Source organism: Cenococcum geophilum, assembly GCF_001692895.1.
Source record: "Cenococcum geophilum 1.58 unplaced genomic scaffold K441scaffold_9, whole genome shotgun sequence".
Taxonomy (NCBI): Eukaryota; Fungi; Ascomycota; class Dothideomycetes; order Gloniales; family Gloniaceae; genus Cenococcum; species Cenococcum geophilum.
In genome coordinates this window covers 1-118,451 of record NW_027137567.1, presented here as the reverse complement: position 1 = coordinate 118,451, position 118,451 = coordinate 1, and the positions used below count along the sequence as shown (strand labels likewise).

Below are 118,451 nucleotides of genomic sequence, written 5' to 3'. Positions count from 1 at the left end.
ATTATACCGCGTATATAAGATTATCTCTTTAAAACTAGAGAATACTAGTAAAGAACTTACCTTATAAATGGCTATTAAAGCTATTAACGATTCCGCTAGCCCGGATAGACTTATACCTATATTACTAGTCTTTAGCGCCTACCCTTAAATAACTAATAATTCTTTACTATCTTCCTCTATTATATAATAAGCTAAGGCTATTTATAAGGTAATAAAGGAGGTGCGATATCTTTACGCTATACGCTAGGTTAATAACATACTAGGAATAAGAAATGGCCTAAATACCTTAACTACGCTTAATCTGCTACTCCAGTCTAAGGTACGCGTATAACGTAAAAAGGGAGGGTAGTTAGGTCTATATTAACTTATTATAATTAATAGTTAAACTTATACTATTTAGATGCCTTACAGACCCACTTAATTCTATTTAACTGTTATTAAGTCTTACTATAAAGATAATAGTTTTAAGCCTTTATAGGATGCTCTAAAAGATGCCCTAGAGGAGAACTATAATTAATATACTCTAGAAGGCGACTATAATTCTAATATAATTATAGTAGATATGCCACAACTATAATATGGTAGAGGTCGCCTAAAGGGATTATAAAATTGCTAATATCTTATTAATTTTAAAGAGCAATTTGTTACCGCTATTAAGAATAAAGTTAAGTTATTAATAGCCTTTATAACAGCTAAAGAGAAGGCTAACTTTAAGCTCGCAAAATAGCTCTAAAAGGAAAGTTATATTATAACTCTAGGAGCTCCTTTTTAAGTATCTAATAAGTAGGAGATTGATAGTCTTATTATAAGAGGAGTCTTTAAATTTAAGAAGTATAACCTTACTAAGTTTAATAAAGTTCGCATCTTTAAGTTAAGAATAGTTAACGAGATTAAGGGCAAAGCTACTAACGCCCTATTTAAGAAATTAAGGCTCGTTATTTAAGGCTATAACGACAATAATAAGGAGGTAATTCTTATATAATCTTCTATAATTTAACAAGCTAATTAGCGAGTTATTATTACGCTAGTTTCCTCCTTAATAAAGAATAGAATAGTGGTTTATTTATAAGATATTACCTAGGCCTATACCTAATTAGAGACGCACCTTTAGCGCTTAATATTAGCATACCTTTTAAAGTAAATTCGCCACTAATATTCTAAAGATATAATTATAGTTATGCTTAAGCTATTATATAGAATTATAGAGGCAGGAACTTATTAGTGGGCTACCTATAGTAGGTACTATAAAGAGAAGCTTTTAGTAACTACTTCTATATTTAATTTATACTTCCTTATTATAACTATGGGAACTCTATTTGGAATTATTAGTATATAAATAGACGATATAATTATCTTAGAAGACGACTAATTCTTAGCTCTTAAAGAAAATAAGCTAGTAAAGGTAAACCTTATAATAAAGCTAAAGGAAAAGCTTAATTTAATAACACTATTACTCTTTAATAGATATATCCTCTCCCTAAATAAGAATTCTATTACTTTACGCTAGAAGGGTTAAGGTAAGAAGATTAACGTTATTAACGTTAATTCTCTAAAGTAAGGATATATAGAGTAACGCGCTTATAAAGTTTATATTACTTCTATCTATTAACCTAAGGCTTTATTTAATCTCTCTGTTGCCGCTTAACACTAGGAACTAACTAAGGATAACGTTCTTACCCTAAATAAACGTCTTTTTTAGTAAATAAACCATCTTAATTAGGGACTACTCTATATACCTATTAATCTTTCTACCGCTAAGCTCTTTATATTTATTAATAGATTATTTATAAATAATAAAGATTTTAGCTCCTAGCTAGGATATAAAATTATTATCGCAAATAAATCTACCAGAGAGAATAACTTTATAATCTATAGCAATCTTATCTATTAAAGCTTAACTAAGAGTAAGCGTGTTATTTAAAGCGCTCTAGCGTTAGAGATATATAAAATAGTTGGCGGAGTTAATATAGCAATTATAATTGGAACTACCCTAAAGATAATTATAGATCGACTTAAACTTCCTATTATCCCTATAATTATATATACCGACTTATATTCCCTATAAGTATTTAGTTAAGCTTAGTACTATAAAGAAGAAGCGTCTTATAATCGACATTATAGCACTTTATTAATCCTATAAACGGTAAAAACTCTTTAAGGTTTAATAAATTAATAGTTAAGATAACCTAGTAGATATAATAATAGGCCATTGAAAACGGACTCTGCACCTATACGTAGTGACGGCTACAAACCTAAGTCTTTAAAGTTTAGACTTAGAGCTAACGCAGAGACGTTATATAGCGTGCGATACGACCTAGTGGTGGTGGTTATAGGTATTATAGGCGGTGGTGAAAAGTTTTTACATAGGATGGTGAGATCTTGAAAATAACCACTAAGTGCCCCTTATAGTAATAATAACAATACTATTCTCCTATTAAGGTACCTATACAATCTAATATAAATACACAGCATTTAATAACATCCCCTAACCCCTAGTAGAGAGCATTAACAACCTCTTATGTTAATAAACGAGCGATTGTAAACGAGTAATAAGCAAATATACGGCCCCTCTTAACCCCTAGGGCAATCGCCCGCGGAGCATACGGTTACTTGCTATTAACTATTAAATACTACCTAGCAGCCTAGACAACACCGTACGGTTTTCCTGTCTCCTCTTAAAAAGTGGTAACCCTTAGTAAGGGCCTAGTGACTAGGGCTTAGGTATAAAAGATACTTAGGCACACACGTCCCGCTCGCCTTTTAGTATAGTAGTTTATAGATAAATCCCCCTTACGCCTTCGATAGGCCTTAGGGGGGGGGAGGTATAGCGTATATAGTAATAGTTAACAAGAGATAGTATATAGGGGGTAGTTAAAATACGGAATATAACTATAAGTGTATAGCAATCAAACGGCAAGGCCTAGCTAGGACGTAGTGAACCCTAGCTAGGATAAGCTAGAGAAGGAAGCAGTGGTTCCCAAGAAGTTTAAACATCTAAGGAGGACAGGACGTAGCCGTAGGCCTATAGGGCCGCCGCTATAGACGAACATAGCAAACCGGGGTTTTTTATCCTACTAAGGTGGCTTATAGGGTTTTTCCTCCCCTAAACTGTAGGGTTTTCTTCCTGTAAATTATAAGTTTTCCCCCTATAACGGAGTAGTCTGCGTAGGCCTAGATAGGATCCGTATCAGACGTTAATTAAGAATTACTACTACTACTAGATATAATAATAAAGGCAACCCTAAATAAGGCTTTAGAAAAGTTTGTTAATACAAATACTCTATATATATAAGTTAAAGGTTAGGTTAAAAGGAAGTAAGAGTATAATATTCTATAGACCCTAATTTTAACTAGCTAATTAGGATTTTCTATACCCGGTATAGAAAATTGCTATTAGCTTACTTATAACTAGCGCCTTAGCGGCCCTAATATAATATCCACTAGTAACTCTTAAGTAAGAAAGTACTATATGCTAAGAGGCAAATTTTAGGATAGTGAGACTTATATTATAATAGCAATAGTAAATAAGGAGGATTAATATTTAGTACGCTAGTTAAGCAGTATTTATATATAGATGGCAACTATAAAAGAAGAGTTGCTAGTATTGGGAATAAGGCAAGCGGTTATTACGTAACGCCGCGGCACTAGCGTAGTAAGGAGTCTTAAGCTCCTCGCCCTTCCTTATTCTAAAGAAGATATATATTAACCAACATCACTATAACCTACTTGAGTAGTCGTTATTAGTGAGTTACCCTATGTGACTAATAATTAAAGAACTTAAGCCTAATTTAAAGTAAGCCTTTAAGTAGGATACCTATACCTATTAAAGAAAAGTCGGATTTATACTCTATGCAGCTAATATTACTTATTTAGATATAGTAAGAATAGTAAGTAAGCTGTTAGAATTCTTATAAAATCTATTACTAATTTACAACGTAGCTGCTATAAGGGTAATTACCTACCTTAATTAAACTAAGACTCTTATAATTAAGTACTTAAAGGAGAATATAATAAACTAGATCTTCGTAAAGGCAAGTAATATATTATTTAAAGATAATCTAGCTAGTAAAAAAAGCATAGAAGGCTATTTATTTACCTTATTTAGAGAACTAATTAACTAGCAATTAACTAAGCAAAGATTAGTAATAAAATTAAGTACTAAAGCAGAGCTCTTAGCCCTGTTGCATACGGCTACTACGTTAGGAAAAAATTTAGCAGCATTTAGCCAGCATTTTTAGCATTTCGCAGTATTTCGTAGCATTTAAAACAGACTATACGCATTAAGCAGCATCTAGGCAGCTATATATATATATTATATATACATAGCTGCCTAGATGCTGCTTAATGCGTATAGTCTGTTTTAAATGCTACGAAATGCTGCGAAATGCTGAAAATGCTGGCTAAATGCTGCTAAATTTTTTCCTGACGTAAGTTAATTTAGTGGCAGCAATTCTTTAAAGAAGTTAGATTTAACACTAATAAGAAGTAAGTAATATACTATAACAATATATAAACAATTTAACTGCTTACTAAAAGTAACGCGGAGCTTAACACTAAGCTTTAATATATTAATATCTATTACTACTAGCTCCGCTAAGAAGTTTATAAAGGAAGCATTAATATTAAATAGGTGCCTACTACGGATATAACAGCAGACGGCATAATAAAGGCTCTGCCTTATTAAAAGCACAAGACGTTTGTTTAGTAATTAAACCTTATTAATATTAAGGATCTAATTTAATTTAATTTAAATAATATTTGGGCAAGGTAAATATATAGAGGATTTCCTTTAACTCAACACCAAATTACTATTATAACTTTTTAGTATTTCTACAGCAGCCCAGAAGGCTCTATGCAGCTAAGGGGGTGTATCAACCTAAATCGAAGTTCCTTACTACCATCGTAATACTGTCTAACGACCTAGATCATCTATACGAACTATGTCTCAGTTATCTCGTATCTTAAGCTCGTATGTCTCATCGAACGTCTCATTACCTGTTTCTATTAACTATGACCTACTAAATGACGACGTCGTCGTCATTGTATTTGGACCTACCTGATGTATATAAGAGAGCTTCTAGAGCCCTCTTTAATAAACAGAGTTCTCATTCCTGATCGTCCGTTCAACACCAATGAACTACGCCGTATGCGCCGGGAAGGGGGGCACACTTATCCAAGACCAGTGTGAGCTGCTTCAGGAAGGTTTTACCATGGNCCGGGGCTGTAAAAAGGTTTATAACGGCGTCGGCCTCGGCCAAAATCTGAACGATGCCGGTTGGCTCCGGTTTGGTGTCCATTGCGACAGTCGAATTTGCGAGGCTGGCATATGTTGGCCACGGAGGTAGCTTTCGACCGTATTACAATTGTCTTTGATGCCTAGTACCCTATGTAAAGACTACCCTAGTGCTTACCCTCGTATTTCGTATGTCTTAGTACGTATCTCTGTTGCCTGTACCTCCCTCCTTTCCTATTCTAGCATCTTCCTCGTGTATATATAGACCCTCGAGAGCCACCTTGAATAGAATAGATCACTTATATAATTCTGTGTCTCTACCTACCAGCCAGCTTATGTTATTTAATTGATACCTACCTGGCTGAAAGTTATAAGCCCGGTAACCTTCTAAGCACTAGGGAGATCTCAGTAGCCAGACGACTACCACTAAGCCTCTTTAAGCATAGTTCGTCACGAAATATCGCGTGCCTTATGCGTAAGCGCGTCTCTTTACGTAACCTTAAAAGAACCTTAAAATAAGAGCCACCATGGCAACCAAGGACTCTATAAACCCTCTTTTACTAACCTAGAAAGACTGGCCTATATGGTTTCAATTTATCTATTAAAAAGCAAGTTTTACGAAGATTTAGAACTATATTAACCTAGATAAGACGGAGAACGAAATCAAGTAAAACACTAAGCTAGCTATACCTTCAATAGCAGCAGCTCCTGCAGCTCCTATAGCAGCACCGGCAGCTCCTATAGCACCTATAGCAGCACCTATAGACCCTGTAGCACCAGCAGCGGACTCTGTAGCTCCAGTAGCAACTCTAGCGTCTACTGGAACAGCTACACCTGGGTTATTGAGTTAATAAGAACAATAACCTTAGCAATCTCTAGAGATACAGAGAATGCTCTTCAAGCTCTATAAGCTATAATGACAGGACTACCTAAAGCGGGAAGAGAAGCTCCACACGTTTATAGTACTTTTGTATGCCACTGTAGGCACTAACTTCTTAGGGTATCTTAAGAACCTTACCACACCATATTCAATTGTAAGACAGTTAAAGAAGGTAGCAAAGCTATCTTAAGCTATATTGCAGCAGATGGTATTAGACGATTTTAGGAAACGGAAATAAGGGCCTAAACGTTAGACTCTGGAATTATGGCTTTAGCTTTATATTACCATAATATAGAACGGCGAAGAGCTAGAGGAAGGGCTAATAGAGGTAACGGAAGGCAGCGTTATATAAGCCTTTGTCTAGGACTGTGAGGAGATCTATCTAGCTTTATACTATACCTTTATCTAGAAGGTAGCGAAGAGGTTAGAGAAGCTTAAAATGTTAATAATAATTAAGGAATTTAACCTCCTCTATAAGCATCTAAATACGGGACGTAACGCCCATGCTATACTATTAGGGCAGCCATTTGCAGATCCTACGACGTCTACTACTCTAGTACCTTCTCAATCACCTAAAGCAAAGTGTTTTACTTATAGTTTACCCTATAAGTTAAAGAATTATAAGTAGCTATTTCAGTCTCTTTAAGGTCCGAACTTTATATTAAATAATAAGTATCTACGGAGGTATTAGGAATGGCTTAAGGGCCCAATAAATAAGCAGTATTATAATAAAAGGGTTAAGTAGATTAAGAAGGAAGGCCCTAGGTTAAGGACATCTCTAGCTTTTGCTAAAAGGATTAAGGATCTGGATAGGCCCCGAGCTATAGCGGCTGCTGTAATAATATCCTACTTATTATTATTATTGCAGGAACATCCGGATCTGTCCTTAATTAACGCCTAGGGGTATGACACTATGGCAGACACCCACTTCTGTAATAATATTAGATACTTCTATAACTTTAAGCCAAGTATATCTATAGTAACGGCTGGAGATTCTAGAGCAGAAATCTATGGATACGGTGATATTAACTTAGCCATTAAGGTAGGCGAATAACGTCTGACTAGGTATCTAATATTAAGGAACGTAGTATACGCTCCTTATTTTTATACTAATCTAATATCCGCAGCGAAGCTCTGTAGGGTTGGAGTAATTATAGACTAATTTATAAACCACCTACGCTATAAGGATGACGGAAGCTTATTCGCCAACCTTATAGAATACGGAGGTCTCTACCTTATCGATACCATTGCCTGCTTACTACCTACTCCTACTACCTACGCTACGTTTACTAGATTCTTCGAGACCTTAGCATATAATAAAGTATAGTATTAGCGCTTACTATACTGCGATATGGAGTTAGTAGATCATCTACTGACTATAGCAGATAGGGTTAAGGTGGTTAAGACGGACAGAGGAAGAACTCCGTATAGTATACCACTTTATAAACCATGTGTTCTTAAAAAGATAATATAGCAGATATCTTGCAGAATATCCGTAAAGAGAACTTACCCTTTTAAATATATATACTTTAATGTTATTATAGAAGAAGACGGGTTTAATGGAGATATATATATAGCTCATTTTTGGTATGACTATATAAAGTACTATTATGCCTTTCCCATTAAGAACTATAAGCAAGAGACGCTGTTTCTACTCTTTAAATTAATAATAGTATTTACAAAGAAATTTAATGCTTAAGGTATCCGCATTTAGTATATAGATAAGGAGTAAGGTGTAGGCGCTAGGGTAAAGAACCTTATCTAGCTTAACGGAGGTATTATTAAGTAATTAACACTAGATACTTCTGCTTAAAATGGACCTATAGAGAGGTTAGGGAGAGCCATTTCCGAATAAGTAAGGACTGCTATTATTGAAGTAAAGTTACCCGTAGATCTATGGCCCGAGTTTATACTCCTTATAGTGTTCCTACTTAATTAAACTCCTATTAAGTCTATTAACTAGAAGACCCTATTTAAGATGCTGTATAAACAGAAGCTATGGCTAGCAAGGCTTTGTATAGCCGGATCTTTAACCTACGTGCTTATTAAACACGGCATTCCTAGGAAGGTAAAGTTTAAGCTATAAGCCTAAATAGGCTATCTTATTAGTATAGAAGCGTTAAATATCTATAGGATATGGATACTAACCACTAACTATATTATCCGATCTTGTAATATACGAATTAATAAGTTAAAGAGATATTAATCTCCTAAAATACTAGAATACCTTATTATCTCGTAGGCTTAAAAGGACCGTTTTTAGTAAGTCTAGGACCTACTAGATAATCTTTAAGATGGCAGTAAGGACTAGATAGAGAACTTTGACAAAGAACTGGATATAAGACTACCGCATTTGGCAAGTATTGACGTTACTCCTATGTTAAAAAGTATTTAGATCTTAATAAAAGAACTCCGTTAGCTACCTACCCTAGAGCTAACTCCAGAACTGTTTATACCATTAGCGTCTTTAGCGCCTTAGCAATTACTATCTACGGTAGTATCTACGCCATAGACATTATCTACTACTTAGTTATCTTCTAAAGTTACCGAACTACTATTTATAGACCCTATACCTTATTCTGAACCTTAGACGATAGTAGGCTTATCATCAGGGGGTAAAAGACGTTCTAGCCGTGAAAAGCGGCCTATAGTAAAGAAGAAAGATATACTAAATTAGGATTTATAATAACGAGCCTTTGCGGTTTAAAATAGTGACGGTGATAATATTATTAATCTAGATACGACACTATTGGCTTACGCGTTTTATACTGCTGCTATAAAGACGTACGGATATTAAGATGACTTTCCACTACCACTAAAGTCATGGAAAGAGATGCTTAATTATAGGTACGCTACGGAGTTTAAAGTAGCTACTTATATTAAGATAAAGGCCTTAATAGGAAAACATACCTAGGACGAGGTATGACTAGTTAAGAAGGTTTATTGACTTCCTACTATATAGGTCTTTACGTACAAGGAAGATTCGGATAGCTTTATTATAAGATTTAAAGCTCGTCTGGTCGTTTATAGAGACCTTTAAGCAGTCTTATAAGAGGAGGTTAAAGCTATTATAGTAGCCTATTGGACCTTCTGTCTGCTCTACGCTCTTATCACCGGCTTTGACCTAGACGTTATACAGATTAATGCCGTTAACGCCTTTATTAATGCCTTAGTTGACAATAAGGTCTACCTTATTCCCCCTAAGGGTATAGACCTACTACTTGGATTCTCTCTCCGTCTAAGAAAGGCAATGTACGGACTACGGAAATCTCTAAAATTGTGGTTTTTGGAAATGTCTGCTGCTCTGCAAAGTATGGGTTTAAAAGCGGTACCGGATAAGCTATATCTTTACGTATACCCTACCGAACCTATCTTTATATTCTTCTACGTCGACGATATCTTAATTGTAGGACACCCGAGCTGTCGACAGCAGATGGAGGATATCCTAAAGTAGCTATAAGATTGATTTGAGATCCGCAAAATATCTTAATTCACGTCATTCCTAAATACTTATATTGTGCGAGATTGATAAAAGGGAAAGCTCTGGCTCTGTCTAGATTAGTATCTTAAGAAGCTAGTCTTAGTATACCATCTAGAATATCTAAAGCTATTAGCTACACCACTATCGGGCCAGGAATTAACACCGTATGAAGGAGAAGCTACGCTAAATTAGATGAAAGGATATTAACGCCGTATAGGTTCTGCAACGTATTTTACATCTACTATACAACCAGACGTCGCTTTTTCTGTTAGTAAGCTGGCTGAGTTCTTGCAAAATCCGTTACTAGCTTATCTTGCGGAGATTAATAGATTGCTTACCTATCTCTATAATACCAGATACCTCGCTCTCGAGTTCTCTACTATTACGCCGTATGAGATAAACTAGGTTCTAAAAGCTGCTTCTGATGCTAGCTTTGCTGACGATGCTCTAACACGTTAGAGCTTACAGGGCTTCTTGATAAGCTTATTTAATAGGCCTATAGCATAGCAGGTAACTAGATAAAAGGTAGTAACTAAGTCTACTATAGAGGCAGAACTCCTAGCTCTCTCATATGTTGGTGGGGAGGTCGAGCATATAGTGCGGATATTTAAGGCCATTAGATTTGACCTAGAATAGGACGTTATTATTAATTGTGATAATTAGTAGTTAGTACGGATCGTGATGAAAGAGACTCCTACGGTATCTATAAAGCTCCGACACGTAGATATCCATTAATTCTGGCTTTGCTAAGAGGTCCAAAATGGAAGCTTTGTTGTATAGTGGGTACTAATAAGCAAAATGGCTGCAGATAGACTAACTAAAGCTCTCTTAAAGCAAAATCATTAAAAATTCGTTAATGTAGTAGGGCTCCGCGATATAAGATATCTGGTAAATTAACACTTGGACAGCAGCAAAGCTTATTACTAGGTCGTCTATCCCGACTGCCTAATCCGGTAATCCAGCTCTGCCGCTCTACGTCAGATCTNAGGGGGTGTGTTGGCCACGGAGGTAGCTTTNNACNGTATTACAATTGTCTTTNATNCCTAGTACCCTATGTAAAGACTACCCTAGTGCTTACCCTCGTATTTCGTATGTCTTAGTACGTATCTCTNTTGCCTNTACCTCCCTCCTTTCCTATTCTAGCATCTTCCTCGTGTATATATAGACCCTCGAGAGCCACCTTGAATAGAACAGATCACTCGTACAATTCTGTGTCTCTACCTACCAGCCAGCTTATGTCATTTGATTGATACCTACCTGGCTGAAAGCATAAACCACTGGGAAGAGATTCATGGTAGCAGCAAGGAAGGCTGCGGAAAGGTAGGCAAGTTTGATCATTTTGCCGGGTGGAATTCCAGGAAAATATTTGGGATATGGTGTAAATATTGAACTGTCAATAGAAGTTTGAATAGGTTGAGGGAAATGTGGTTGCTTGTGATATTTAGTTGCAGTCAAGATAGTTTAGAACGATTTACCTCTTTCAGACTTTGCTGTTAAAGGTGGATAGACGACAGCCTTTATAGAAAATCAAGTGCTCTTCAGAGGATCACGTCAAGATCTGGTTGCGCTGGAAGGCATTCACTTATTGGTTAGACTCCCACAAACACTTTCGCGACTGACCTGTTAGCTCAGCCGTATCCGGGAAGCTCAGCCTTATTTCGCCCAGATACCAAGGTCAGCATGTGGCTTGACATCTATCGTGCACTACAAGCTGGGACATGTTGGCTGATTTGTACTGGTTGAATGGGGTTGGTAGTATAAGACTGGCCAGAACCAGTCATATTACATAAAGTGGTCATCCGGCTCTGGTTGGCGAAATTAAAGAAATTTATCACTTACCAGGCCGTATCTCTATAGAACAAGCATTTGGTGAAACTCTCCCTCGTAACTAGCTAGAATTCTGACTCTATATTTAGAATTACAAATTACTGAATATGTGTGTTGGTGAAATGACTGCCTAGTTTGACGGGATTGCCCGCTGATTTTTAAGGCATTTTCATCTGTGGCTACCAGGAGCAGGTTTTGCTTCCGTATGTCCCGTTTTGATTTCCTGCTGTGAAGCTTACCTCGGCAAGCGCAGACCATAGAATCAATTAGCGGACATACGTGGTATGAGTATTAAAGGTTATGGACGCACTGAGAGAGCCCTTCCTCAATTATGTCAATACACTTCTAACGAAATGAAGAGTAGCGCTGATTTTGGCTACCTAACCTCCATTGACAATTGGTCAGAATTTCTAGACCCCCCTCCTAACGCAGCCGTGATCCGCGCTAAGGGAAACTGGATCGCACGTCTAGCGCTCGCTGCTGCTATGTGGAACAGGAGAGGTTCTTTTGTCATCTCGGATGACTAGATCTGTTGGATATGTGCCAAGGAGATTGCAGACTCTTTAGGCATGAATTCTAAGGAAGTCCTTGTCTTACGTTGAACGCTGGAACTCCCTGATAAGTGCCGCTTTGAAACACGTAACGGGAAAACGCAGCATAGCTCGTTGATTTATCTAAGGTAGACAAGGTAGTCTAAACTCCATTGAAAATCAAGTATTTGTACTGTAGTATACTAACCGGGCCGATTTTATATGCAGGAGAGGTTATTATACACCAGAATCGAAGAAATTTCCACTGAAGAAAAAGTTCCAAAAATGTAATCCCTGATGGTGTCAAAAAGAAATCTATATGGTACATCCCTCTTCATCCAAAGTACTCCTTCTATCTCGAATCTTACACGCCACTATCAATCTGCTCCACAACATGCGTGCTAGAGTACTGCTGCCAATTATCACACGTCTGCTTCATCACCATCGGAATCTGATACTGCGAGATCTCGTCCGGACGCTCCATAAGGTTGACATAAAGGCCCATCGACAAATGCCAGGCGATATGGCAATGGAAAGGCCAGACACCCGGATTATCGGCATTATATTGCATCACCATCCAGCCATGGGGCCGCAAGTTGTGTGTATCGCGACGCTGTGGGTTCTGTGGGTTGACGATGGTGCCATTCCAGGCATTGTTGTCGTCGTAGAGAACAAACATGTCGTGGCCGTGGATATGCATGGGCTATTAGCAAGTAAGTATTTGATCAAGAGGGGGTGCGTATAGAAGTGACTTACGTGAGGGCCCGTGTTGTTATTCCAGATCACCAATCTGATTGACGTGTTCTGGCCAAAGTTTATGACATTCCATTCAGGGTTGTATGGATACGAATAGTTTTTCTCATTAGCCAGGAGTAGTAGAGGATCGTTGTAGTCGGCTTGGAAGGGATAGCCATTCATAGTGTAAAGCTGATGTCCAGTAGCATTGATAATTGAGTTGATGACGATCTTGTATGTTACAGAAGGTTCGGGAAGTTTCTCCGCATAGTAAGGAACCGAGTTCTCTAGTGGCTCGTTCCCACAAGTTCCATCATCGACTGGCGGAGGCCAAGCAGTGGTTGTTGGAATAGCAGTTTCGGGGGTATTATCCAATAGAATTACGGCTCTGCCTTCAGGATTAGCTGCTCGCTGACAAAATTTGCCAGATTGCAGAGTGCGCATCCAGATAGCCTGCGTCCCATTGGCTCTCGGAGTAAAGAGGACATCGGTTCTCTGGCCTACCTGCAAGGACATTAGCAAAGAAAGTAAAAAGCTTATAGAATAGAGCTTACGCCAAGGGTCACAAGTGTTGTATTATATGGCACAATATCAACCAGGTCGATGGAAGTAATGGTGAGCTGGTGACCATCAATACTAAAATACTCCATTCCGGCGGCTCCGCCATTAATCAGCCGCAGACGATAGGTCTTGCCAGTTTGGAATCTAAATTGAGAGTAGCTCGCGTTGCCGCAAGGCGTACCATCCTTAACCAAACTACAGTTATAAGGCATTCTGCCATTGATTAAAGTGTTGTCAGAAGGGTTTGCCCATATGGTCTGATTAGTACTCATAACTAGTGATCGTTATTGGTAATTTCAACTTATCGATGCAATTAGAGAATAACGTACTGTTCTTCACAATGTCGAAGTAGTCTTTGTGGAACCCTATAGTGGGGTTAGCCAAAGCACTGCGTCACTCAAAGAGAAGCGCCCTACAATCAGCAAGTATTATTGGACCAACGTCAACATCATAGGAGACATGNCTGGGTCCATAGACAACAAGAGCACCGAAAAGCCCGCCAGCCGCTTGCGCAGAGTAGTGGGAGTGGTACCACGACGTTCCGTACACGCTTGCTTGGAATAGATATCTGTTTGCATTGCTTAATGTAGATCAATAACAATTACTAGAAAGAAATTTACGTGAAACTTTCACCTGGCGCAATCGGACATTGAGATACACTTGGTACGCCATCATACCAAGGTGTCCCCGCTTGTAGCATACCGTGCCAGTGGAGGCTTGTGCCCTCTTCTGGCCCCGTGATATTATTTGTGACTTTGACTACATTCCGGAACGTTAGTGGAAAACTAAACACCCCCATAGACTAGGCTTTACCCACCTTCAATCCAGTCACCCCAATTAGCCTCAATGAGCGGCCCAGGAAATTGGCCATTAATAAGAATGCCGCTCTTCTTCAGGTATCCGTCAGGCGCAAGTTCTCCTCTGCTAATTGTAAAATCATAGTGACGTGTTATTCCGGTGTTAGGGGCGTCTTTGGGATTCGTATTTGCTACTGTCTTTCTGCCCCATGGATAGCCATTAGGGAGAGGCTGGAAGAGAAAGTTAGTCCATTAAGGAAGGGAATTTTGCCGGAGAGCTAATACATTGTTATCGAGATATTTAGGGAGTGACTTTGCTTTCAATGTCCCCAAATCGGAGAGACTGGCCAGAAAATTAGCTTTGGCAGACGAAAATGTATTGGAACATTTACTGGTACTTTGCTGCATCCAGTCTCGTCGCTCCCACCACACCAAAGCCAATTGTGCATGCGACCAAGTTTATTAAGCCCTTCATAATGAAAGCAGAATATCGAATGGTATCGAGAGAAAAATCTCCAGAAAGGTGTAGCTTTTTGTTCGTGGCCCAACACAGCTCGTTCTTCTGGCATATATAAGTCACATGTTGATTTGCTCGGTGGCCATAACTAAGGAATGTAACAACTCTCAGGATTTGAGCATCGCTTTCCGGTTAGCTCGAATAAGATGCGTGTTAGGAGAAATGGACTATGGACTGCCTGTTTGAGTAGTCGTTGAGAAGCTAGCGACGGTTTCGGTCAGCGAGCCTTCCCGGGTTTCGGGTTTAGGGTTTAGTGTATCCTCATCTTGTAACAGAATTAGTATACCAAACTAACGGGTCATATCTGTCAGTCGGAGACATACACTCAGCCACACGACTATCCCGGGAATTGGGGGACCATGGCAGCCACGCACTCGAACCCAGCTACATGAGCTGCCGCTGATTTTACGTGGCAAGCCGGTACCTGCATGCAGAAGCAAAAGGTCTTTCCCGATAGTACCGCCGACGCTGTAAGCTGCTGTGGTGACACATGAAAGCCGAAAAATCCGGCACATTTTTGGCTTTAACTGTGCTCACATTAGCTCTAGCGAATAAGATGTGAAATTGTGAAGTTTCCGTCCGCAAGTTCGGCTAAACTTGCCACTTTTATTCAGCCCTATCGAGCAAAGCGCCTCTCACGCCTTGTTTAGCCTTCTTATTACGTACGATTCATCCAATATTAGAAAAGCATTTAACATTCCCCGAATAAACAATGTTCATCAGTTTAAGTAAAATATTTACTTTCGAGTGCGCAAGTATTACTTTGGAATGAATTAAATCTCTTGCAGAGTACGTAACCATCCGCAAGAAGTAGACTTGATATGAAAATATCCAAATTTCATGCAATTCAAGAGCGTTCACGTGGCATAACGACAATGGATTTATCGATTGCTAAACAGACTACAAAACCCTAACTCCCTAAACGCCGTTCTCGATAGAGTGATTAGCCTGATGTAGATTTATCTGAAATTTGACTCTCTAAATCCGAATTTGACTATCACGGAGAATCTTTCCCCGCAAACGCTTCCGAAGCCGGCTTACAAAAATAGCAGTGTCCAGAGAACTGCCGAGACTCGGGAATGAGCCAAACCCAATGACCGGCACGCTTACCCAGATACAGCGTGGTTTTCAATATTAATAGTTATATATATTATCTAAAGTATAAAGACTACCAATTAACCTGTAGCGCGGAATTTTTGGTACTAAAGTACAAGCCGGTGTTTCTTATCGCAAAAGTACCATTTGTAACTTTTTACATAATCGAACTTTCGGCCATTCGCTTACTTATTCGCACAACCTGCACCCGCCGCTCGCATACATATTAAAAGGTTAATCTCTATACTTTAAAGTAATATATAGTTATATATATTATCTAAAGTATAAAGACTACCAATTAACCTGTAGCGCGGAATTTTTGGTACTAAAGTACAAGCCGGTGTTTCTTATCGCAAAAGTACCATTTGTAACTTTTTACATAATCGAACTTTCGGCCATTCGCTTACTTATTCGCACAACCTGCACCCGCCGCTCGCATACATATTAAAAGGTTAATCTCTATACTTTAAAGTAATATATACTGCCAATAATATTAATCAATATTGTTACTAATTAATATTAGCGCGTATTGGTAAATATTGGCGTATTTATAATATTGGCACGGATATTCTTGGCACCCCTTAAAAAAATTTTACACTTTAATATTGTATATATAGTTATTATAATAATGGCTTCTGACGCGGGTTTATTACTTTTTATACCTATATTAGACTCCCTTAATATAGAGGAGTTATTAAACTCCTAATAAAAGAAGACCTCCGAGCTATAGGCACATACCTGGCTACCGTACGAAGATGAGGCTATACACTACCAGAGAATAAGGCTTATGTACTATAAGTATTATATAGAGACAGTACATTGCTTAAAGTCTACTATAAATTTTCGATATTACCTAAGGTCTAAGCATAATATCCGTTCTAAAAAGCAAGAGGGCCCTATTTGTATAAAAACCAGTACTTAACTTTATAATCTCTATATGCAGCTCCGCGATATAGAGTAGGCAAATGATATTAATGCGCTTGTCCTTCAATCTGCACTTAACCGGGAAGCTATTACTATAGCACTTGTTTTATTAATAACCGTATAAAGGCTACTATTTTAAATTGTTAAATGGCCAGAGTTCTATACGTTCTGTTAGGTCCTTAATCCAGAGGTTAAGGGTTATATTATAATGGCTTATTCTACAGTTAATAAAATAGTCTAGGATATATTTATAATGTAAAAGGACGTTATATAAAAGAAGCTTTAATTAGTAATATCTAAGGTTTACCTTTTACTAGATATCTAGACGTCCTTAAATAGATATCTTCTACTTAGCGTCTATGCACACTTTATTAATTAAAATAAAAGACTATAAAGAGGCCTTCTTGTACTTTGTACGACACTATTATATAGTAAAGAGGACTAGTTCCAAACGCTGCTTTTAATACTTTAGGACTACGGTATCGTGCAGAGACTTAGTGCTATTGTCGCCGATAATATATCTATAAATAATGTCTTATATTATATAATCTAAAAATATCTTTAGGAAGATTATAATATAGAGTAGAAATCTTTACACCAATAAATTTAATGTAATGGCTATATTATCTACCTTGCTATTAAGGCCTTCCTCTTTTAAGACTTGGTTTAAGAAGATAAGCTTTTATTATACAATATTAAAGATAAGAAAGGAGTTAAAGTTAACCTAGACTCTAGGAGAAACTAATTTTAAACCCTTAGTGCACTTAGCAAACTCTATAATATCATTATATATACCCGGAGCTTACTAGGTTATATAAGAGACTTTATTACTCTTACTTAAAGACAAATCCCATTAGATAATTATATAAAGTGGAATAGCTGGCACTAAATACTTTAGGTGGCCTTAGAACTTAAGTTACTAATTAACCTTTATATAAAGAAGCATACTAAGACCTTAGGCGAAGATTTCCTTACTCTATAGGATTGGACTACGCTTTATACAACGCATGATTTCCTTTAGATATTTAAGAGGGTCATATTAGAAACTTAGGGCCATAACGCAATAATCTTAAACGTTTTCTTTTTAATGGATATTCTTATAAGGTATTTTAAGTAGAGTTTTATAAGGAATCTTCTTCTCTTACTTTTAAAAGTTCTTCTAATATTATACGATAGGAACGTTATAAGAAGAATAGCTTTTTTTATTCTAGGATTTAAATTGGATAGAAGGTGTTTAATAAATACTACCTTAAGTTAAATAAATCCCTATTATACGCTGCGGTAATTATCTTTCATCCTAAACGTTGTACGCAGTATATCCGAGCAAATTAGGAAAAAAAGTAGCAGAAAGCTGCACTTAAAAAGGTTAAATAACTCTAGGAGGATTACCGATCGTAAGCTCTTAGGCCTAAGAGTCTTACTACTCTTTAGCTATCTAGGTTGCTATATAGGTAAGCTAGGCCTAAATAAGAACTTAATTTATATAAACGGATTGTTAAGGATTTTAATAAGTTTACTCGACCTTAGAGCTAAGATGAGTATAACGACTATATTAGTAATCCTCTAAGTTATATTAGAAAGCTTTTTGCCCTTTAATGGTGGTGCTAAGAGCAATAGCGCGTATAATGGCCACGACTATCGCTACTAGTAATTACTATCTTATTAATTCTAGTAATAAGTAATAAACCTAAACAAACCTTTTTAGGAGCACGTTATATAATTTTATGGGAGAGAATACAAATGGGTGTTAAGACTCTTAAATGGGTAGAGTGTATAAAACAGTGGCACCAAACTAAACTCTCAGTTAAGGAAACTTGACTTATTCCTTATACAAAGCTTTAAATTTAAGGACCTATCTATATACTAATCTGTTTTGGTTTTATCGTATAAGACGACTACTAAGCTCATACGGCACGTTAAGCCACAGATTATATATAAGTGCTGGCGACACCCCTAATTAGCTAGGTATATGCAGGTTGCTAATATACTAAATAAAAGCTTATATATACCTAAGCCAGAACAATAGCATTCTGGGGGTTACCCCCTAGCTAGTCTTCCTCCTCATCCTTAATTAATAACGGCGCCGCTGCTGTGCTATTACCACCAGCACCGCTAGCCCCTGCCTGTGGTAAGCGCAGAGGTCTACCACTACTACTTCTATCCTTATCTTGTACGGAGCAGCGAGCTGCGTAGTTACGCTACTTATAATTCCTATATACTCCGCCAAAGTGCCCGGGTACCTAATAATATAATAGGAAAGGGCAATAGCCTGGGCGAGCGCTGAGGCACGTAGCGTATGGGTTACCCACTACCCTACCCTGAGATTATATGAGGATGGCGTTAATATACAAAGGCCGGTGCGTTGCTATTTAATAAGGGGAGATCGCGCCTTGTACAAACTCTATATCCTGCCCTGGAAGGGCCAGCAATGCCTAAGCCTGTGGACTATGGTAGTAGGGAGCTAGCTGCTGCTGTCCTACTATGAGGACGGGATTAACATTGGCACCGGCGGTGTTGGCAGCGGCAACGGCGGCGTTATAGAGAATAAGAGCCCTAAGTTAAAGTTAGCTTTATATAAACTTCTAAAGCTAGGGTATAAGCTGCTCTAAAGCTATGGCAAACCTGTAAAGCTATAAAGGGCGCTAGCTTCGTACGAGCTGTCCGGAGGATGTACTTATATTGTTGCTACTACTGCTGTTGTTGTTGTTGTTATTATTATTGCTGCTGCTGCTGCTGCTGCTGCTGCTGCTGCTACTGCTGCTGAGGTAAAGTGAGTTAGAGTAACGTCTAGAATTAATATTGAAATACTGTACAAAGGTGCGTAATTATGTGATAACTAATTATATAATTTAATTTAAAAACTTACTAATATATGCCAATTCTTAATATAATCTTTTATTTTTAAAATAAATATATTACTATTAGAGCTATTTTATTGGCTAAATATTCGCTTATTAAAAACCACGCTGCCTAAATAATGTTGAAATGTAATACTTAACTTTATTTATCTATCTAGGGAAGGCTAGTAACTATATAATATAATACTAAGGAGGCTAGTACCCAGCCTCCTAACGCCACTAGAGGATTAACAACTCCTCCTTAAAATATTAGTATTAGGAAACTAGTTCCTACTTAATTCTTATAAATAGATAAAAATAAGAAGGGACTTCTTTCTTCTTTAGACCTCGTTAAACCTTAAAAATTCCTTATAAGAAAATAGGGAAAGAGTGCCTAAGGAAGTCCCTTTTAATAAATAGACCCTATTTATTATACGGTTACCTAACTGTCGGTATACTCGCTTTATTAACGTGCACGAATATCACTTATAGTAGTACGTATACGGTGTTAAAGTTAGTAGTTGATTATTTTTATAAGAAAGGGGTTGCTCCAAGGTTAGACAGTTAGTCTCGCTTTGTAGTCTCGTAACTACGTTACGTGATTAACGTTCCGACACTGGAGTAACTCTAAAAAGAAGGCTAATCTACACTCTAAAGTCAAGTCTACTTCTAGACTATTCGTAGCGTATACGTAATAACTAGCTCTTCCGTCTATAATACGCAATAGCTCTACCTTTAATCCTAGAGCGCTCCACCTATCGGATTCTGCTATACCGTTAAACCAGCCAATTAGGATTTTCCATCCCTAGGATAGAAAATCGCTATTAGCTCGCCTACTACTAGCGCCTTAGCGGCTGGCTCTGTATTATATAAGTCCGTTATACCTACCAAATCTAAATCCGTTTGTTTAACCCACCCTACGGCCCGTAATTTGACTTAATTTGTGTTAATAAGCTATAATAGTGCCGTATAAGGCTTACCCTTTATTATAGCGTCCGTAGGGTTAGTATCTCCATTAATCTACTTAACTTTAGTAATCTGTCTTTGTTTATAAGCTTAGCGAAGGCATATTATATTAATTATTAAGCGTTTCTTTTGCGTAGTTCCTAGTCAGATAAGATAGTTATTTATTATTCACACGCTTACGAAGAAGAGGATTAATTAATCTAATTAGTGGGTACGGGCTCAAAGGCATCAATTAAGAATGGGTATATTCGCAAGGCTATTTACAGGGGATTGCCCTGCCTTAACTAAACGTAATACCCATAGACCCGTGCGTAAGCATATCGCTACAGTATCTATTTATAAAGCCCAAAATATACAACCAAAGAAAAAGGTGTGGGTGGGAGGAAAAGTAAGCAAGCAAGGCTTAATTTTATAAATATTAATAATATTAGTGTTACTAAGATGCAGGGGTGCTGCTATAGTGCTTGCTTAGCCACATAGATATATCTATCTATTATTTACACGCTTGCGAAGAAGAGGATTAATTAATCTAATTAGTGGGTACAGGCTTAAAGGTATTAATTAAGAATGGGTATATTCGCAAGGCCATTTATAGGGGATTGCCCTACCTTAACTAAACGTAATACCTATAGACCTAGAAGCGCAGCGCCTGTACTATACAAGGTAAAGTAGGGGGAAGAAAAAATAAAAAATAAAAAAGGGGGGGAAAGGAGAGATTTGAGTTAATATATTAGAGTGCCAAAATAGGCACTTTTGTACGCCGTTATACCTAAATACCTTCGCCTATTGCATTTAGGGCGAGTAACAATAAGAATAGTATTAGCGTTCCATGTTAGAAGTTTATACTTAGCCAAAATAGGTCTTTTAGGGATAATAAATAGTAAAGCTGGAACGCTTGTGAGGACCACCGGCCTAGTTACTATATTTAGCCGTCTGTAAAACCGTTATCTTAAGCGTATTAAATAGCACCTTTTTAAAATAAGTGTTTATTATAGAGCTTAGAGTAAAGGCTAAGAGTAGCAACTCTATACTTTAGCTTATTCCTAACCGCGTAGCTTATAAAGGCCGATCTCTTAAAGTANAAGAGAGGGGCGTTTNTNGGTTNNGGGTNNTTTTTAAANAGGTNTTTTATAGCTNNAACTGCGNATTTANGTTGCCCTAAAGCGGCAATTATAATTAAGACTCCTTAGTAATTAACGTCCGTTTTACTACGCTTTAGACGTAATATTATATAGTCCTCTGCTAGCGTTATATTGTTTCTAGTACATTTTATAGTAAAGAAGGCGTGGCTATCTTTCTAAGCCTTAGTATAGGTAATCTCGCCTAGATAAAGGAATCCTATAAAGGCCGTAGTAACGGCGGCGTTAAAGTTAAGATCCTTAACGGATTGGGCATTTAGGGTAACCAATTAGGCGAGGATGTCTTTGGTAATTAGCAATCTTTCAGCCATAGTAAAGGGATTTATAGATGTTGCACCGTTTAGAATCCTCTTAATAATAGGATTATTAAAGACGGAGGTGTTATAATTAGCGTTAATATAGTAGGATTGAATTGCGGAGACGTAGGCTTTAACTATAGTAGGTTTAATACGGCTTATTCCTAAACTAGTATTACCGAAGATCTATTAGGTAATCTATTCTCCTAGGTAATAGAGGGGTGCTAGGTACTTCACTGCTCCGTAAAGGTCGTAGTAGCCCTCCTAACTCTTAATTACGGAACGGTATAAATCTCTTATTCTATTAGAGAGGCCGTACTATAATAGTTAGCTAAAGCATTCTAAGGGGGCTTTTACCTTAATCTAGAAATTAGGTAGGGGGTCTTTAAGAGGGATTAGGTCTCCTATTTTAGCGTTAGATTAAATATAATAAAGAAGCGTATAGTAACGGTAAATTAAAAGTATCCCAATGCGGGCATAGTAATAACACCCTATCGCGATTAAAATGAGATAGAGCATTAGCTAGCCCGTTTTCTATAGAGGAAACCCACTCCGTATAAAGCGTAATATCGTAGGCTGCGGCTAATTAGAGGATCTTACGGAGCGGGTAATTACCTAGTCCTTTTACCACCATATTTTAAAATCCTAAGAGTGCTACCGTGTTATCTATATAGATATAGACTAAGCTATACTCCTACCGCGTTGCCCAGAGCTAAAACGAGGTTGTAATTGCTCGGACCTCCCACTTATTAATTAGGGCAAGGCGGTGTTCTGTATTAGGGTAGTAGCTTAAAGAATCGTCTTAGGGTAGAGATACCGAATAGGGCGGCCATATTGTCCCTTAAGAATCCTTAAGGAAGAAGAAGGCCCTATAACTAAGAATCCTAGATACGTCTAAAAAGAGATAGAATTATTTTTAATCCGTATTATTAAAGAAGAGGATACTATTTAAAAGGGTAAGAGCATCCCTCCACTATAACAAGTCTTGGCGAAGTTTAGCTGTTAGCCGTTAGTAAGAATAACTACCTACCTTTATAAAAGTGGAGATAAACTCCTAGATAGAGCGGTTATATAAACACCTAAGCCTAATTACCTAAGCGCTCTAAGCAAGTTTACTAGCTAGTTTTTAACTCTAAACTAGCGTTAGGGATCTACCACTTAACGCTTTATTAATCTCCTTAATTATAGTGGCCTATTTTAAAGGAAAAAGACGCAGCTTAGACTTTAGAGTATCTATAATATAACCTAGGACTTTAGCCGTAGTGCCTTTAATATTCTTTAATTCGTTTTATAGGATGCCTAATTTATCACTTAATTGGTTATATATACTAAGCAATTAAGGGAAGATAGAAGCGTCAGAGAGTATAAAGATAAAGTTATCTAGATAGTGCTTTAAGGCGGCGTTTGGGATATATTAAATAAGTATCTAGTAAAATCCCTTTGCAAAAAGATTAAATAAAAAGGGTGTAGTTTGAAGGCCGAATAAGAGGCAACGTTTAAAATATACTATACCCTTCTAGGAGAACCCTATAAGGCGTTAAGCTTTAATAGAAAGTGGGATATTCTAAAAGGCGTCCTTAATGTCCCTCTTAATAATTATGCAACTACGGCCTATATATATAACGTGTTAAAGAACCTAATTAACTGTTAAATATTATAGTATAGCGAATGCTATAGGGATTAAGTCGTTAATAGATTGGCTAAATAGTAAAAATAAGTTATAAATACGGCGCCATCCCTTATCCGCTTTAGGTATTAAACCTAATAGTAAGGATATAATAGGAGACGTTACTATTACAATCCTGCCTATATCTAGATCGGCGCTAATCTTCTCTAAGATTAGGACCGTATTTACAGCTATTAAGGCTTAGTTCTTCTAGGAGAGGAGCTTAATTTCTAGGTCTACCCTAATCTAGCATCTAAACTTTAAGATACCAATAATATTGCGTTAGAGGTTGCTAGGGTATAGGGATAAATAACGCCCCCACACTTAAATAATTAAGGGGGAGGGAGAGTCCTGTAGAGGAAATAAGGGCAGAAAGACTGGAAATAATAGTATAGTATTTAGCCTACCCGTACTATAAGGGTAGAGTATAGTTTTGGCGGAGTATAGGTATAGCTTAATAAAATCCTCTTCCTCCTCTTCCTTTTCCTTATTAATACTTTCCTCTAGTAATTACTACTTGCAATTCCTTATAGTATACGGGCTACCGCACTTGCTATAGGTATATAGGAACTTGCAATCCTTACCTAAGTTACACTTCCCTCTATTAAAGCTGTAACAGGTCCTTAAGATATTAGTACTTACTTACGCGCGTTTTAAGATAGATGCGGATTTATAAGTACTAGAATTATAATAGATATCTAGAAAGTTACTAGAGATCTTCTAGTTAGCTAGCTCTAACTAGTTCTTTTAAATAATTATAGAGTGGTGCTCTAAGGCTATAGTTATTAAGGGAGCAATTTAGTAGGTGGTAGATAGCTAGATAACTTAATTATAGAAGGTAAGTATTTAGGGAATAAGATCTACCGAAAGATTCTTATATATAATAATTAAAATCATTATATAGTTAAGGAAGCCCTCTACCCACACTTTAATAAACGGGTAGTCCTTTATTATCCCTTCTTTCGGTCTTATAAAAAGGACGCTATTAATAATAAGGATATTATTCTAAGGCTTAAACCAGAGCTAGTATATCCAAAGGCGAGAGAGGTTATTAGGCAAAAAAGTACCCTAAAATACCTTAAGTATCTCTTTATTCGGGACGCTAGGGAGGAAGGTATTTAGGATATTAGCTATAGATAGGAGCAACTTACCTAGTTTATTAATTGGGGTTAAGGATAATACTGCCGTAGCTAATCTCGCTATTACTATAGCGAGGCTTAATATATAGAGTTTAGTCGCCTAATCTTCCTATTCTTTTTAGACATGTAGCATTTTAGTATAGTCCTTCTATTCCTAAAGGAGTCTTATTTTCCAGTTGGTTGCCTAATTCTTAACCTCCTTTACCTAAGCTCTTCTAATCCTTAGGTCCTCCTTATATAGTTACTAAAGCCATTCTTTAGCTTTTTTAACGGCTAAAGTCTCGCGTTAAGCCATAGAGAGAGGCGCCATTATAGAGGATAGAGACTGTAACGCTGGCGTATCGCCTAAAGGTATAGGGGAAGGTAAGGGAGACTGGTAGGTAACCTCTAAGGAGTTTAGCTCGTTAAGTATGTTGTTATTAGTTAAGTTTTTAAGGTTTTTATAGACAATTCGCGAAGGTTTAGACGAGCGTATAGGTTATTAAGTTATTAACAGCAACAATTAATTATTAGAAATTAAGTAAATAAGGCATTAGCTCTTAAATAAGACTAATATAGAAAGCAAGTAAGCAAGGCTCAATTTTGTAAATATTAATGATATTAGTGTTACTGAGATATAGGGGTGCTGCTGTAGTACTCGCTTAGCCACATAGACATATCCATATAAGGACTTTAAGTTAGTATAGAGAATAAGTAGTAAGTTAACCTATAAGACCTTATCTAGCGTAGATTTAATTATAGCGCCTATATTAAAACTATATGCTATACTATATAGCTCTAAGGCTAATACACTTCTAGTAACTCTTTTGCACTTAATTAAGGACTAATAAATAATATTTGCCTTATTTAAGGCGTCTACTAGTATAAGTACATAGCCAATTTACAAAGATAGGTCCTTGTTGTTGGTGAAGAAAGCGTCTATAAATACTAGGAGTTATAAGGTATTAGCGTCTAGCTTAACGAACTTTAGGCCTCTATTTACGTTCTTAATCTACTAGCTTAATTGCCTATTAAAACTCTTTATATTATCTTTAACTAGGTTAATTACCTAGGTAGTAAAGAATAGATTATATAAGGCCTCTAGCTAATAGACTAAGGCGATATAGGCTCCTCTAGCGCGTTAAGCGATATACTAGTCCTTTAGCGTAAGTAGGCCACGCGTAACTCCTCTAGAGCTAGTGCTATCTGCTAGCGTAGTATTAACCGTACTAAGGTTCTTATACTAGCGCCTTTATATTAGCGTAATACTTCTATCTTATATTAATTAAATAAGTCCTCCGTTAAACTTAATTAGTATATTAGCGGTTAGTTACTCTCGTTCCTTAGCTATAAATTCGGCCTTATATAGTTCGCTTTATTTAGCCTCTATAAAGGTGTTATCTATAAGAAACAGTATATTATTAGTCTATAGGCCAACAATTCTAAAAGGCTTATTGCTGTAAAGTAAGCAAGGGTCGTATATAGACTGGTCTATTTATAGCTAATTAACGTAGTGTAAATAGTAGGTCTTAAACTAGTGGTTTTTAGCTTTAGGTACGCTATAAAGTGGCTTTATAACCTTTAGAACGGAGTCTATATTAATTCCTAGTTGTTTATTTAGCTTATATGGCGGTTATATATAGAACTCGCGGTTTAGGTTTATAGTAGACTGGATATAGGCTTATAAGATGTTTTAGAGGTAGAGTTATGTCTATAGTAGTATAGTAGCGATATAGAGAATCAGCTGCTGACTAACTCGTTAAATCGTTAGTAACTAAGTAAGGACTAGCTCTTTCTCTAAGTTATTATAGGCCTATATAATAAGTTGTGATTTCTTAAAGGCTTTATCGGTTCCCTTATTCTTAATCTTATTAATAAACCGTAAATTAAAGAGTCTGACCCCCTTTAGCATATTATATAGCTTAATAATCTTAAAAACGCCTTTCTTAAGTAGGCCTGTAACTTCTTTTTATCATAAAGCGCTGAATTAGGTGTTGCTATCGTTCTATAAGTAAATAGTAGTATTGACCGTATCTGCGGTATTATTGTCCTATAAGTAGATAGCAATATTAACAATATCCGCAATATCCGCAATATCCATAATATCACCCGTAGAAGCGCCTATATCTATTATAGCGTCCGTAATAGCTGCGTCTATAACGGCCGTAAGTAATAGGTATTTATAGGGGCGACCTCTACCTCGCTTTAGCGGTAGCTGTGGTTTAGCCTTAGGTAGCAATTAAGGTTTAGCTGGTAAAGGTACTAGTTTATCTAATTTAATAGATTTTCGTAGTTCAACTAGGTCTTATAGGTTTAGTAGGTAAAATTTTATAACCATAGAGCGGAAGGTTATAGGCCTATTTAGTAGCTTTACGGTATAGGTTTTACCGTTAACGGTAAGTAGTATATATAGTCCGTCCCAATAACCACTTTAGCTAGTATTGCCTTCTCTCTAAACTAAGATAGGTGAACTAGGTAAAAGGCCGTAAATAGCGTTAGTTTATAGTCCATTTTATATATTAAGAGCATTAACGATCTGTTGTTTAGCTTATAGCTTCTAGATTTCCACCATTACTTTCTTAATAGCTGTAGCTCGCTATATAACTAAAGGCGATAGCGCGTCCGATTTAACCATTTGGGGGTAGGCTCCAAAGACTAGGAGTATAGGGACTAGGCCTTCTAGGCTAGCCGTGTTATTAATAGCTTTAAAGGCTATTTATAGGGCCATCTCCTTACTAATTTTAGGGATTTCAGTTATAATAATTTGGTAGGCTTGTTATAGCGGACCGTAATAGCGTTCTACTATTCTAATAAAATTGTATAATTCGACTGGAACTAACTTTATAGTTGCTCCTATAATAGTAGCATAGTGCTTAAACTCCTTACTAACAAAGTTCTTTCTAGCGTTTATAGTGATTAAGTCTAGTGGTCCTAAATAGCTGTTAATCTAGCACATTCGTAGAACGTTTTAAGTGTGCTTAGCGCTAATATCTTATAGCTATCTGCCGGCTTAAAATTGAGTTACTTTATCAACTATATATAGTAGGGGGGAGCCGCTAATATACATAATATCGACGATAATATTATAATTGAAATTAACGTCGTCTTATAGGGTAAAGCGAAATCTACCTAGAGATCTACTAAACTTTTAGTAGTAGTAGCAAAGTCTAGTTAGTTCTTTAATAGCAAATCTATTAGTGTTATAGCCGTAGCCGGCCTTATTAAGAAGCTTTTATAGTCTATTAACTAATAGGTAACTAAATCGACGGTGTAGACGTTGTAGTTCTATATTAGTTAAGTAGTAAGGGTTTATATTAAAAGACTTAACTAAATAAGACTATAAGGAGAAGCTCTATAAGAGAAATGGGTGGCTAAATTGTCTAACTACTAGCACCTTTTTAGTGCGAGTAATAATAACGTCCTTTAGGTTATCGTATTTAATATAGAGTCTATCTATATCTACTAAGCAAAGTAGAAAAGGAGTATCTGCTTTAATAATATAGAATTATACCTTACCTATAGGGCTGTTAATATTTATAGTTTTAATAGACGTAGAGGCTCTAATCCCGAATTAGATAGTTACTTAGCCCTTAGTTAATATATTAAGACTTATAGACTTATCTACAGCCTATAGAGCTTAAAATTAGCTATAGCCAGCCGTAAACTTACGCAAAGCACCTATATTAATTATAATTCCCATAAAGACCGTTAAGGTATATTATGACGCTGTGGCTATAGCCGTACTATAGGCAAATGGGTCGGTCTCCGTGTAAGGTTCTATAGTAGACTCCGTAGTAAGTTTTAAAGCCATAAGTAGGTATATATAAGCCTTATTAGCTAGCTCTACGCTTATAGAGGTTGCTTTCTCTATAGTAAGTATTCTAAAGGTAGTAATGTAGGTAAAACTATCGTTAGGTTCTCCGGCATCGCTTCTAGAGTCGTTAGCGTCGTATATATAGGCTTTAAAGTCTAAGTTATCCTCTTTATCTCTTTTACAGACGGCGACGTATTATTTAAAGTGGTTATTAAAGTTACCCTTATTACGGCCCTTAATATTAATAAAACGTCTCTTATAGTCGTCTCTAGACCAATTACGCTCCTCCTTTATATATTTCTATAAACGGCAGTCCTCCTTCTTACAGATATAGCACTTAGTCTTTAGTTTACTATTAGTTCTATAGGGGCGATTACTACTATAGCAATTAGTGTTTTGGTCTTAATTTTGGTTATTTTAATAGTAACGTTAATCCATAAAAAAAGGCTTAGTAAGACGATCTCATTAAGACTTATAGGGGGTGTTCTTTTTCCCACGCAATAATAGAGGATTGTAGCTTACTAATTAACTAAAAGAGGTCTTCTAAAGGGTTAGAAACAGCGATACGGCATACTAGCACTCCCTAGTAAGTAGTAACTAACTTATTTATAAGAATGCGGTTTATACAAAAGTCTAGGTATAGTCTATAACGTTGCTTTAGCAGTTTATCTACAAGCAGTTGGAAGTTCTAATAAATTAACTTATTAGGGTTCTCGTCCATAACTCCTTAGAGGGTTATGCTGTTCCACTCTATAAGGTTCTTATAGTAGTATTCTAGCCCTTTAAAGAACTGTTATATATGGTTATAGGCTTCCGTAAAAGGTCTTAACTTAAGGTTGCTGTTATAGTAGTGGTCCTAAGTAAGCCCTTTTAGCATACTAGGAAATGCCACTATATAGCCTTCTAGTGGTAAGCTAGATCTCTTATAGATATTATAGAAGATAGTTAGCTTAAAGTCAAAGCTATTATTAACTCCATTGTACTTTTAGTCGTCTATATAGATCTTCGCAATTATAGCCACCTCCTTGCTATATCTAGGTCCTTACTCTATACTAGGCACGGCTAGTTTAGGTAGTATATATATATAGCTACTACGGCTGCTACTCTCTTAGCTATAGCAGTTAGTCGATAAGAGCGTAGATTTGGTTATAATTGGAGGATTAAGGACCAGGAGGGGTAGTAGGGGTAGCGGGGGTAGCAATTGGGGTAGCTGGCGGTGCAGCAACCGGAGTAGCTAGTAATATAGCAGCTGGAGTAGCTGGCGGTGCAGCAATCGGAGTAGCTAGTGGTACAGCAGCTAGAATAGCTAGTGGTGGGGCTAAAGGTATAGCAAGCTTGTCTAAGGTCAAATTAAGTCAGTCTTGCAGAGTTGTTATAATTATTGGCTTTACCTTTATAAGGGCCGCGATAAGCTCCTTATCCGTCCATTTATAAAACTCTTCTTTATTAGCGGCGTCCGTTAGTACCTTGCCAAGGGAATATCTCTTATCTTGCCTAACAATATATACTCCTTTCTTAACTAGGTATTAACGGATTCCCATTCTAGTATTAGATTATACTCGTTTAAAGGTCTCTAGTATAAAGTTCTTAAAGTCTTCCTAAAACACTATCTACAATGCAAAGTCTGTAAGGTTAGATCGTGTATATAGGTGTATCTTAGTCTCTATATACTCCGTTAGGTCGTCATCTATAGCCATCTCTAAGTTAATTCCGTAGCTGTATTTAGTAATTCTTTCCTTCTAGTTAATTTCTATATTGTCGTGTCTTTGTGTATAAGGGTAGGTATAAGGGTAGGTATAAGGGTAGTCGTCAGTTCGAAGGAGTTAAGGTTTAAGGTAAGGGTGTAAAGGTATATACGTGTCCTATCGACAAATCTACAGTTTTTAGATACTATAGACGATTCTTAGTAAAGATACGGTCCTCTAGGCGATCTAACACATCAATAGTTAAGTTAATACGTGGTTTTAAGCTTTAAGGGTCCTCTAGGCAATCTAACGCGTTAACAGTTAAGCTAATGCGTGGTTTTAAGCTTTAAGGATAACGTAGCTCTCTCTAAGTAAAGATACGATTCTCTAGGCGATCTGACGCATTAGCAAGCTAATACGTGGTCTTAAGCTTCGAGGGTAATATAGTTTTCTCCTTTAACTAAAATAGGGCGATAGCTCTGCGATTTAACGCGTTAGCAGTTAAGCTAATACGTAGTTTCGAGCTTTGCTATTGCGTATTTCCTAATCTATACGTCTACTAATTAGTNTTNGTATACTCGCTTTATNAACGTGCACNAATATNACTTGTAGTGGTACGTATNCNGTNTTNAAGTTGGTAGTTGATTGTTTTTATAAGAAAGGGGTTGCTCCAAGGTCAGACAGTTAGTCTCGCTTCGTAGTCTCGTGACTACGTCACGTGATTAACGTTCCGACACTAACTTTATATTACCTTAAGTCTATAATATTTAACCCGTCTCTAACGCTAAGTATATACGTTTTATTATTCTTTAGAAAAAGTCCTAAACTAGGTACTAAAGGAGCTCTTGCTGCACCCGGCCCAAAAAGACCAAAACCAACCAAAAAGAACCCTGAAAAACACCTAGAGAATCCCCCTGAGATGCATGCATCGCAGGGGAGGCACACGTCGACCGACGGTGGCTCGCACTCGCGTGCAACCGCTAGATCCACGCCTAATAACGGCCCTTTATAATAAAGACGGGCGAATACTACACTATAAAGCGGAAATACCTCTATTAAGAAGGCATCTAATAAAATATAAAGCCTATTAGACGCATCTAGTATCCAGAATTGTAGGGGAGTAACTATTAGCTATAATAAACTAATACAGCTAGTAGAATGGCTCCGCCAGTCTAGTAAACCTTAAGCGCCCCTTTAGTAAACCCTTAATTAAATTCTCTAACAGCTAAGTAAAATTAAAAATAAATAAAATCCCCCTTTACTGGCAAACCGTACCTAGGCCGCTGTAGCCGCGCTTTTATAGCATAGGGAATCTATCCCCCTTAAGATAATAACTGGGTATATAATTATAATATAACTAAATATAGAAAAAGCAGAGGGGCTTAGGGGATAATTAGAAATAGGAGTCCTTATAGAGATTTATAAAGAGGTCTATAACGCAGTTATAGTCTAACACCTTAGGAGCGGAGATATTAGAGTTACCCTAAAGGACTAATAGGCAAAGGAATAAGCTATAAGGGTAGGGAATAGGCTAGGAGAACGTATTAGTATAAAAGTGCTCTATAAAGACTACCTAGTTAAAGTCCTAGCGGTTCCTATAAGCCTTAGGGTAAAAAAGGGACGCTAGGCGGACAATATAGTAACTATATAAAAGATAGTAAAATATATAGAACGCCTTATACTAGGCCTTAAGATTACCTAAATTTAATAGCTTTAATAGGAAAATATAAACTAAGTAAATAATAAGAATAATAAGAGGATATAAGGGTCGCTAGAGACTCGCTAAGGAGACGCCAGTTAAACGCATAGCTCCCTTATTATTAGCACATATATACTAGGAATATAAAAACTCCTTATCTAAAAAGGAATAATTATAAATAGCCTTATATATAATATAAGGCTTTATAATTATAGACTACGCCTAAAATAATGCTACCGCTATATATAATAGGGTTATACCTAATCTATATACGCAGCATAGGTATACTATGGCCACTGTATAGGCCCCTACGATATAAGATACTACTTAAATTAAGACTAAATAAAATATGTAAACTGCTACCGAAGCATATATAAGGCGTAGGAGAGAGAAGACTATATTAAATATAGGAGGCGGAAGGTAAGGGCTTAATAGCTATAGAAATAACTGTACGCTAGGTTATATAAATAGAAATAATAGGTAATAAGCTAGGGGGATATAGGTGCCTTCCTAGCGTTTTCTACCTTTAGTACTAGGGGGCTAGGCTAGCTATCCTAAGCCTTAATAGGCCAGAAGCGGCGCCGCGCGACATTACTAAACTGTATAGGGATATAAGGGTCGCAGGGGATATAAGGGAGAGGACGCCCTATAGGAAGACCCCTATAGATAGCTATAGTAAGCTTAAGACCAGGATAATTAAGAATTAGATTTAACGCGGTAAATATATTATTTGCAGCTAACCTATTAAGGGTATATAGCTAGCTAGTAAGAATAGGGGAGGAACCGGAGATAATAATAGATTTAGATATAAAAGCGCTAGTAAAAATATAAGATATAGGAATAAAAAGCTCTATATAAAATAAGTAGTAACTAGGGTATAGATATAAGAGATAGAAGTTTTAAATATTTTAGAGAAAGTAGAAATAGAAGAAGCGAGGAATAAAGAAGAGGCGAAGGACCCTTACTAGGGGTCCGCCACCTATCTATTATATAGTATAACTGCGGTAATACAAACTACCGTCCTGTAAGGCCTTTACTAGACAGTCTAGACCTAGAGAAATACTATATCCTTACTATATAAGAGCCGTACTATAATACCTATATATAATTAATATACTACCCCTAAGGATTCCAGCTTCTATATAAACTAAAAATAGCTATACGCGTATGCTTTATGATTAGTAAGGCTATTAGCCTATCCTTATAGTTATAGTAGGCAGTTAACCTAGATATTATAGTTATAATAATCTAGATATATAGGGGACTGGTATAAATTATTAATATATATAACCTTAGGGTTAAAGGGGTCCTATAAATAGAGAATATTATATTAGTAATAAGTTTGCTAAAAACTAAAGGTATAGAGTTTATCCTACTAGGAGATATAAACCTTTACTACCTATAGTAGGGGGGTATTTATATTACTGCTAATTAATAGGTAAAGTGCCTACTAAGAGCTATAAACACCTAGGGCCTTAAGTTGGCCACTCCCCTAGGAGTAACTATATAGTAATAAGGAACCTCTAGAAGTATAATTAACCTTATATTTATAGACGAAGGCCTATACTAGAGACTTAAAAGGTATAACCCTAAAGAAGAATAGGCACTCGCCTTAAACTATATCCCCATCTAAATATAGCTAGATTTAGATATTAAGGCGTAACTAAGTAGTAAAAGATATATAATAAGGAAGCTTAAGACAAACAGTTTTCTTAATATAGTTAAATAACAACTTTAAGACTTAGAAGAAATCTACCTAATTCTAAATAAGTAAGGCTTATTAGCTACCCTTAAGGAAATTAACTAAAGACTAGAAAGGATCTAGGTAGCGATTAAAAATAGGCTAGAAGAGCACTACCTAGTCTTAAAACCGGGCCCCTACGCGCGATACGCATAGTCCGCATAATACGCGGTTCTTATTACCAGCTAATAATAAGTAAGAAGGAAATATATAAGTAGCTATAACCCTAAAGACGAGAGATAATATAAAGATATAAGAAACCAGTTAAAGAATACCCTAAAGAAAGAAGTAAGGAATAACTGGAGACGGTTTATAAATAAGTATACTTTTAACCTAAGCCTCCCCTATAATAAGGGCCTTTAGGCCATAGCGAAATAGGTAAAAAAAAAGGTAGGGCGCCTAGTAGAAGACCTATACCTACTACCCCTATAAAGAGTAGGGGAATTATAGGCTACTAATAATAATAATAAGAAGGTAAAGATCCTTATAGAAAGGTTCTTCCCCTAACTAGCTTTAGTAGACCTTAATAACATTACGGGTAAAATACCGGTAACTTACCTAAGGGTTAATAGTAATATAATAATAGAGGAAATGGCTAGAACTATTAGCCGCCTTTTAAATAATATAGTACTAGGACTAGATGGGATTTTAAATAAGGCCTTAAAAACCTATAGACCACTTATAGCACCCTAGCTTATAGATATAGCTAGGGCATACTTTACTATAGGCTACTACCTATAACTTAGAAGATTTATAACGACGGTTATTTTACGGAAAGAAGGTAAAGTAGATTACTTAATCCTAGGAAGCTACTGCCCTATTACCTTAGAAAACACTCTTAGCAAGATTTTAGAAAAGGTAATAGCGGACTATATAATAGATATGGCTAAGGAATATAACCTACTATTATAAAGCTAAATAGGGGCAAGAAAGAACCGCTTAATATTATTAGCACTTACGCTACNCGCTACTACTATTAAATCCGCATAGGCGATGCGAAGGGACTTTATAGTATTAATGCTTAGCCTAGATATTAGCGGCGCCTACAATAATATACCCTATAAGCGTCTCCTATACATTTTTAGGGTAAAAGGCTTCTTAGAATAGATTATATAATTTATTTAAGGGTTTATAGGTTAGAAAGAAATATTACTAGTCTTTAGCGGATATTAGAGCCCCCCTATTATAGTTGCAATAGGAATACTATAAGGATTACCCCTCTTACCTATACTCTTCCTTTTCTTTATAAGCAACCTGCTTAACTCCTTTAAGGAAGAGGCGACTTAGGGGATAGGCTTTATTAATAATATAAACCTAATTATATACGGGCTAATAGCCGTAGAGAATTGCAGAACACTAAAGAAAGCTTATAATACCTATATAGAATAGGCAAGACAATATAGAGTCTAATTTTTACTAGAGAAATACTAGCTAATCTACTTTATAAGAAAATGTAACCAATTTATAGATCTTTAGTATATAATTTATATTTAAGGCTTTAGGGGTTAACTAGTTTAGGGCCTAAGAGTATTAGGAGTATGGGTAGATAGTAAGCTCCGGTAAAGCGTATATGCGGCGTAAGTGGCCTATAAGGGCTAAGTATAGTATATTATATTATCTAGGATTGTTAATTCTATATAGGGTTTATACTTCTAGAGGTTACGCCTACTATATATAGCAGTTGTCCGGCTAACCATAATATATAGGTCTAGTATTTAGGCCATTAGAGAAACAAAAAAAGGCCCCCCTAAATTACTCCTTAAACTACTTTAAAAGGTCTAAACGGCCTACCTTTAGAGTATAATAGGCGGATATAAGCGAACGGCTATAGTACTGCTTAAAAAGGAAGCTAATATTCCCCCCCTATAACTATATATTAAAGCCGCTGTAATATAAAGGGCGTAAAATAAATATAACTCTAATGTTATAAAGTATATTAAAATACGCCTAAATAAACTATAGAGGGACCTTAGGGCGCCCTATAGGAGAATAAACTAATAACCCTAAAGTAGGGAAGATATATTAGAGAAATAGGTAAAGAAAGTAGAAGAAGAATAGTGCTGCTTTAAGGCCTAGGCCTATATAGAGGAAAAAGGGAGACGTATAAGAGGCTAGTAAAGATAACAGTAAGAGAGAGAAAGGAGCTAAAGTAGAGTATAAAAGAATGCTAGGAAACTATCTACTATAATATAATACTGGCTAGACTAACGCTAGAGAGGTATATAGGAGTTAAAGGTATAGAGGCTAACTAAGGTAAGAGGAACCTAAGCCGTAGCATAGTTAACGCTATAGGGGGTAAATACTCTAGGGCTTTAAGAAGGCCTAATAAAGGTAAAAAATATAATAGTAATACTTTTAAGAATAGGAATAATAGGACTAAAAGACTGGCTCTACTAGGTAGGTGTTCTAGTAGGTAGCTTAAGATGCGAATATAGCTGGCTAAGACAGACACCAAAATATGTAATACTGTTATGTCCTTTACGCACTAACTAAGAAGTAATATTCTTAGTAGCTAGTATAGAGAACTATAATATACTACTCTTAATATAAAAAGGCCTTAAGGCGGTTACCTAGTGGCTTATTAGCTAAAATATACTAAACTAGTTTTAGGTTATAAAGGAAATAGTAATAGAGGGTAGGGGGGGCGAGTAACGGGCGCCCCCTAATGACTCTACAGTGGTAGAGTAAAGTTTACGATACTAGCGCGTCCGTAGGCTTGTTACGGCAGCAGTAGTTCCTAAGGAGGTTAAAAAGTAAGGTAGTAGAGCACCATAGGTAACTCGTAGGCGCCTTACAGGCGCCTCGTAGGCAAGTCCTAAAAGGCGGGGAGATGGATCACGGGGTTTTCTTAAATAGAGTTTTTTCCCCACATGTATATAAGGAGTAGTCCGCATAGGCCCAATAGGGATCCGAATCGGACGTTAAGCAATGAATAATAACATTACCTTAAGTCTAGAAGAACTCTTAGTTACTATAAAAATATTGGCCCTATTTACTGCCTTTAGCTAAGCTAATAGCAATTTTTTATCCCTCAGATAGAAAATCTTAATTAGTCTATTTAATAATTAGATCTAGTAGAACTCTATACCGCTACTAGGGAGTTTTTCCTGTTAATATTACTTTCCCCCTGTGTGTACAGAGTACTCTACGTGGGCCACTAGGATCTGCATTAGATATTAAATAATAAATGAATAATAATAATAATAACAATATTTTTAATAACAATATTTTTATATAAATTTATAGTCTTAGTATTTGATACGCTATATATTTTATTTATATATAATAGCTAGTATAGTTATTAAATTATAGGTGGTATAAAATGGTGGGAAAAGCGTGCACGAGCCGGCCCATACTTCTATCAGGGGAAGCTCACCTCTTCCCTCTTCGCGGCTCATGTAAAGCTAAAAGCTTGTGGCGTTTATGCAGGGCACTATGCGAGGCATTCTTCTCTTTTCCGAATACAGAGCCCACTTCTGCTACAATCAACACACAATCATAAAATTCCTCTAGCCTTCACTGCATTATAAGAAGCGGAGTTCGAAGAAGCCCAGATTCTATTTTAGTGATACTTAGATACAATAAGGAAAGGTCCAACCGTCTATGTGCTCTCCCAAAAAGCATGACATCCAGTACATAAGAACTCCAACGTTCCCCACCGGAACATCTGTGAAAAATGACTTAACTGCTATACAAAACACAAATGAAAGAAGAACGTCTAAACAAGAATGAGATGGAAGCCATATAATCATAAGCCAATCTATGCCATAGCGCTCTCAATGAACCGGCTGAGCTCACGTGCCTTGTCGCCCTCCATCATGGTGAAGTGGTTAGCGTTCTGCATGCTCTTGATCACCACTTGACCGGTTCCAACTAGCTGATCCCACCCGTTTGGACCAAGGTCCGTGCGGTTATTCAGCAGCCACTTCATCTCTCTAGGATCATCCGCGCGCATTTCGGGTTTCGGGCTATTGGGATCTTTGCAGACACCATCCTGTGCCCAAATAATGTGCGTCTTGGGAGCTGGGCCCTGGAACGGCACCGCCTTGTAAGTATCAAGGGCATCGATGAAGGCGAGGAAGTGCGGCAGTAGCCATGACGGCGGTGGCGCATCACCTTGGCCAAAGAGACCGACACTGTTGAAGAAGTCGTAGAGGCGAGGAGGTAGCTTCTCGAGCCCAATTGGGAAAGGCGTGTCGAGAAGGATCAGACGCTCTACCTTTTCGCCGGCCTTGACAAGCTGCTGTGCGGCGTCATAGGCGCAGATACCACCAGCTGACCAGCCTCCAAGATAGTACGGGCCGTGTGGTTGACGGCGTCGGATCTCATCGAGGTATGGCGCAGTGAGATCAGCAAGACCACACCTCATGTCTTGTGGGTTCCTCATGTATGGGCAGTTAAGACCAAAGACCGCAACATCAGGGGCAATGCGCGGGAGAGGCGCATAGGAAGTCGAAGAGCCGGATCCGTCAGGGAACAGAAAGAGCTGCTTGGTGCTGGTTTTTGAGCCTTGAAGGAGGATCGAAGATGCTCGGGGAAGGGTCACTGGGATGGCCTTTGGTTTCAGAGGGATTGATAACTCCTTAACCTGAACTGCTGCGGCTTCAGGGGTTAACGTAATGACTGGCTTAGATTTAATGCCGAGAGCAGCTTCGATTGCATCAAGACAGTTGTTGTTGGCGAAGAGGTCTGACGGAAGCTCCATCTCTAGCTCCTCTCGAAGCCTTCCCAAAACGTTCAGGGACAGAAGAGAGTCCATGCCGAGCTCACCAAGGTCCAGAGAGCCTGTTATCTCATGTTCCTTGACACCAATCTCTTCGGAGAGGACCCTGCGGATCGAGTCAATCACACCCATATCATCGTCTTCAATGGAAGTCTGACTTCCAGAAGAGCTCTCGTTGTCTGGGGCTATTTCCGACTCTGTCTCCGGGGTTGACGGGTAGGTAGAGGAGGATACGCTAGATATGATCTGAACTCCTGGGGATCCGCCGGGCAGGAATGCGAGCAGATCCTTGACAGTAGGACAGTCGTTAAATAGGGAACCTTCAACTTCAAGATCCAGTTCTTCTCGGATTCTTCCAGAGATATTCAGAGACAAGAGAGAGTCGACACCGAAGTCCGCAAAGGCGGCGCTGGGGACCAACTCGGACACTTGAAGACCAACCTCCTCCGCAATGATAGCAAGAGCCTTGTCGGCAATGCTCGGCCCGGTTGGCTTTGGAGCAGAAACGACAGGTCGGGCGACGGTCTGATACGCTTTCTTGCTCTCGAGTTTCGCAGAGAGAGCTGCAGCAGGAACTGGGACAGATTTCGGAATTGCTTTGGGAGCTGCGGCCTTAGGCGCAAGTACTGCCTTGGAAACACCAGCTCCAGGAAGGAGGTGGTCGAGAACCCGTCGTGGAACGCCCTGGAACTTTGGAAAAGTTAGTATAATCGAGTCGTAACATGCAAATAAAGTGAGCTTACTTTAACCCCTCCATAAACAGCAACAATAGCATCACCATCGAAGATGTAAACATCTCCAGCGTGCATAGTTCCGCCAATATTCTGCATCCTCACGTAGGTCTGGTAGGTCTTCTCTGCCGACAGTCTAGTGGCTACTCGCATTGAATCCCAGCCATGGTTGACGAATACTTGAGTCTTGGAGTCAACAGCATCATTGGCATTCATCGTAAAACCAGTTACCTGACCAAGACTGTCAATCCAGTAAGGGCTGAGATAGAACTTGCCATTGGTTGAATCTTTCTGGAAATTGACCCGGGTAGAGGTTTCAAGATCCTCACTGTTCAGAATGATCTCTTCCATACCCTTGTACTGCTGGCCATAGTCTACGAGAGCACCAAATAACTTGTAGGCCATCCCGCGCTTGATCTTGTGAGTCTGACCATCATCAACACCATTGTGCAGAGCGTTGATGCGGGATCTGATTAAGTAAGAGTTGCGCTTCCAATCGGCCAACCAGGCATCGTTATCGCCTAGTTTGACTGTGCAGTTGGCGTGATCAATAGTCTTCTTGCCTTCGGTGTTTACGCTATAAATTTGAACGGCAATCTTCTTGTCAGCCCAGTCAGCAATGGCTGAGGCACGGAAGAGCTGCTTCTCCCCGGTAGCAATCAGAGGATTTTTGACAACCATATCTGCAACGTCCATGCCAGTAGCGTTAGGCTTGGTCTTGCTGTTGGTGATTAAGTAGTCGCCAAGGGTCAGAGCGATATCGGCATAAAGTGAAGAGGGGCAAAGCGGCGTCCCGTTGACCTTGTGCCCTTGAATTGCACTAACAAGGCTGGGTTCCTGGACATCTGACTCCATGATCACAGAAGGTTTAGTGGCATCAAGATTGTGCTCAATCATCTTTTGCATCGATGAAGTGGAGAGCTTGGATTCGACAGGCGGTGCAGACAAAGCGGCCACGGGAGCTGGAACATCTCCCTTCGTAAGGCAGAAGTCGTTGTTATACTGGATCCAGTAGGTCTTAGCATCCCAGTTATAAGCTGGAAGCTCTAGAACTCTATGAGATCCCTTGAAGTCGCGGTGATATTCATTCCAGTTTATTTCGATCCCAGCCAGGTGCAGTCCGGAAAGGCTGCTGGCGAGGGTTTCGAAGGCATCCTTGTTCCGCTGGAGTGATGGGAGAGCGGTTGCCTCAGTACCAATGATAGCTTTCACCATCCCCGAGCAGACTGGGTGAGAGCCAAGCTCGACCCACAGAGTCTTCTCCGTAACAGTCTTGTTGTCAAGGGCTGCGTTCAAGCCAGAGACAAAATCGACAGTTTCACGACAGGCGCGGCTTAGATAGAGATGGTTCAGAACGCCCTCACCCTCAACTACTTCAGCAAGCAAAGGGGATATGAATGGAACTGAGGGTTTGGCGAACCGGATGTGTTGTGCCACAGCTTCGAAGTCGGACAGGATCGCCTCCACTTGTGTAGAATGGAAAGCATATGGAACCTTAAGCTTCGTGCACTTGAACTTAGCAGCAGCAAGCTCCTCAGAGAGTGAGTCAATTACTGCGTTTGACGCGCTAAGCGCAAGATTGTTAGGGCCGTTAATGCAAGCAACTTCACAGGCTTTCCCAACCAAATACGTGCCAACCTGGGCGAGGGAGGTGTTCACGGCTAACATGGAGTGAGTCCCCATAGTACACCCCGCGACAAGGAGCTGAGCTCTTTTCCCAGTCAAGTAAATCGTGTCGCTAGCAGATAGCACGCCTGCGGCATTGAGTGCTGCGTATTCCCCAAGACTGTGGCCGATGACTGCACTTGGTGTAACACCCCAAGAAGCCCAGAGCCTCGTCAGAGCCATTTGCATACAGGCGGTGCTAAGTTGTGCGACGACTGGACTGATATTCTCAATGTCGGTGACGCTTCCATCAATGAGCGGCTGAATGCTAGGGAAACCGTGGCTTTGACCAATTCTGTCGAACCGCTGGATGTCGTTTCGGAACTGAACAAAGTTCTCAAATAGTTGTTTACCCATACCGGATTGCAGGACGCCTTGACCAGTGAAAGCGAAGGCAATGTTAGGTAACTTGGCAGGGACTGGCTTCAAATCCTGTCGAAGAGCAGAATCCTTCAGCTTCTGGCTAATCGCCTGAATAGTAGCGCCGTTGACGGTGACCCGGTGGTTATGATGCATCCGTCGTGCTGTGGTAGTATAGGATAGTGCAGGCAGAGAAGTTTCTGGCTTTTCTTCAAGGAACTTTGCCACTGACTCAAGGTTCTTCTTGAGGGAGGCGATGGACCTCCCGGAGACTGCGACCATGTGAGTGGATCTGGGGTCTTTGGCATCGACAGAATAGGCTAAAGGCGCGTCTTCCATAAGCAGAGCAGTATTGCCACCAGCTGCGCTAAAGTTGTTCATGAATACCGTGCGCTTTCCATTCTCCGGGCGGATCCATTCCGTTGGCTTCCGTGCAATATGAACGTTTCTTGCTCCAAGATCCGGGAAGCTATGGTTAATCTTTGTCTTGATTCCGCAGTGCGGTGGAATCTCATTCTTTTTCATCATCATCAAAACCTTGATGAGCGAGGCAACTCCGGATGCGGACTCTGCGTGGCCAATACAGGCTTTGGCAGAACCCAGATGAAGTGACTGTGTCGGGCGCTTTCCTTCTTGAGGGGCAAAAACTTGGAGCACTGAACCCATCTCAACTGCGTCGCCGGCTTGGGTCCCTGTCCCGTGCATCTCGATATAGCTGACGTCAAGCGGGTCCACATTCGCAGCGTTTAACATCTTGTCGAAGATAAAAGCCTGAGCACCAACATGCGGCCGAGTCATAGACTCTGCTTCCGCTGAGTGGTTAGTATAAGCACCCAGAATAACACCGTATATCGGGTCACAATCCGCCTCAGCATCTTCTAGCCTCTTCAAAATAACTGTGCCAACAGCATCAGCCCTGCAGTAGCCGTTTGCAGCATCATCGAAGGTGTTACAATTCCCGGTAGTTGAGAGGAAATGCCCTCGGTCAAGTCCAGCAAAGTTGTCCGGATTAGTCATGACATTTGTTCCGCCAGCAATAGCAGTGTCACAGTCGCCCCTCCAGAGAGAGTTGCAAGCAGTGTGGATGGCAGCAAAGCTCGAGGAGCACGCGGTATCAACGCTGAAGCTTGGGCCACTGAATTTGAAGTGATAGTTGATACGTCCGGGGGTGAAAGCTCTGTTTCCGCCTGGGATGAAGTACGTATCGACATTCTGCCCACTGTTGACTTCTCGCCAATCATCACTAGTCATTCCATAGAAGATACCAACACGGTCGCGTTGAGTGGAAGATGTCCTGTTAGGTACGAAACCGGCCATTTCGAATGCTTCGTAAGCGGTTGTGATGGCAAGACGCTGGCCAGGGTCCGCATTTGCCGCCTCTCGTGGAGACATGTTAAAGAACCTAGCATCGAAGAGGCCAGGCTCCTCAATAAAACAACCATGCCGAACACGGCTAGTGTTCTTCTTCTTCCCGGTCGGGTCCCAGTGCGCATCCACATCGAATCTATCCTTTGGGATTTCTCGATGCACATCCAAACCCTTGTGAAGGATGTCCCAAAATTTTTCGGTACTTGCAGCATCTGGGAATCTTCCGGAGAAACCAACAATCGCAATCTTAGATTGTTTCGGTCGGGCAGTGTCAGGAACCGTGTTGGGATCTGCGTAATCTGAGTCGATTTTGACACCAGTGAATCCATTGTGTGAAAGTGCTGCTGCAAGGCTCTGAGACCCATTTGCGATGAAGGGTGAAATTGTGCACCGCAAAATGCCAGCATTTTTAAGCGTGTCTGCGGTTCCTTGAAGTAGCTTGTCCCACCGGATAGGCTCCATCAAGATTTCTTTAAGGACAGTTCGTAGAAGAGAGCCATAGTCGGACGCAGAGATAATCTGGCCTGTTACGTCGGAGAATACGGGAATCCTTGGCTTGTAAGAGCTTAAGATATCTTTTGAGCTTGTTGCCAGGATCGAATCCACATCGGCCTCAGTGTAAAGATGAGAAGTGTGATATGGTGCAAAAACAGAAACCTTTACAGGCTTCGACTCGGAGAAAGGAGACACCTTCATCAATTGATCCAAGACCGAAGGGGGACCGCTAATGGTAACATTATTTGGTGTGATAGTGCTGACATATGGCCGAGAAGCATGAGGAATGCCATTGTCCTCCTCAAAGGACTCAAGAGCTACAGCAGCGCGCTGGGCCTGAACAGCAACAATCATTGACCATGACTGGGAAGCCTTGGATTGTCGTTCAATGTCATCTCGAACTTGGGTGGTTCGAAGTCCAGTTCGGAAAGCAATCAGAATGGCTTCAATAGCTGCGGGAAAGAGCTCTGCCCAGGTCTGAGATGTGCTGATGGCGGCAGAAGAAAGAAGGCCAGTGCAAATGCCAACGATATGGCTTTGAGACGGCGAAGGATAGGTTTGTGATCCTTGGCCATAGTGGCTAGTCTGTGATTAGCCACAATCTTAACATAAGTCTTTAAGATTTACCTAATAAAACAAGCAAGCTGATTCAAAGTATGAAATGCGCTCTCAATGGCTGGGTTCCGTGGCGAGTCACCGCATCGGGCAAGGAGATCCAAAAGGGAAGTAAAGCGAGGGAATTGGTCTTGGAACGCAACAGGTAGGCGTCCTACTTCGACCCGCAGAGCATAATACACTCTCTCGAAAAACGTGCTCAGGATGCCGTTGTGCTTAATCGAGAGCAGACGGCGGAGAGAGGCATGGAAAGGAGTTGTCTGATCTCCAAAGAGGAGGACTTGGGTGGTCTTGTCCATTGTAGCGAGAGTATGACAAGTGTTTGGAGATAGACCGTTGGGCTGGATAATCTAGAACAGGTTGAATGAAGACCCTATATAGCGGAAGGTGGTAGATGGCAGAGGTACAGCATTCCCGGTGCTTTCTCGCTCAGGCTGTGCTGCCCAGACCCGCCCAGCCAAATAGAGATCCATGTGTAGTCGGATACTTCCCACACCGGATCTGTGATTAGGATTGTTCGTGATAACCCGGAAACCGAACGTCGTGTACATATTCGGCGGTCAAAATCAGTCTTTCAGCGTAAACAACAATAAGCTTGCCCTAGCGTGGCCCCAGCCCCGCTAAAGGCACAGATTCTGATCTCCGCCGGTATTGGATTGAATATGCCAAGGTGTCATTGTCCTGAGGCGTGTACGGTACACCGACTAGGAGCTGCGCATGCGGGTTTTCCGGATTTGGATACGCTGCAAGGCTAAACATTGCCGCCACAGAATTCTGAAACTGCAGTGGTTCGTGCGTGGAACAACGGAATAATAACTCTAACATTCTTCAGCTTCACATGGAGTCGCTGTACGATTCTTCGGTTCCGAGGGGAAGGAGACTTTTGCTTCGGTTACCGACGGCCAGGGCAAAGGTCGTGAGACGCACACAGCGTTCAGCGCCCAGAATAGACTAAGTTTGTGCATAGCAAGTTCGCATCTTGACCGCGTGGGATCCTAAAATAATTTCTAGAAAGGAAACACGTGTGAGCTTTGGTATCCAATTCGCCAGGACAGTGGCTTCCTCAAAGTGGTTAGATTACGACCTCGAAGGATCCCAGCAAGTTATTCCATGAAGTTTCCAGAACAACTTAATCGTCCTGGAACGTGATGCAGGGAGTACCCACAACGCAGGTACATATGATTTCTATACAAATCACAGCACTAGAACACAGGAGACTAAATAGCATACGATATCATTTTCTGCCAAATATATTGCTTTAATTAAAATCAATAGTAGATTCATTGACCTGTATTTACACGGAACGGCTTTTTTCATGCGTATGGGGGTATATCGAAGCGTAATATTCAAGCTGATAGTTTTGGAGTATTGAACTACAAAATCCCCCATCGAGAATCTAGCGCGCTTCTCTAGGATATGCGCTCGAGGACGCAAAGCTTCACAGAGTACTAAGAAAGTTATGATTAAACGAATTGAAAAGTTTGAAGACTTCAATTATAGCAATTTGTAGTGTCTGGAAATTTCAACAATGCCCGCCCCTAGCCCCAAACCCCCAAACCTCCAACCTCTATCAAAGCTAGAAATCCACCCTCTACCAGTTGACCTCCTTTATACAACATAATCGACCACCTTTCCATCACGAACATGATCTTCAATCCATCCAATTGTCATCCTAGTTGCATGTTAAATTCTATATAGAACCCCTCGAAAAATTTTATGATGAACTTACTTAGACCTCTTTGTATCCGCAAACTTCTCATGGTCCGGGATGCAATAGGCAATGTACAAAGGATCCGCCTTCATCCTAATGAAGTTCTCGACATCAGGAAAAACGGCAGTGACAATGCAGTCGTAGTCGGCAACGTTGGAGAATTGCGGATCGAATAATTTGGCCATCTCAGCGCGAGTAGCAGATGTGTTGTGAGACTTTAATATTAATTAATGTTTTATAGCGAGCCTCTTACGGATGGGAAGTTACCATGGAGAACCTAATCATGCCATACTTGGCCATCAGACCCATGACTAGCGGGCCGTGGATCTCGCTCATGTACTTGTGATATTCCTCCTCGCTCATCTCGGGTTTGCGGTATGCGGTGACAGTCCAGCACAGAAGTGGCGCCATTTTGGTGGATATTCAATGAATATACGAGTTCCGGCGCAGAAGATTGCAAAAGGTGTAGATGTTCAAGTCTCTAAGGTAGTGGCGATGGCGGGAGGAATATATTTAAGTAAAATCTGTCCAGTGCCGCTGTGTGGTTACAGAAATAGCCCGATTGAAATATCTTTCGACCAAAGGGAGGTTGCTCTCGGTGAAACATTGCTTCTATGACTAGCTCTCATATTCCAGGAGAGGTTGTGACCGCTCTTTGCGTTAACTGCCCGAATAACATTACAAGAAGATTATTTTCGGGTACCGAGTAGGAAGGCAGTGTAAGAAGATTTCCTCTCATAGAAGCAAAGTTAATGAGTTGAAACACTTGGCGATGAAAGACTGACGTGTCGGATTGAAGGGAGTGAATCATAGGAGAGTAAAAGCAAATATTTTTAACACGGCGAGTTGATATTCTTAGTATCACGATAGAAGATCAGGTATCCCAGCCCGGCGGCAGGGGCAGTGTCAAGCAAGAGCATGTACCAAGCCTTGGCATTCTCTCGAATCTCAATCTCCGTCTAGTGCCATCCTTAGCATCTTTTGACTACTTTCCGTGAGTCCAGTTGCACGCGCAAATGCTTTGGGGAGTTATTCAAAGCCATCCCTTAACCCGTTGGCGTCCACGGAGTAAGTGGTCCGTGCAGAACACGGAATCTAAACTACGCGAAAAGTTGATTGCGTTGATTTAATTGGCTAATTCTTATCGATAACGCGTGGACGAATTTCAGCGGATTAAGGGATAATCGCTCTAATGCTTGCTAGCATTTTAAGGCTTTCACACAGCGTTTAGGCATTCACGAAGCCCATGGTGATTCAAAAAATATATTCCTTTCAGATAATTACATTCTGAACCTCAAACAGTTTGGCTCTAAATGCATGAGTATAGAGAAAAGAACTAGCGCACTCCCAGAAGCCGATCCCATCCTCCCAAGTAGCCACGTTAATCTAAAAGTCCAGCAACTCACAATCATCGAACCATCGCTGTCCGAACATCTTCTTGCCACCGAAATAACTCCTCTCGATAGATTTCTTCGCGTACATTCTCATCATAGCCTCATACTGACCAATGCTTCTTGCAGAGATCCCCTCCGCAGCCAAAGCTCCGGACAAAGTAGCAGCATCCATAATGGCAGTGACAGCACCAACACCGCCACTAGGTGACATAACGTGGACCGCATCTCCGAGCAAAGTAACCCGGGGTGAAGGCTCCCAGACGGGGATGTTGGGCTTCGCGGAAGAGATTCGGAGAGTCGAGGACTGTCTGATATCCTGGTTCTTAAACAGCGCGCGAATTGACTCGTCCCACTCCTCAGTTAGCTTGAGAGAGAGCTTAGCGGACTGCTCGCCATTCAAAGATAGGAGTTCTTCAGTTGATGCGCCGAAAACGTCAGATCGGGAGATGAGGACCCAGTAGATATAATCCTGAGGGAGCTTATGCCTTAGCTCGTTCTGCTGGAATCGCACTGGCTCGAGGAGGCAAGTCAATGGCGTCTCGTCGATATCGAGGGTTTGCGTCATGGGAGTCTTATCGAGGATTAAGGTCATCCACTTTGCGGCCTTAGAAGGGTACACGTTCATCAACTCCTCGGTCAGGGGAGTCTTGCCATATATGCATCGACCGTTGGTGTCAACGGGCTTGTGATCCGGGAGGAATTGCTTGCGAACTGGCGAGCGGACACCGTCAGCGCCCACGAGAAGGATTCCTTGCTCCGAAGAACCGTCTGCAAAATGTGCGATCACTCCTTCTTCAATGACCTCATACCGAATCAAGGTCTTGCCAAAGGAAATATCCTCTTCAAGTCCACGGAAAAGCAAATTTCTTAGAACAGTTCGGTCAGCCAAGTACGGGATAGTACCGCCGCGAGCCCCAGGCCCAGCACGACTAGCAATGATTCCGCCATCGAGAGCGTTGATGTTTGTTTCGCCGAATTTAGACTCCGCGCAACTGTGCTCGAAGTAATCCCACATCTCCGCAGTAAGAACTGCCTTCAAGGCTTGTGCACCCTCATGGTTGATCTTAATCCTGTACCCTTGAGCACGGAAGTTCGAAGATGGGTCACGCTCGAAGACATGAAAAGGAATGTGAGCTTTCTTGAGGCCTTGGGCAAGAGAGAGGCCACCCAACCCGGCGCCGATGATGAGAACACGAGGGGGCAGTTGTGAAATAGAGGGCGACATTGCGGCAAAAGTTGACGAGAGGGGGAGAAATGTCGAGGTAGGTTTCTGTTTAGAGATACCTGAAAGGAACTGCGATTTATTTCAAAGGAGACTCTTGATTTCTTGGACATTATCTTTTCAGGTTGATGCGAGCCTTTAGTAGCAGGGCGGGGTGTTATCATGGGATGACCGGGCATTAACACACAATACACTATATTGAGAAATGTTAAGAATTCCCCGAAATGCCAACCTAGCTGGATGAAAACACGATTTCCGAATATTGTAGAGCGGATTATGAACTTCTGGTCAGGCCATTCTTCGCTTATCGGTAACCGAAATCGATCAGTTAGATCACTATCTCAGAGTATCTGAACTGTTTCACTAAAATCAGCAGCCTGGAATGTAAGCACCGGCCATCCTCAACTTATAGTCCCCGAAAATGCAGGGGATGGCTTGGCATAAATATTGCTAAAGAGCTTCCCTCGGTCAGTGCAGCAGAGAATTTTCATAAATTCTACATCATTATACCATCGCCATTCCTTATTTTCGATAGACTAATATTCTGCTTTCTTCCCCAAAGGCATTAGTACAAAGCAAGATGGGTTCGATGCCGACCATGACACTGGCGGAGGAACTGGATAGCATTTTGGAGAAGTTCACAGCTATCATTCCCAATCATTTGCGAGGAGCAGCTTTCTCGGCTGTTGACAAAAATGGTATCTCGCTATTTCGTTATTGAATCTGGTGGCAAGTGTAATCTTCCAAACCGTTCCATTCTAACCTTATAGTAGGCGAGATTATATACGCCAAGGCGATGGGCAGCCGCTCTATCAATCTTACTAAGACAGCTTCTCTTGGACTTGATTCAACGATGTGGGTTGGTTCAATTACTAAGTTGCAAACCTGCATGCTAAGACAGCTTCTCTTGGACTTGATTCAACGATGTGGGTTGGTTCAATTACTAAGTTGCAAACCTGCATGCTAAGACAGCTTCTCTTGGACTTGATTCAACGATGTGGGTTGGTTCAATTACTAAGTTGCAAACCTGCATGGCATGCATGATTGCAATTGAGCAAGGACTTTTCACTTTGGATACCAACGTCCGAGAGATAGTTCCAGAGCTGGCAGAGATCGAACTGCTCGTCGGATTCGAGGAGTCGGAGAAGATTCCTCGCGTCCCAATCACCAAACCTGTTTCGAGCCCTATTACTCTCCGGTATGTATGATTCCTCCATTAACGATTTTAGCGATGGCCACTCTGGAATTACAATAGCTCAGACCTACGCATAGGCAACTCTTAACCCACACAAGCGGCATGATCTATGATTACGGACACGACGGACTCAAGGAATGGTCTGCATACCACGGCATCACTGAAAACACGTTCAGCGGCTCTCTAGTACGCTAGACATCTTGGTACCGAACCTAAGATCTGATACACTAACCGTAATAGACTGGCTATAAGAAGCCCCTCATCTACGAGCCAGGCCAAGGCTGGGCCTACAGTCCAGGAATGGACTGGGCAGGCCGCCTGATCGAAGTTACCAGTGGCTTATCACTCGAAGAGTACATGAAGCAAAACATCTGGCAAAGGCTAGGTATGGAATCCACGACATTCCGCCCAGATCTCCGTCCAGACTTCCCGGCTCGTCGCATGGCTATGGCAGCGCGGAACCGCGCTACAGGCGAGATCAGTGCTGGCGTTGTCCCACAAGAGGCCCAGGGTAAGTATGCTAAGGACTGCTGCGGTGGCGTCGGGCTTTACAGCACGATCGAGGACTGCACGAAAGTCCTACAGGCGTTAATTACCAAAGACAAGAAGATAATGAGCGCTGAGAGCTTCGACATACTTGTAACGCCACAGCTGCCGACGAATGAGTACTTCTTGGAAGTGATCCGGGGCGTTGGGCAGGGCCATCTAGGACAGACGTGGCCAAAGGGGGCGGAGGGCACTTTCGGTTTTGGGTCGTCGATTGCGGGTGAGGATTTCCCCGGCAGAAGGATGAAGGGGTCGTGCAATTGGTCGGGAATGCCAGGAACCCACTGCGTAAGTTTTTTCCGTCATCGAGAATTCTGACGCATTGGCTGACTCCATGTAATATAGTGGCTTGACTGTAAGACCGGCATTGGCGGAATGCTGACGACGCAGATCCTCCCGCCGGGAGACCCAATGGTTACAGAATTGTTGCTGGAGCTCGAGAAGGCATTGTATAAGCATTTGCGTGGTTAGTGTTCACACTTCTCAGACCTCCGAGAAAGCAGAACTTGAGATAATAAATGCGGTCTGCGAATGGAGAGCATTTCTTCCTTAGCTTTGCAGGTGTTGCATTAGAAGGGCGTGGTGTAGAATCAATTTTCTAATACTGTTGCGCAGCTTCTGCAGTCCCAGCCTCTCCTTTAGTAACTGGAGCAGATAGTTTTCTGGAGAAACACAATATGGCAGCCTCTCTGGCGAGGCATTCATCTCGGCCTATATTTCGCCGCTCTAGTCCTTATATGAGATGCTCGATTCGCCACTCTCTGTACGGGTAGTCCTTGTTGTGAAGCGTGAATAAGTAAAAGTATAGCGTTATAGAATAAACATCACTTTCAATTATACGCGAACTTTCCAAAATCCGGATGCTTAGATTCGGGGACCCAAGAGAACTACGGGAATCGTAACAATGCTTTTAGCTTTTTACTTCGCGAGAGTACTTTAATCAAAGTTAGACCCCTCGCATATTCAACACATGGCTTCAGGAATAATCTTATTTACCTTGTGAACTGATACGTTCATATGCTTCATTCATCCATTCCAACAATTTGCACCATAGGGTGCTGTTAAAACATAATATATCACAACTTCGTCCGTATGTTACCGCTCCTGTGCTTACCCATTATATCTACTTTTCACGCCCATGGGTTAGAAATACTGTCGTAGTGTTTGAATAACAATACTCCATTCTCCAGGATACGTAATATATGAACAATCTTAATAAGTCGCACCAAATCTCCCACTCCATCTTCGTCCGGCAATGCCTAGACTCTAATGTACACCATTGACGCCGTTAACACCGTTAACACCATTCAGCAGCTTCTGCTTCGGACCCACAGTTGCAAACAAATCCTTGACCCATTCCAAAATAAATTTCCTAGCATGTGGCTCACCCATATGCTTCGAGCCCTGGAAAAACCGCGCGTCCTTGACACTCCCGTACTGCAGCGGCAACATGCAATCTTCAATAGGGAACAGCTCATCCAGCATGCCGTTGATGAGAAGGAGCTTGGTGGATGGCATATCGAGGATACCGTTTTCGAGGAGGGAGAAGCGTTCACGGGAGTCGATCTTCATTTTCTCGACATTCGAGTAGCCGAACTTGATAGCAAGGACTTGGGTTAAGCTATGAATTTTTAGCACGAGTCCCATGCTCTCAGTTTTTAAAATCTAGAGTGCAGGAAGGGGGTGACTTACTCAAACGGATACTCCATATGGCTGGCAATCTCTAACCATTCCGGATCAAACATGTGATGGCATCCGCCTCCCTGCGCAACCACACCGAGCAAGCGGTCCTTGTGCGTGTGTGCAATCCGCATGGCATAGTACCCGCCGCAGCTGACGCCCCACGCAATGAGCTTTCCCTTCTGGACCCATGGCTGCTGCTCTACCCAGTCCAAAACGGAGCTCCATAGGCGTTCAGCACTGGTGGGGTCATTGGGATCCGCAGGGCAGTCACCCGTACCGGGGATCTCGACAGCCATTGAGGCCCAGCCGTTGGCAATGTGATGGCTGGAGGGCATGGTATGCTCTGTCCGGTAGCCATCAAGGCCATAGATCTGAAGCACGGTTGGAAATGAATCGCCTGGTTTGGCGTTCGGGGGCAGGCGGACGGTGACCGGAATGGATGTGTACATTTCTTTGGTGCCGGGTTTAGCGTGGTAGTGCGGAATCAGGTGCTCCACGAGCGGAGCGTCAAGGTACTTGGAGCCTTTGAAGAAGGCGACCTTCTGGCGCTCCCAAGCGATATGCTGGCGCGGAGATATTGGGCAGGGTTGGCGGGCGGTGCGGTAGACGCAGGCAGCGCGGAGATAGAGCTCACATGCTTTCTTGGTATCCCCGCTCTTCTCTGCTTCAGCGGCCAGACGCTCGAGGTTCTCAGCAACGGGAAAGAATGGCTCGGAATAGACTTCAAAGTCATATGGAGGATAGATGTTATTCTATATTGCTGTAAGAAACAGACATATAAGATATTTCATATATCATAAGGCCTGACCTTGGCAAAATGATCAAAGACTTCTTCGAAGTCTTCTACTTTACCCTCCATAAATGGGTAGATACCGAGGGTGGCCTATCAGGCAGCAGGAGGTATTAGCAATTGATCACGAATAGAAATTGTAGCTTTAATTACCCTCTTCTTCCACTTAATCCCCCACAGAGCACTGATAGATTCATGATGAGCACCCTGTTTAGGGGTAGGCTCGCCGACGAAGTATGGTGGAGGCATAGTGTCGAGGTTCTGGGAATAATCTAATGCACAGGTGTGGTTGCATACTGGAATTCTTATGTCTCATACTTATAAAGGCTTCTGCTTCCAATTGTCGGGGTTTGAAAATTGCCTGCAAGCTTGTTGGTATAATTTAAGGTCAAAGCTTCTGGCTCAGCCTTCACGATGTTCGGCTCAGATTCATCGTCATCCTGACAATTCGGTTTCCGAGAGCACCCAAATTTGGAACAAGGGGTTTTCATGCATCCTACATGCAATAGAATCCCGGGTATACACATTGTTCAGTTCCATTGATCTGGTTCAAAGCGATTAGGGTCACCGAGTTGCTGTGGATTCCGTTGTGCATCAGTAGCCGTCGTTCCGACCGTCTCGTCATGTGGGAGCTCGCTCAAGCAAGCCTTTCTTCAAAGATGGAACAGTTCCGCTCATTATAGAGCGAATGATGTAAAGTATGCGTCGGAACTTATAGATGGGTTTGAAGCTCAAGGTGGAGTTGTGGTTCGCGGTTGGTGTTTCCGGAATCGAAATCAGATCGACTCATCATGCGTGGAATTCTAAATCGTGGCACGTTTCTCGATGTCCATCCTCCACATAAAACCTTAATCATTAATAAATCAAGTACAAAGTCTCGTACGACTGCACAGCTTTGACGCCTTGAAGGAAGAATTTTAAATGTCTTTTATGAGGTCAGTGAAGGGACCCACCCGGAGCTTCGGCCAAGCCCACGCGCATACTTGATCCCGATCCCTGTCAATCTACAATAGTTAACCAATGGTGGTCTAGAATTCCCGACCAACCCTCAATTTCGGGTTTTATTATTGATGGGGGTTGGTGCCTGGGGACTGCGCAACCCCCTCAATCGGCCTGCGGGGTCGCATCTCCGATCCAGTCAGGGTTGTTGACAAATCTCAGAACTCGACACAAATAAATTGCAAATGGGAGCACTATTGAGTAAGATTCGTCTTTAAACTATAAAAACCCTAAATTTGCCTCACACCTCATGCTTCATGCTAAAATCCGCAAAGCAACGCGACGAATTTATTGCCTCGCATGCTGGTCCAGGAATACTCGTAGATATGTATCTCGATGCACACATAGCAGCGTCCTCACGCCCTCCATCATTTCTTAGCACCACTTTTCTGCCATGCGAACTCCTGCCAAATTGTCAATACCTATTTTCGAAGGGGCATGGCATCAAACTTAGGAACTTACCAGCTTCTTAGCCGACCCGCTCTCAATGATAACATTGACAACAACCGGCACAGAGGCATTAAATCCTTCCTCCGTCACCTTTTCCAGCTCCTCAGGCGTGCGCACCAGGTATCCCTTTCCCCCACACATCTCCGCCATCTTCTCATATCCGACCTCCCAGCCAAGGCTGGTGCTGCGCAGTCCGCCCTTCTCGCCCTGTCGAGTTTTCTCCTGCAACTTCAACCACTCATCTGAGTCTTCACTGTCTCCATGNTAAATGCCGCCGTTGTTAACTACGAACATCAGGATATCCATGTTGTACCGTGCCATCGTCTCAACCTCCGGCATGGAAAAGCCAAATGCCGAGTCGCCTTCCAAGCACACGACTTTCTTAGAGCAATTGGAGGGCCCCGTACGCGCTTCAGGATCAGGGTAGTTATACGCAGCATGTGCTGCTATAGCGTAGCCTAATCCGACTCCCATAGTCGCATGTGTTCCAGCGTCCATGCGAAGGCGAGGGTGCTCAACAGGGAAGGCACTGCGAGAGATATCCATTGTATTAGCACCTTCAGAGATATAGACGACGTTGCCATTCTCCGGCGGGGACAGTCTATGCAGAGTAGTCTTGATGATGTCGAAGATTTGATGGTATCCCATCGGCGATTTTACAATCTTCGTAGTCTTCGCGGCATTCGCCTCGTTTTTGGCCTTACTAGCCTGAATAGATTCGATGTAAGCAGTAGAAGTATCATATCGCCAGTCTTGGAGCGCAGCAGTAAGTTGTGGAACGACAACATTGATATCACCCACAATGCCCAGTTCAGCGTCTCCGTTATTTTTCCCAATCTCCTCGGCGGATATGTCGACTTGGATCAATTTCACTCCCGAGTTCCATTTCGGCTCGTCTCCGAAATGAAGAATCCAGTTAAGTCGTGCCCCAAGAATCAAGACAACATCAGCTCCCTTTAGAGCAGTAGAGCGTGCCGATGACGTATTTGATGGATGAGAGTCAGGGAGCACGCCCTTGCCCATTGGCGTAGGTAGGAATGGAATGTTAGTTTGATCAACCAGTTGACGGATTGAAGTTTCTGCTTGGGCATAAGCCGCGCCCTTTCCAACGACAACAAGTGGTGCCTTTGCAGAGCGCAGGAGTTGCGCAATGGCGGACAGCTTTGTTGGATCTGGCCCAGCTCGCGGTGCAGCTGGCACGACCGTGGCCATCACTGTTTCCTCCATGCCCCTGCCTTGAATAACATCTGCTGGAAGATCCACGAAGCCAGTTCCTGCGCGGCCATACCAGGAAGATCGGTAGGCATGTGTAAGTGATTGAGAGATTGAGTCCAGGTTTGGTCTAATGGCAATCTTTGTATGCGGGGCAAGAAGGGAAATTGCGTCGAGTTCCTGGAAAGCTCCTTTTGTCACAAGATGCGTTTCGCATGACCCAGCAAGAAGGAGCATTGGGAATGCATTGATGGACGAGTTGCCTATTCCTGCCATAGCATGAAGTACTCCTGGCCCACCAACAACCAAACAGACACCTGGTCTACCTGTGAGGTACCCATATGCTGTCGCAGCATAACTTGCGGCCTGTTCATTGCGAAATGCGATGAATCTTATGCCTAGAGCAATAGCTTCTTCTGCAATCTGAACGACCGGTATGCCGACTAGACCGAATATAACTTTGATACCGAGTTGCCGCAGCGCTCGCGCTATTAGAGCAGCGCCTGTTGGTCGCAAGGTAGTAGTTTCTGCTGCCATTCTGGAAAGTCGTGAAAATTAGGATCAAGTTAGAAAAGTGCTTTCTGCGGCGAGTTCCTAGAATTTGATGTCAGACACTGAAAGCTGCTGAAACATTAGCTGCAAGACCGCAACCATTAGTTCTTTGTCTCCGGTGCGCATTCCCATTATCCTGGTATTGGCAAACGGCCCGAGGAAGTGGATTATGGATTCGGGAACCGTAGGGATGTATTTTGGTAAGTGGTGAGGCTGCAGCTCAGCCACAATCCGCACATCACTTCGGAATCCGAGACTATCCTCGATCGGTCGGGTCTAAACGTATAGCTCACGTTCCAAGTAGATATGTAAAAGATGATAAAAATGATTATGAGGTTAGCAATGTACCTGCAAACGTTCTGTTCTCAAACCCTTCCCCGATTTCTGCGGCCTCATCACATCAGCCCAATCGCGTCATCATGTCTACACTTATGAGCTGTCTGTCTGCGAAGACAGAAAGTCCTGCAGTTATAATACCTAATGAGACAAATTCTATCATTGCTTCACATAGTCAATTGCTCGACCACATTCTTTCATTTCAGAAGAAGTTAGCAGCGATTGGGATATCGCCAAAGGAAGCCGTTGGCATCGCCCTTCCAAACAGCCTTGAATTCATCATATCCTTCCTGGCGACATCGCTTCAGCGAGCAATTTGTGCACCACTAAATCCGGCGTACAAGCAGGAAGAATTCGAGTTCTATCTTGAGGATCTGAAGGCTCCTTTAGTCTTGGTACCTAAAGGTGCGATTGCTGGTAATGGCGAGGCAATTCGCGCTGCGAGAAAATGCGGTGTGGCAATCGCAGAGGTATACTGGAATGGGTCTGAGGTATCTCTGGAAGTAGGAGAGCAAGATGGACCACGGAATAAGAAGCTTGCAGAGATGGAGAAGCCTGAGGCTGACGACGTCGCTCTGATCCTACACACTAGTGGAACCACTGGTAGACCAAAAGCTGTATGTGCACGCAAGTTCGTGCAGAGACTTTTTATATTAACAGTCCGTAGGTCCCTTTGACCCATAAAAATCTTTGCCAAACTATGGCAAATATTCAAGCAACATACGACTTGTCGCCCACCGATCGGACCCTGTTGGTGATGCCGCTTTTCCATGTTCACGGTCTCCTCGCTGGCTTCCTCTCTCCGTTGATGAGCGGGGGGTCCATTATTGTCCCTGCTCGATTTTCAGCCTCCGAATTTTGGCGTGACTTTGTCACTCATGAGGCTAACTGGTACACCGCCGTTCCCACGATCCACCAGATTTTGTTGAAAAATGATCTTCCATCTCCAATGCCAAAGATTCGGTTTATTCGATCCTGCTCCTCACCATTGTCCCCGACTGTGCATAATCAACTAGAGACGCTTTTTGGAGCTCCCGTGTTGGAGGCATACGCGATGACAGAGGCTGCCCATCAAATGACGTCCAACCCCCTCCCTCCTGCAAGTCGGAAACCTGGCTCTGTGGGTCGTCCTCAAGGTGTTGAACTCCGGATCATGGATGATGAAGGCGAGAGTATTCCTCAAGGAAAAATCGGCGAGGTCTGCATCCTAGGTCCCAATGTCACTTCCGGGTATATCGGTGAGGGTATCGCGTCTCCATTCACCAAGACCGGTTATTTCCGTACGGGTGATCAAGGCTATGTTGATGAGGAAGGATATCTTTTTCTGACAGGTCGCATAAAAGAGCTCATCAACAAAGGCGGTGAAAAGATTAGCCCAATTGAGATCGACAACCTTTTAGCCCAGCACCCAAGCATACTTGAGGCAGTCAGCTTTGGTATTGATGACGAACTCTATGGTCAGAATGTGGCGGTTGCTATTGCTCTCCGGGAAGGAACAACGCTCACTACAGAGGAACTCCTAGCTTGGTTTGGCGAGAGAGCAGCGAAGTTCAAGATTCCCAAAAAGGTAAGTCTGCTTTTCTCTTGAACTTCATTTCCTGACCAACTGACTATGCCAGGTCTTCTTCACCGACAATATGCCCAAGACCGCTACAGGCAAGGTCCAGCGTCGGCACGTCGCAACAGCCATGATTGCCAATGAAAAGAACAATCTTCCAGAATCGAAACCCACGCCCACGGCCTCCTCTCAGATAGAAGAAGTGACAAATCTGAACCGTTTCTTGACCTTTGGTCGTTCCCTAATTTCTTATGTTGGTAATCTGTGTCAAGGAGTTTTGGCGTTTGTCCAAGGATCAAAGAAGATGAAGACGGTCCAATAAGGGGCTTTTCAAGCTTGAGGAAAGGATATCTTCGCTGTATAAAGGATTTGGACAAATGAGTGCTTTCCTAGTCCTTTGTGTAAGATGAATGTAGGCTCTCATTAAATAGAAATGAATTCGATGAGGTTTTTCCACAACATGAGTATATGGGAGGTGTAGTCTTATTAGGCTGTAATACAGAAGATAATCGACGTGGAAACATTAAAACTTTCCACGTATTTTGTTATATATGTGAAAGAATCTAAAGGTACACTAAGAGGGATCAGTTACGTAGAATCCCTAGATGGCTGTGTATAACGGTTATGATGGATCTCCATGAGCGGATAGAGTGGATGTTGAAAGTGGAAGAGTCGAGGTTTCAATTTGGACAGGTCTTGGCTCGCTTGCCCCGGTTTCGTCGATCGATTTCAACGACGCTTCGTCAACATCTGCTCATCTTTGTTGGACATATATAGAAAGCCTCATCTAGGCATGATTCTAGAGGATCCTAAATACATCTCTGCCCTTAAACCTGAATACTAAGTCTTATGATTTCACATGTCATCTTGTCTTGGCAAAAACCTGCTTCATAGTTGTCTCTCTTTCGGTGGATCACTTTCTCAAACCTATCAAGGGGTAGTGATGCGCTCTTCCTGTACACTTGTCGAGGTATTTCCTTTTGAAAAGAGCCCGGAAGTTGGTCGAACGAAATGCCATCCTCCAGGCGACCTGAGATGACAGTGAATCTCTTAGTCGGGATCCGAAAGCCTTACGACCCGAAAATCAAATACTCGCAATCCGAAACCTTACTACAGCCATAAACGGTGCCTTTGCGATAGCGAATTAATCGAGAAATTCCACCTGCGGGTAGTTTCATTGCAAGGGTTGAGTAAGGCCGTCGTACCTGCATTGCTAAGAAAAGATTACGGATTGAAGGAGCCCAGACACGCCCCACGAGATACACTCGAAAGATTCGAATCTGGCCTAGCCCCGGTACTCCATAGCATTTTGAACTTACTGCTTCGCCGTCCCTACTACTCGGGAACCGACATATAATTCTACATAAAAATACAGTGCACAGGTAACATTTCTACACTCGACAGCACTTTTCTTCTTCTCCAAGTGCTAGTCATTATCCCTCCTTTCCCTTCAATTCCTCCTTAATCTATCTTCTGTTCCCTCATGGTTATGATGCAAACAGTAACTGATACCCCGCAACCAAAAATGGACTCATACGATGTCTGTCTTTGGCGCCCATTGCCCCTTAATCAAATCACTCCTTCGGGCAGCCTCGCCACAATGCTTTCACAAACCGCAGATTTAGAAGCAAAAGAGGCACCAATTACACCTTCAAATGAAATTAGTTACTCGTACAAGCCGTCCACTCCTTCCGAACTGACACCCCCTGGCTCCGTTACTCCTCAGGAATCTGCCTCCACAGATGGGTCCATTTGCGGTGAAGACTCTGCTTCATCTGATGATTCGGCCTCTACTGCACCAAGCGTAGATGATGCTCTCGCTGAGCTCGAAGAAGCTATCGAACTCAAGCCAGAGACCGAAACACCGGAAACCGCGAAGCTGGAGCGCGAAATTCCTGAAGTTATTGTCGACTCTCCCGAACTTGCTAACTCCGCCGTCAAAATCCGCGCACCTGAAATTTATGACGCTTTCGCTCCCGCTGCAACACGGCTGCGTTACATGATTAAAAATTCTTCCGACATCATAAAATGCCCGGGCGTTTACGACGGCCTGTCCGCTCGAGTTGCCATTGAAGTCGGCTTTGAAGGCATGTATATGACTGGGGCAGGCACCACTGCTTCACGCCTAGGCCAAGCCGACCTAGGTATCGCACAGCTCCACGATATGCGCACCAACGCAGAAATGATTGCGAACCTGCGCCCGGACGGCCCGCCCTTAATCGCTGATATGGACACAGGCTACGGTGGTCCCATTGTTATTGCGAAAGCCGTGCAGCAGTATCACCTCGCTGGAGTCGCCGCTTTCCACATCGAAGACCAAGTGATCCAAAAGCGATGCGGCCATCTCTCGGGAAAGGAAGTTGTCGACGTCGACACATACATCCAGCGCATCAAAGCCTGCAAGGTCGCCGCTTCACAGCTGCGCTCTGACATCATCGTCATTGCGCGCACTGACGCACTACAATCTCGTGGCTATGACGAATGCATCGAACGTCTGCGCCGTGCGCGAGACGAGGGCGCTGACATGGGCATTCTTGAGGGTGTCAAGACCAAAGAGCAAGCGGCGCAAGCAGTGAAGGACCTAGCACCCTGGCCTCTCTGCTACAACAGCGTTGAGAACGGCCACTCGCCCTTGATTACTGCCCAGGAAGCACAAGAAATGGGCTACCGGGTAATCATCTTCTCGTTTGCTAGTATTGCGCCAGCGTACGTGGCGATCAAGAGCACGTTTGAGTGGCTAAAGGAGATGGGAACTACCGGCAGTAGTGTGACCCCGAAGACAATTTTCAATGTTTGTGGCTTGAGTGAGAGCATGGTGATTGATGAGGCCTCTGGAGGAACGGCATTTGCTAAGGGCGTATAAATAAATGCATTACAGACTTGTGGTTACTAGAATGGTGGTGGATTATGTGGTTCATCTTTGAATTACGTATCCCCTTTGATTGTTGGAGTTTGCGGTTATGTATGATTTTTCCTTCTTGTAGTAAGCATATGGGCTATAGAACTTGTGTTAAATAAAAAACTAAGCAAAGAGACACTGATACCACTGTCATCTTTCTTTGGACTGTTGATAATGGGCCTACTTTAGGAGAAGCACCATATGAATAAATAAAGATGTCAGCCACGATCCTTCGCCGGCTGCTATGGTCGTAACCTTAATCGAACCCGATGAGCTAAAACAGTTTATGAGAGGTTTAGTTTCAATGCACAGAAATTTTGCTAGCCAACCAGAATAGCTAGATGATTCCAAATTTAAAGGAATGTTGAGGCAGTCGTCTCGGCGCCGATGTTCTCGTTGCTCGTGTTGTCCTCAGAAGTTTCATGGCTTCTGAATCGCTTTAGCTCGCTCTCACTAAGTTAACAATTTTTTTTCCCTTGATATTGCACTCACTGCTGGTGCCGATCGGAAGACCAAAAGATAAAAAGAATGATGACTGTCTTATTGCAAGAGGCCCTAGGGCCTCACTATATACACTAAGTAGGTGGCAAAGACTGGTATCTCAAACCACCCATGGATACGGATAGAGGGTGAGGTTCTTTATGATGAGAGACCGCTTATTTGAGCGGCCCGATTAATACATAAGAATCCCAAAACGAATTTGGCACACTTAGAGGGTAAAACTAAGCGGAAGACGGTGATGATACTATTTATCTCCTTGCTGCTGAATATGGAGAGCATCAAGGTTAGTGGTGCAAACCGTAAAATCAAAGTAACACGCTACTTGTTTGCCTAAGCTCCAGCCAACCTATCGTGGACGACCTGCGATACCATTTCAATTTTTTCAGATGATCGTTATTGTGAAGAGGTTGTTGTGAAAGCGGAGTCTCCGTATCAATTCGTCGTTGGCGATAGAAGCTTGGCATTGAAATCGCCGCAACAACGTCCAACCATACCGCGTTCGACTCTGCAGCTTGTCTGAATATTTAAGTTGGAAACTATGGCTGAATACTGGAAATCCACAGTAGGTGTTCCTCCTTCCCGTGTCTTACGTCCCACCGCTAACTTGGATCACTAGCCCAAGTACTGGTGCAAGTTCTGCAAAACATTTGTCCGCGATACGAAATTTGAGAAGCAACAGCACGAGGCCACACCGAAGCATCAGAATAGTATCCAAAGATCGCTCCGCGAACTGCACAAAGGCCATGAGCGTGAGGAACGGGAAAAGCAACGGGCCAAAGATGAGGTCGCGAGGTTGAATGGCGTTGTGTCTGGCTCTGGTGCCTCAAGTGCCTCTAAAGATCCGCCTTGGAAAAAAAATACGCCTGTATCAGCGGCCCCAAAGCAAGCAACCCCAGAAGAACGGAAGCAGCAGCTGGCACAGCTTGCTGAATTGGGCGTTGCGGTTCCGGAAGAGTTTCGACGGGAGATGGCTATGGCTGGAGATTGGCAGGTCTTGCCAGATAATCCAGCGGGTTCGGGCCTAAACCAAAAAGCCCAGGATGAAACACAGCCTCTCAATATTGGTGTGAGAAAACGGAAGCTGGAAGGGGAGGATGATGAGGAAGATGCGGCGCAAACGATCACAAAGAAAAAAGGCTGGGGCCAGACCTTTAAAGCCTTTCCAGGCTCGAAAACTGGTGAAGAGGATTTGGATGCGCTTCTAAACATATCTAAGCCAGATCAAATGCCAGCGATCAAAGACGAAGCGGAAGTAAAGGACGAGCCTAATATAAAGGAAGAGACCGGAGAACGAACGCTCGACGACGTTCCTTCTTCAAATGCAGACGTCTCTGACCAGACTATCAAAGCTGATCTAGATACGCCTCCGGCTGCCGTTGTCTTCAAAAAGCGTAAAAACAAGGCCATACGATAGAAATGAGACTAAAATGGGGCATAAGAACTGAGCTAAGCCGCAGTCTCATTACCATCCAGCCACTGAACGCAAACCAATAGTAGAGGCCCAATTGGCCAGGTCGATTATGGATATCCCAAGATCAAATTCGACATGACGAGCACTTAGGCTCTGTCGAGTGGGCGGTATTAATAAGACATATGACAGATAATGGCAGGTCAATCGGCTGCATAACGTGAGGCAGCTAGGTGCTCGCATGCCCACAACTAAGTGGAACTGGGGTTAATCACCTCCATAGGCAGTATGGAACTAAAGAGGATTTAATCAAATATATGTACCTCTGCGCATCAGTAGATACCATTTTTATAAGGCTCTTAATTATGTATAGATGTAACTCTGCGCAGCCAATATCGACTGTTCAATAGCTCTCGCTCGCATTCAGCCCTGTCTCTTGGCAGGCGGTCAACCGCCAAGCCGAGAAACATGAAACGCGTCTCACAAACCAACTCAGGGCCGCATTACGGCCACGACAATTCACTACCACGCAGGGCGCCGCAGCTCTATTTAGGTTATCGCCCTTTCATCTTTGTATCTCGAGCATGACGAAGCAGTTCGGCAATCATTCGCGACAATGCATCTCGTCAAGCCTCTGTGGTTGACCCATCCAGGTAGCACCTCCTGCGACTCACAACTCTTCTACTGGGCATCTAGGATTAAGCGCATTTACTAATCCACTGGTCCTGTTAATAGGAGAACTTAAAGATTTCGAAGTATATAGCTGCCATGTCTCGCCAGATGGTACTCGACTGGTCACAGCTGCTGGAGGTTGGTATACGCATATGCGCACAAGCCTTACCAAAGCGCGCAGCTTGAAGAATCGTTCTAACAGTTCGCAATAGACGGACATGTTCGAATTTGGTCAACAGAAGCTATTTTCAATTCCACAAACTCCGATTATACGAAGCCGAAGCAACTCGCCGCAATAAGTCACCATTCTGGCACAATTCATACTGTTCGGTTCTCTGGAAATAACAAGTATCTTGCCTCAGGCGCAGATGATAAAATCGTGTGTGTCTATGTTTTGGATCCAAATCCGCCTACCCACGCGTCTACATTTGGTCTGTTAAATTGTGATCAGTTTAGGGAGTGAATACTGATATCCTCTTCAAGGGTCGAACGAACCTCCGCCGGTAGAGAATTGGAGAGTATTGCGCCGTCTTATAGGCCACGACAATGATGTACAGGATCTAGGCTGGTCTTACGATTCGTCAGTTCTAATTTCAGTGGGCCTTGATTCAAAGGTTGTTGTTTGGTCGGGACATACGTTTGAGAAGCTGAAGACTCTATCAAACCACCAAAGCCATGTCAAAGGCATCACCTTTGACCCGGCGAATAAATACTTTGCTACTGCTAGCGATGATCGAACTATCAAGGTCTTCCGTTTTAGCTCCCCTCCCCCGAATGCGACTGCGCAGGACCAAGTCAACAATTTTATGCTTGAAACCACCATTGCCGGTCCCTTCATCGCTTCGCCACTTACCACATATTTCCGTCGATGTTCCTGGTCTCCGGATGGGAATCATATTGCCGCGGCAAATGCAGTGAATGGGCCTGTCAGTTCTGTGGCAATCATAAGTCGAGGGACTTGGGACAGTGACATCAACCTGATTGGCCATGNAGGGCCTGTGGAAGTATGCGCGTTTTCCCCGAGAATGTTCTACAGAGAGCCACTCACTCAGGAACATATGGATAGCAACGGGAATCCCACTTTGCCGTCGGTCACAGTGGTGGCATGCGCTGGTCAAGACAAAACTCTGAGCATTTGGAATACGAGTTTTGCTAGGCCCTTCACAATTACACAGGAACTCGCGATGAAGTCTATCTCAGATCTTGCCTGGGCGCCAAATGGGGAGACCTTGTTTGTCACAAGTCTTGATGGGAGCATTATGGCAGTGGTTTTCGAAACTGGGGAACTGGGCTACCCTGCTTCAATGCAAGAGAATGAGAGGTCTCTTTCCAAATTTGGGGCAGGCAGGAGAGCTGGCGTAGTAGAAGGCACAGACGCCCTATTGCTCGAGGAAAGTAGTAAAGCTGGGGAGTTGAAAGGAGTCCAGGGAAGGATGGGGGCTTTAATGGGTGATAGTGGAGCTCATGCAGCTCCGATAACAAACGGTACAAACGGATCAACACCAGCGCTTACAAATGGATCCGCTCCAACAGCAAGCCAAGCACCTGCAGAACCGGCCCCTGACAGCAGGGTCGACAAACTGAAGCAGCGTGTGACTGTAACAAAGGATGGGAAGAAGCGAATTCAGCCAATGCTGGTCTCTGCATCTTCTGGACTCGCGGAATCATCTCTGCCGCAAACACATTTAATATCGGCTGCTACTACAGGGGTCCGGAGCGATAATCCGCACAACATCCTTGATCTATCAAAACCCTTTGATGGATTTCCAAAAGGTGGCTTAGCATCCTTGCTAATTGGGAACAAACGAAAATTTGCTGAAATCGAAGGCGATGAAGACCGCAAAGTAGAGAGACGATTAACTGGCGCTGCCCGCAACGGCGGTGCTGCTATCGTCCTCAATGGCGCGGATGGTCTAATACCACCTGCATCTGCATCAAAGGCTATCGACAATGAGCCTCCAAGGGCTCTACGACCTGCAATTCTCAACCCTGCTTTAACCGTTAGTCAGGTTAGACTTGCCGTACCGAAGGTCAGAAGCGTTATTGTGCGAACTATGGACGGCAGCGAACCGCCTCACGCAAACGGAGTAGACGCGGCTCCTGGGGGCCGAACAGAGCCCGCTAATGAAGATGCTGTCATGCTAGAAGCTAGAAATGCGTCTGGGCCTTCGCGTACTGGAAGACCACAAGACAACGACCCTACTCGGATGAACTGCACTAAACGAGGCCAATCGCTTTGGCAGGACTACCTACCGAAAGCTGTGCTCCTTTTGACTGGCAACACCAATTTCTGGGCAGCAGCATGTGAAGATGGTTCAATATATGTCTGGACTCCCGCCGGTCGCCGTATCCTTAACTCGCTTGTTCTTGAAGCCCAACCTGTCATCATGGACTGCAGGGGATGGTGGCTTCTATGTATATCAGCTATAGGCATGTGTCATGTCTGGAATCTCAACACGACGTCTTCGCCTCACCCTCCTGTTTCTCTCGCTCCAGTCCTGGACATTGCTGCGCATGCCCAAGGACCTCATCTAACACGATCACCCGGGATTATATTCGCTCGTCTCAATTCAGCAGGACGAATAATTGTAGCCATGTCAAATGGCGACGGCTACACATATTCACCTACTATGTACGTGTGGCAACGGATATCCGAGTCATGGTGGGCTGTTGGAAGTCAGTACTGGAACACTACAGATTCGTCCGTCGGGAATCTGAAATCTTCAAGCGATCAAGCCAAGGCTACGGAAGACAACGATGAGGTGTCGCTAGAAAACATATCCGCTGGTATCATCCCGCTTCTGGAACGTAACACAACAAACCATACACTTGTTCAAGGGCGAGCGTACTACTTACAGCGTCTAATCAAAGCTCTAATTTCTGCTGAAGGCTATGAGAGCTTCGAGGCAAGTGTTTCTGTAGCACATCTTGAGAACCGTGTAGCGGCCGCGGTGGCTCTGGGTGCCCGAGAAGAATTCCGAATATACCTTTTCATGTACGCAAAGAGGCTTGGCGCAGAGGGTCTGAAGGGGAAGATCGAGGAGCTTCTGAGGAGCTTACTTGGGGACATTTTCGTCGATGTTAGAGAGCCGAACCGAGAATTAGAGAATTCAGAGGAAGAGCTGTGCGGTTGGAAACGGGAGGAGCTGCTGAAAGAGGTTGTACTTATACTTGGTAAGTCCCCTACGCAGAGGCTATTTGGATATAAAATTGCTAACAACCTAATAGGAAAACACCGAGACTTGCAACGGATCACTGTACCTTATGCTCGGCTGCTCGGAGTTATTAATGAGCGTCCAGATGATCAAGGTATGATTACAGACATGTAAAATTATTCCTCGGGCATACAGTGGGCGTTTGGGTGTGGGATCGAACTTGGCAAGCATGTACATGATATCAGGGTCTGGAATAAGTCAATATTTCGAGGCTGGACGACTGGCCAAGCGTAATGGGTTTTACATACGCCTGAAATAAAAAATGAATTCTCTGAGATTGCTTTGATTGCCTGTGTGCGCTTATTTCCTGCGCTCCTCTAGACCTCGACTGTCGCAGTTGAGAAGAAACCAACATCCCTGGTTGATTCGGCTAAATGACTCTTTGAATAAAGCAAAGATACGGTTATCGATCAAATGTGATAAGAATGGGATAACCAGAGAGGGCAGAGTAACAATTCATGGAAGCTTAGAGTCTTCACCCAAGTTGTGATTCTCTAGGGTGTACACTTAATCTCAGTTTCGACAGACGTCATTCTTTGCTGACGGACAATTATCGAAGCCCATCTTCGGCAAAAGAAAAGTAATATCTGAAAAAGAAAGATTGCTGTTGCGGTCGGTGTAAGATATATGCACAGCCTCCACCAAGCAATCGGTAAGCCACCGCACTAACGCACGTCACTGTCAGCGCCCCAGCACTCTGCCAACTACCTGCAGCTTTACAGCTCTCACGGTTCCGACGAGTACCAAATTGGGATGGAGTCGCGCAAATGCAGCTATCAATCTTGTTAGAGAGCCATGACGTATTGGCCCATCTCTGCTCCCTCCGTCTACGCCGCCAGCAAGCAGAAGCTGCCCGAAGCATGCATTGCAACTTCAGACGACGGCGTCAGCCACCCGGGGCAATTGCAGACGCACCCTGGTGCTAGCTATGGAGACGCCCAAGATGAGGATCCGGAATCGACTGAGAGCTCAGCGGATCCCGTTACAGAGGATGAGGGTGAGGATGCAAGACAAAGACAAAGACGAATGGACGATGACGAGAAGAAATCAACAGCAACCAAGGATGTTCCTCCGAAGGAGTCTTCTTCTGAAGAGGACATATCCGGTGAAATTATTGGAATACGCGTCACGCGGAGTGGGCATATGTTCGCGACAATTACACACTCTACCCTAACGATATGGCAGACAAAGGTAGCGTTTTGAAACCCCTTTAAGGCCAATTTCAATGTCTCTGACCGGGTTGTTAGCCTACGGCAATTCTTGCATCAGTACTACGCTCAGATCAGTCTTTGAAAACTTATGGACCTAACATCACTCTCCTCCTACGCCCCGATTCGGCCATCTTTGTCGTGCAGACTGCCCTAGGTTATCTTATTACCTATTCCCTCGCCACCGACCCTACCTCCCGCGTGTACAGAACACAATTTGCAAATACTACTGGTGGGCACCCACGACGGCATAGTGTAGGAGGTTACAAGACACATCACAGCACGGAGGCAAATGCGGGACCGGGAGAAGGCAGCGGAGTGCGGGAACTCAGTCTGCGCTTCCGCATGGTTATTAGGGTTGACGCCGGGATCGCTAGAGCATTGGCATTGGACGACGAATTAATAGTCGCTACGGAGAAACCTGTGGCGATTCAATGCATACGATGGGCACCGGACAGCACGGGAAGCCAGACAAGCACAGAACTGCTCAGCCGAATGTCGTGGCTGGGGAAGAAAGCAACAATTGTTGAGATGATTTATGATAGGCCTATGAATCTTTCCACTTGGATCACAGGAGACGGGAAAGCGTTCGCTGTCCAAAGGCTGGCACCGACTGCCTCTCAGGATTCAAAATCACAGCAGAATCTATTTCGAGGTTATGCTTTCCACTCGCCCGAAGGTGGAGGAGATCATGGAATCAAAGCCGCTATCAATGCCCGGTTCTCGTTAATTGCTGTTGGCTGTTCAAACGGAGATATATGCGTGTATACGGCACGAGACTATACTGGGAATATACCTTTGTCTCATAAGCTTCGACCTAGTACTACGACTACTTCAGCGGGAGGCCTGAACTTCCTCAGTTACTCTCCTGACGGATACTGCCTGTTTGCTGGGTACGAAAATGGGTGGATGATGTGGAGCGTATATGGGAAGCCAGGTGCAAGCAGCTTCACTACAGATCGTTCTCTATCAAATCTTAACGGAGAAGGTTGGCTGCTAGGCATCCGTGACGGGTTCTGGATCGGAGGTGGCACGGAGATTCTTTTGCTTGGAAAGGGAGACAATCGGTTGTGGATGCTTGAGATGGCTCGTAGCGCCATCAATGGTTGCTTCTCCTCTGCCAACGTGTCACGACCTTTGATGCAAACAAACTCCGGTTTCCTGATGTACCGTGGGTACGATTTGCCTGACCTTACCACGATATCTGCAGAGGTATCTCTCTGGCATCATGTCCAAGTACCGGCTCACTACCTAGTCGACCAATGGCCTATTCGGAGCGCCGTGATCTCAGCTGACGGCAGATATGTGGCTGTGGCAGGCAGGCGTGGGCTTGCACACTACAGCGTAAACAGTGGAAGATGGAAAACATTCGAAGATCCGCTGATGGAGAACGAATTCACGGTTCGAGGCGGTATGTGTTGGTATCAACACGTTCTGATAGCAGCCATCGAGTCAAGCGAATCTCACGAGGTAAGCCTTCTCTTATCTGCGTCTCGCTCTTTATTCGGTATAATCTTATTCTAGAGTCAGATCCGGATTTACTCACGCGAATTGGCTCTTGATAATTCTCACGTAATGCACGTGGAGCAGCTCCCCGCACCTATAGTACTGATCGCCCCTTCTGGAGACGACTCGCTCTTAGTGTATACATACGAGAACATACTCTATCACTTTATCATCAGCGTTGCCAATGCATCAGTAAAACTAGTGCAGGTTGGCCAAATAGCCCTCCATGGAATAATCCGTGCGCCGCCTCGGGTACGGGCCTTGAGCTGGATCCTGCCCGAAGACCAGCTACGTAAGTGTCGCGTGGAACTTCCCAATGAGGGACCTGCTGACAGCCACAGATCACGGTGATCCGTCTCAAGATGTTGCGGTTGCTGCCATTCTTTTTCTCGTAGACGGTAAACTGGTTCTTCTCCAACCAACCACTACCGAAGGCGGAGAGTTGAAGTATGAAATGCGCATCATAGCTCAGAATGTGGAGTATTATGTGCTTATGCGAGACAACCCGTCATTCAACCTTGACAGCCAGGAAGACTCGTTACCGCCGAGCCCGTCTGCTGGATTGGTAATGAATGGTGTGCACGGCCATGATCTCAAGGATTCCTTATGGTTCTTTGATGGGTGTGATGTCCGGGTTTGGGTTGATATGCAGGATGTTCTATCCTCAGCAACGATTGAGCTGGGCAGGGATCTTCCCACGGCAGTTAAAATCGAGGTCGATTTCTATCCCCTGTCGGCGTTGATTAATAAAGGCATATTGTTTGGTGTTGAATCGGAACTGGTTCAACGACGAGACACCAGCTTTGGCTATCTTCGCTTTGGAACTCGGGTGAGTTCGGGACCGGCTCTGACTAAATGGTCTTGCTGCTCACTTTGCTGACACACGCAGACGCATCTCTTCCTCCCTGCGTTACTCCGCCATCATCTCTCGCAATACAATTCCCCTGCGGCCCTACACTTGTCACACCACTACCAGCAGCTGCTATACTTCCCACACGCATTGGAGGTCTTACTGCATGATGTGCTAGATGACGAGGTAGACTCTTCGCCGCCGCCTGAGCAAGCACTATTACCCAGCGTGCTCTCGTTCCTCTCCTCATTTCCCCAATATCTAGATATTGTGGTGCAGTGCACGCGCAAGACCGAGGTGCGGTTGTGGCGTACGCTGTTCTCTTACCTTCCACCGCCACAGGAGCTGTTTGAGGAGTCGCTGCAGAAAGGCTCGCTGAAGACAGCCGGCGGATACCTGCTGGTGCTGCACACGTTCGAGGAGCTAAGCTCGAGCTCGCATCAATTGGTGCGGCTGCTGCAGCGCGCCAAAGAGGAGCGGGATTGGGATCTGTGCAAGGAACTGGCGCGGTTTCTCATGGCTCTGGACGAGTCCGGAGTAACGCTTCGGGAAGCTTTGGAGATGGTCGAGCTGGGGTCGCCTGCGGATAAGCGGGGCGCGGAGGCGAGCTTCATGTTCGATCGGTCGCGGCTGCGCGTGCCACGACAAAAGTGGAACGGGGTCGGGATTGATTTTTCCACGGACGAGTCGAGCAGCCGCAGCCCGACTAGCGCCAACTCGGTGGGCGACGGTGGCAGCGGCAGCGGCAGCAGCAGCAGAGGCCAGCTCGACAGGTTCGGTGGAGATATTGAGTATGCATAGCTAGTGTTCGAAAAGGCATAGGGCTTACTGCATTTGTTACATTTTGCTGCGGGTGCCTGTTAAGGCTGCCGGTTGCCGTGCCGGAAGACCTGCATCGAACTCGCTTGGTCCCAGCGGGAGTGACGCGAAGGAGCGAAAAGCGTTTGGTGTGGGAGACTTGTGGGGCAAGTGCGGGCGCAAGTGGGGCGTGTGCGGGCGCAGGTTTTTGTCGCGGATCTAAACATGCACACCGGAGCTGGTCTTGGGAGCTTGGGAGCTTGGGAGTGTGGGTCCTGTTCAGACTACTGCCAAGGCAGGCCAAGGGTAGGTCAGGTTAGGCCAAGGTAGACAGGCGGTCTGTTCCGGCACGCAATCTGATTCCCTCATGTGCAAGAGTAAGCCTGGCACGTGAAGCCGTCTTCGCGCGTCGTTGCGGGCTTGTTACTGGCCTGTCTCCCCGCCTGTCAGTGCGCGCGCGCTCGCTCGTCCTCCAGAGTTCGTTACACACACGCACCCTTGACCGGTATTGCATGGCGCCCTCTCGAGCCCTCCAAGCCCTCGCGAGCCTTCTCGAGACCGGCGGGGGCGCAGTCCCCGTCGCTTGCTTGCGAATGATGGCCAGACTCTCTCCGTCGTAGCCCACCATTGTGTCAAACCTTCCAACCCTTCTGCCCGTTGCCTGCCTCGAGCGCCCTCAAGAGCTGGTCAGCATCCACCGCCATTGCACCGCCTCTCCACAGCCAATGCGCCATCATTGCGCTTGGGCATCGTGATACACGTACCGTCAACGATAAAACCCTTCGTCGCCTTTCCGAGAACCCTTGTCGTTGTCCCATCAGTTCGCCCACATTCCTCTGTTCGCCGGCGCTTGCGCACACCCGTGCTTTTTGTTTCACTTATACACCCCCTTCCTCATTTAGCCCCTGAGTATGAAAGCCTTCCACATTGAATCGCAAACACCACTTCCAGCCCGCCACTAGGATCATGTCTGTGCCAACCGCAACGACCACGCTCTGCCTCTCAACTGGAGACTCTCGGTTGTCTCCAGCATCTACTGATTCAGCTCAATCGTGGCATCCATACGGTGCGAGATCCAGCTATTCCAGAGACGCTCAGGCTAAGCCGCTAATCGCTGCAATCCTTACAGCCGTCGAAGGCACGGTCGACCAACCGGAAAATTTTAGAGATCCTGGGACCACCAGAAGCCGACGGAATTCTGTGAATAATAATAATAGCGAGATTCTTCAGTGGGTTACCTCTACCGATCTGGATGGCTTTAAAGATAAAAATGTGATGAAAAAAGTCCGCAAGGCGGCCATGCACGACTATTTGAGAAAGAATCTAAAGCATCCTGCCTGTCTACACGGAAATGGAACTTATGAACAGAGGGTAGGAGATAGGATTCCCAGCGTAGGCTCTGGCATCTCAGACGGCCAAGAGCCCTCATTGACATCGAATGAGCGGGCGCTACGAGTTATTAACGGGGGGAGGAGTCGAAGGCCCTCACCGCAGTCAGACTTGACGCGATCAATAACCCATGTGGAAGATGAGGATCCGCCTTTAGGTTCACTGGCTGTTCAGTCCCCAAACTCACCTCAATTGGGGATGGAAAATATGATATCTATTCCTATATCTATCCCTGTGCAAACACCGGTCGTCGTACCCCCACGCCTTGGACGGCTACCTTACGACAGGGTTACAGTCGGACCTCTTCAATCTCTTGGAGCACCTTTAGATCCGTTTCGCACTATGCCCCAGGTATCACATCCTAGGGTTTCTATTGAGGAGCTGAAGATTCATTGTGAGACATACCGATTCCGTACACCCTCTACTTTCTGGGGCGATATTTGGCCCTGCTCCATTGTATCAATGCAGTACTAACACGAACCAGGCAGTAGGGTCTTCGGGACAAAGGCGATGGGATTGAGTTGGGTACCAGCACTCATCCGAAGCCGCCATGCCTTTCTTAGTACGCTCTGTATCGCTTCCACCCACCTAGATGCCATCAACAACCGCCCCACTGAAAGCATTGAAACAATTGCATTACGGCAAGAGGTTATACATCTCATCTCCCAGAGTCTTTTGAACCCGAACCCGCTTACCCGCACCGATGACTTTACCATCATTGCTCTTGTGCAACTCATCTGCAGTGAGATTGTTGCTGGCAATGAGACTGCGCTCCACTATCACGAAGACGGCATGGAAAAGATGGTAAAACAGCGCGGAGGTTTGGAGCGACTAGGTGTCGGTGGAGAGCTGGCTTCAGTCCTAACTTCCGTTTCCTTTCAGTCCGCCATCTTCCGGGGAACCCAACCCAAGCCTATTTACCTAAACTACTGCAAAACGCTCCCGCACCGCACGGCCTCACGCTCGCAACCCATCCCCGAATCCCCACTCTTCTGCCCGCGCCTCGACTTCGAGACCATCAAACACCCAACGCGTTGCGCAAAACACACGCTGGACCTCCTAACCGCCGTCCGCGACATGACGGACCTCTTCCTCGACAACGGCAGCACCATCTCGACTGCGCAAAAAGACCAGCAGCTGGACCTCCTCTGCCACCGCATCCTCTCGCTACCCTCATCCACCCACTACCCGCGAGCCAGCAACCCCGTCTACGGCGACTGGACCTACGAAGCCTGCCGCATCGCGGCCGTCATCCAGGCCATCGCAATCACCAGGCGCATCCCGCTCTCCCAAGCCTGCGCCGTCGCCGCGAAATGGCAAGCCCACCCCCCGGCATCCTCCGCCTACTCATACTCCGCATCCCCTTACTCTTCTTCTTACCTCCACCCCGCTCCACCCCGCCCCTACCGCGCCGACTCCGTCTTCCACACCCCATCCCCTCCCGCCGACTCGCCCCTGCTGCCATCATCCCCGCTTCACGCCCTCCGCGCCGCCCTCGACCGCTCTGACCTCTCCAACTGCTGGGACGACATGGCCGGCGTGCTGTTATGGGTCGCGCTGGTCGGCGGCGCGGCGGCGCGTCCCGGCGAGGCTGCGCGCCTCGGCGACTGGCTGCTGCGGAAGTGGCTCGTGGCCATGTCGGTGCGCTGTTCGATTGTGTTGGCGTTTGGGCATGGCGCTGCGGTTGTTAGTGCGCAGCGGAGGCTGCTAAGGGTTACGGAGAGGATTGCGTTGGAGGCTGGGGCGGAGGTTAAAGTGGGGAGGAAGAGGCGGATTGATGAGGGGGTTGCGGGGTTGGGGGTGGCGGGGGGAATGGGGATGGGGTGAGGAGTTAGAGATAGGGGGAAGGGGGATGGAGGTGAGTGGTAGGTGGGTGGGATTGGGGTGAACGACTTTAATGGGTTCTATGGCGGAGTTTCTAGAGCGGAGTTTAATGAGCGCGTGGCCCGATTCCTTTGGTTGTTGGGTGGTAGGGCGGGAGTAAGAGTTGGGATATCTTTGGACGCGGAACGAAGAACGATTACGGATTTGGATTTGGATTTGGGATTTTTTTCCTTCCCTTTTTTCGCACCTCCTTTCTTTTTTTTCTTGAATATGATTATTGTAACTACCACCCGGAAAGTGGTAGTGGGGTATCACGATACCCCACCCCTCATCCCCTATTTTCTTCTACCGGAACATATTTCTATCTCCTCTAACAACAACTATCCCTTCTCGCCTCTCACTGCGGTTTCAATGGCAAAGGCGAAATTGAGAGCTCAGAACACGGTTCGTCGCGCAAGCACAAAATTTTCACGTTCTTCGAGAAACTTCTTTTCTCACTCTTGTTTTCATTCGGATGATTCGATCTTCTATTCTATTGGCACTGGTGCTATTTAGGGGTTTTGAGAAGGGGGTAAATAGGTAGCGTAGTCCTACACAATCCAGCGCAAAAAAACCTCCCCGTCCCCCGTGAGTGCCAGTTACCCCATCACGCAGCAATGCACCTAGATGAACGCGCCCCATGCCCACCCCGATGCCATGTCCATCGTGATATCGTTAACCCCCCACCACCACCACCACCACCACTAACAACCCCTCGGCCAGCCCAGCCCAGCCCGATCCTACCCCACCACCACGCAGGGCCTATCCGTGCGTGACGTTCGTGACGGTGCCGTCGTCGGCGACATGGACGTTGAGTCTAGCGGCGCTCCGTGTCAGCATTTACGCTATTTGCTCCCGTGCGAGTCTGCTTCCTCGGACGGGGCATGCGGCTTGGGCGTACCTGTCCGGCCTGAAGTCCATGGTCACCGCATCGCCCTCCTTCACCACGCGGGTTTCCTTGGGGAGGTCCGACTTCGCGAAGGTCTGGTGCGTTGCCGGGCATGTTAGCTCGACTGCTTCTAGGCTACGAAAACCGGGTTGAGATTGCAAAAGGGAGGGGGGAATGTATATGGGGGTTCTGGTGGACGGCAAAGGCGAGGGGGAAAGAGGGTGGACGAACCATGTTGTCGCTGGTGTCCCCGAGCTTCTTGCCCATGAGCTGGTTCTGCCAGTCGGCTGTCTTGTCCTTGCTGCCGCCCTTGGACATGAGGCCTGGGACTACGAGAGGCATGGTTGCTGATATATAATTCCTTTTTCCTTTGGTTTTGGGGGGGTTTGTTTAGTTTATAATATAGAAGCTGGAAGTTCTTATTTTGTTTGGGAGAGTGATTGTTCTGAGGAATTTAATTAAGTAGATTAAGTTGGGAATTTTAGTGCTTTTAAAGTATCCTTTTGTTTCTTGGTGCAGGGAAGGCTGGCGTCACGAGCTGGGTGACGTCACGGCATGCGAATACAGTCTGGAGGCGATAGGTCAGGCCATCTATAGTCGACGTTCTGGAACAAAAATAGAAAAGCAGTCCCGAGCAGAAATGGCATAGTCACATCCGCTTGTCGTTGTTTAATTAGTCTGGTAGAGGATATATTCCAGCATATCAAACACTAGCTACGCATACCCACTCAATCCTACCCGTTTCTCGTTGTTTCACCTACTCAAACTAGTCGTATAGTCATTAACATTAATAACTCCAAGAATCACTACCGTGCTATTCAGCTCAATACTCCATCGAGGCCTGCTCCAAACTGATCCCAAAGGGGGAAGAAATTAAGCATTAGCTCCATTAATCTTCACACCATTGCTACCCCACCCATTGAAACGCATTCTCCATAAGAGCTTCCAGTAGACCTGAAGGCTGGGAAACCCCACTGCCCTTGAGCCAAGATATAAGCAGGATGAGAAAAGTACTTTGATTTCCGGCATGTCTTTGTAGAGAACTTGCTCCCACGGCTTCAAGTCAGACTCAAAAACCCCTAAACAGTGTGGGTCCAATGATCTCACGGCAACCCACGACCTGAGTTGACCGCATTAGCCAGCTGGGACGTGTTCGGACGATTCTCTGCCCATCCACATTAGCCACTGTTGCTGACCCTAATATAATGCATAAACCCTAGCTCTGGGCAATACTTACCAGCATATCTCTCATAGCTGTCCAAATAAAGCTCATCCGTGCTCGTCGTTGCCTGCACGTGCTCATCCATCTCAATCGCCTCCACCCATCTCGCCCAGCGGCTATTGGGCTCTGGCTCCGGCCAGCCACGATAGGGCTTTAGCACGCGGTTGAGACGGATAACCCAAGGCGCGATTTGCACATCCACAAACGACATGTTCCGGCCCAGGAAGAAGGGCCCGGTAGGGTCGGTGGCGTCGACCAGCTTATCGATTTCGGTCTTGAGCTCTTCGGCGTGCGAGGTCTGCTTCGAGGAGTCCTGCTCTTGCAGGAAGCGGTAGAAGCTGGGGATTATATGGCGGTTTATCTGGGCGAAGATGTATTAGAAACTGTAATTTATAGTGCCTGAAGATGTATCGATGGTTGCGCTCACATGATCGCTCCAGAGGCGACAAGTAGCTCGACCTTGTGCGTCCGTAGGTAACAAAGGCTGTCCGATATTGAGATCCTCGAGCTGCCGAGATGTCAACGTTGATGTTCAGAAAAACACATGGTTCACGAGCGTACATATTCCATCAATACTGAGGATTCATGGCAAGACCAAGTGGGACCATGGCGCAGCGCAGGCACCAACCCCCGGGGATTGACATCTAGCAAAGATTGCGGCTTCTTGTATGGATCGACTTCAATATACTGATATATGGCCTGCTTCATCTCCAGCGATATCCAAACACGCTGAACGAAGGGACTAAAACGACAGGATTAGCCGAGAAACGGGGCTGACGTCACCAAGCTGGAATGGGATTTGACGATGACTGCATGAACCTTTAATCAGACTCACCAGAAACAACTGCCATATAACTTAAGGTCTTCTTCTTTACTGTGTTTCTTGACAGTGTTTGAAGCATTGCCAGTGGCCTTCTTGTGGTATGTCTTCTTTTCAGATTGATTGTTCTGGTTAGCGTCCGTCATTTTGGAGGACAATTTCGACGTCGTATGAACTGAAGAGTTAAATGAAAAAGATGAATAAGACAGAGTCTCTTGACGTAAGTGGCTTGGCACTTGACACGGCTTGCAAAGGTGGAGGCACAAGTGACTTGGAACAGCGCGATATCTTGACTGAGCACAGAAATAGTGTACGTGATGTAGAGATGGTGGAAGAGGTGATGATTTATGTCCATATTTCATAGTGACCGAGCCTCCAAATAAGAAAATGCAAGGAGCCCCGCAAATCTCCGTGATCTTCCTAGGTTCTCCGCACCTGGAATGACGTGACAGAATTGATGTCTTTCCAGGGCCCAAATATATGCACCACAACATCCTATAAAATTTATTCGAGTTTAAGAGACATTCCGGGCTCACCTGGGTCTTTTTCTTGTCCTTCTCGTTCTTTGCCATCCACCGAATAACACTGTTCTTCTTAACACGGTCGCTCTCTTCCAATGTGTGCTTATGAGGCCCAGCAACTCCATCGCTCTTTCCATTTCCCCCATTGCCATTAACCCGCTGTATTGTATAGTATTTGCCTCCAGAGGGCGATTGATTCAGCGAAACTGCTGGCCCAACTGTGGGCATAGACCAGGGCGAGACCTGGCTTGGGGATGCCAAAGCTGACTGAGGCTGAGGAAAGAAGCTATTCGCGTTCAGCGTGTCCAGCGGAGACTGTTGGTTTGATGGCGCATAGAGCTCTGGAGGCACCGCTCCAGCCATGTACTCTGTAATCTTGATCTTCACATCACAGAGATCCCGCTCGCGGGCAGTGCGCTTGCGCTTCTTCTTCTCAGGATCGGTCGACTTCTTCGTGCCCGGAGGACGCCCTTTCAGACGACAGTCCCAGTAATGTGATATGAAAGGCTTGCGCTTGTATTTCTGAGTTGAGCGATGCGAGTAGACATTGTCAATATGAGGGAAGTAAGTTTGGAATCTATATAGACGCTAGCTATCAGTATCACTGCTTGAGTCATGCGGGCTTGCAATACCCACTGGTCTTCAGTCAAGACAATGGTATCATCCACATCGAATAACTTCTCCCGCCAGGCCTGTAGATCCGGTGGATGTGGGATAATTTTCAGGCCTTCAAACTGACCATCACTCTTGAAAATGGTGTCCTCTTGATCTGGAATCTGCACAAATTCATTATCCTGACTCAAATGCGAAAGTTGGCTTGGCTGTGGCCTAGGAGTATTGCCAGCGCCTCCGAGATGGCTCTGCTGCGCCGCCAAAATGCCGAATTGACATCCATTATCTTGATGTTGCGGATAAGCTTGAGGAGCAAGGCTTTGTTGCAGATGGTGGAGGTGAGGTAGAGCGCCGTGATTGAAAGGATTTGGTCCTTGTAGAGCATGGGGGTGAGGAGCATCACTTAGCTCATGGTGGAATCGCTGCTGGTGGAAGAGGGTGCTTGGATCTGCTGCATCCAAGCCTTGCAAATTAGGTGCGAGAGATTGAAGTGCATGATGGTGCAGCTGAGCATCTTGCGGTTGGTGGAGCGCCTGCAAAGTGGCTGGTTGTAGCGTTCTTAGAGCAGGTGGCAGACCATGGTGCCGCAGAGCTACTTCGCCTTGATCCATGATCAAGTTTTCGTCGCTGCTTTAAGCGTCTTCTCACGATGCCCGATGCCAAGGCTGGAGATCGAGGGAATCGGACGTGAAAGGCTAAGCTTTCCCACTCGGCTCTTTATTTCCAGCCTTGGAGGTTATGTCCAACTTGTACCTTTTCTCTCAACCTGGCTTCTATAGAACCCCGTCGCATATTTATTGGCGATATTAATGAGATGGCCTCATCCAATATTGTAGAAAGCTTATTTCACCATCATAGTAATAATATAGTCTTAAGAAGAGGCTTGATTTTTTATTCTACTAAGCTAAATGCCCGTTTCTCGCGCTCGCGTTGATAGCATCCCGCCAGAATCTACCATCATGCCATCATAACGCCGTGCCCATGCCAAACAGAGGGTAGCACGCGCATTCGGATTAAAGGAAAAGAAAAGCCGGCCGATCCATAATCTACTCTCCAGGGAGTAAATTGCTCTTTACCGCAAACATTTTTGCGCTCACACTAGCGGTAAATCCATCTACTTGCCTAGCATATTGCTCAACTTGCCTCGAATTAAGCAGCACCTCCAGCCGGCTTGGCTCCTGTGGAAGCTTGAAAAGCCTCTGCCACTCATCTTCTGGGAGTGGCGCTTGTTTTGCAGCCGCTCTAGCGGCATTCTCCGCTTTTCGCTTTTGCTGCCATGCGGTAATCTTCGCTTGTTCACGACCAAGCGATCGCTGGTAGTATTGGTGGTTGTTGAGTTCCGTGTGATGGTTCTCAATGCTTTCAAGGAGAAGGTCACAAGTTTTCTCAAGGAAGGGATCGATTGATAGGTCAAGCGAATCGAAGTTGGGGTATAGAGGTGGTTGCGGAGTGTTGGGATCTTGCTGGAGTGCAGCGAGATTTGGAGGGAACGGCAGCTCCTCTGGCGCGTTCGACGGAAGTTGGTGGAGGAGGGAAGTAAGAAGGTGTGAGTTGTGGATAGTCAGAGGAAGTTCGACTAGAATATCTTGGTACCGAAGACCGCTCTTCTGAAGGCTGCGATACGGTCAATACCCTTCATACCTCTTTTCAAGCTATTAAAGACGGAGTATTCCTACCTTTCCGTTGTGAACTTGCCCTCCTTATATGCAGCCATGAAGCTAGGAGAAAGTCTGAAAGCTCTTAGGCTCAAGCTTCCCTGTGAACTCCTGCTAACATCATGCACTAGCGCCACTGTCCTCTCGTTCATTTCCTTCTGATAAAAGTACTGATTCTCGATTGTGTTCGCGTTGACGAAATTTCCCATGCTCGTGCTGGTATACCAGCCCACATTGTTCGCATCCACATTCACTTCCCGAAGAAACTTAATCATCTCGTTCTGATATGCGGCGTTCGCCTTTGCGCGGGGAGCAGCCGCGGCCAAGTTCGATGTTGAATCCTGGTGTCCGTCTGTCGCAGGGATATCGACGGTGGGAAAAGGGAAGGTGTTGGTAATTTGAAGAGTGCCGTTCACATCCATTCCTACGAGAGAGCCCGTCGCTGTGGTGGGAAACGTTTGTGAAGAATGCTTTATGATTTTCATAACCACCTACTGTTGTTAGTGGGGAACTGTGTCTTTTGCGGGAAGGGTCTTACCAGCGCCTCGACTTGCACCGCACGAAACGGCGAGTCTTTCAGAGTGTCTGCCATAGTGGTGGATACCGAGAAGCCGTGTGGAAGAGAGGGGTTCGTAGAATGTTGCCGCAAGTTCACCAGAATTTCCACAGTGAGCGCCAAGACGTCTCCTACCAAGTTAAGCGAAAAATGTAGTATCACAATTGCTGCAAGTTCCCTGGTATTCTCAATACAATTCATAACTATCATATTATATTGTAATATTGCTTCAAATTTGCCTTCCATACAAGAAATGCGAAAACGCTCAGTATGGTAAGAATATGGAGCAGAACATATTTACAGACAAATAGTGCGCCTCCCTCTAAGATCTTGTGTCATTGACATTCCAAATGGGTATAATCCATTATCCAAGCCGTACCAAGGCAAAGTCTATCGAAAACCCAAGTCCATCATATCTTAAGTCCATTATATCTTCATGCCATCGCATCCTCATCAACTATCTCTGTAGTATCTGCCTCTTCCGTCTCCTCCGCTTCGTCCTGCTCGCAATCTGGAGTCTTTGGTGATACGCAAGTCTCAATTCCCATATTTTGACTTCGCGGACGGTTGTATGGGCCCCAACGCCGAACCTCGGGTAGTTTAACAGGGCGTCTGTTGTTTGACAGATTTCTTACAATTTGACCATCATCCATTCGATGAAAAGTTGTGTCCTTGCCATCAATTTTGTCCGAAATGTCCGCATCTTTCTCATCTTCCCAAATCATCAAGTTGGTTCCATTCAATTCGGTCGAGCGAGTTCCATTTCGGGGAATATGAAAGACAGTCGGGTCTGCCTTGCTGTAGTCCCGGTCCCAAGTCTCTTGCTGTTGAATCCTAGCGACGTAGTCCATCGGTACGGTGTATAAGATGTTGTCTTCCCGCTCATAGATTTCTTTTAGGGGATAATTGAGAATGGCAAGGCCAAGCCCACAATCAATGCGTAGTGAAATTGGATGTACCCGACCACCAAATACCTTGAGTTCGAAAGCGATGCCTGACTCGGTCCATATGTTATCATGGAAAAATACTTCAGGTCTACCGAGGGGCCGTTCGTTGTGAGGTCCAGATACCTCAATGAAGTGTGCCATCTCATGGGCAAGGCAGATTGCGAGGAAGAGATTGAAACGTAACACCATCGCCGGATCCGGGTACTGCAGTAGACTCAGCCTTTTTGCTGTGGTATAAAAGTCGGTATGCAAACAAATCTTGCTTTTGTGACACTTTCCATCTATCTGTCGGCGGAGCCCATTCTTGTAGTCGGTAACTAATCCCATAGAGGCGTAATGGGGATCTGGAGGCAAGGGTTGTTTGTGGAAGAGAAAGTGGACTGTGTCAACTTGGCTGTTAAGAAACTGCTCCATGCATGCGGCCTGCTCTGCCGACCAGGACACATCATTACGAATCCTCCAGCATTCCTGGCCGTACTGCTCTGTTGCTTTGCGGCATAACTCTCGCTCTCCGAAGAGAAGGGTATGCCAAAAGCTTGAAGTCGCTCGGTGCAGTATCAAAAGCGTAGCTAATCGCAGTGCTGGTTTGAGTTGCTCATAGATATCGTCAGGACATCCATGAAAGTTTTCAGGCCTGAAGATGGAATGAATATCGTTGTTTAAAGTTGAGGATTTTGTCTGAACATTGTCTGGTAAGACTAGAGCCTGCTTCTTTATTATCTGAACAGGATTAAATCCAAGCCTAATATGTTTGCGTTTAGAGGCAGTCCGGCGATGGCCAAGTAGTCTCCGGTATTTTTCCAATACCTTTCGATCTGCCACCAGGGCTAGGTGATGATTGATAGAGATGCTCATTTGCATGCCAAAATCTTTGGGTACTTCTATTGTTGAAGGTGTGAATATCTTCGGGCCATCGTAGTTTAGAACATGAGGGAGTACTTGAACAAGTTTTTCGATACTCTTATCTACTAGGACTCCACCTTGGAGCTGAGATACGATGGCAGATGTCTCGTTGCTCCTGTTAACGGTATGCGAGCCATCAGTACGACTCGGCAGCAAATGACGTGCTTGATCTGGCAAAACCGATGACGGTTCACACTTCACCGGGATTATCGGAGTTGCAGTTGGCGTCCACTCCATGCCATCCGGATCCTCATGTTCGGTGGCTGTTTCCGTGTCTAACCCGTCTTGCTCTGATCCAGCAGAGTTCTGTTCATTGTCAGTACGCCAACCAGTGGCGCCTCCCGGTGACAACGCTGACTGTTGCGGACGAACTGATTGAGATAGAAGCGACTCCACCTGCTGGCAGTGGTAGGTCAACGCTTCATATGCCTTTCGATATCTAAACGGGTCCATTCTGGAATGCTGTCAGCTGTGTGCGGACTCCTTCGCTGGAGGGTCTGTTCAACACGAGGTCCCAGAGAGCCCAAACCAAGTCTTAAATAGATCTTGGATCAAAGTGGAGTGTATTTCCTGGAAAGATGCCCGCCTTTTCGTATCCAAAGTCAACAGTCCACTAGTAGATGTGAACGTGGCTATATTTGACGATGGTATTAAAAACGTACGCGGATCTTGACAGTGTTCCAGAGCAATGACCAAAGGAATGGAATAGACTGCCGACATGATGGAAGAGCCTGAATTTCATGTCTTGATGATTCACAGTTCGGGTTCCTGCTTGTGTGAAGGTGCGGAATTTGTCTTACATTGTGATGGAGGGGCATAGAGTGCGTATCCTCACACTTACCCGTTCACTGACCTAGACAGTGAACTTTGGCAAGTTTATAGCATAGTGCGCACTTTTATCAAACGTGAGGGCTTAATGATAAGACACGAGGTGTGGTGTCGAGGATATAAACAAGGACCAGGCTGACAGTCGGTTTTAGGCAGAGAAAATAAGGCCCGTGCACAATTACAAAGCGCTTTGAACGGTCACATTTCAAGCCAATCATAGAGAAAATTTTAGAGTAAATACGTAAGTGTGGTATTTTATTCATATTTTAATAAGCTCATTGAGACATAAGTTATTCTGTACACCTCTCGTTCCAGCTGCGGCTATGAGCCTAATCGTATCCCATATATTTCGTACGCTCGGAGTTCAACGAATTAATACATTCCATTCTATTCATCATCTCCGAAGAAAACCTTGATCGGCAACCATGCATCTCTACAGACTTTGAAGCGGTCGGGGAGTGAGCTCAGCTTCTGGACCTCCTCGGGGGTCAATTCCCAACCGTCAAGCTCGAAGTTCTTCTCGATACGGGAGGCGGTAACACTCTTTGGAATGACTGACGTCCCGCGCTGTAGGCCCCACATCAATAGCACCTGCTGTGGTGTCTTCCCCTTGGCTTTGGCGATCTTGAGAAGAGCTTCGTCTCTGTAGAGAGGAGAATCGGTCGAACCGAGACAGGAATAGGCGGTACAGTGAATTCCCTTGGCTTTGCAGTATCCTAGGAGTTTAGGACTATTTCAAAGTCAGCTAAACTGGAATTCCAGTGCATTCTACGAGGGAATAAGAGCCCTTACGATGGGCAGTTGGGGTGAAGCTCAATTTGGTTCACAGCAGGAACAATTTTACATGACGGGTCATTTAGAAGTATCTCAAGGTTCCTAATGCCGAAGTTGGATACTCCAATGTTCTTGACGCGTCCGGAGACTGGGAGCTTTTGCATTTCTTGCCTGGAATTAACATGTTAATTATGGAAGTCTAGTGTCTAAGACTCGTAAGAACGGCTCACCATGTCTTGACGAAGTTCCAGTCAGGCAGATGTTTCTTCAGATCATTCGGGTCGGTACTTGAAGGCCAGTGCTGAGAGTTGTTAATTTAATTTCGGTGCAATTGTTCGAATTTGCTTACTATAAGGTAGAGATCAACGTAGTCAACGCCCAAAGATCTTAGCGAAGAGGTGACACCATCTTCGACGCGATGGTGCCATGGGTTGTCAAGCTTCGTTGTGATCCAGATCTCCTCACGCGGAACACCAGAGTCTCTGATTCCCTGACCAACCTCCTCTTCATTGCCATAGGCAAGGGCAGTGTCAATATGGCGGTAACCGCGCTGAAGAGCAACCTTAACGGCTTCGCGGACCTCGCTGGGCTTTGATTGCCAGGTACCTAGCCCGATAGCGGGTATCTTTGCCCCAGTGTTGAGGGTGTAAGTAGACTTCGTGTGCTGAGCCATTTTGCGTAGACTTTGGGATCTTAGCATTCAGGGAGAGAGGAATTATTTGTGAAAGAAAGATTTTAGAGGAGATAAAGCAGATAAAATGGGAATTGAGTGGGGAGGCTTCAATATTTTCTATTTAGGGACATATCCATTCTCGTATTTTGCCATTTCATCATGCCAAACCTTGGAGGGCACTATGACCCAGACTGAAAGGGCGCCCTACCATAATTTTTCCACCAGCTAAATTTGTAGGATGATAATCTTTGCGCCGAGACGGCCGATGCTGATCAAATTCTATCCAGTTGCCGCGGTGTCTGTCCTGGAAACTATTGTAAGCAGAGCAATCCGGTGACTTACTCGACCTGCAGCTTGGACTTTCCCGCAACAGCTTCGGAGTCCTCCGACCCAACCGGATTAAACAACTACCTACCAACCTTACCCCCGTCCGGGCTATGTCACGCTTCGTTTCCGGTGGGACAAACGAGCAGCCGCTAGAGCGGGATGATGGGTGGTTAAAAGCACAAAACGAGATAGAAGAAGCCCGAAGACGGAAGGAGGAAGAAGGGCGGCAGGCAGACGGGAAGTCACTCTACGAGGTTCTCCAAGCCAATAAAGGTGGATTTGCACATGTCATAGTGTCAGTTTGATGTTTCATCGAACGCAAGACTAACATGTTAGATCTTGGTTGGTAATTGCAGCCGCAAAACAGGAAGCTTTTGAAGAGGTATGTTCCATCGCCTCCACCAAAGGCCCATTTCACCGCTTTTCTGACAATTATACACTACAGGCAAACCGCCTCAAGAACCAATTCCGCTCCCTTGACGAAGACGAAGTCGAATTCCTTGATTCCGTACTCGAGTCTACACGCGCTAAGGAAGCAGCGATTCGGAAAGAGACGATCGAACAACTAGACCTATTTCGCAAACAGCAGGAGGAAGCGGAGAAGGCAACACTTGCAGAACAGAGTATTGGTGATCCACCGGGCGAAGAGGAGCAGTGGGTCATCAGCGAGAGGAAACGTAAGAAAGGCAAGAATAAGGAGGCCCCAAGGAGAGTGAAACTCCGGAAGTCATCAACGTCAGAGCAAGCTCTACCAGCTTCCAAAGCCGCTTTGTCACCAGAGGCTCCTCCGCCTGAACGCGCAAAACCCACAGCGATGCAGGTGAAACCAGTTGAGACAGTGAAAGCATTAACCAGTCCCACGAAGGTCATTCCGGGGCAAAATCAACAAGCCAAGGCTCAGAGTCCGGCAAAAGAATTGCTCTCTGCATCTCCACAACCTCAACATCCTAAGCCTCTCGCTTTAGGTTTAGCCAACTACTCGTCAGATGAGGATGACTGATTTTGCGGATATATGACGATGGCGGTCCTTATATATCTAAGTTTGAAGTTGTCTATTTTTGAGCGGCGCACCTGGTTTTATACGTATCATGAAACTATTTAGTTATGGGTAGCACAACGGTCAGAGAAAGGATAAAAGTGTGTAAATTTCCGCTCTACCAGTGGACTCGGGGCAACATCCCAGTCTCAGAATGGACAATAGCAATAATTCAACAGCCCTATATAACATTCATACATCCATCAGGTCTGCGGACGAGAGTTCTGGCTTGAGATATATTGAGTCTGAAACCAAATCCTTTGATGTTCGCTTGCCCACACAACGTCAACCTCAGCCTAACGGCACACATGACTCCCACTTTTCCAACCAGCTCGATGAACAATATTAAAGATGCATTAAAAGGTTGGGTTCAGTTTCCCTGCAAGCCCTCGAAGGCCGCTATGCCAATACCCGATTAATTTCGTTCACTATCCGTGCTCTCATTTTGGATTTATAAAATTTTGCTTGTTCAAACATATAATTCCACTCGTTTCTAGAGAAGACCGTCGATATGCCTGAATATCTCGTTAGGCTCGCTCAAGTCCACGAGAGCTTCCGCAAAGCCGAACTCGAGGCTCTTGCCGAGTTGACGGGCATCAAGATGGAAATTATATTGTATAGCGAAGATGTAAGGCTGGATTTTTGATGTGCTCGTGTATTCAATAGCCTTGAATTTTATAGCTCCGTTGAGCGTCTTTTAGAATATGACCTTCGTATCTCTTTTACATTTCTATGAGAAGATCTCAACATATATATTGAGTCACAAATGAGAACTGCTATCTCTGCCCTTCAGTCATTCCCAAAGTCTACCCATTTTCCTGATAGCTATTTCTTTGAATATCTCCTCCATCATCATTACCTTCCAATATCAAAATGTCTCTTTCTATAAACTAATATCTCTACATAGTCACCCTTCTGTATCATCTCCCTCCGCTCCTCCGATGCCGCCATCCACCTCATAACCCGCAGCATACTCTCCCAAGGCATCTACGAGCTCTGGGGCCGCGGAACCAGCTATACCGATCTTCACATATCCGTACGCGCTCTCTCTACCCCAAAATGGGCGCAGCACCGCACATCCTCGTTCCGCTTCACCCTCGACTCCTTCCGCGGCTCGCGCACCAGCAGCGCGCAACGCAGCATCATCGAGTCCTTCTCCTACATGTCGCTCGACGGCCCGATCCGCATGAAAGACCCGACGCTGGACCTCTGCGTCTTCGAAGACTACACCCTGAACGCCAGCGAGCCGCACGCGCTGTACCTCGGCGCGTTCGTCGCGGGCTCCGGGCGTGCGGCCAAGACGACATACGACCTCAAGAAGCGGCACTACATCAGCACGACGTCGATGGATGCGGAGCTGGCGCTTGTGACGGCGAATCTCGCGCTCGCGGCACCCGGGAAGTTGTTCTATGACCCGTTTATGGGGACCGGTGGGTTTCCGGTTGCCGTGGCGCATTTTGGGGCGATTGGCATGGGGAGTGATATTGATGGGCGCAGTATTAGGGGCAAGGGTGGACGGGATGTTAGGGGGAATTTTAGGCAGTATGGGCTTGAAGGGTTGTATTTGGATGGGTTTATCAGCGATTTAACGAATTCGCCTATGAGGGGTTGTATGGGAGAGGATGGGGGAGAGAGCGAGAGAGGAGCATGGCTGGATGGCATAGTTTGTGATCCGCCGTATGGCGTGCGTGAGGGCCTGAAAGTATTGGGGTTGAAGGAGGGAAGGGGTGATGGGAGGAAAGGCGTTGCTCATGATAGATACCAGTACGACTTCGTCTTCTCGTTTTGTTTCTCCTTCCCAATCACTCTCCTTGTCTTCTTCACTATCCCTCCTCCCTCATTTTCATATCTTCCTTCGCTTTCCATGTTTTCACATCAAATACCTGACCCTACCTCACTTCCAATATCCTCCTTTTCACCTAATCCCAAGCTAACACCCACGTCCAGAGAACCTGGCTACATCCCACCGAAACGTCCCTACAGTTTCACGGCCCTGCTCGACGACATCCTGCACTTTGCTTCCCTGACGCTAGTCGAAAACGGGCGTTTGGCCATGTGGATGCCCACCGCCAATGACGAGGACATTGAGCTCGCCATCCCGACGCATCCATGTCTGAAAATCGTCAGCGTGTGCGCGCAGCCATTCAACAAGTGTAAGATAAGCGCCAGCCCCTCTGTCCCACCCCTTGCCTTTTCACATCCGCATGCATCTTTCCACATCGCCTTTCCGATCCTCCTCTCCTATCCTCTTAATTCTCGAAGCGGATATCCATTGATGATCCCCGAGCCACTGCTGATATTTGAAATCGAACACAGGGTCACGCAGACTGCTCACGTACCGCCGGCTACCAGATAACGAGGTCGACCGCAGCTTGCTGATCCCGAGGCGCGAGTGCGGCGCCGGGATTCACGCAGACGAGCTCAATGATTTTAGAAGAAAGGTTCGTCTCTCTCGCTTAGCCCCACCACAGCAACCGCAAACAGCGTATTGAGAGCAAACTAACTCCAAACTACCCCCGCAGTACTTCCAAGGCTTTAAGAATCTAGAAAGCGAAGGGGCCGAAGAGCAAGCCGGTGCATTGCCGTCGCCGCCGCCGTCGCAATAGAAATCGACGTTACCGTTACAGCCACCATAACACGCCCCAACATCTCCCTGATTGAATCGAACTAGACTGGACATTCAATCTGACCGCCAGTCTCGCTAATCTACACATACAAAACGAAAAAGACCTGGTCCCAGCAAGATATTACAACACGCTCCATAGAGCACTTCCCCTCCGCAACCCGCCAACGCCACGCTAGAAGCAGACGACATTTTCCCCTCCCTGATCCCCACACGACTATTTTCCCGCCCCTGGCCCGCAGTATAAATCCCACCCTTCCTAGCCCCTCCATCTTCCCTATCCCCCCCAAAACCCCCGCCTCTACACAGCCTCCTCCCTCCCGTTCTCCAGCCCTCCCCCCTCCCTATCCTTCGACCCCCACCCCTCGGCCCCTACATACCCCGTCACCCCAACGCCCACCCCCCACGCCCGCTCCCGGCTCCGCACCCCCCAGCTCCAGCCCGCGCCCCGCCGGATGGGCAAATGGTACCACCGGAAGCTGAAGTACGCACACACGACGCCGATGAAGGAGCCGAAGAGGATGTCGAAGCCGTGGTGGCGGAAGTCGGAGTAGCGGGTCGAGCAGATGTAGATGGCGGCGCAGATGGGGATGAGGGCGATGACGAGGGTGTAGGCTGGGGGCGCGGCGGCTTGGTTGCGCAGCGGTACGGATGCCGGAGGGGAAGCGGAGGGGGTTTTGGTGGTGGGGTTTTGGTGGTGAGTGGGGAGGATGCTGTGGGTGGGGTTGGGGGAGGGCTCGAAGACGGGGGTGTCGGTGGTGTAGGGGCGGGGCGGGAGGAAGGGGATGGCGATGGCGAATTTGGAGCAGAGGAAGAGGGTTAGGTAGAGCAGGCCGGCCCAGGAGACTGGAGGTCGTTAGTGGTGGTTCTGCAGGTCCGCTGGGTCTGGGCATGCGCGGTAGATGGTGGAGGGAGGGGATTAGGGAGAGCGCTGAGGGAGAGCGCTAAGGGAAAGCGGAAATAAGGGATGTGAGGGACTCGACTTACAGGACGAATGCCCGCTCGGGAAGCTGCGGAACCCGTCGTTGAAGATGCCCTTGTCCGCCTGCTGGCAGATGGTCGCGCCGACCAGCTCCCACAGCGGCGAGAGCCCCATGCCGTCGCCGCCGAGCCGGTGCGTCGATACCGCGTCTACGTTAGGGTTGCAGCGGCTGAGCAGATCCGGGCGCGGCTTGCCGAAGAGCTGTTTCATGCATTGGGTCAGCATGAAGGCCGTCGCGACGGACATGCCGAGGCCCATCCAGCCAGCTAGAGGGAGAAATATGTTAGTATGGCGTTTCTGGGTACTTCTTCGCCCTCTCGCTCTCGCGTATTCTTCTCACTTTCAGTGCGTTGAGAGTGATGGCGAGAAGAGAAGCGAGGCGTGGTAGAGAGGGGAGGGGAGAAAGAGACGTACTATTCCACTCCCAGAACTTCCTCCGCCAGATCAGTGCTTTCGATGTGCGCTTGCTAACCACCGGGCCCGGGACAAAGATCAGACAAACGAGGAAGATGATGACGCCGGGGATGACGAGCCCGGCGACGATGAGGAGCCATGTTGGTATTTTCTCCTTCTCGACGTACGGAAACGAGATGGACAGGTCGAGGAGTGAGAAGGGTCGGTAGTTGGGCGTTATGTTATTCACGCCGCCGCCGAGGGCTGCAATGGCGCTGGAGAGTTGTCAGATGGTGTTCAGATGGTGTTCAGATGGTGTTCAGATGGTGTTCAGATGGTGTTCAAATGTTTGGGTGTTCGGGTGTCGAGGTAGGCTTAGGTGATATGGATGGAATGGTGGGTGTGCTGGGCGAGGTAGAGCATAACTCAGTGCATGTAGAACTCACATAATAACAATCCAGTCGAAGATGTATGAGGCAACCAACCGTTTGGACGGTATCATTGTATTCAGCGGTTTCATGCTCACCGTATATAGAAAGGGGAGATATCAGGTCAATTACTAAATTGAACCAACAAACAGTAAGTAAGAAAAAAGGAAAAAAATGAAGAAAATGAAAGGGAAAGAAAGTGGGACTTGTGGGTTCGACGGAGGGTAAGATATAAAAAACACAAGACTCGCCCTAAAAAGCTTGGTGCCGCTCGCCGCACACACGCAACCCCCCCCCCTCCTCTCCACCATCAGAAGAATGGCCAAAAATTAAAAAAGAGCGATGGTCGTTAGCAAGCGCGCCGGACAAGTAAGCCGTAGTTAGCCCATGATAAAATCTGCACTTTGCAGCTGTAAGCATCATTAACCAGCCACTGATTACACCCTTGTGCAGGGCACGCGACAGTCTAATGGCCTACTAACCTTGTTATGCGGGGGCTGCACCCCCTAAAAGCAATGGCAATCTCATTGGCCCTCATTTGGCTAGCTCTGCTGAGTGAGCCGGGGGGAGACGCGTCAGCGAGCTGATGTGCAGCTAGGATGCTTCGGTTTCGCCTTTCCCGAGTTTTCCAGATTGACAGCCGCAACTTGGCACTGCGCGTTTCGCAGCTCGGCTAAACAATTTTACCATGCCGTCTATGCGGCATCCCGATGTCAAATCGTAAAAAATGCCACCACCTCGCACCACTCAGCCGCAAACTGCCCGATCTGGTTTCCAGTACCGCCTTTCCACCCGCGTCGCCACACCTAAAACATTAATTCTCGACCCGCCGCATCATCCATTCCGTAAGCCAAAAATAAAAAATAGAAAACAGCCGCTCCAAATCCCGCAATGACGTCCCCCCCAGCACCCACCATCGACGTCCTTCTCAACGCCGTCCCAGACCACCCGCAAACCGTCCTCGCCCACCTCGCGCGCCACCCTCACCTCGCCGGCGCGCAGGACAGCCACGGCTACTCGCTGCTGCACGCCGCGGCCTCGTACTCGCACCCGGCGCTGCTGCGCGCGCTGGTGCAGACGTACTCGGTGTCGCCCGACCTGGTCGACGAGGACGGCGAGACGCCGCTGTTCGTGTGCGAGGCCGTCGACATCGCGCGCTGTCTGGTCGAGGAGCTGGGCGCGACCGTCGCCTGGCGGAACAAGGAGGGCCAGACGGCCGAGGAGCGTCTGAGCGAGGACGCCGACTTCATTCCTGTCGCGGCGTATCTGCGCCAGGTCATGGCGCGCGCCGGTGCGCTTTCAGACGCCGGTGCTGCTGCGCACACGGAGAGTGAGCGTGGTGCCGGCGACGCGCTCCATCATCCGCCGCCGCTGCCGAATGGGATCAAGATCAATATGGGCACCGTTGGGGAGGAGGAGGTTATGGAGGATGCGCCGGATCCGGAGTTCAGGAGACGGATTGAGGAGTTGGCTGCCCGAGAGGACTTTCAGGGTGAGGAGGGACAGAGGCAGTTAAGGGAATTGGTTACGGAAGCGGTGACGGGTTTATCGGCCGGACAGCAGGGGAGGGAGGTGAGGAGGAGGGTGGAATAACATCACATGCGAATGATTGATACGATATTAGACAATGGAAGACTAGAGGTATCCAAGGTTGGATGACACTAATCACGTGTACTACTTCGACCGGTGCTGATCACTACCATATTAGGGTTAGATCAGGGATGCCAGTGACTCATCCACCATACATACGAGTTCGTCTGACACATATTGATGTACCCGCCAGCTTTACCAAAGCAGTTAGACAAGTCGAAGTCTCACCGTGATCACTGACTTCCGATTTAGGAACAATCACAGTTGAAAGGCTAGTTACTGCACCAAGCTTCATTTCAGAGTGTACAGCATCTTCCTTCACTCCACTCATTCAGCTGCATCTCTGCATTTTACCTCCCACTCATCTATATTAGCCCGATCGCTCTCTTAAGCCTACTGCAATCCCACCAATAGCCACTCATGCTAGGGATACAACCACTCCACCCTACCCAACCGACGGGCTTGCTTGGTGTCCCATTAGAGATACGCCTAGAGATCTATCGCTATCTCCTTACCCGACGGGAGCCCATTGAATTGCAGCCCCCCATCTTCTACTGCGACCAGTGGCCTAATAAGGATTACCCCCTGAACACCAAAAGACACCCAGTCGTCCTTCTTGTATCGAGGCAGCTTAGCGAGGAAGCGCTGAATGTGCTTTATGGCGAGAATGTCTTCGAGTTTTCTCTTAATAGGAGCAGTCAAACTATCTTCAGCCAATTCGCGCCAGCTAATAGGCAACGAATCCGGCGCCTCCAACTCCTTGCCTATCACGGTATTCCTTTCTACGGGTCGCTGCTCCACTCAGACCCTCACATCGTGCCTCCTATTCTGGAAAGCTTGGCTCCTATTCTGGCAAGTTTGAGAAGGCTATACATCGTGGCACAGCAGCCCCTAAAGGCTAGAACTTTCGACAATGCTCCTACGCTCGAGCAAGAGGTGCACGAATGGCTTACCGAGCTCAAGCCTGTACTAGAGTGCGTTAACCAGTACGTCTCGAGCAGAGCTACTATAGAGGTGGACGATAATGACATGGAAGAGACGAGTGAGCTTATCAAGAAATGTCTCCCGAACGGCTATCGAAAGGTACGAACCCGGATCGGCGACATAATCTTCGAGAGAGGTATGTTCTCCTAGGATTCAGTATACTGGGATGACGATTATAACCCCACCCCCGCAGGTCTTCGGAGGGATGACGGGTGTTAGGATTAGACAAAAAGTAATTCATTGGCACCCTCGGCAAGACTGCCCGTGTCGCGCTACTTCGCCTTTTTTTCTCGATACCAAGGGCCCCGATGGAACTGGCGAGGGCTGGTCCTCGAGAACCTGACTTCGTTTACAGTCCACCCTGGATGGCTTGCAGTTTGCTGTCTTGGAATCGCGATCGAGGGAGTGTGCTAGGAGTGTCTTGTTCCCACCTGCTGAACGTAGAATTAGGATGAGGACTCTGTCTATTAAAGAGGGCTCTAGAAGCTCTCTATATACATCAGATAGGTGACAAATAGAATGACGACGACGTCATTCAGTAGGTCATAGTTAATGGAAACAGGTAATGAGACGTTCGATGAGACGTTCGATGAGACATAGTTCGTATAGACGATCTAGGTCGTCAGACAGTAGTTCGATGGTGGTAAGGAAATCCGATTCAGGTCGACACCACCAGTTAATCCGTTGGCAATCCTCCAGCACATAATAAGCAGAATAAAATCTCTAAATGCTACACAATAGATCTCTAACAATATGCATTTTAGTTTGCGGTTTCCATTTCCTTCTCTATCTGGGTTGTGGCTGTGCGTCTTCTCGCCTAGTGCCAATGAGATTGAATTGAACTTAGAGAAGCACGGTTTGAAATGCTATACTCCGGAGTACTCCAAAATGGGCAGCGCAACCTGGAGCAGTCCGAGCTGGACTACTCTAAGCTGGGATAATATGGTTCGGCATAACTCAAATAGTACCAGATGAGAGGACGGGCTAAGGTATCTGAATTATTAGATCCAGTGATGGAATTGGATTGGCGGTGGAGCTCCAGCTGGATCTGGATCTGGATCCTCTGGTCTTGACGCCGGCGTGGCGTGGATTGAAGCTCATGGAGCTCCTGGCGCGCCACAGCTTATACCTTATCGGGAGGGAGGTTAGGCGCTATGCGGTCGGTGCNCGGTGAATAGCCAATCGGGGGAGTATTAAGTGATAACTGCGCGTCCCTTGCAATAGTGTCAGCCACTAAATTAAGGACGCCCGATTATCGCTGCCCCCTACCGCTACCACCGCAGCTTTGCTTACAATGTCGCCCTTAATCAGGCCGTTTCTCCCTCCACCAACCTCTACCACTACCTCTCCCTTGGTATCATTCGCTATGCTAAGGCATCGCGGAGCAAGAGGCTATTAGGGCAGAAGAGAATGCGGAGCAAGCAGCTGTCGCCGCATATAAAAAGCCGCTAGAAAAGACTCTCGCCGCTATCAAGGTCGACGACGACAGCGACGCATTAAGCGAGGTAATACCGCTCAAGGACAGCGACAATCCTAAAGAGGGGGACGAGGAGGACGAGTTAGAGGAGTAATATAGTCAATCTTATAATATTCGCCACCCACCACCTTTCTTAACCAACACTAAAATCGTGCCAAGACCTCTATACTGACAGCTGGATATCCAGCAGCGCTCCTGGAGCGCCGCCAAGGATTACATCAGCTGGCGTGGATTTGAAGGCTGCCGCCAATCCACGCCAATCCAGTTCCATCACTGATTAGATCTCTCCCGCATGAGTGTGGCAACTAATTCATATTGAGGATTATGTAGAATTTCGAGAGTAGGCTCTCACAACCACATCTTCACAGCATGCGGGCAAGAGAATTTTATTAATTATATTCGAGGTCTATAGCCGTGTATCTAGCTAATTAAGCTTGAAAGCAGCTACTTAAAACCAGATCAAGCGTAAAGAAGTGCCAAAAGCACCCTATCGCATCGCTTTCTTCCATCCAAGGAATTCCTATCCTATCTAGATAGCTTGAAAACCTGGACACAAGCACCTGGACAAAATCTTACCCATCACTACCATACCATCCTTTTCAGATCTTACCTCCACGACTGGATGGAGCTCGGCTTTTTGGATGGTATGAGTCTATCCCTCTAGGAGGATAGAAACTCCCTCCTATGAATCCTGGCGGGACAGCTTCAGCAAGGCGTCTCTTAGCCTGAAACCCGGTCAAAACTTCATCTGCCGAGCGCTTCCGAGTCGTAATGAGATCCGTCGTTACCGTGGTTGGGCAAACTCGCAAACGAGTCTCATGAATATCGTCGAAGCAACTCTGGAGCCATCTTCCAACTTTTTTCAGAAAACTCACACCAGTTCCGTCAGGTGCCTTCTCCACGTTAGGATTGTTCCAGCCTCCCCTCTGTCGTGGCAAACTGGATTTAATAGTCCCCATAATGCTATGCACAGACGATTGTTCGCGACCTTCATTTTTACTCGCATTGACGAGTTTGTCACGCCAGTAAGTAATGCTGGCAGCGTAATCCTAGCATACAAAGGTCAGTGGGAGAACACTAAGGATCCACGGGTAATCATACCACGCTAGCCACCTTGCCGGCTTGGACGCCGTAGACTGGGCTGTTAGGAATGTTTTCAGCTTCCATTAGTATGTGCCATATAACAGCCATCTGATGCTTAAGCGTCTCGATTTGCGTGGCTAGGTACACGCGATTAAGCGTCGTAGTGAGTGTCTGGTTGCTCGACTCTACAAACAAATCTTTCTCGAAATCCTTCAACTTCTTTTCGAAATTGAAGGCAAACTCTTGTTTTCCCTTGGCGAAGTTACTCTCCAAGCTCTGTAAGCGTGTATTCAGGTCTAAGATCGAGCGATCTAACCCGGATCGAGGGCCGATAGGTGGGCGATGAGAACGGTCGGGAGCCAGCCCAGAGCCGCCCTTCCCTATTTCTCTAATCTTTTTGCGAATAGGTGATTCAGCTTCACGAGAATTTTTGTGTTGCTCTGCAGGTTTTGCTTTCACCAGCTCGAGCTCACGCATTTCCAACTCTTTCCTTTTTTCCTTGTCCTTACTATCGAGCTGGTCGCGAAGCGCAGTGATGATCTCTCTCATCCGGGTTTGATTGTTTTGCAAGTGACGGACAGCAGCTGAAAGAACGCGAATGGTCGCGTCTGGATGCTTTAAACCTGCTTCCTCACTCTCCAGTTGCATATGTGCCTCAAAAGCAGCTGTCCCATCTCGCAGGGCTTCCAGTTTACTCATGATTCCCGCCTGTTTCTCTTTGATCTCCGTCAGTTCCTTCCCCTGGTCGTCCAAGGTATCAGTCATCCCACTCTGAACGTCTCTAATTCGACGGATCGCGTCAACAACGGGAGCAAGGTTATGTGAAGGATCAACATCCCTATTGCTGTGCAGAATCCAGTTGTGAGCTCTGCGTGTGAATCCATGCGTGGCATTAGAGCCCGCTTGAAGCGGCTCGATCACCGGCCTCATCTCTTCCAGCAGCTTGTCAACTGTTTCGTGAGTATTTACGGATGCCTAAGCATAATCAACATCTAGGTAGCTTTTATGGAGTAGCGCGGCTTACCATTGCATTCACAAAACGAGAGTATTGGAAGGTGGGTGGTGGAAGAAGAAAATGCAACGCTCCAAATGGAAGGAACGAGGCAAAGAAATAGTTGACGACGCGACTTCACCGCAAACAAAAGTCATCTGCTGCTACTCTTCACTTCATCCTTTGATGATTGGCTAAAAATCCGCACGCTGAAGACACTCGAGTAGTATCTATTCCAACGCTCCACATATGGGCACTTTTCTTCTTCTTTTCCTCTCCCTTGTTGACTGTCTGTTTGACTTTCTTCTTGATTGCCTTCTTTTCTTGCTTCTTTTTATTCTCGTTTGCCCTCTTGCTTCCTTTCTCCTCATCGTCCTCTCCCTCCTTGACACTATCATTTCCTGTTGCATATTCCTTCTCTTCAATTAATCCACCTTCATTCTCTCACCTCAAATTCTTCCCGTCTCTCCCATTAATCTGCACAACTTCGTCTCGCCCTGCCCCCTTGCGCCCTTCGCCACATTGCCGCCCCGATCATGAGATGTCGTCACCTAAGACAGGTGAGGAATGCTGCAACCGTTCCACTAGAAATCTACTAAAACGTATAGAGATTTAGCGCAAGTGCAAGCCAATGCGGCTAAGCCTAATCCAACCAGTGAAACACTTACTGGATCTAGCAAGATCTCACTTCCTCAGCAACGGAAGGCTGCTAGTGCATTGGTTTGTAGCCCTTTAACATCACCTTTTATCTCTAAGGCCTCTAATCGAGAAACAGATCTTAAAACTGTCCCAACAGAAGCTTCCTGGAAATGCAGAGGACGCTATCAATACCGTCTCAAGAGAGGTTTCCGAGTTCTCGCAAGTCGTACGTGAGTTATGGACCAGCGTCAAGGATTCTACGCACAAAATCTTCAACGTACACACTCGTATCGGAAGTTTGGAGAATTCTGAAACCCGCCGGGATTATAAACTAGTAATTCGTCGCTTAGAGGAAGTTGAAAAGGATGGAGAATGGCTCAGCAGGGAGGCGGTAAGATAGCGTGCCGAATTTCACTGATAAAGAGACCGTGTGAGCTCATAATTTGTCCCACTTAGGATTTCCTCAATGCCCTAGTTGACTTTACTGAACGCATCCTAGCGACTTTTATGCTAGAAGAACTTGAAAGTGATGCGGATGGAATTTTTTTGGAGCACTTTCGTGGACGAGCCAAAGAGGTGGGAAACCCGGATAAAGCACTCCATATATTCATGTTGAACGCCGCAAGCAGAAACTACAGGTCTCTAAAAGGCTATATAACGCTCTTCTCGCTTTACAGTCTCTAGGTGGTATCTGAATGAAAAGGTCATTAAGGGCGCTGATGCTATATACTCTTGGCCTATAGCCAGAAGGATATTTGGTTGCAAAGATCACTCTTATCTGACAGGAGGATTTCAAAGGAGTTCTGCGGAATAGCGGACCTGTCTAGTCCATTTGTCATCAGCAATTCTCGGTTGATCACAATTACCCCAAAGTACACAGAACGAGGTTGAAGCTATCTAAACTTAGGAAAGGTTTCGGCAGCTTAACTTAGAAATAATACTCCTATCACACGATGTTCCCAGGATCTGCTCATTCTCATTAGAAGCGGCCCAGAAATGTTATCTTACCGCGTACGACCTATGACACGAGAAACGGCTTCGCTTTTAAAGTTAAAACGCTTACCATTCGAGATTTTGATACTGTGCAATTTATTAACATTTGGGCTCCATCCTTAAAATTAGCCTCTCCTTCATGATCAAAAAGTCATATCAAAAGCAATGATAATGTGACCGAAGGTGGCAATCGCTTTGAATCGATGTCTCAACCCTAAATTTATCCTAGTCTTCCTTTCCATACTTAGCATACAAGCCTTGCATGCAGCCCATAGCATCATCCCTATATCCACCGCGAAACAGCAGCCAGTTGTTTAGCCAGTGGTATCTACATCACGCCTTAGGGTTAGCCACATTTCATGGGACACTTTGACTCCAGAAGTGCACCTACATCTGATACAACTTCATCTTATCTTCATACTCGTGTGTCGGCTCCATTTTGGGTATTAAACGATGATACTCACTGAAGAAACCTGCAGAAAACCCACCAAACATCCTCATGAGTCTCAATTCGTACTCGGAATGGGCATAGCAGGAGCAGGGTTGTTTTGGATAAATCTTATCGCGATAAGTCTTGGCATACCCCAAATAAATTTTCAGTCGCCTTCTTCTTCTTTATTATTGTACAAAATATAACTTCAGAAGTGGAATTAGAAGCTCTTGACTCTATTAATACCTCTAAATTAAAAAATATAAGAGGTCACTTAGCTCTTTTAACATAAGAGCATACCTGTCTACTAGGCAGTAATAAGCCCGTATAAAATAAAAAAGCCCGTCTTTTATTCTATTATAAACACTATATAGAGTTATACGCTATATAGTCAACTTCTAACTTCTGAAACCACTTAATGTTAAAGCATAGCATTACGGTTAAGCCTAAAACTAGTTATATAAAAGAAGTAATATAGGATTAATTAAAAGACCTTTACCTTAAAGCGTTATCTTAAAATAAGATAGAAGAGCTAGATTTAGAAGTACTTTAAGTAGTCCTAAATAAAGAAGTTATTAATAAGGCCCTTATTACATTAATTGTTATATAAAACTTACTATTTTAGATAGTTAAGTGGCTAGAGTTCTATATTCTTCTATAGTTAATTAATCCTAAAATAGACGGCTATATAACTATAGCCCATTTAATAGTTAGTAAAAAGATTTATAACTTATAGCTATCGCAAAAGGATATTATATAAAAGAGGCTATAGTCTACACTAATAAGTATTTATCTCTCTATTAATATCTAGACCTCTCTAAATAATTACCTTCTCCTTATAATTTGCGGCTATTTTATAAATAGTTAGAAAAAGCTTATAAACGCTCTTCTCAGCCTCTATATGGTAGCCTCCTATAGCGGGGACGAGTAATAAAATACTCTCCTTTTAGTACTTAAGGACTATAGAATTATGTAAAAGCTAGGTACTGTTATATCTAATAACCATACTATAAATAATAAGCTTTGTTATATAATAAGCGACTAGCTTTTTTAGGAACAAGGAATTAAATAGAATCCCATCTACTAACGGATCCGCTATTAGGGTTATATTCTTAACCTTACTATATAGGCTTTCCTCTTTAAAAACTTAATTAGTTTTAATAACATTAAGTTATATAAAAAAGATAAGGTAAAAGGAAAAAAGTTAGATCTAAAAGAGGAGAAAGAGAAAAGTAATATATTTTAGAAACTTAGCGCACTTAGAAAGCTTTATAATATTACTATATATACCTGTAGCTTAGCTAGTTATATAAAGGAGTTTAAAAGTCTTATAGGGAAAAGAATTCCGCTTAATAATTATATAAGATAGAATAGCTAGTATTTTATACTTAGTGTAGTAATTAAAAAAGAGTCTGCCCTTAATATGTATACTAAGCGTAATATTAATACGCTTAAAAAGGACTATCTTAGTCTAAAGGACTAGGAGGCGCTTTATATAATAAAAAGTTTTCTTTAAATATTTTACTAGGTAACCCTAAAATGCTAAGAATATAAAGCAACGCTTAAGAATGTACTCTTTATAATAAATATTATAATTAAGTACCTTAATAAATCCTAGGTTAGTTTATCCCCCCTTTTATTTCTTAATTTAGCTAATATTATATAATAGAGGGAGTATATATCTAATAAGGAGTTCTTTAAACGTATTAAAAATGCTTAGAATACCTTTAATAGATATTATTATAAAATAGATAACTTGCCCCTTTACGCCGCTGCACTTATTCTTTATCTAGCCCGTTATATAAGATATATTAAGCAGGTTTAGAAGAAGGAGTGGCGTAGGCCTATACTTAATAGCGTTAAAGAGCTTTAGGAAAGATATTAGAATAGGAGTTTTACGCCTAAAAGTATATCGTTGTATAAAAGGCTAGCTCTAGCTTAAGACCTTAATGAGTTTAATAAGATTACTAAGGATCTTAATAGTATAATGTTTTAACTAAAAAGTTAAGATAAGTATAAGGACTTTATCTCTAAGACGCCATATAAGATTTCAATAACTGCACTTTAGTGGTGGTCTTAAGAATAGTAACAAAAGCGCTGGCCACGGCTCTCGCTTATAGCAATTAAAATTCTCTTAATTTTAGCAATAAGCGATAAGCTAGAAAAAGTCTTTTTAGGAGAACGTTGTATAGTATTATGGGAGAGAATATAGATAGATTCTGAAACTCTTAAGAAAACAAAGTATTTAAAGAATTAGCATTAGAGAAGAACTATAAGAGAAATAGGTAATTTTTCTCTAAGTATTTAGCTATATAGTTAGGGGGGAAAGGTACTGTAATATCCGCAATATCTACAATATCCGCAGTATTCGCAATATCCGCAATATCTGCAATATCCGTAATATCCGCAATATCTATAATATCTGTAATATCTGCAATATCTGCCAAATTCTGCTAAGTCTACTAAATTCTGCCGAATTCTGCCAGGAGTCTTACCAGTTGGGGTAGAAAAGCTCCGCACGGGCACTTTTATCCTTATCGATTGCGATATTTTATGCATTTTCTATTGGATAAAGGATATTTTATGCTCGCTTATTCGCATTATCCAAAACAACCCTGAGCAGGAGCTCACATCGAATGCTACATCTTCAACCCCTCCATTGCCGCCTAGCCTGCCATGTGCTTTATTTCCACTCCATGGGTCGCCATGTACAAAAGCTGGCTTAACTCCTCTCTTTCCGCCTAGGTGACCATTCCCGAGTAATTTCGGCAGCACAACGGAAGCCGCCTTCTTAATCCAACCGCGGAGCTCGTCATCAGTATCATGTGCCTCTTCAATTAGTCTTGATATCGCGCGAAGACGGTTATCAGTATAGAATTTGGCCCACGAGCGGCGGAACGTATTGCCCTGCCTGGCCCGGCCGGTGTATGTCGTGATGTGGAACCCGGGCATTAGTTGATTACAGCCTTCAGGTATTGAGGTAGGTGCACTGTGCAGCAATGCAAGTTTCTGCGCAAATGAGAGTCCGCTACCCACTTCAGTTGTATGAGCGTTAACGTCTAGAAATTCAGTGAGCAGGAAGTGTCCGTCCGAATTGGCCAGCTTTCCCGCAGAGACTCTATGTCCGGGGACATTCACCTCCGTTTTTAGGGATGGGTGCCGCTTCTTTTGGCGGTGGTCGCACTAGCTAAACACAAATAAGGACCGTGTTCATGCCAACAAAAATTGGTGAGGCAGAAAAATAACGAGACAATTCGCGTCTGGATGCGATTTACTCGTGGTCAAGCGCCTTGCCACGGGCCACACGGCCGAAGTTAATGTGACGGTAGTACGCGAGATAATGAAGCTTGATTCTTGAAGCTGGCTTTGCTACAGTGCTGACGTGATAAAGAGGAGTGGAGTTCCTATATCGCAACACCTAAGCTATCTATTATGTAACATGTCTAATCTGTGACTGTCGACAAAGCTTTAAAAAATGTTTTCAGTCTAAGTGAATACTCCAGGGCCTTCTCTTTCACGGGTTGTAGCAGACTGTTGGGCTTTGTATTGCATCGACACCTAGAGCAGTTTTCAAGGCCTCAAGATGGTTTTCGCGCTTTGGGTCACGAAATTCCGCGTCTGGTCCCCCTTCAGATGCCATAGTGGTTGATTCTGTTGACAGACTCCAAGAGGATGGAGGTCCGAGAGAGACCTGGTGCACGGGCCGGTGGCTAGTGGCCAAACCAAAAAGAAGCAGCGCACCAAGAAGTGGGTAGGTAGACAGCAAGGTAGGCAACAGGATTGAAGCCTACGAAGGATCCAAATCTAGTCTTGACAAAGTCAAGTCACTAGGCAGACATGCTCCAGGTTGACAGGTGGATATTAAAAATAAACGAAATTTTGCAGGTGGATTTTGTATTAACCCCTTTCTAAATTCCAAATTCCAAATTCGGTAAAGTTCGTCGATGTGTAGCTTAAAAATATACTTTCGTTACCGGAAGTTTCCTATGAATTGTTGAATTTTCGCTTCCAGCACCGTGATGCTGAAGAATTTGCTGTAAAAGAATTTCAGAAACGACATATCAGTGTATGGCATCTGTCATTTGAACCGGTAGTTAATCTTGCATTTAGTGAAATATATGAAGACTTGTTCTGAATAGAAATGAATAGAAATTTTAGCAATAAGGATTCCGGTTTAATTTTGAAAAAATTGGTTAATGCAATCTGGAATACTCGGTAGCTAAATATTATCTTGCCTTGAACGGCTCGACAAATGGTGACTCTTACGTTACCTTAATATTGAGTTTACAAAGTCTACTCAGCGCTCTGAACTATCACAATTCTTCCCTATATAACTGCTCTCCCAACCTGCTTACTTTATTATCACCAACACTGCTCTTGCTAGGAAATTCAACCTTACAACATGGTATGTAGCTCTTTACCCTAGTTCAATACTTTGTGTATTAATTGCCCGATAGTCGGAATTCGGAATCAAGCGTATCGAAAACACTGAGAGCCCCCTTGGCTGCCCCAACGAGGAATGGGAGTTTCTCTCGGAAAGGCCTAGAGACCCTCACAGCGTAAAGACGCCCCGGGATATGAATCACCTGAACGATGGCGCCAGCGGAAATCCGCGGCCCCAAGATGACATTCAAGAAGAATACACTACTACACCCGCAATTTTCTTGAATGGAGTAAGTTTCGCCTGGCATTCCTACGAACTTGCAGTATGCCTACTAACAAGATTCTAGATGTTGGTCGAGGAAGCAGATCGGCGACCGAGTATCCACGAAGAAATTAGTGGCGAATATGGCTTAGTTGTGGATGCTTCCACCATCAATCAAATGGAAGAGTGCGTTGGCAACCATGNAGGCCGTCTCACTGAACTCGAGAACGTAATGTCGACTGTACAAACCCGCCTGAACAATCATCTCCATCGGATCACGTCGCTGGTCTCGGAAAACCGACCACAAACCACCCGCAAGCTAGAGAGCGCTCTCCGTTGCGTTTCATCGGAGGTCAAGAGTATTGCAGTCCAGATCGCGGCCCTGGGAGTAGGCGACTTCGCTGCGCAAATGGCTACAATATCTCAAATACAGAGTCGCCTAGGGGCCCACGCGAGCCAGTTACAAGACCAATTCAACAAAATTCAGTCTGACGTCCAAATGCAAACGCGCGAATTAGAAGCACTCGGCTCTAAGCAGTCGGAAATGAAAGCTACTCTGGGCCGTCATATAGCTAATCTCGACTGTGATTTGGACACTTACCACAAAGAATTACAGCAAGTCCGTGACTCGCAGAAAAGGACAGATGAGCGACTCCAGGAATTTCTAAGAACCCAATCCGACATCAACAACAAATTAACGGGTAACATTGGCATCGTTTCCGACAAACTTACAGAGACAAAGACAAAGACTTCGCAATCTTCTATCAACGCCGAATTGAATAAAGCCATCGGAAAGCAGCGAGAAGGGCTATGCAGCATGGTCAACAACGTCCAGAACGTAGTTGAAGATCTTTCCAAGTTCAAGCGGGTTCAGAGGAGCGTCAATACTGACGCAAGCAACAACCTAACCCAACTTCAGAACACTGTTGCTAAGATCAGCTCCAATGTTCAGAAAACCGTCGACAGCAAGCTCAAGACGTCGCTGGACCCCATTTATGCCGTGCAGAATCACTTGAACATCAAGTTGCATAAATTTGAGGGTGTTGATATAGCTCGAGTTGCCGCCGTTGAAGCCTTGAAGAAGGACTTAACCATTCTTCAAGGAACAGTTAAAACCCATGGCAACAAGCTGGAGGCACTACCGTCTGAAATCACTGGGATCCAAAAGCCGATCAAAAGCAATTCCGATCGAATGGATGGGCGGTTCGGTGCTCATGTCGACAAGCTAGACACTCCACATGCACAGGTGGCCGCAACGGGCAAACACGTAGAAGACGTTATGTCCGAGCTACTCAAAAACCACAAGGAATTGAGCGACTATATGAAAGGGCTCGGTAAACGGGTGGAGGAGCTGGAGGACTTACTTTAAAAGAAGGGTCTCGAAAACCGCTAGAACGTTCAGGTGATTATGTACCTATTCGATACGGCGAGCAATAGTCCCTGCTCATTCATAACTACGTCGCTAGCAGCCCACAAAGCTCCTTTAAGTTAGTAAAATTACAAATCTAGACTGTCACCCCAACTTCTGTAGCAATAGCCTCGCTCCTGCATTCCCTTTCTTCCCCTTCAGTTCCTCTTCCCCCTTTCCGCCCTTCCTCTTTTTCCCTTTCTTTGCTCCCTTATCATCACCATCCAGCCTATCTCCGGCTGCCCTCTCCAACGCCTTCCTCTGCCCCTTAAGCGCACCTAAAACCTCCTTCTCCCCTTCCCACCCACCCGCCTCCACCAAAGCCACCACAACAAATGCGCCAGGTCCCGTCGCCCACTCTACAACCCTGCCCTTAACCCGTCCCCAAAGCAGCTCAGCAAACCCCAGCTGCGGTTCTACCGGCACGACTTTCTTCGCTTCTGCGTCGAACCGCCCGCCCTGCACCAGGCTCTTCAGCATGCGGCACCCAGCCGCTGAATTCGCGATATGCGCTTCGTTCTCAGGACGTGGATCACCGGCCGCGAGGTCAGCTACAGCAGCCAGCGCGGCGGCCTTGTCGCCCCCGGCGCCGAGGAGGACTTCGGTTAGGAACTGGCATCCGAAAGACGAGGTGGCGAAGTCGGGGGCGCGGGCGGCGATGGCGGCGAGGAGGGGCGCGGATACGGCGCGGACGAGCTCCTGCAGGCGCACCGCGGGGTCTTTTTTAGAAGTCGACGCACGGATGGCGTGCACTTCAGTTAGGAGTGTGAGACTCGTGGCGTTCGGATCTGGGAAGAGCCACTTGGCGGAACCGGCAAAAGGGTAGAGCAGGACGGTGCGGGCGTCAAGGCGAGTGGCCAGGGCGAGGATCTTGTCATGCAGCGCGTCTGCGGGGGCATCCTGCGGGATTAGTTCACCGAAGACCGATTTGGATGAGAGTTTAGTGTCGTCAATTACGGAGAGCGCGGTTAGTAGGGCGTGGTGGGCGTGGGTGTCGAAGGCGAGGAGTTCCATGGTGTCTTTGTATGCGCGTAGGAGTAGCTTGCGGTCTTTGGCGTTGCCATGCGCAAAGGCGAGGCAGACGAGGCGCGAGCCCGATTTCGTGAAGGCAAGGTTCTTTAGGAGATCCATATCGGGTTCTTCGCCCTCTTTAGTATCTGGTTTTAAGTGCTCGAGGAATTCGGTTACCTCACTGCTGCCGGGCTTGCAGGTGAGGAAGTACTGCAGCATTGCGTCGTGAAGCATAGTGAAGCCGGTTAGCTTCTTTTGGATAAGCTGGTTGATGAGGTTGTGCAGGTAGTTCATAATGGGTTGGCGCTTTTCAGGCGATTCTTCAAGGATTTTGGATAAATCGGAGGTAATAGGCCCTCCCTTCTTTACTTTAAATATGGCGAATTCCGGACCGTACCACTCGCGGAGTAGAATGGCCTTTTGTTCAGGAGTCGCCATGCCTCTGTAGGTGTCGTCTAAGATCCAAGAGGCCTCGGGATGGTTAATCAGGCGACGGATATGACCATAGAATTCCGAAACAATCATCTCTTGGATCCCAGTGCCCCTGTCATGCGAGCTTAGCATCCTAAGTATCTGTGGAAGTGATGGATGGAACTTACCCTTGAACAAGCAACTTGCCAATCAGAAACTTGGCATATCTGCTCTCCGCAAGCGCTCTAAACTCGCCCTGCAATTCCCTAGCAATCATTTTCCGCTGCTCGATATTCGCATATTTCAGAGCACATTGGATGACTCGCACGGAGTCGTGCTTGAATACGAAATCCTTTACTCTCCCAGTAATAATCTCGAAGAGCTCTTCCACAAGCTTGTCTCTTTCATCCTTGGGAACGTGAGACTTGCGTCGTAACCGCTCCCACAGTTGCTTTGACCGTGCTATGATATCTGCATTGGGCTTCGCAGCTTTTCGTTCTTTCGAGAGCGCCTTCTGCTTGGCATGTGCTTCCTTTGACGATGAAGCTGTAAGATATTAGTCCATGCGTAATGCCATAAAAACGTACGAACATACCGTTCAACGCCTCTACCGTAGACGGTTTTGTTCCATTGACCTTATCTTTCTTCTCTACCTTGGCTTTCTTAACTTCCCGACCTTCATCTCCTACGTCCGCTTCAGACTCGCTTTCGTCAGAGTCGCTGTTATCCTGCTCAGATTCCTCTTTCGCTGCAAAGCCATAGAATCCGTTCTCATCTTCACTCGTGTCTGATTCCACCAGCTCCTCAGACTCAGATACGGGTGTACGCTTAGATGCCTTCTTGGCGGGGACTACGATTTCTTTTTTCCCAGCAGGCTTTGCGTCGCGGACTTTCACTTTCTTAGCTTTGACACCATTGGAAGATTTGGCATCTTCCGTAGCTTGTTTTCTTTTCAGTCCAGCAGCCATTGTGGTTCTGCGAAGTATGCGTTTATTCGAGGTCGGTTGTTTGTGGAACTCAGCAAAATTCAAGCATCACGAAAAATTCCAGGCGGTGAGAGATTTCCTGCCTGCGCCAAGAAGGCGGAGGTCGCGGAACTAATTTGCTTTCGCACAGACAAATCAAAAGCATCTATTAGTAAAGTCATTATGATTCCATTAATTTATAACTACAGGTATAGCGATGAGACTCCAGAAGCATGTCCCGAAAAATGCTGCTGAAACGACCGTGATGCTCCGGGTAGCCGTACAGAAGATAATTGTTCCAATTGATAGATCCATCCAAACGCCTTCATTCTCACAGGAAAACCAACCCCTTCCCTCCTAACATTTCTTTACCATTAATACAGCCATTGACTCATAATTCATCGGGCCTCTACGGGCAATTCTTTGTGGCTGCTGTTGGGCGGAGGCATGTTCCTCAATTCTGCACCCTGCCCGCTTTGTCCCCGCTTCCTGCCTGTAAAATGGAAAGTATGATGGCTCGAAGACGGCCTGTTTTCAGTGTTGCTGTTCGCTGGTGTGTCGGAGTTATCGCCGAACCTTGAGAAAAGCCCGCGCTTCTTTACTGGCTTGACTTCGTCGTTCAAACCGACTTCTTCAAAGCCTTCCTCGGCCGTCGCATCTGGAGTGTCAATGCGACGCTCGTTCAGGGACGATCGCGGTACTCTTGCTCGACGGGAATCAAGGCTTTGGCGAGGCCGACAGTCTACGTCTGGGATTGGAGAACGTGCAGAGATGTCCTGATCCCATTATTTAGCCACATACATAGCGCATGAAGATGCTAGACATACGAATGACCTCCGGTATGAGTCGAAAGACTCGCGAGAGATGCTGAATGGCTCATTTTCACTCATCAGGCTTCGGTGATTCGACGACGTGGTCGAGAGATTAGATCTGCTGTGCCAAAAACCCGGTTTTTCCGGAGGCGACGGCTACGAGGCTGAACATCAGCGTTTCCATTCATGCATGTGCATTCGAGTATAGGGGTAGGAGGGCGATCGTACTGGAAGATAGACTCCACTGTCATTGATTTCTGTTGCATGTAAGCGCCAATTCGCACGTTCCAACCGCCGCAGATATGTGCAATGCGGGGCGCATTCGCAAAACGATGGTAAAGAAAGAGGCTTTACCACTTAATTTGTACTCAGTGGGCTCCTTAATGTCCATCGGTTTGGATCCTGCGACAGGCGTATTCTGAAATCCTCGATCCGCCCCGCCCCGGGAGAGCGGTCGATTCTCATCGTTGATCTCTACACCACCGACGGTTTTCCGGAAGGGATTGCGGATAGGCATGACTGATGAGGCTGTCAATGTTCTTTGTAACTTGGGCTGTCAATGTTAGAGTGAAAAGAAGGCAGAGCAGGGCAGTGCAAGCGTCGTCATGAAATCAACCAAGCGGCCCTTCCAGATTCCGAGTTGCCGAATTTAGAAAGGAAAGATCGCTGGGCACTATCGGATGGCTACGCTGGCGGTGGCGAGTAAGGCTCACTCGAATTTCAAATACGCGAAGACATATAACGTCTGGAGAAATATCTCGTACGGGGTGGAACGGTGCGGGTCGGAGATCACGGCAGAGGCGCAAAGACCCGTGGAGTCAAATCTCCTTCATACTATATTGGGGTATATAACAATATCATTTATATTACGATTTATATCCCCTGATCAAACTTTATTGGTGTAATATTACGATATCCTAACTTTGACGACATCGTTAAGCACTTACTACCAATATTGGTATAACCAGTAGAGAATTTGTATAGGAGAGGGCCCTATTTGGTCGCGAGGTAGACATCCTAAGCCTTTTTAGGTACTAAGCTCCTCTTTTTCCTGCTTATTCGCCAAACACGTGACTCTTGATATAACAATACCATTGGTATTACGATACGCTCGGCTAAACAAACGTATCGCACTAGATACGTCACGCGCGTCCCTGCATTTGGAGTTGGGCAATCGCTGCGGACATGGAGAATGGACCCTTGATCGATATCTTATCTTGACATCCGTCCTGTACTTTTTGGTGTTGTATCCACGCGAAGCAGACTTTCGGATGACTATTGTCCCAAATCCCAGGTTGCTCTACTTGGGAACGAGGTTGTCTCGTGATGTACACAGAGTGCTTCGGCGTTGTGCAGGTGATCATTCAGAGTGTGATAACGAAATTTTCATTTCATGGCAGCCAATTGATACAGTCGTTCAGGTGATGCCGCCGAAATCTACACACCACCTTCAGCATGCTTTTGATAGGGTTTGCAACTCTGGAGCAGCACCAATAATGCTGACGGTAAAAATTGTCAGCGGAATCCGTGCGGTAGGACTTGCACCCAGGTCATTAACCCAACGCTACAAACGCCTCCAAAATATTTACTTAGCACTCTTCATAAACCAACTATCAGCACATGATGGTAATTGATCATCTCCAAGGTGAAGCTTGCGTTAATGCTCATGTTGAGGGGCACCTCTAAGTCTTCTTTGTACTTCTTCTACGTTTAATTTTTGTAGACTTCAAGAATCTTAACATATGTGGTAATGGTTTTGAATATACAATGCATCAACTTGGGGTGTGTATTCATTCATACCGGAATCTTGCAGTAATACTATAAGTTTATTTGATAACTGGAATGAGGAACGTGAGACTCGCAGAGTCCGCTTAGGGTTCAAAGACAAGCTGGAAACATATGCTCTAGTCTGGTCCTTTAAGTATGTATCATTATGCCTCAGAAATCCGTACACTGAGTATGATGGTGGAGGGATGCTGATGGTAAAAATATCGGCTTGTATTGTTAGCCGTATCAGGGAGACTGCTTTGTTGTCTGATGATAGGATCATTCGGACACGTGCGTGAGATTAGTTGCGTTGATAGGCCGAGTACAATGTAGGCCGGTTACTCAGACCACGCGATATTCTATTCAGCGTCTTCCAGCTTCTAGATTCCTGGCTCGTGAGTGCACTGGTAGGACACGTTGAGATTTCCCAGGTCCTGCGCTAAAAGACGCCAGCAAGAGTTGGGGTACTAAGATGTTCGGTTGCAACTTCAGATTAATCTAAAGGCCTCAGAATACATTAATTTCGGAGTAATTTTACCTGCATGGCCTTAGGATTTTAATATTCCTCTCACCGGTCACAAAATGCCAAAATAATACGCCAAAAGTTAGCAGCTTTTTAGCGGTTTTTTTTAGCGGTTTGAGAAACCAAAAGTTTTGTGGCCGGGTTCCGATTCTAAAGGGTTGACCGAACAATCGCCCCAGATTCAGATTTGAGCTCCAGATCGGTTATATTCTAATTGAGATTGATTTTGAAGTTGCAACCGAACACCCCTATTGGACGAACTTTCGTCAGATGATACTGTACCTAAGCTTCGTGTTCGACGATATTGCTTCTCACCTCCCAGTACCATGGAGAGGATCTCGGGTGCTGCACACCAGCGGTGTGTTGGAAGCGGTGCGGCGGACTTGCTTTTGGTTCCACAAAAGCTATGTTTGACTGCCTCGATATTATTACGAGCCATTCCGTGACCATGTAGAGTCAAAGCGCGCCGAGGTAACCTCTTACGCCTCTCGAAGACGGCGCAGTTGAGAGGCAAATAATGTGTCAATGCAGCGCCTTATGTCGATCGAAGGACTAAGGATTCAGCAACTGCAGCCGGTGCGACGGATGCTCATGCTTGTAGCACTGAATCTGTCCAAGGCGGTTTCTTAAATCTAGAGAGAGATGAGAATGACGATCCACGGGAGAGTGGCACAGGTCTCTTTTGACCTCGGGAAAGGCGTCATCGGATGATTAGATTAAGGGGAGGTTGAGAAGCTCAGTCCAGGACTGCCCTGGCAGCACGCGATTCGGTGATCAAACGGTCCCGCTTGTCCCCAGGGAGGGGCGCCTAGCGAAGTGGCGAGCCAGCCAAGCGGACGCACTTCAGGACACGTCAAAAGCCAATATCTTCCACTTGCGTGACCATGCCCGCATGAGTTCCACAGTCGTTTCACCGAGTGAGAGCCTCCGAAACCTCGCATCTGCAAAGCAGAGCAACCCCGGATAGGCCGTGAAGAGACCGTTCGCTGAGAGCGTCCCGTACGGCGTCAGTGAATTCGTGTACCTGCTTCGAAGCTCCAATAGATGCCAGAGTTGCCCTTTGCTGTGCCGCGCAGCGGACGATCATCATGTAAAAACAACGCACCTGTTCCAAGGCAACGCCCTGTAAGGCCGAGAGATGCGGCGAGTAATGCCCCTGTCGCAGACCTCCACCCCTTGACTACGAACCCGTGGCTAGAGCCCAAAGGCGGCTTTTGCCCAGAAGCGGCTCATCACTGACAAATTTAGAATTTAGACAGCTGCTTGACGCCCTAGGTGCCTTCAAATTGCCTCATGGTGCCACTTCAGCTCGGCTTCGTTTTTTTCACGTTAGCCTCATTCTTTCCTTTTTCCTTGGTAGTTGCGGCATGGTCGTCTGGCTTCGATATATGTCTCCCTTTGACCCAAAGACTCACCAAGTTTCCTGTGCTTCCACCCACCCCGAGCAACGGATACCAGCAGCCCATGCACGAGTTCTACAAGCATTACGTCTAGCCACAAGTTCACCCGATTCTGATTCATCTGTGACACAATCGATTTCTCTTTTGGGCTCTTGGCTCTTCTAGTGAATCACACCGTCGCTCTCTTTTGCAGGCTGCCCACACGGCGCACGTCATAACAATCATTCCGAACGTTCGTTTAGCAGTGTAGCTTTCTTCGGCCTCAGTACTTTCTCCATCTGGAATTAAGGCGGGATCCTGGGTTGGATACCGATGTCAGCAGCTGAATAGTATCCGGGTTTACCGTGATCGAGCCTTCCAGACCAGGCCTCCAAGCAACCAGACACTCATGAACCTGACTGCCGGGAGAGCAAACACTCGTTACTTCATCTCCAAACTTATCCTTCCATTCTCTACATGAATGGTCTCTGGTAACCCTCACTTAAATCTCACCACCTTAATATTCGACACACTCGCTCTTTCCTAATTACCTACAACGATCCGATCGTCAAGCCATTACCGTCTGTCACTATCGCTGCCCCATTATCCTTAATTATCTCTTTCGAAGTTAGCTATGGGGCGAAAATTCTTTCAAGACTGGGCGTTATGGGAGAAGATGACCTTTGTACGTTCCCAAAATAGTCGTCAGAAATATTTTATTGCTAACATGTCTTCTGCTACTAGGTTCTAGCTTGTGGCATAGTACGTCCTGTTCAAATATATTCATACCTCACATTCTAACTATATAGGTGGTCACAATCATCGGCGGACTCTGCAAGCTCAAGTACTCACATTGGAAGATACGAAAGTACAACAAGGTTGCCGCGACCGAGGCTGCTCAAAAACCAGAGGTGCTCGAGGCACAACAGCCACCCGAAGGAGTCCAAGAGGAGAAGGATGAAATACCTTTCGGTATAAGAGCAATTGAGAGTGGAATCGAAGTGGACGGTGTCTGGATTTCACGAAACAATACTCCAGTCCCCAGCAGTGCCTCATCAATCTGTAATGAACCGAGAAACCGCCAGAATGGCACAAGCCCCAGTTGCGACAGCATAGAATTAGAATTGCCCCAGCCTGTCCATGGATCCTCTAGTCGGGCGAGTTCATTCGACCGAGCTGTCTCTGCTGAGCAACTTCCGGAGAGTAGACCATCATCTCCAAGGCTCAGCACTTCCGCCCGCGGACGTCAAGCCATGCAAACATCACAGTCAAGATACAGTAATCCTAATCTCCTGAGACACTCTTCAACGTTGAATGCTCTAGAGGGCTTGGACTCTGGAGCTTCATATGGTAAGGTTTTTCTTTTTCCTCGGTTGTATTTACTTTGGGAAAAAGAACTGATAGAATACATAGCAACTGGTGAACCTAGTAGTAGCAAGCAAAGCTCTGCATCCTCCGGCAAGTCTAGTGATGAAAGTGACGAATCTGATTATAACGCATCGTCACTACTTCGATTTCAACAAGACCGGCCATATGGAGCAGCATACCCTAGTCCCAGAGTTGCGTCGGCGCCCCCAATTGATCCCAGGGTAGATCTTGACCTTCTCCAGAGCCATCGCCTGTCCCATGTCGCTGAAACTGGTCAACTTACTCCACGTATTCGTAAACCTGGTTTCAGCGGCGAATGGGCCAGTATAGTCGAATCAGGCAAACCGGAGAACACAGCTGCTGGCCCAGTCGATTACTTTATCCCTCGACGAACAACACCTTCGCCTCCTCTCTCGGCTGCCTTTGACCCTCAAATTTATCCTAGCCAAAGCACTCCCGTGAGGCCTTCAAGTCAAGACAGCTATCCAAACAATGCAGCAAAGCAAGCCGTTCCGTTACCAGATACTTATCAACCCCGCGGACCGCATACCGAAGAAGAGGATGCCGAGCTCTCACAGCAGGCCTCGGTACCACAAGTTCATCGCAATTCCGAAGTTCTACGCAAAGTTAACTCAGGATTCGAGATTCTCCGGCCAGGCACATTCAGTGTAGCCACGCCACCAGCGGGCGATGATAGGGATCTTGAATCCGGAGAGAAGCGGCAATCAAAACGGTTACAGAAGAAGAGGCGGCCATCAGAAGGATACAAGGCCTCAAACTTTGTGGAGCAGGTCTAGCCTTGTTATACTAACGTTTGGAGGGAACAACGTGGGAATCACATTCGCGGGTATGAAAGCAAACCCTACAAGACCATTATTGTGCTACGCGCATACTCGGGAGCATTAGGCGTTGCATTACTTGTCAGGTCACTGGTGTTTGTTTGTTTGGGGGGGGGGGTTACTAATTGGTTCATTTGCATGAGATTTGAGGTTGATATTCAATTCAAGATTTGATGGGTATTGGGACTCGTTTCTCATACAAAATAGCGTTTTTACCCCTGTAAAAAAACTGATATATTATGTAATAACTTAAAACTTAAAACTTGAAAGCTTAATATATAGTTTAGCTTAACTATATAAACTATAACTTTAATATTTAACTTTTTTTAATTATCTATTATTTTTAATAGGGGCAAAAGATCGCTAATTTATATAAAATGGCCTGAGTTTAGAGGGTGGTCGGGTTCTAAAGGACTGAGCTTATATAGTATACCAAAATAGATCATTTAATAAATGATGGGTAATACCCTAAAATGAATGTATTTTGATATAAATAACCTTCAACTAGCGTTGCTTAGAGTGAAGCACGACCCAAATCCTAGCCCTGTTATCATTATTGGCGAAAGGGTCAGGTGATCAGGCGCTCACGCCAACGCAGACTTGTCTCAGCATGCTCAGACCACATGGGACGCCGGATAAATCCGGCCCGATGGCACTAAACCAGTTTAGGCCATCTGTCCCTGTGTGGTCTGAGACACTTTGGCCGACGTTTGTAAAGCACGTCGCGATATCCGCATGGCTGATATTACGGATATTCACTTCTTATTCTTACGACAAGTTTAGGCAGCTTGAAAAATCCATCGATTATACACTAGGCTCCGGCGAATCAAATGGTCTACGTAAGAAGTCTCCCCGCCTTCCCGTTCCTGACATTAATTTCAAAATAGCCGTGACGCGGTTTGCCAAAGTGAACAATCAGCAATATCCGCACCAACGACGCGTCAATCTCAACCACCCACTCTCCATCCATTATATCCATAATCCAATGATTAAAACCCATTAAGATCTATCTATTACAACGTGTTTAAGTCCTCCCTGCCTTTATCCAACCCTCTATTCTCCCTCTGCTGCTTTTAAGCGCTATCCACCAATGCCTCCATCAAAGCGAATAAGGCAAAGAGGTCGCAAACCACAAGCCAGTCAAGCAGATCAACAAGCTGGCAGTACGCAATGGGCTGGGGATTATATTGAAATGGATCCCCAGCGGTCTCCACGGCTATATAGCCTGCGGAGGGAGCTACCCCAGCTTATGAGCAGCTCTCATGAACTTCAAATAAGCAAGCTAGATGAAGCTATTGCGGAGATATATCCGTACCGCGGTCATACGGAGCAGCTCGAGGCCCTGAGGGTGCTGATATTTGAGCGGCGAGATCTCATGCTTGTGGCAAAGACGTCTTTTGGCAAGAGTATGATAATGCAAGCACTACCATGTCTTGTACCTAATGCAGTTGTTATTATTGTTCTTCCACTTAACGCGATTGGGTCAGAGCAAGTAAAAAAGATTGCAAAGCTACCTTATGTTCGACCTGTTCATGTGTGGGAGAAAACAATATCCGCCGAGCTGATTGAGGATATCCGCACGGGCAGCTACACACATATCCTTATCTCCCCAGAGCTTTTGGTTAGTGACAAGCTGCATAAGGTTCTGATAGACCCGATATTTCGTTCCCATGTTGCCCTTGTGGTGGTTGATGAAGTACACCTGCTTGCTGATTGGGGAGAGACCTTCCGTATAGCGTACACACAACTCTTTAAAGTACGTTCAGTCTTAGTTGATAAGCCTTGGTTTGCATGTACCGCAACACTAGACCCATCTACGTTTCGGACTGTATGCAAGCTGGCTGGGTTTAAACCTAATATACAAGTTATTAAAACCCCAATCGATCGGCCGGAGCTAAAGATTATACGGAGGGTCATGACCGCGCCAGAGAAGAAGGACTTTCGAGCTCTTTACTTTACTATTGCTGCTGCTCCAGTGTATTCGCACACTGCTAGTAATAGTGACCGAGGAGAAGGCGAGCAATCAAGAAGCCGCTTAATATCCGCACAGCAGACATACCGCCAACAGTTCGATCAACTTCAGCTGATTCCAAAGACGATCATCTTCTTTGATTCTAAGGAGTGGATAGCTGCCTGTCGTAATACTATTCGCAGCTGGTTGATCCATCGCGGCTACGATGCTGCTGTTGCTAGAGAAGCGGTGCAGAGCTACCACGCAACGCTTGCGGATATTGACAAAGACCGCTTGTACGCCGAATACGCGCGCCCAACGTCTCGAATTCGAATTTTCGTTGCATCAGATGCAGTAGCACACGGTGCAGATGTCCCGGATATCTACCGTTCGATCCAATATGGAATGCCTCGCCACAAATCCTGTAATATGCTGGCACAGCGGTTTGGCCGGGCAGGCCGAGGAGAAGGCCTCTCAGGCGAAGCAATCTTTATGGTTGAGAGCCGCTGGCGGGGTCCTTGCGATGAATTAGGTGGTTCTAAGCATACACAACCTCAGTGTATAGGCGATCTTCGCGCAAGCGCGCTGCGCAATGATATCCGCGGGCGACAAAACGCAGAGACTGCGGATATTGCGGGCGATGCTTCATCTATAGCGTCAGTCAGTACTGAGCAGTTGGTAGATACAAGAAGCGGGCGTGGGTTAAGCCCTGGTGGTTCTACAGTACGCCTACCTGAAGAGCTTATCGTACCGACCCTACGCCCAAAGAAGCGGTTGACTAATGCGCAGTTGCGTGGTAAACTGCCGTTCACCCTATGGCGGCTAGTTAATGAGGATCAGGTATGCTTACGAGCAATACAACTTACACACTATGGAGACCCACAGTCTACTGTTAGTAAAGACTTGTGTTGCAGTAACTGCAACCCAGCAATATTCATGGATTGCGAGTACGATATCCGCACTAGCCATAGTGCGGATATTGCGAAAACCCGCCGGGAGCCTATGTTAAGCAATATACAGAAGTGGTTTACGCAATGGGCGGAGGCCAGGTATCAGGATACATTATGGACGCCTACAGTTAATTGTGTTATACCGGATAAGCAGCTTTGTCGCCTCTGTAACATAGGGTGGGTTCCAGATGCGGCATCATTAAGGCAAGCAATGCCTGAGTGGGATCCTGATATCCTCGGTGAGGAGCTTCCGTCCCTTATTAAGCTTTTAGCAGATGAGGAACGAAAGCAGAAACAGAAAGAAATAGGGCAACTCTCAGGTTCTTCTGGGTTAATTATGCAGATGTCAGAGCGGTTTTCCCAAGCGTTAGAGCAGCACGCTGCTGCGGATGAGCGCTTATCACAGGCTCTTATACGGGCTTCGCAGGTTTCAGATAGGAGATTTGAAATATCAGCGCCGTGGCAATCAGCGCCTCACTGTGGCGCTGATATATCGCAGGCTAGTCAACAGTCAGCCATAGACCTCTTGCCAATAACTCAGGAAGAGGATGTACCTATGCCTTCGCCAACTCTTGGGTCTCCAGCTCCTACTCCTCCATCATTACCCTTATACCAGCCGTNAGATACATCTATGCCGCCAGCAACCCGCCAGTTGGATACGTCTTTATTGGTACCGCAAAGGCGGTCGGCGCGATTAAACAGAGGCAAACGTATGCGAAGAGCACTACAGGAAATCAACGGCAACGCCAATTAGTATACAGCGGGCTAATATTAGGCGAGGTTAGTTGATATCAGGCGGGGTTAGCTAATACTAGGTGAGTTTACCTTATATCCGCCAAGCGGATATTGCAACCATAGTAGCTGATATCTATTAGGATGACGCCCCCCCTTCCCCTTATACCCTACACCCCTAGCAAGCGCGGCCCAGGAACTAAATAGATTAATTAATTAATAATATCAATTACTTGGGAATATGTACCAGTGCTACTAACTATAGCGGATATTGAACGGTTGTAGTAATAGCTTATAGCTAATATCTTGTATTACTCATCGAGCAACTCATACGCAGGTTGAAGCTGGGTTTGAGCAAAGTCGGCAGGGAGTACGAAGCCATCTAGCTCATTATCATCGTCATGGAGATCAAGCTCATCAAACACGGCGGAAAGATCACCGCCTAGCCGTGAATTGAACTCGTTGAGGGCAGATTGATTAAGTCGTTCAATACCTAGTTGTAGTAGAGGCGGCGCTTCCATCTTTGCTCGCCGTGCCTGACGGCGGATAATAGAACCTTCGGCAATCGCATTAGCAAGCGATTGAATATCCGCTGCAGGAGATTTAACAGTATGTCGAGTAGACATCCGTTCGCCGAACGTGATCTCAAACTTTGCACGTAGTGGCCCTGTATAATTAGTCATATGAATGCTCCAGCGGAAGAGTGAGTCTAGGTTAAATGTCGAATTGCCACGAGTGTGCATAAGCTGCTTTAGCTCCCCATTAAGTAGCTCGTTGTCGAGATCTATCGGGTAGTGACTATCCTGTTCGCCGCGGATATTCACTAGACTATTTACTAGGATAGCTTGCTGGAGCTCAGGGGAACAAGCATCTGTTGAAGTTAACTGGAAGAAACGTAACATCTCTGGTAGATAGTTCTTGTTTCGACCACCTGCGAAATAGATACAAATGCGGGGGAGCACGCGGCTGAGCAGGCCAATATCCGCAAGCTTGATGGCGTGCTTGAGGACCTTGTACGTCTCTACCAGTTGTAAAAAGCGGACGTGCGTTAGAAACTCTGCATCAGCAGGCTTAGAAAGTGTTTGTGAGGATGCAGCACTGCCAGCCTGCTTAAGGTGACCCTTTTGCCGTGGTTCCGCAGGCTGGCTGGCATGGTTGGCCGCCCGAGAGACTTCCTGACCGAAAACCGCTGTGCGGATATCCTCGACCACTGCTAATAGACGTTGCGGAGATAGGCTTTTAAGGTACCGCTTGATATCTATAGGCGACTTGGTGTTACAAGACTCCTTAATCTGAGTATGGAGCAACGCTANGATACGAGCGTCGAAGCTATGGAGAATTAGCTCCTCCATATGATGAAACGGCGCGCGCTCGGCTGGGATATTTCTTCGACCTAGGTGGTTCATGTGGGTGTACAGCGTAGAGTACTCTTGGGCTGATTGCTTGCCACCATAGTGATACCGTATAACCATATACAGGTAGTTCAGCTTTAGGTGCCAAAGAGCTGGAATAGGCAGAGCCCAACGCAGGCTATCATAGGCGGATATTGACTCAGTACGTTCTCCCTGACATGACCGAATAAGCTTTGCGGTCTTTTGATCACCATAGATCAGAAACAGTCGCTCCTCAAATGCTTTATCGGTGCGTTGTAGATTCATTTGATGGAGAAAAATGTCGTCTAGTACCTTATAGGTTTCAGATATAGAAGCCTCTCCAGTCATAATAGGTCCTAGGTTAAACCTAGACGTCCGCGCAGCGGGTATTACATTAATAGAAGGCATACGTGGATGTTTGAACCGCGGGTTTTTGCTGAGTAATATATCAAGGCCTGGGTACGCCTCTACAATGGCTTTATAGAT

At 45.1% G+C, this 118,451-nt stretch overlaps 31 protein-coding genes across 31 annotated transcripts; 15 read left to right on the top strand and 16 right to left on the bottom strand.

Annotated features, from left to right (window-relative positions):
- Positions 1–12,141: 12,141 nt before the first annotated feature.
- Positions 12,142–14,519, bottom strand: K441DRAFT_742834 (laccase-like multicopper oxidase; the record flags this gene model as incomplete). Its single annotated transcript, XM_067654395.1, has 9 exons — positions 12,142–12,654; positions 12,708–13,190; positions 13,241–13,521; positions 13,577–13,612; positions 13,664–13,815; positions 13,868–14,006; positions 14,065–14,275; positions 14,330–14,387; positions 14,437–14,519. The coding sequence occupies 9 exons, from the start codon at positions 14,517–14,519 to the stop codon at positions 12,316–12,318; spliced, it is 1,782 nt and encodes a 593-aa protein (XP_067506912.1). The 3' UTR covers positions 12,142–12,315.
- Positions 14,520–18,206: 3,687 nt separating this feature from the next.
- Positions 18,207–18,398, top strand: K441DRAFT_547440 (uncharacterized protein; the record flags this gene model as incomplete). The annotated part of the gene is made up of 1 exon (XM_067642910.1): positions 18,207–18,398. A coding segment is annotated over one exon (192 nt), but the record flags the coding sequence as incomplete, so codon positions are not given.
- Positions 18,399–37,089: 18,691 nt separating this feature from the next.
- Positions 37,090–43,797, bottom strand: pks1 (polyketide synthase; the record flags this gene model as incomplete). Its single annotated transcript, XM_067645362.1, has 3 exons — positions 37,090–38,954; positions 39,008–43,463; positions 43,511–43,797. The coding sequence occupies 3 exons, from the start codon at positions 43,795–43,797 to the stop codon at positions 37,302–37,304; spliced, it is 6,396 nt and encodes a 2,131-aa protein (XP_067506910.1). The 3' UTR covers positions 37,090–37,301.
- Positions 43,798–45,106: 1,309 nt separating this feature from the next.
- On the bottom strand, positions 45,107–45,620 carry K441DRAFT_674859 (uncharacterized protein; the record flags this gene model as incomplete). Its single annotated transcript, XM_067650802.1, has 3 exons — positions 45,107–45,170; positions 45,228–45,424; positions 45,477–45,620. 3 exons carry the CDS (start codon positions 45,618–45,620, stop codon positions 45,107–45,109), a joined length of 405 nt encoding a protein of 134 aa, XP_067506909.1.
- A 919-nt stretch (positions 45,621–46,539) lies between these two features.
- On the bottom strand, positions 46,540–48,029 carry K441DRAFT_655233 (cercosporin toxin biosynthesis protein). Its single transcript, XM_067647817.1, has one exon. It carries the CDS (start codon positions 47,826–47,828, stop codon positions 46,596–46,598), a length of 1,233 nt encoding a protein of 410 aa, XP_067506908.1. The 5' UTR covers positions 47,829–48,029; the 3' UTR covers positions 46,540–46,595.
- Positions 48,030–48,797: 768 nt separating this feature from the next.
- Positions 48,798–50,208, top strand: K441DRAFT_605158 (beta-lactamase/transpeptidase-like protein). Its single transcript, XM_067645361.1, has 4 exons — positions 48,798–49,023; positions 49,098–49,206; positions 49,261–49,854; positions 49,912–50,208. The coding sequence occupies exons 1-4, from the start codon at positions 48,821–48,823 to the stop codon at positions 50,035–50,037; spliced, it is 1,032 nt and encodes a 343-aa protein (XP_067506907.1). The 5' UTR covers positions 48,798–48,820; the 3' UTR covers positions 50,038–50,208.
- Positions 50,209–50,832: 624 nt separating this feature from the next.
- On the bottom strand, positions 50,833–52,288 carry K441DRAFT_674856 (yellowish-green 1-like protein; the record flags this gene model as incomplete). The annotated part of the gene is made up of 4 exons (XM_067650801.1): positions 50,833–51,187; positions 51,259–52,001; positions 52,058–52,132; positions 52,193–52,288. The coding sequence occupies 4 exons, from the start codon at positions 52,286–52,288 to the stop codon at positions 50,833–50,835; spliced, it is 1,269 nt and encodes a 422-aa protein (XP_067506906.1).
- A 1,099-nt stretch (positions 52,289–53,387) lies between these two features.
- Positions 53,388–54,991, bottom strand: K441DRAFT_655230 (uncharacterized protein). Its single transcript, XM_067647816.1, has 2 exons — positions 53,501–54,991; positions 53,388–53,442 (listed from the first exon to the last, which is right to left on the bottom strand). The coding sequence occupies exons 1-2, from the start codon at positions 54,974–54,976 to the stop codon at positions 53,407–53,409; spliced, it is 1,512 nt and encodes a 503-aa protein (XP_067506905.1). The 5' UTR covers positions 54,977–54,991; the 3' UTR covers positions 53,388–53,406.
- A 599-nt stretch (positions 54,992–55,590) lies between these two features.
- On the top strand, positions 55,591–57,786 carry K441DRAFT_694021 (acetyl-CoA synthetase-like protein). Its single transcript, XM_067652692.1, has 3 exons — positions 55,591–56,205; positions 56,256–57,155; positions 57,208–57,786. Exons 1-3 carry the CDS (start codon positions 55,672–55,674, stop codon positions 57,466–57,468), a joined length of 1,695 nt encoding a protein of 564 aa, XP_067506904.1. The 5' UTR covers positions 55,591–55,671; the 3' UTR covers positions 57,469–57,786.
- Positions 57,787–58,815: 1,029 nt separating this feature from the next.
- On the top strand, positions 58,816–60,194 carry K441DRAFT_630306 (oxaloacetate acetylhydrose). Its single transcript, XM_067646266.1, has one exon. It carries the CDS (start codon positions 59,146–59,148, stop codon positions 60,007–60,009), a length of 864 nt encoding a protein of 287 aa, XP_067506903.1. The 5' UTR covers positions 58,816–59,145; the 3' UTR covers positions 60,010–60,194.
- An 834-nt stretch (positions 60,195–61,028) lies between these two features.
- Positions 61,029–62,344, top strand: K441DRAFT_694019 (U1 zinc finger domain protein). Its single transcript, XM_067652691.1, has 2 exons — positions 61,029–61,108; positions 61,163–62,344. Exons 1-2 carry the CDS (start codon positions 61,085–61,087, stop codon positions 61,958–61,960), a joined length of 822 nt encoding a protein of 273 aa, XP_067506902.1. The 5' UTR covers positions 61,029–61,084; the 3' UTR covers positions 61,961–62,344.
- A 109-nt stretch (positions 62,345–62,453) lies between these two features.
- On the top strand, positions 62,454–66,029 carry K441DRAFT_655226 (WD40 repeat-like protein). Its single transcript, XM_067647815.1, has 6 exons — positions 62,454–62,607; positions 62,690–62,764; positions 62,839–63,057; positions 63,110–65,295; positions 65,485–65,800; positions 65,855–66,029. The coding sequence occupies exons 1-6, from the start codon at positions 62,571–62,573 to the stop codon at positions 65,953–65,955; spliced, it is 2,934 nt and encodes a 977-aa protein (XP_067506901.1). The 5' UTR covers positions 62,454–62,570; the 3' UTR covers positions 65,956–66,029.
- Positions 66,030–66,636: 607 nt separating this feature from the next.
- On the top strand, positions 66,637–70,206 carry K441DRAFT_547389 (RIC1-domain-containing protein; the record flags this gene model as incomplete). The annotated part of the gene is made up of 5 exons (XM_067642907.1): positions 66,637–67,032; positions 67,089–68,539; positions 68,576–68,847; positions 68,897–69,384; positions 69,445–70,206. 5 exons carry the CDS (start codon positions 66,637–66,639, stop codon positions 70,204–70,206), a joined length of 3,369 nt encoding a protein of 1,122 aa, XP_067506900.1.
- Positions 70,207–71,829: 1,623 nt separating this feature from the next.
- K441DRAFT_463462 (uncharacterized protein) lies at positions 71,830–72,954 on the top strand (the record flags this gene model as incomplete). The annotated part of the gene is made up of 2 exons (XM_067641797.1): positions 71,830–71,986; positions 72,077–72,954. Coding segments are annotated over 2 exons (1,035 nt in total), but the record flags the coding sequence as incomplete, so codon positions are not given.
- A 1,263-nt stretch (positions 72,955–74,217) lies between these two features.
- Positions 74,218–74,686, bottom strand: K441DRAFT_547494 (uncharacterized protein; the record flags this gene model as incomplete). Its single annotated transcript, XM_067642915.1, has 3 exons — positions 74,218–74,272; positions 74,357–74,439; positions 74,576–74,686. The coding sequence occupies 3 exons, from the start codon at positions 74,684–74,686 to the stop codon at positions 74,218–74,220; spliced, it is 249 nt and encodes an 82-aa protein (XP_067506898.1).
- Positions 74,687–75,007: 321 nt separating this feature from the next.
- K441DRAFT_655222 (uncharacterized protein) lies at positions 75,008–78,177 on the bottom strand. Its single transcript, XM_067647814.1, has 7 exons — positions 77,544–78,177; positions 76,923–77,484; positions 76,402–76,496; positions 76,128–76,308; positions 75,994–76,074; positions 75,582–75,927; positions 75,008–75,509 (listed from the first exon to the last, which is right to left on the bottom strand). The coding sequence occupies exons 1-7, from the start codon at positions 78,128–78,130 to the stop codon at positions 75,448–75,450; spliced, it is 1,914 nt and encodes a 637-aa protein (XP_067506897.1). The 5' UTR covers positions 78,131–78,177; the 3' UTR covers positions 75,008–75,447.
- Positions 78,178–78,529: 352 nt separating this feature from the next.
- Positions 78,530–79,796, bottom strand: K441DRAFT_630291 (eukaryotic translation initiation factor 3 subunit 3). Its single transcript, XM_067646265.1, has 3 exons — positions 79,713–79,796; positions 79,196–79,665; positions 78,530–79,133 (listed from the first exon to the last, which is right to left on the bottom strand). The coding sequence occupies exons 1-3, from the start codon at positions 79,764–79,766 to the stop codon at positions 78,566–78,568; spliced, it is 1,092 nt and encodes a 363-aa protein (XP_067506896.1). The 5' UTR covers positions 79,767–79,796; the 3' UTR covers positions 78,530–78,565.
- A 282-nt stretch (positions 79,797–80,078) lies between these two features.
- On the bottom strand, positions 80,079–82,456 carry K441DRAFT_655219 (uncharacterized protein). Its single transcript, XM_067647813.1, has one exon. It carries the CDS (start codon positions 82,031–82,033, stop codon positions 80,165–80,167), a length of 1,869 nt encoding a protein of 622 aa, XP_067506895.1. The 5' UTR covers positions 82,034–82,456; the 3' UTR covers positions 80,079–80,164.
- A 192-nt stretch (positions 82,457–82,648) lies between these two features.
- On the bottom strand, positions 82,649–84,139 carry K441DRAFT_655218 (Aldo/keto reductase). The gene is made up of 4 exons (XM_067647812.1): positions 83,532–84,139; positions 83,413–83,483; positions 83,201–83,353; positions 82,649–83,138 (listed from the first exon to the last, which is right to left on the bottom strand). Exons 1-4 carry the CDS (start codon positions 83,853–83,855, stop codon positions 82,796–82,798), a joined length of 891 nt encoding a protein of 296 aa, XP_067506894.1. The 5' UTR covers positions 83,856–84,139; the 3' UTR covers positions 82,649–82,795.
- Positions 84,140–84,144: 5 nt separating this feature from the next.
- Positions 84,145–85,481, top strand: K441DRAFT_630282 (uncharacterized protein). The gene is made up of 3 exons (XM_067646264.1): positions 84,145–84,455; positions 84,539–84,564; positions 84,628–85,481. The coding sequence occupies exons 1-3, from the start codon at positions 84,293–84,295 to the stop codon at positions 85,180–85,182; spliced, it is 744 nt and encodes a 247-aa protein (XP_067506893.1). The 5' UTR covers positions 84,145–84,292; the 3' UTR covers positions 85,183–85,481.
- A 70-nt stretch (positions 85,482–85,551) lies between these two features.
- On the top strand, positions 85,552–87,947 carry K441DRAFT_655215 (tRNA guanosine-2'-O-methyltransferase TRM11). Its single transcript, XM_067647811.1, has 5 exons — positions 85,552–85,846; positions 86,126–86,982; positions 87,166–87,371; positions 87,535–87,659; positions 87,741–87,947. Exons 1-5 carry the CDS (start codon positions 85,730–85,732, stop codon positions 87,822–87,824), a joined length of 1,389 nt encoding a protein of 462 aa, XP_067506892.1. The 5' UTR covers positions 85,552–85,729; the 3' UTR covers positions 87,825–87,947.
- Positions 87,948–88,142: 195 nt separating this feature from the next.
- K441DRAFT_547534 (PAP2 domain-containing protein) lies at positions 88,143–89,718 on the bottom strand (the record flags this gene model as incomplete). Its single annotated transcript, XM_067642917.1, has 4 exons — positions 88,143–88,687; positions 88,829–89,089; positions 89,238–89,491; positions 89,663–89,718. The coding sequence occupies 4 exons, from the start codon at positions 89,716–89,718 to the stop codon at positions 88,143–88,145; spliced, it is 1,116 nt and encodes a 371-aa protein (XP_067506891.1).
- A 377-nt stretch (positions 89,719–90,095) lies between these two features.
- Positions 90,096–91,520, top strand: K441DRAFT_361157 (uncharacterized protein). Its single transcript, XM_067641384.1, has 3 exons — positions 90,096–91,294; positions 91,353–91,395; positions 91,487–91,520. Exon 1 carries the CDS (start codon positions 90,536–90,538, stop codon positions 91,235–91,237), a length of 702 nt encoding a protein of 233 aa, XP_067506890.1. The 5' UTR covers positions 90,096–90,535; the 3' UTR covers positions 91,238–91,294; positions 91,353–91,395; positions 91,487–91,520.
- K441DRAFT_361228 (uncharacterized protein) lies at positions 91,402–92,704 on the top strand. Its single transcript, XM_067641385.1, has 3 exons — positions 91,402–91,416; positions 91,487–92,354; positions 92,412–92,704. The coding sequence occupies exons 2-3, from the start codon at positions 91,655–91,657 to the stop codon at positions 92,435–92,437; spliced, it is 726 nt and encodes a 241-aa protein (XP_067506889.1). The 5' UTR covers positions 91,402–91,416; positions 91,487–91,654; the 3' UTR covers positions 92,438–92,704.
- Positions 92,705–94,294: 1,590 nt separating this feature from the next.
- K441DRAFT_674840 (uncharacterized protein) lies at positions 94,295–95,805 on the bottom strand (the record flags this gene model as incomplete). The annotated part of the gene is made up of 3 exons (XM_067650800.1): positions 94,295–94,744; positions 94,797–95,753; positions 95,803–95,805. The coding sequence occupies 3 exons, from the start codon at positions 95,803–95,805 to the stop codon at positions 94,295–94,297; spliced, it is 1,410 nt and encodes a 469-aa protein (XP_067506888.1).
- A 1,821-nt stretch (positions 95,806–97,626) lies between these two features.
- On the bottom strand, positions 97,627–100,939 carry K441DRAFT_546624 (uncharacterized protein; the record flags this gene model as incomplete). Its single annotated transcript, XM_067642875.1, has 3 exons — positions 97,627–97,729; positions 97,793–97,959; positions 100,463–100,939. Coding segments are annotated over 3 exons (747 nt in total), but the record flags the coding sequence as incomplete, so codon positions are not given.
- Positions 100,940–102,145: 1,206 nt separating this feature from the next.
- On the top strand, positions 102,146–104,094 carry K441DRAFT_655203 (uncharacterized protein). The gene is made up of 3 exons (XM_067647810.1): positions 102,146–102,236; positions 102,289–102,504; positions 102,562–104,094. Exons 1-3 carry the CDS (start codon positions 102,234–102,236, stop codon positions 103,843–103,845), a joined length of 1,503 nt encoding a protein of 500 aa, XP_067506886.1. The 5' UTR covers positions 102,146–102,233; the 3' UTR covers positions 103,846–104,094.
- Positions 103,815–106,303, bottom strand: K441DRAFT_694008 (ARM repeat-containing protein). Its single transcript, XM_067652690.1, has 3 exons — positions 105,902–106,303; positions 105,495–105,852; positions 103,815–105,439 (listed from the first exon to the last, which is right to left on the bottom strand). Exons 1-3 carry the CDS (start codon positions 106,272–106,274, stop codon positions 103,990–103,992), a joined length of 2,181 nt encoding a protein of 726 aa, XP_067506885.1. The 5' UTR covers positions 106,275–106,303; the 3' UTR covers positions 103,815–103,989.
- Positions 106,304–106,615: 312 nt separating this feature from the next.
- On the bottom strand, positions 106,616–107,875 carry K441DRAFT_655201 (uncharacterized protein). Its single transcript, XM_067647809.1, has 4 exons — positions 107,438–107,875; positions 107,312–107,340; positions 107,099–107,239; positions 106,616–107,047 (listed from the first exon to the last, which is right to left on the bottom strand). Exons 1-4 carry the CDS (start codon positions 107,598–107,600, stop codon positions 106,670–106,672), a joined length of 711 nt encoding a protein of 236 aa, XP_067506884.1. The 5' UTR covers positions 107,601–107,875; the 3' UTR covers positions 106,616–106,669.
- Positions 107,876–111,386: 3,511 nt separating this feature from the next.
- On the top strand, positions 111,387–112,917 carry K441DRAFT_685160 (uncharacterized protein; the record flags this gene model as incomplete). The annotated part of the gene is made up of 2 exons (XM_067651853.1): positions 111,387–111,437; positions 111,562–112,917. The coding sequence occupies 2 exons, from the start codon at positions 111,387–111,389 to the stop codon at positions 112,915–112,917; spliced, it is 1,407 nt and encodes a 468-aa protein (XP_067506883.1).
- Positions 112,918–113,558: 641 nt separating this feature from the next.
- Positions 113,559–116,806, top strand: K441DRAFT_361039 (uncharacterized protein). Its single transcript, XM_067641383.1, has 2 exons — positions 113,559–116,640; positions 116,736–116,806. Exon 1 carries the CDS (start codon positions 114,050–114,052, stop codon positions 116,612–116,614), a length of 2,565 nt encoding a protein of 854 aa, XP_067506882.1. The 5' UTR covers positions 113,559–114,049; the 3' UTR covers positions 116,615–116,640; positions 116,736–116,806.
- Positions 116,807–118,451: the final 1,645 nt, after the last annotated feature.

What these genes read in the sequence shown, in the direction of transcription:
- K441DRAFT_655233 (XM_067647817.1), bottom strand. Translation starts at nt 47,828, where the DNA reads ATGTCGCCCTCTATTTCACAACTGCCCCCTCGTGTTCTCATCATCGGC.
- K441DRAFT_605158 (XM_067645361.1), top strand. Translation starts at nt 48,821, where the DNA reads ATGTGGGTTGGTTCAATTACTAAGTTGCAAACCTGCATGGCATGCATG. An exon ending in TCGAGCCCTATTACTCTCCG is followed by an intron (nt 49,024 to 49,097) that starts GTATGTATGATT and finishes ACCTACGCATAG; the next exon opens with GCAACTCTTAACCCACACAA. An exon ending in ACACGTTCAGCGGCTCTCTA is followed by an intron (nt 49,207 to 49,260) that starts GTACGCTAGACA and finishes TAACCGTAATAG; the next exon opens with ACTGGCTATAAGAAGCCCCT.
- K441DRAFT_694021 (XM_067652692.1), top strand. Translation starts at nt 55,672, where the DNA reads ATGTCTACACTTATGAGCTGTCTGTCTGCGAAGACAGAAAGTCCTGCA. An exon ending in CCACTGGTAGACCAAAAGCT is followed by an intron (nt 56,206 to 56,255) that starts GTATGTGCACGC and finishes AACAGTCCGTAG; the next exon opens with GTCCCTTTGACCCATAAAAA. An exon ending in AGTTCAAGATTCCCAAAAAG is followed by an intron (nt 57,156 to 57,207) that starts GTAAGTCTGCTT and finishes TGACTATGCCAG; the next exon opens with GTCTTCTTCACCGACAATAT.
- K441DRAFT_630306 (XM_067646266.1), top strand. Translation starts at nt 59,146, where the DNA reads ATGATTAAAAATTCTTCCGACATCATAAAATGCCCGGGCGTTTACGAC.
- K441DRAFT_694019 (XM_067652691.1), top strand. Translation starts at nt 61,085, where the DNA reads ATGGCTGAATACTGGAAATCCACA. An exon ending in CTGAATACTGGAAATCCACA is followed by an intron (nt 61,109 to 61,162) that starts GTAGGTGTTCCT and finishes TTGGATCACTAG; the next exon opens with CCCAAGTACTGGTGCAAGTT.
- K441DRAFT_655222 (XM_067647814.1), bottom strand. Translation starts at nt 78,130, where the DNA reads ATGGATCAAGGCGAAGTAGCTCTGCGGCACCATGGTCTGCCACCTGCT. An exon ending in ATTGTCTTGACTGAAGACCA is followed by an intron (nt 77,485 to 77,543) that starts GTGGGTATTGCA and finishes GCGTCTATATAG; the next exon opens with ATTCCAAACTTACTTCCCTC. An exon ending in AGGACAAGAAAAAGACCCAG is followed by an intron (nt 76,497 to 76,922) that starts GTGAGCCCGGAA and finishes CAATCTGAAAAG; the next exon opens with AAGACATACCACAAGAAGGC.
- K441DRAFT_630291 (XM_067646265.1), bottom strand. Translation starts at nt 79,766, where the DNA reads ATGGCAGACACTCTGAAAGACTCGCCGTTTCGTGCGGTGCAAGTCGAG. An exon ending in CGGTGCAAGTCGAGGCGCTG is followed by an intron (nt 79,666 to 79,712) that starts GTAAGACCCTTC and finishes TAACAACAGTAG; the next exon opens with GTGGTTATGAAAATCATAAA. An exon ending in GGCAAGTTCACAACGGAAAG is followed by an intron (nt 79,134 to 79,195) that starts GTAGGAATACTC and finishes ACCGTATCGCAG; the next exon opens with CCTTCAGAAGAGCGGTCTTC.
- K441DRAFT_655219 (XM_067647813.1), bottom strand. Translation starts at nt 82,033, where the DNA reads ATGGACCCGTTTAGATATCGAAAGGCATATGAAGCGTTGACCTACCAC.
- K441DRAFT_655218 (XM_067647812.1), bottom strand. Translation starts at nt 83,855, where the DNA reads ATGGCTCAGCACACGAAGTCTACTTACACCCTCAACACTGGGGCAAAG. An exon ending in TGGAACTTCGTCAAGACATG is followed by an intron (nt 83,354 to 83,412) that starts GTGAGCCGTTCT and finishes TGTTAATTCCAG; the next exon opens with GCAAGAAATGCAAAAGCTCC. An exon ending in CTTCACCCCAACTGCCCATC is followed by an intron (nt 83,139 to 83,200) that starts GTAAGGGCTCTT and finishes ACTTTGAAATAG; the next exon opens with TCCTAAACTCCTAGGATACT.
- K441DRAFT_630282 (XM_067646264.1), top strand. Translation starts at nt 84,293, where the DNA reads ATGTCACGCTTCGTTTCCGGTGGGACAAACGAGCAGCCGCTAGAGCGG. An exon ending in GGTTCTCCAAGCCAATAAAG is followed by an intron (nt 84,456 to 84,538) that starts GTGGATTTGCAC and finishes TGGTAATTGCAG; the next exon opens with CCGCAAAACAGGAAGCTTTT. An exon ending in AACAGGAAGCTTTTGAAGAG is followed by an intron (nt 84,565 to 84,627) that starts GTATGTTCCATC and finishes TATACACTACAG; the next exon opens with GCAAACCGCCTCAAGAACCA.
- K441DRAFT_655215 (XM_067647811.1), top strand. Translation starts at nt 85,730, where the DNA reads ATGCCTGAATATCTCGTTAGGCTCGCTCAAGTCCACGAGAGCTTCCGC. An exon ending in TTATATTGTATAGCGAAGAT is followed by an intron (nt 85,847 to 86,125) that starts GTAAGGCTGGAT and finishes ATCTCTACATAG; the next exon opens with TCACCCTTCTGTATCATCTC. An exon ending in CGCGCAGCCATTCAACAAGT is followed by an intron (nt 87,372 to 87,534) that starts GTAAGATAAGCG and finishes AATCGAACACAG; the next exon opens with GGTCACGCAGACTGCTCACG.
- K441DRAFT_361157 (XM_067641384.1), top strand. Translation starts at nt 90,536, where the DNA reads ATGACGTCCCCCCCAGCACCCACCATCGACGTCCTTCTCAACGCCGTC.
- K441DRAFT_361228 (XM_067641385.1), top strand. Translation starts at nt 91,655, where the DNA reads ATGCTAGGGATACAACCACTCCACCCTACCCAACCGACGGGCTTGCTT. An exon ending in CGACATAATCTTCGAGAGAG is followed by an intron (nt 92,355 to 92,411) that starts GTATGTTCTCCT and finishes CCACCCCCGCAG; the next exon opens with GTCTTCGGAGGGATGACGGG.
- K441DRAFT_694008 (XM_067652690.1), bottom strand. Translation starts at nt 106,274, where the DNA reads ATGGCTGCTGGACTGAAAAGAAAACAAGCTACGGAAGATGCCAAATCT. An exon ending in TACGGTAGAGGCGTTGAACG is followed by an intron (nt 105,853 to 105,901) that starts GTATGTTCGTAC and finishes AATATCTTACAG; the next exon opens with CTTCATCGTCAAAGGAAGCA. An exon ending in GGCAAGTTGCTTGTTCAAGG is followed by an intron (nt 105,440 to 105,494) that starts GTAAGTTCCATC and finishes CTCGCATGACAG; the next exon opens with GGGCACTGGGATCCAAGAGA.
- K441DRAFT_655201 (XM_067647809.1), bottom strand. Translation starts at nt 107,600, where the DNA reads ATGCCTATCCGCAATCCCTTCCGGAAAACCGTCGGTGGTGTAGAGATC. An exon ending in CACTGAGTACAAATTAAGTG is followed by an intron (nt 107,341 to 107,437) that starts GTAAAGCCTCTT and finishes TACATGCAACAG; the next exon opens with AAATCAATGACAGTGGAGTC. An exon ending in ACAGTGGAGTCTATCTTCCA is followed by an intron (nt 107,240 to 107,311) that starts GTACGATCGCCC and finishes TCAGCCTCGTAG; the next exon opens with CCGTCGCCTCCGGAAAAACC.